Genomic DNA, 128,291 nt, shown 5'->3' on the forward strand with positions numbered 1-128,291 from the left:
TTGGAGGAGATCCCTGGTACCTCAAGAAGGCAATTTTTGAAGCGCTGCAGAGGAACCGGGCGTCCTTGAATCGTGCGGCGGACTTCGTTCTGGGGAGCGGAGAGAGTCTGTGTGCGGAAGCCTTCGAGCTTTTCTCCAGGACACCGTGCCTCGTCGAACACCTCATGGAGACTTATGGGCAAAACGAACGCGAGGCCAAGCAGGCAATCGCATCAGCAGAGAAGTTCTTGCGAGACAATATTTTCGACAAGGACTTGTCTGCCGCCCTGTCGTTAGAGGAACGCAGCTAATTTTTTTCACTGCCGAGTGCTGACATGTAACCGGTCGTCACCTCAAGATTTTCAACATCCTCTGCTAGCTTCGGTTCCTGTGATCTCTTCCAGAGCCTTACTATGAAGTTCACGAATTTTATGACTTGGATGTCACAAGGCATTCGGCGGAGCTTACATCTAGTTCCATTCAGGACACCTGTTAAAAAGAATGGCTGATGGTAATTTCTATTAAACCAGTATTTGCAGAAAGGTCTGAGTGAACTGTGGTTTGAACATCCCCTTGAAGAGCGGTGCTACTATAAGGTACGCCCTCCATGTTGATGCTGGAGGTTTGTTTCACCCAATGCTCTACACTGAAACGTTTGTTGCCAAAAAGGAATGCATTATAAAACATTGCGAAATAAACTTTCAAATCTCAGTGGTTGTTCCAGGAAAGGTTTCATTAACCTAACTGACATCGACTTGAATGCAGCTTGCATCATTATAACAATCTGCTTCTTTGCATACAACGTCAAACAGTGCATACAGGCTCCTGAGCTGCCCGAAATTTATCGGCCGGAAATTGTGGCACCTGCACCACAAATTTTGGCACAAGAGGTACGAGCGTGTTAGGATACGTGAGCTATTTTTGTAACTGTTTTATCTGTACCAAAACTCATTTACCTGCGCACATTAAATCAACGGTAATTTATAAAACTATTTTGTCGGTTTTCGGCAACATTGGAAGGGTTTGGTTTTTATGCACGAACTGGCAACTACCGTCTAGTGCTTCGTTGCAGTGTTTAGATATTATTAATACTTGAGTTTGCTACCAATCATATCTGCTAGAGCACAGGAAAGCTTGCTTCCGCATTGCTCTGCAGATTCAGAGACTGAGAAGTACAGTAACCAGCTTGTGCATAAACCTGATCTCACTAAGCCCGATCGCCATGTAATGCGTTTCAACTTCGCAATAAGCTTTAGCAGCCGCGTTCCGTCGGCTTCTCTTGCGCAGTGATCCCGGCTGCATATATGACAACTTCAGATGAAACTCTAGATGAAGCTGTAGACTGAAAATATTAAAACTCCTAAGAAGAATACGCAGCCGCCTAATAGGAGGAAGCTTAAAGGGTCACAGAAAGCGGTGTTTCAGCTTGGCTTTAAAATGCTTGCACTATGTAGAGTACAGGTCACCGAGCGTCCATGCCACGTACGGGACTTCAAAAGCGAGCGGGAAATTTACAATGCATTTGTTACAGAAATGGAAGTGGGTTAGCTCGACTATGCCAGGATATTTGCGTAGCGAGAGGTACGTTTCCCTGGCTGAGCTTGTTGTGGTCACTATGTTTAGCGATGACAGACATTGGGTATACACATCTTATATTCATTTTGCTTGACAGAGACGAAGACTGCCCGACGATCTGTGAAGTAGCATGCAGCGGTCTCAATTTTGTCGATACAGTATTTTGATTCCTTCTTTCAGACGTCACGCGCTACCGCAGCCGGCGGAGGTAGGTGAGGGGCCGAGTGAGTGGGGCCGGCGGAGGAGCGCCGGCGTTTTGGCGTGCGAGAGGGGGAAAGGCGCGAAGACGCGGAAGTTCAAATTTTGTCTGCATATAACTCAGCTTTCACAAAACGCATTAAAATAATTCTTGCTGGAGGATAATTATGAACCGTCGTCTTTTAACATACCAAAGCACCTTTATTGAGAGCCCCTTTCTGGGTCTCTTTAATGTGGTGCATTTTATACATTATCAATTTCGCTCACGTGAAAGGTAGGCTGCTGCGTAGCTTACTGGCTAAGTTGCTCGGCTGCTGCCCGGAAAGACGCGGGTTCGACCCCGACTGTGGCGCTCGCATTTCCATTGAGGAGAAATGATAGAGGCCCATATATTGCCCGATGTCAGTGCACGTTAAAGAAACCCAGGTGGTCGAGCTATCTGGAGTCCTGCACTACGGCGTCTCGATCTACTTTAGAGGCCCGTGTATTGTGCGATGTAAGTACAGGTTAAAGAACACCCTGTGGTCGAAATTATCTGTAGTCCCCCTCTACGGCAGCTCTACTTTGGAGGCCCGTGTACTGTGCGATGTCAGTGCGCGTTAAAAACCCCAGGTGGTGGAAGTTATCTGGAGTCCTCCAATACAGCGTCTCTACTTTAGATGCCCCTGTACTATGCGTGGTAGTGGACGTTAAAGAACAGCAGGTGGTTGAAGTTACCTGGAGTCCTTCACAACGGCGTCCCTGTGTCACTTTGGGGCGTTTAACCCCATTCACCCATTCAACCAAAAGGTTGAAGGTGAAAGGTGAGGAAGGGCATAGGATATTGATTTTTCAAAACATGATAGAAACTCTTTGGACAGATCGATAGGATCGCCGCCCAAAGACCTGAAACAAGCGGACGCGAAAAGTTGCCATGCCAAAACGTATATGATGATGCCCCACGGGGTACGCCCATGAAATTGCGATGGCTATGTTAGGGGCGTCTACATAGGCTGGACGGGATGCTGTGTTAATGCTCGCTCAAGGGACAAACTGCCGACAGAAAAAAAATATGGAGAAAGAGTGCACTTGCCTGTTCACTGCAATTAATAGGAATCGCCGTGACTTGACAAATTTAAAATTCTCAAGACAAGCAGGTAAACTGTAGCACGTGGGTTTTTAAGAGACGCACCGCCTGAAAAAGGAAGGAAATCCATGCGGCAGCGACACATCATTTTCACTGTATAGATAAGAGATTATATTTTTTGAGGGGTTCGTATGCCATATGTGCAAATACATGGTTTGTTTTCCTTATCTTAAGCGTGTTTTTTTGTTGATCTCCGCCTTGTCGCGGCGTTCGATGACGTACACCCAATCCGTCAACACCCCTATCGCGTATCGTCTACAGAGCGCGAAGTCATTAAGTCGCAAGTTAAGGAGATGCTCGAAGATGACGTTATCCAGCCTTCCAACAGCCCATGGTCCTCGCCGTCGTCGTTAAAGACTTCACCCTGCATTCTTGCGTCGATTACCCGAAGCTGAACGCAGTCTCGAAGAACGACGTTTACCCATTGCCACGTATTGACGACGCTCTCGACCGCCTTCGGCGCGCTCGGTATTTTTCGTCCATTGACCTAAAAAGTGGCTACTGGCAAATTGAGGTCGACGAACGAGACCGTGACAAGACGGCCTTTGTCACTCCCGACGGCCTTTATGAATTTTTTTAAGCGAAATTTATTGCCCCTGGGCATCAATTATGGGTGAAGGTGTGATGAATGATGTAGTAGAGATTAAATTATTGGAAAAAGGTTAGCTGATTTGATGAAGTCCAGTAGAGAACGATGGTACGGTCCCTGCGTCCAGGCAATGTATGAAGCAGGGTTCCTTGGTGAAAGACCTGCTACCATCAGGTGTCGGATGCTTGTAGGCTTGAGCCTTTATGAATATTAAGTTCTACCTTTCGGTGTTTGTTCCGCGCCTGCCACATTTCAGCGGATGATGGACTCTGTCCTCGCCGGCCTTAAATGGCATTGTTGCCTAGCCCGGGCTATCTCGACGACGTGGTGGTTTTCGCCGACTCGTTTAGTCAACATGTTGAACGCCTGCGGATGGTTCTCGAAGCCCTTCGTTCAGCTAGCCTGACATTGAAGCCCCAAAAATGTCACTTCGGTTACCAGGAGCTGAAACTTCTCGGCCATGTCGTTATGGCCGCCGCCAGCGTGAAGCCCGACCCCGACAAGCTTGCAGCGGTTACAGAATTTCCACCCCCACGTGTCAAGAAAGCGGTTCGCCGCTTTCTAGGGCTCTGCAGTTACTATCGGCGTTTTATCGAAAATTTCGCTCACCTCGCAGAACCTCTGACTCGCCTCACCCGCGATGCCAAACCTTTTGTTTGGACCCACGAGCAAGACGTGGCTTTCGCCGAACTCCGTCTGCGTCTTCAAACGCCGCCCGTTCTTTCACATTTTGATTAGTGGGGTGACAGTGAAATACACACCGACACCAGCAACATCGGCCTCGGCGCGGTTCCCGTGCAACGACAGGATGACGTTGAACGAGTCATCGGTTATACAAGCCGCACTCTGTCGCGCGCAGAGATTAACTATTCCATGACAGAAAAAGAATGCCTCGCCATTATTGGGGCCACTGCGAAATTTCGCTCCTATATATCTTTATGGTCGCCCTTTCAAAGTGGTCACTGACCACCACTCCATGTGTTGGTTGGCCACCCTGCGTCACCCGTCTGGACGCCTGGCGCGATCGAGTCTTCGCGTGCAGGAGTATGACCTCACCATTCCTAAATGTTTTTCTCGGCACCTGTCGTCGTTTTCCCTGAAACGAGGTGTGCTCTATAAGAACCCTGCTTCCAGTTCTCTAGCTTACCTATTCGTCGTGCCCCCTGCTCTTCGAGCGGAAATACTTTCTGCGTGCCAAGATGAACCGACCTCTGGTAATTTGGCATACACTCGCACGCTTTCCGGAATACGCCAGGTGTTCTACTGCCCAAAACTTGCCACTGTTGCTAAACGCTATGTGCAGAGCAGTAGGCAATCTCAGCGCCGTAAGGTCCCGGCCACCAAGCCTCGGGGGCTCCTCCAACCTATTGCACCACCACGTGCCCCGTTCGATCAGATCGGCATGGACCTTCTCAGCCCTTTCCCTTTGTCCTCGGGTGGCAACCGGTGCATCATCATTGCCACAGACCACCTCCCTCGATTTGCTGAGGTCAAAGCCTTACCTCGTGGCACAGCGTCCGAGGTTGCGGACTTCTTCATGAATCAGATCATACTTCGGCACGTCGTCCCGATCTACGCCATCGCCGACAGAGGGCGCACCTTTACTTCCCAGATAGGGAAAGTAAATTTTAAGCGGGTAGAAGTAACCAAGCGAAGGTTATCTGATTGGCGGCTAAAATCAAGACAAGAGTAAATTTCATAATTCATGGCTAGGTGACTTGAGCCACCGCCCGATTTAAAGTGTTCAGCCTTATCCATCCATCCATCCATCCATCCATCCATCCATCCATCCATCCATCCATCCATCCATCCATCCATCCATCCATCCATCCATCCACCCACCCGCCCGCCCGCCCGCCCACCCACCCACCCACCCACCCACTCACCCACCCACCCACCCACCCACCCACCCATCCATCCATCCATCCATCCATCCATCCATCCATCCATCCATCCATCCATCCATCCATCCATACAAACATACATACATACATACATACATACATACATACATACATACATACATACATAGCCGAAATTTTTCAACTTACCAGCCGCAGGCAAATGGGCTGATAGAACGGCTTAAGACCATGGCGGACATGCTGGCGGTGTACATCGATGTCCAACACTGGACTTCGGACATGATCATACGTACCTGACATTCGCCCAAAACACAGCAGTTCAAGAGACGACCCCTTTCACACCGTTCCGCCTCCTCTATGGCAGGGAGGTTAAAACGATGTTCGACGCAGTATTTCCTTGCGCAACCGATGACCAACTTTCTGCTGACGCTGAGAAGTTTGCCGAAGAAGCAGAGCAGGCTCCTAAGTTAGCACGAATTCACATCGCAGAGCAACAAGATAAAGACTCGCGCCGATACAACCTCCGGCACAGACAAGTCTTCTACAATCCCGGCGACCAGGTTTGGGAGTGGATACCTGTTCGACGGCGAGGTTTGTCCGAAAAACTCATTTGTCACCATTTCGGTCCTTATAAAGTCTTGTGGCGCGTCAGCAACGTTAATTACGAGGTACTACCGGACGCGGCACTTCCGTAGCAGAGAAGACGTCGACTATACTCCATCCAGAGATCGTCGATGTTATACGCATGCAGCTGTATTTTGCGCGGTGAGCCTCCCCCCCCCCCCCCCCCCCTCGATTCTTCGAACCTTTATAATGTGCTTGTATCTGCTTGTGTATGCTTGAGTGTGTTTGTGTGTGCGCGTGCTTTTCTGCGCGCGTTTTCTATAAGAGGCGAGGACTATTCCAGATGGCGCCCAGGGAGAAGGACGTTGACGCTTGTCGCGCTCGGATTGGAGGACGTTAAACTTCGCCGTCTCCCCTCCTGAAGGACGTGCTGCCAAGCTGCCTGTTCTTGACACCAGCACCGTGACAATATGGTGTCCCGTGAAGCAAGTCATATAAGTTTTAATTTTTGACGTGTCCCCCTTAGCCTGGTCTCTTTTGTTTGTTGTCTTGCTTTATTAGTTCTTACTGCACTTGGAGAGAACTGCTTGCTACTGCTGCTGGTATTGTTATTGGCTTCCCTGTCGTTTGGGAGGTTTGATAGGTAATATTTGCCGGAAGAGTGGCAAAAGCATTATTGTTGTGTCACGTGACTGCGCATTTTGGGCCGGAAAATATTCTGATGTCACTCATGACGTCCGCTGTCATGTTGGTGAAGTGAACAGGGTGAGGCTGCTCCAATGCTAAAAAATGCTAGACACAGCTTTCTGGACAGAACAAAACAAAAATTAGATAACCATACTGTTGCAGTGGTGTGTCGCGTCGACATCGTGATACTAAGCAGCGAGGATGCAGGAAGCGACAGTGTGGCCCTCAAGAAAGCACGGAAACGAAGAACATACTGTTACAGGACCGAAGATTTAGGCTCAATGTCTGAGAATGCCAGCACGAAAGCACGAAAGCGAAGAACACGCTTTCTTTTCTTCAATGGCACACAATGCACTCATGATGAAGGCAGTGCATTGACATGTGGCGCCATCTGACGATATTCTTAGTAGACATGCGCGAAGTTTCTCTGCCACGCTTCGGTGAGACACGCATATTTTCCCCTCCTTTCCTTTCAATGCGCATCATTCTGCACGTGGCAAAGGCTTTTCTTAAATTGACGGCAGTTGAAAAGGCCGTCCACGCGTCCCTACTGTCTTTTAGCTGACGCACATGTACTGGCATTTCTGTTTTGCGCAGTGCTTGTTTCGCATTGCTCGTTGTTGCATTTGAAGGCGCGCAGACCAGGATGAAATGCAACACTACAAAATCAAAAGCGTGACGCTCGCTGAACTGCAAATGGCTTACGTACGCAGAAATATAAAGTAAATACGTTACTGGCAGACCTCTGCCGCTGACGGTTCTTCTGAACATATTGTATGATACTGATCGCAACAAACGAAAACAGTGGTGATAGGCGAGTCGTCGGACTACTTATTGACACGTAAATGTAGAAGGCATGGATTTGAAGGACATTCTTGCATATTTTTCTGCGTGTGCCATATTTTTTCAACTTTTCTCGTTGTGTGCAGGAACAACCGAAAAAAATTAGCGGAAAGGAAGGTGTGAAAATTTAGCCGTTAAATCCATTCGTGTGGTGGTTAGAAAAACTTTATTTGACGTTGACAACGAGAACGAACAGATACGAGACGCAAGAACGACGAAAGTGCCCAGCGGTGATAATTGAACAGTGTCCACGTGAGAATTAAGAACACTAAAATGCCACACAACACAGAATGGGTCGCTATATACATATCGGTAGTCATGAAAATTACACAGACAGAGCGTAATGAAGAGAGCAGTGATAAACATGAAAGAATATACAGCGAATACATGACAGTAATGAATACATTCACACTGTCTGGCAGCAAAAGCGAATCAAATGTGTTTAGGTGGAAGTATATACATGAAGTGAATAAATAAGAATGGCCGGGTTGTTTACCTATACTGTGTGATCCCAATAAGCTATAATACGTGATAATTACGACCCGGCTACACGAATCAGACCGTCTGAAAAGCCACTCTTACACGGCCGTCTGAAACGGACAAGAAAGGGCAGGACCGCTGTCAAAGAAACTCTTCCTTCCCAAGGAAGAACAGCTCATCCGAAAGGAAGCTCAAGAGCTCCCCACGTAAGCGCCCCATGACCGAAAAATGAACACGGCGACGGCGTTCTGACGCAACAGCTTCACAACGATTGCGCCAGAGAGCGAAATTCCCAGCTACTATCGCGACATGGGCAAAGTGGCCGCGAAGAAAACGACTGCTCGTTAAAAATCGTCGCGCTCCCAGACCTGATAATGCACTACTTTCCAAAATACGCAGGCCGCAAACATTCCTGTACCATGGGGCGGTCGGATTCTTGGAGGGGGCAGTTAGGACACTGCGCTGTCCGCACAACACCCCAGCGTTCCAGGCGGTCACGCGTAGGCGAAATTCTCCATTCCAAGCGCCACATGAAATCCCGCAAATGGCCGGGAAGGAAGGCCGCCGTAAGCTATAACAAATAAACGGTCGCCGCCCGCCGTCTAAGTTTTGGAGTCACCAAAGATAAAAGCAACGCACCCATCGACTCTACTACTCTGTTTGCTTGAACGTCGAAGTCGGGGTTGATGCGACAGGCGTGCCAATGGAGAGCCAGCGCTATCGCGTAGAATACAGGCATACAGATTTTCAGATTTTCATTCCTGCATCAACTGCGGACGGCGCAAACTGACGTCGCAAACGTCACCAGCCTCGCTCCACCTTAGGTTGCGATTAGCGTCGCGATATGGTGTTGCCTGTGCTGCTTCATGCGCTACAATGTTGTTTGTGCCTCAAGTACTCCTCTGATGAGATTTGGATAAGATGTAATTTTACACACATATGCATAGGTGCAATCTTTCCATTAGCTTTCAGGGTTTCAAGCGCAACACATTTCGCAAACTTCGAAACCTGTGGATGAATAATTTTCCTCGTCGTTTTCAGCACCGAAAATGAAGGGTTCCTTCGTGTCCAGGCGAGCTTGAGCAGGTTTGCCCGGGACGTTCCCCTGCGTGGCGCTGGGCTTTTGATTCGTGCTGAACCATGGCCAACAGTGCATCCGTTACAACCGAAAACTGGAAAGGCCAGTTAAACTTTGAGAGTACATGCACGTCTTCAGGACCTCTGGACAGGTGTGGCCTGATCTCACAGCTGCAGTCATGGAACCGCGTCCTCTACGGACTCAACTACGAGCTTGCCGAGACATGTCCAGGAAAGCTCAGCCTCCGGTATGCGCCCCACGACCCCGTTGATAAGAGCCGTGTGACCATCGCCTCAAAGCACTCAGAGGCGGCTTTCCTGATCTCGTGGCTTGTCGAACACCACAGCTGCATCGATGAGCTGGGTATCAAGAGTACCCTGTCTGCTGACGTGACCTCTGCCCCTCTTCGCCTGCGCCGTCCACCAGGAAAGGACATCCGATGCCTCGACATCACTTTGTGCAATGACGAAGATCCCAGGTTCTACTTAGCAGATGAAGATGTGGATGCCCTCCGGGGCATCGAGCAACTTCACATAAGCGACGGTATTGTTATGGTCGAGTCCAGAGTAGTCACTCTTCTGCGAAATAACTCAAGCTCCCTCAGAATCGTCCAGCTGTCCTACTCGAATCTGTCTCAGGGCGTGCAAGACGCTCTGCAGTGCTTGGAAAAGTGCAAGTCGGTGACAGTGTCTGACTGCTCGAGTGACGACGGCGCCACGGAATCCAATACGCTCACTGCAATGCTACGGAGCATGGCGGCTCTAAAGACGCTCAGATTTTCCGGTCACTACAGTGACATATGGAATTTCTCTGCAATTTCAGCCGCGCTGAAGGCCAACGTGACCCTGACGGCGCTCGATCTGACTGCAGATTGTGTAAATGAAAGCAGCAGCATAATAGAATTTTTTGCCGGCCTTGAGGTGAACAACAGCGTGAGAACATTGCTAGTTAAATTCGACGTTATTGATGCGAGCTGCGGAACATCCATGGCGTCGGCTCTGTGCAGAAACACTTGCCTCGTCGGCCTGCACCTGTCTGCAGGTTATTTGGACAATCACTGCTTGATCCTCATGGCCGAGGCCCTCTTGCAAAATACCACTCTGAATTACTTGGATGTCAGTGAAGCTAACTTTGGCGTGAGCGGCTTCTGTGCGCTTTGCGACGCGCTTCGCACCAACAACACACTGAAGCAGTTGGTGCTTCCTGAATTTGACGCTCCTAAGGCACAGAGGTACGTCACGTTTACTATACGTCGTTTTTTGCTTTGTGCAGAAATGAGTGCATATTAGCACATACTGCTGACACTATAGTTAATGTTTTGAGATGCTAGCGCATGGCAGGTTATGTGCGAAAATTGTAAATTGTGGTGTTTAGCATCTAGAAGTGACACATGTGCTATGAGGGATGAAGTAGTTAAGGACTTCGGAATTATTTTGAGCAGCTGGGGTTATTTAACGTTTGAAAGATCGCACAGCACATGGGCACATTTTGCTTTTCGTCTCCATCGAAACGCAGCCGCCACGGCTGAACTGGAATGGAGTGTCTTTGCAATTAGTTGGTGAATGCCAAAAACCACTGGGCCACCTCGACGCGCAAACCCCCCCCCCCCCCCCCCCATGTATTGTAGCGATAAAAATAAATGCCGAACAGCGAAGCGCTTATGCGCTTTGTCACTTAGTGACGCTGTACTTTCAGCGTCACGTGGAAGGCGTATACATTCCAACTGAAACAGAAATAGCAGAACGAGATCTTAGTGCATGGAAACGGGAAATTAGAGCATTTGAAGTTCACTTTAATGTTAAAAGAACGTTCCGTAGATATTCATGAGACCCTTGACTTTACCTTTGCAGCAGCTATTCTTTTCGGTAGTCTTGTTTTGGCAACGCGGTTACTGTATTCGAGTTTCAATTTCACGTTGACAGTATGTGTGCGGCGGCGTCCCTGCTGAAGAACGACCCAGGCGTAAGCATTCGGAACAGGCTGGTTTTGCTGCTTAAAGGCCGAACTCCAAACGCACTTGTGCCGCGCGGCACCTCGCACCAGGCGTCCCGCGGGTCAGCCAGAACCAGTCTGCGCATGCGCGCGGCGCTAGAGGCGAGCAGAGCGAGCGACGTTCTGTCCCTGTAAGATATTGGCGCGGCGCGCGCCGCACACGTAGTCTCCGGCGCACCGACGGATCGTCCGACATCCGGTGCGAGACTAAGCACAGTGTTCTGGTAACCTGCCCCGCTCATTCGGCTGGATGGCATTACCGCCATTGTTTATAAAAAAGGTGGAGAAGAAAACACGTGAACAGCTCAGGGACTAGGCCTTGAACGATGTAATGAACACGGGCACTGCTCCACCAGAATGGCGGTGTTCAAGGATACGGCTGGTCCTAAAGAGAGGAGGAGACAAGGCCCTCTGAGAAGTTATAGACCCTATTATCCGCTTTGTATCTCATGTTTTTCCACATTCTGCGGGCTCGCACACAGAGATGGGCGGAAGCTGTTCAAATCCCGGGCGAACTGCAAAATGGCTTTCGACCCAATCGCCGACTGGAAGACAACCTTTTCGTTGTGACATCTTGAATTGAGATTTTCCGCCAAAGAGAGCGAGAGCTTGTACGGGGATTTCTGGATATAGCCCAGGCATATGACTCAGTGGAACACAATCGACTGTGGGAGGTCCTGGAGGCAAAGACTCTCCCGAACCACTACTGCACTTGTCGAAAGCCTCATACACAGAAACCGTGGCTATGATCCCACTGGGAGACCTCAACCACCAGGCCAATCGGCGTGTCTAGGGGACTGCGCCAGGACTGTTCTATGTCGCCGATCCTGTTCATGTTGTTTATCTCGGAGCTGGAGCAGCGTCTTGTTGAGAGCGGCGTAGGTTTCAACCTCACCTACATGGAGGATGGCGCCACTCGTACTAGCAAGCTGCTTGACCTCCTGTACGCAGACTATAGTACTGCTTGCGGACAGCGTGGGGATCTCCAGGGCCTCCTGGACATGTGCTCCTCTGAGGGCGATGACCTCGGGCACCGTTTCAAACGCCGCGAAGTCTGCAGCAGTCAGGTTCCAGCCGGAGGCGTCCGAGGACAGTGGGCAAGAGACCCCACTCCTGCATCTTCAGAACAACATTGTCCTTTGGTTGCCGTCCTACAGATACCTGGGAATAGAAATCTCGGCGGACAGAAGCTACGTACAGTACTTCGAGAAGCGACTCCGGACGAAGGCCATCGGACGACGGGCTTTCCTGAGCTCACGAGCTCTATGGGCTTTCAATCGCTGTGAGGTCACCCGATCGCTATGGAATTGCAGCGGCGGTGCAAGGCCTTACCTTCGGCAACGCAGTCATCTGTTTATCGTCCATGACTCGTCAAACTTTGGAGACGCGATAGAGAGAGGTGGGGATGATTGGCCACGGAGGCTCACTGCAATGTCCCGAACGAGGCGGTACAGGGTGATCTGGGGTGGTCCTCCTTTGAAGCCCGGGAAGCCGTAGACAAGCTTACCTACGAGCGCCGCCTTAGCGAAATGCAAGAGGGTAGCTTTGCGCGGGGAAGTGTTCAAGTATGGCCACCTGAGGTGTGTCAACACCAAGAGTCTGGCAGATAAAAACGGAGTGGTACCCCCCCCCCCCTACTTACGTCAAGTTTTCAACCCAACGGACGGCCCAGAAAAATCCGAGATCAAGTGCGATGCGAGGAGCAGCGTCGTTGGCAGCAAACGACCTGCGAGAAGCCAGCCCTGGCCGTTTGCCAACATGAGAAATCAAAGGTCGAAAATTGCTGTTGGCCTAGCTCTGTTATACCAGAATATACGTAGCGAAAGCGCGGCGACTTCTGGATCGAAAGAGTTTAATATATGAAACCCTTGCATTCACTTCGTTCATGACGAAACCTTGAGCCGTCGTGGCGGAGTCGCCTCTATGGCTGGCAAACCATCGATGCGATGCGATGATGCGGCACACAGTGAACGAGTGTCGATGGCGCTGCAGGTTATGCAAGTGCTTAGATACAGGACCACAGTGAAAAGGCGTGCTTAATTATTTGTGTACTAAACACATTCCGCACATTTTAAAATCCCTTTATTACGCTCAGTACTACCTCTCACCACTCTCTGCGGTGGAACTGCTTCTAGCAACATCACCGTAGCGCGTGACCGCGTGAGTCTACGCGTGACCAGACGCGAGCGGCGAGAGCTGCAGCTCCCGGACAACGGAGATGCGTACCTCTCTGGACGCCCGACGCGACGCGGCGCCTCGGAAGTGAGATTGGAGTCGGGACTTAAGGTTTCCGCTTAGACTCGCGTTGCACGCAGCGGGGCGTAGGCATTGCGTTAATTTCAATTTCTTACCCTTTCCCTGACCCGCCCAGTTTATTTCCACTGCACAAGAAGTGCATATGAAATACGAAAGGGCCGCAGCATCAGCATCGTAGCATTTAACGACACAATGCAAGCATGAACGTCAGCTTATCAGTAATGTTATTTTTCGGTTAAACGTGCTGATTTGTCGGCGTCCATATTTTTTTGGCTAGTTTCTCGTCATGTTATTATCTCTCCACCGGCATCTGTGGAAATATCTGTGGAAAATCTGTGGAAATATCTGAACTGTTTTAAACATCACAGCCGCACAACCCCTCTTCATGCGTCCGGTTAAGTCTATTCCGGGTTGTACTGACTGCGCCCTCAATTCTAGACCATGTTTGGAAAGCTTTTGGCAGGCTAGTTAGTGCATAGCGCATCTTCATTCTTCGAAATATTATGCTTCTTCTACCATTTACTTTGTTTTTTTTCACGTTTTCTCGGATCTTTTGATACACTTTTTTCACTTTTCCGTTTTCGGTACTCCAGGTTCTTTTTCTTTAACGCCATCCTCCTGCTGATAAAATATGCTGTGTTTCTATTACGTCAGGCTGAGAGAAGCCTCCTGTATTTTAGTACAATGTCTCCCTCCCTCTTTCTTCCAGACCAGCACTGGCAGAGAAGTTGGCAGACGGTGACGGCTACAGACGCGTGCTGCGGCCTTTTTTGGACGAATGCGACCTGCAGGTTCTGTCAACCCGCCTGGCATGTCCTACGACGTGCCCCGTAGAGATCACCATCGTTGACGTTTGCGAGATATCCGAAGCCACCCTGAAGCATTTTTTCGATGCCCTAGCCTCAAGTCGCTGGGTGCAAACGTTCAACGTTTTCATCGAGAAGAATCATCAGGCAAAGATAGAACTCCTTTGCGAAATGCTCATGGCCAACCGGTCCGTCAGCAGCTTCGGTATCACGATAGCGCAGGACAGCGGGGGGATCATTCAACAACTCCTGAACGCCATCGAAGTTAACGACATAATAAGCGAACTGAGGATTTCCATGAGCGCCGGAAAAGAAGCTGCCATGGCACTCGGAAACTTCATCGCTCGCAACACAACAATCACAACACTCGCGCTCTGTATTGAAGGACTGAAGCGGCAGGAACTGTTTGAAGGACTCTCCCGGGGAATGCTGATGAACCCGAGAATTGTGGAACTTGGAGGGGCACCCTGGTGCGGCATGAGCTACAGAATTTTCGAAGCACTGCAGAGGAATCGGGCTGCCTTGAATCGTGCTGTAGACTTCGTTCTGGGGATCAGAGAGAGTCAGTGTGCGGAAGCCTTCAAGCTTTTCTCCCGGACACCGTGCCTCGTCGAACTTGTCATGGAGGCTTCTGGACAAAACGAATTCGAGGCCCTGCAGGCAATCGCCTCAGCAAAGAAGTTCTTGCGAGACAATAATCTCGACATCAAGGGCGGCTCTACCGTGTACTACCGTATCGATGGCGGAACAAAATAACATTCACTAACTGCCGAGTGATGACGTGCCACTGGTCGTTACCTCACGCTCTCCAACGCCCTCGGCTAGCTTCGCTTCCTGTGATCACTCGGCCAGAAGCTCACCATGAAGTTCCCTAATTTTATGACTTGGAGGTCACAACGCATTCGGTGGAATTAAAGTCGAGTGCCATTTAGGACACCTGTTGACAAGAATGGCTGAAGGCAATTTCTATTAAACCTGTATTTGCAGAAAGATTTCAGTGTACTGTGGCTTCAACATGCTCTTGAAAGCCGGTGCTACTACAAGGTACGCCTTCCATGTAAGAATAAGGGGATTAGATTCATTCAGTGTCCCACGCAGAACTGTTTTGTTGCCGAAAGAGAATGCATTATGAGGCTCTGCAAAATGTAACTTTCAAAGCTCTGTGGATGTTTGTGAAAAAGGTCTCATTAGCCTAACTGACGTTAATAAGAATGCTGCTTGTACCATTTTAACAATCTGCTTGCTTTACATGCTACGCCAGCGAATGTGTACAGGCCCCTGAATTGCCCGAATTTGCCCTGAATAGCCGAGCAAACAAAGACGCCTTATATGCATTAACCAATCGCTCACCTAAAACGTAGGCCGTCGCGGTGGTTCAGTGGTTATCGCTTCGATCCCGACCGTGGAGGTCGCATTTCTATGGAGGCGAAATGTTAGAGGCCGGTGTACGATGCGATATCAGCGCGCGTTAAGGAACCCCAGGTGGTCGAAATTTGCATATACAAAGCCGTCCATTACGGCGTCTCTGATAGCCTGAGCCATTTAGGAACGTTAAATCCAATTCACCCATTCAACCTAAATGTGAGAAACAGGCATAGGATTATGATTTTTCAAAACAGGATGGAAGCTAGCCACACAGTTACAAAGGATCGCTGCCCAAGGAGCTAAAACAAACGAACGCGAAAAAGAGCCATGCCAAAATGTATATGACAATGCGCCACGGGGGTTGTCTATAAAATCGCGCTGACTGTGCTGATAGCGTCTGCATAGGCCTGAAGGGAGGTTGCGTTAACGGTCGCGCAAGGGAATATAAACTATCGATAAAAAAAATGGCGGAAGAGTGCATTTGCCTGCTCATTGCAATTCATAAAACCCCGTGACTTAACGAAATTAAAATTCTTGGCACTATCAGGTAAACTGTAGCACGTGGGGTTTTCATACCCAGCAATTCTGTGTTATGGAGACGTCCCCTTCTTGGCACAAAATTGCTGCTTATGAAGGACTCACGTTGTAGTTTACCTGTTTGTACTATCTACGCCTCTGCAGGAGGGCACTGCCGGGACCCGCAAAGGGTCTGGACAGAACCGTGGAGTGTCACCTTGGACGGTTCGAAACTGGATATTTCTTAAATCCCGCCGTGCTAAAACACGTGGACCGTACATTCACGGGCAGGTGCAAATTCTGCGGGCAGTATGCTGACCTACACCACATGGTGTGGGCCTGCCAGTGCTATGCACATGTATAGCCGTTATAAGTCAGCCAACTATAGGGAGGGCTGGGAGGCGGCCGTGTCCAGCTCAGACCTGGAGGCCCAGCGGGCCCAGGTACAGAGAGCACGGGCAGCGGCGGCGGCCAATGGCGTCCCTGAATTGACGCTGCCACCCAGCGCAACAACCATCCTTACCTCCCATTCCCAATTCCGTACAGTGCAGTAATTGTTTTCTCCTCGTCCTCGATCAATTCCGGACAAAAGAATTATTGAGCGGGAAACCTTTATGAAAGCAATTTTTTCATATCATGTAAGATTTCGCTATAAAAATCTATACATCCGCAGATCACCCGACGGTGCTCTTGTTTTTTTTTTTTTCTATTCACGTTGTTGCTTACGTAAAAAGCGTTCCCCATTGGTTTTCTATGGCAGTCTTAACTGTTCAATGCGATCGTTGGAAACACTTTAAAAGAAAGATATTGCTACATATCAGAATAATGGAATATTACCTTCAATGTTTCTGTACCAGTGTCTTACAGTTCTCTAATTTTCAAAATTTTTGTCCAAGAAAGCTGGACTTGAGAAGCATACCTTCTAAAGGAAATGCGATATCTATGTGTCAGAGACACTTCAGTGTCCTTGCATATATCTTATAGAAGATATTTCTGCAGGATTTGGGATGTCAGGTGCACATACTTGGCTTGTGTTCCTTCTTTTCGTCACGTTTTTTTTTTGTTTCTTATATCTCCGCCCTCATAGGCCGCCACGTGAAGGCCATATGATCAGTTTAAATTTGCGGCGTGTCTCTTCAGCCTCGTTTATTTTGTCTTTTAGGTTTGCACTATTAGTTCTACTGGAACTCAGAAAGAGCTGCTTGCTGCTGCTGCTATTTTTATAGGTGTTCCTTTCCTTGAGGAAGCTTGAGAGTTAATAGTTGCAATACGACGGAAGGCAATGGCGTTACCGTTGTGTCACGTGACTGTGCTTTCGCCCAACTAAAATATTCTAGTGACATGCATGACCACAGGTGTCAGTTTAGTGAATCGGATACGGTGAGGCTGCTGCAGTGCTAAAGAATTCTAAACACAGCTTCCGTTGCAGAACAAAAAAATATTAGATTACCATACTGTGGAAGTTGTGCATCGCGTCGTCATCGGACTGTTAGGCAGCGATAATGCAGGAAACGCTTGATCGGCCGGCACGAAAGCACGGAAGCAAAGAACATGCCTTATTTTCTTCATTGGTGCACAATACACTCATGATGATGCAGTGCAATGACATGTAGCACCATCTGACGACACGTACAACAATTAGGTGATGGTTAGGGCTGCGAAGGTCTTCGGTTCAGAGTTCCACGTCTTAACCTTCACCTAATGCTCTTATTTGCCCGCTTGAGCCTAAAGCCATACTTGCAAATAAAGATGAATGAATGAATGAATGAATGATGCTAAGAGCCCGAACGAAACGCATATAATCCCCAGCGCAACCGAGGCAGTTGCTGTTCCTGGATTGGGGAAGTAGCATCGGGTCACAAATAGAACCGATGTCAATGCCATTTTGGAAAAAGGGTACACGTTCACATTGTCGTAGTTTCCATGACAACGCACCTTACAGTGGTGGCGGGTGGCTTCCTTTAATACAAAGACACTAAATGAAATTCAGGCATGCGAATTCGACATTACCAACATAAGTGCCCACATATATGTGGAAAAAAACGAATAATCCGTGTGTGCACATTTCTTCTAGTTAAAAAAAAAATAGAAAATGGGCGCAGAACTCGTTCTAACGTAGGCGCTGATTAAGATATTTAAAGTTCCAGTTGACTTAGTACGATTATTAATAACTACTTGCGAGAAACAGAACTGCACCACAACAATAATTTTGCCATGGCGCAGGCAGGCATTGTAAGCCCTTTGCCTTGGCTGCGGCTAATGTCTGGCTACGATCGCATGTGATCCTGTTACAGACGCTTGTTCAAGCAGTCGCTTGATCTTCAGTTATAATAATTTTTTATGATGATGATGATGGATGCCTCACAAGACCTTTAGGCTACAAACAAGAACACTGCGTAGTGTACAGGCCCTGCAGTTCTTAGCAGCTTTGTTCAGAACCACCTATGCTCGGGGCTGAAAACGATGGCGAAGGTCAGGGTTTCAGTCCGTGGATTCGCGTCTTAGAATGAGCGCAGCTCAAAGAAGCCTGTTCAAGACGTTCGCATCCGTGGCCATCGCCTTTTTATATCTCGGGAGCATGGTCAAGTCCTACGCTGTAACAACCGCCACCTGGAAAGTTCGGCTAGACTTTCGTTCATTCGACCATTGGCATAGGCCACAAAAAATGTGGTAGGGTTTCAATTTTTTATTTTATTTATATACACAGTGCTACAGACCCTCAATTGGGTCCAGACAGGGAGGGCAGAAAAATACATTCACTCAATACAAGAGCAGCTGCATCGTAAAACACAGAGAACAATAAAATTGTCTAATGTAGTACATATATATAATCTAAAATAGCTCACAGAGGGCCTTGTAAAAATCAAGACCCGATGTCACTCGTAGAGGCAGGGTGTTCCATTCGTTAATCGTTCTCGGAAAAAAAGAAAAGTTAAAAGTGTTAGTATGCGTGAAGTATGGGGCTAGTTCATCGGGCGCGTGAGTGTGTTGCAGTTTTAACACGAGGCGCGATCGTCTGCGGTGAAAGCACAGTGCCCTCGTGGAGTGGTCAGTGAAGCTGATGTGTTCGCGCCACCGCGGGTTCGAAACCCAGTCGTTGCAATGTTTATTCTATTCCTGCACCCTAAAGATCATGCAAGCCACCAGATTCTTGGTTGGGTTTGACCCATTTCCGGAGCCATTCACTGCGGCCTCCCGCATAGCCCGAGTCGCTTTGGGACGTTAAACCCCCATAAGCCATCTTGGTTGGGCGTGACACCGTGACGTTGTTCTTCCGCACTAAAAAGACAGCGTGCAGTGTGCAGGTCTTGGAGTTCTTCGTGGTGGTAGAGTTCTTCGTGGTGGTGTGTTGCAGTATGGTTTCCGGGGCAATCACCGACCGGTTGTCCCTTCTCACGCTCTCGACATTCCCTCCTACTTCTACGGTAACCACCCTCTTGATGGTTCCTGTGGTAGACACCCACCGGTTATGCATATCTCCTCTCACGTCATACCTTCCCCCTTGCACGGTAACCACGCTCCGGGTGGTTGCAATGACAGCGCACCCACCGGTTACGCCGACGACTTAGGCCCATTTCACATGCTGCGAATTTTGCCGCACCGACACTGCGAATTCGGTGCCGCCGCTGATGCCGCAATGCGTTTGCCGCTCAGTCCTTTCACATGCAACGCAGAACCTGCGAATTCGTTCGGTTGTGACAGCAGGGTTGCTAGATGTCTGCTTATGCAACCTGTGAATAAACGAGGTAGTAATGCAACATGCAATGTGTTTATGTTGTTGTAGTCATGCACACTTTTAGATACAAGGTAACATTTCGTATTTTTCTTTATTAAAGTAAAGAGTTCTGAATTATTCGAAAAGTACATGATGGCCAAAGCCAAGCCTGGTCAAATCTGGCCAAGGCCAAGCCTGACGGGCCAAGCAGTGAATGCTTCCTATTGGTCAGTCGCAGAGCGAACACACCGACGCGGCGAATGAATTCCAACCGGACGGAAATCGTTCGCAAGCCATCTGCGGCAAGAGCGGCGGTCCTCTTCAGCCGCAGACCGAACGAATTCGCACTGCCAGACAGGGAAATTCGCAGCATGTGAAACAGGCCTAAGATGTACTACTACGACGACACGAAACCCAGTAACAGAAGTTTAACAGCTCTCGCTGTAAAAAAAAAAGCATATATTGGAGAAGATAAGGCCAGATGGCTTGGAACAATATGAGTAAGGCATGAAAATGAATAGAGAAGTTAACCGCATCGTTCGCTGCACGTGCTTTCCTTCTCCCTCCCTCCTCTCCCCACGCTATTGACATAATGCAGATTGGTACAGGCCTTCATCATTAGTAGAGTGGGCTACGCCACGCCATATCTGAACCTAAAGGCAGATGAGAGGAGCAAGATAGACGCGCTCATCAGGAAATGCGTAAAAAAGGCCCTAGGGCTCCCAATCTGTACATTGACGGAGAAGCTACTGGCCCTAGGACTGCATAATACGATTGCAGAAATCGCGGAAGCGGTTAAAACCTCGCAACTTGAAAGACTCAGCACGACGCGAATGGGAAGAGCTACGCTAAGTAATCTTGGAATGGCCACAGACAGGGGGCAAAAGGAAAGGGTCGACATTGACAGGGAAATCAGGGCGCACCTAAGAATCCCTCCCCTACCCAAGAATATGCACCCTGAGTTTAATAAGGAAAGGAGACAGAAAAGGGCGGAAGCGATAGAAAGAATATATCGGGGCAAACCCCGAAATGAAGTCGCCTACGTAGATGCGGCAGGGGACAGACACAGTCGATACATGACCATAGTGGCGGTAGATGGGGAGGGCACCCTCATCACGGCGGCCACCATACTAGGGAAAGAAACCGAGATAGCGGAGGAAGCCGCGATAGCGATCGCTTGCGCTGGCACCAAAGCTAGATATATTATTAGCGACAGTAAGACTGCAATCCAAAATTTCAGCAGAGGGAGGATAAACCCCCTCACCGCCAAAATTTTAATACAAGGAGTGATTGATAGGATGATCAACATCATCTGGACCCCGGCGCACGAATCTGTCAGCGGTAACGAGGCGGCCCACAATGCAGCTCGAGATCTCTACCTCCGTGCTGTACAGGATGGGTCGGCTCAGGCCGAACATGATAGAGAAGGGCGATTAATCTCGTATCAAGAGATTACAGAACACTACAAGCAATGCCGGAGGTGTTTTCCCCCACCAAACGCGGCGTTAAATAGGAGTCAGGTGACGGCGTGGAGACGCCTGCAGACTGGAGTATACCCAAACCCAGTACTAAACAAACATATCCGATCGGACTGCGAGGACGATAAATGTAAAAAGTGTGGGGCGAGAGGAACCCTCGACCATATAATTTGGGAGTGCGCTTACTCCCCAGGCAGGGCGCAAAACATTAGCAGCAGGGAAGCCTGGGAAACCTTGTTGCGGAGCTCGGACCCTGAGCTCCAAATCACCGCCGTCCAACTGGCAGAAGAGGCCGCCGGCGAAACCAACCCGGCCAGCATTGAATGCGACCATCCCGTGCGGCTGGGCCGCTCCTAAGTCCTCTCCCCTGTAAAGGGGGGTGAGACGGAGCGGCCCAGGCGGTGTGGTCTTTCTCTGTTGGACAATAAAAGTTTTCAACAACAACAACATATTTAGTTACACCTGGTACCTGGCGCCGTCTGTCGCCGTTAAAGCGATTTGCGCATGCGCACTGACTGCACGCGGGCTTCCGGCACTCCGATACCGGTAACGGTAACACGGTGCATGGTATGCTAAAGGTGTCTAATGTAGCCCTATTATGCCACTCAAATAGGTTCCCCCCTTCGCTGCACTCTCTCTGCTGGGCGAGTTGGTATTTCATTCGTTGTGTGTCCAAAGCGGACACACACGTCCGTGTTCGTCTTTGCGCTGTGTGAATAAAAGCTATCGCAAAGATACCCAAGAACTCCTATATTCGACTCCTGGAATATTACAATTCTTCCTGGATGACTGGTGAGGTCCCCACGGAATGGAAGCTGGCGAAAATTGAGCCTGTTTTGAGACCTTGTAAGCAGCCAACAACCCACACACATGCATATCTACTCGTGTGTACCATGTACGTTAGTAAGTATGCATGAGTAACCAGCAGCAGTGCGCTCCGTTTCCAAAAGCACACTGAACTCCGCGTGCTTGTCATAGTGACCTCGCCTCGGGTAATCCTAGAGACCTTCGCGGCGAATAACCTGGCCGACAGCAGCAGCACCGGATGTCGATATCAGGCCTCTCTCTACAACTGCTCTGCGCAGTGAGGTTCCTTTCGGAGGCGCTTGGCAGTTTCCTTCATCTCTATTTTCTCAGTATCCCCCCCCCCCCCCCCCCCTCTGCTTTCGCGTGCCTACTTGAATTCTTCACACTTTCTCCATCGCACTATTAAAAAAAAAGAATAAAGTGTTTTTTTATGCCGCCCTTGCTTTTGGTAATTTTAACTTGTCCAGTGTTTCGTCTCCGCTTTATATGTTCTGAAAAGTTGGACGTCGCCCTAGAAGGTCGCGCCTTCCTGTGCTGTCTGACAGTCACAGAAACACACGCTCGCTAGAATTTATATACACGGGCACACACACACACACACAGGCACACACGAACGTACAGACCCAAACATGCATTCACTGCCGTCATGGCGCTTTTTTTTTTATTCGCGAGCCGCCCACAAACACGGTGTTTTATGTAATACATTCGGAAGCCGCCGGGCTAGTGCCGCCGGCGCAGAAATATTTAACGACTTCAGCAGGTTTCGGTTGACGCTTCCAACGCGGGATACGGCGCGGTAGTCGACGAGATGGTGTGCAAGGCGGAGGACTTTGAGATGGAAGAAAAGCTTCTAAAAAAATGCCGGACGGTGCAGGGTAAGTAGAGGACTTGGGGGATAGGGAAAGAGGTAGGGGCGGCACGGTGCGACGTAAGAAGGCGACTGGAAAGTTGCACTTGCATTGCGTTCTCCTCTTGAAAGAAAATAGAAAAAATACTAAGCAACAGAGCCAAGTAGAAAGCCCAAACAGAGGTATGCGTGTTTATGGCGTTCAGTCGTAAGGAGCTGAAAGGGAAAATGGGCAGGGAGGGGGGGCAGGCAAGTGTAAAGAAAGAAAGAAATAAATAAAGAGAGAAAGGGGACGAAACGAAGGGGTTAGAAAAAAACAAACAATTCCTCCAATGACGGAACACACGGCAGCAAAAGGCAAGGTGGAGAGGGAAGGTTTTTTTAGTATGTATACATAAACCTGTTCCATGCCGGAGAGCCGGCAGAAGGAACAAGGACCTATGTGGGAGTGGCGGGCTCCAAGACCACACTGCAAGGAGAACTTAATTCAGCCGCTGCAAAGCCAGAATGTAAGCGAAAGTCCAGGTATGTAAGGACGGCAAGGAACAAGAAAATAGAAAGAATAATGAATACGAGTAAGAAAGATAGGAGCGAAAGGGCGGAAGATGATAGCCTGAATGCAAGGCAGAATGTCAGGAGGAACGAGTGGTTCCTCTCGCCGAAGTGACGTCGGCCTTATTGCGCTAGGGTGGGGCAAGTGTATACGTTTAGGTCGAGTGTGCGTAAGCGTGCCTGTGAGTGCCTTTGTGGGCGGCAGACGCGATATAAGAGTCGGACAACGGGTTTATCGGACGCCGGAGGTCCTTCCACGCGTGAAGCCAGACTGGCGGATGTTTGTATTGTTTTTATATTAACATTACATCGTTGTGCACATATAATAAAGGTTCATACCAGAGAATTCGACCCAGCTTGACTCCCGTTCTGTGGTCCCGGGTGGGCGTCTTGCTTCTGATACGCGGTCATTTTGGAGGCATTTGGTTCAAACTACCTCAGATAAAGCGCCTTTCAGGTAGAGGGGCTCAGCAGACTTTTCCACTTAAAAAAATAACAACTTTTGTGATGCAAAGTTGAGGCACAGCCCCTGTCAAAGTATGCAGCCCAAGGGGTTTGCTTCTAAGCTGCTTAGCGTGGCTCCCTAGCACATCAAGCAGTCCAACCATTGGGAGGATTGAGGACGCGTAGCCATTCCGTTTTCGAGAGCTTACGGTCGCTGAGGATCCATAATGAAGCGTGCTGTAGGACTCACAAGCAAACCTCTTGGGCTGTATACTTTTGAGAGGAGGAGGAGGGGGGTACGTGCTTGAGTCATCGGTTTTACTGTAGGCTTAGTAGGCTTTAATTGCCTCTCTCGCAGTGAGAATTATCCCTCCGCGTGTCATCGAGCTCGCCGCTATCGTTTCATGTGTGACAAGAGCAACTGCCTTCTACGTTAGGGCGGTAAGACCCGTTCATGTATATGTACTGATCTCGCCTACCCCGCCACTAATGCAAAACCCCACACCCCTGGAGTCTTTGAAGATTCTGAAATAAAATATTAGAAATAAATGTAGCCATATCTGGGCTTATCTGTGCAGTCATCTAAAGAATCATATCTGGCAGTAGCTCATGTATGGCAATGTACATATGCGTATATATATATATATATATATATATATATGGGGTTTGATCAATGAAGGTATGGTCAGAAGTTATTAAGAAGCCCGTGGAACCAGTACATCGATAATGCTTAAACATCATTTTTGCTCGAAGAAAACACCGCCAGGGTCCAAGGACTCCAGGCCATCGTCTAGGCGGATGGGCTGAAGGCAATTCTGTATCTGTCGAAAAATAAAGTTACCTACTACTACTACTACTACTACTACTACTACTACTACTACTACTACTACTACTACTGCTACTCTATACTACTACTACTACTACTACTACTACTACTACTACTACTACTACTCAAAGAGGCATTTATAAATCAGTATCTTTTCAAGAGAACTGCGCTGTTTGTTAGCTTCAGGAGAGATGCAAGTCAGATGGCCCTGGCGCCTACAGACAGCGCGACACATACCGGCTCCTCTTTCCGCTTTTTCCACCGATTACCTTTGCTTTCAGAGCAAGAAGTCTTCTAGGGAAAGCCCAGTAGCAGCGTAATAGTTTAGATACAGACCGTAAATTCTGCAGGAACAATTGAAGAAAATTGTTTAAACATTAATTAACTGCCACTGGTTTTAGAACTTAAAGCCTTTTGGATATTAAAGCTCTTCGAATCCTGGAGGTCCTTGAAGCTTCGGGAGAGTCCTCAGTACTACATGGCTCAATATTATCTCCTCGAGATTTTGGACGACGGCTGTGCATGTCGGCGGCTGCTTAGTTTTTAAGGCGAAGCCCCAACATTTTCGCTGCTGGAGCTTCCTTCCAAGAACACTCCCGTTTAACACCTTGCTAAGCACCAACTACTCCGAATGCCCGGAATGGGGTGTTTCACAAAGGTCGTTAGTAGAATATAGAGGCTATGTTGAAGCAGAAAACCCTCGAGTCCACCTGCCGGCCATCTATAGAATGTTATCCCGAAGGGCCTCGCTGGTCACTAACCCTTGTGAACCTCATGAACAAGTGCTGTCGCAAGGTTTGGTCTGTACAGCTGCTGCCGTCACTAATTCTTTGCTCGGGATACCTGGGCTAGGAGCGAAGCGAAAACTCTGGGAATATTTCCCTTCTTTCAGCCTGTACATAAAATAACGTAAACCGAAGCGTACTTGTTCCATATTTTCCACCTGCTTCGGCTGTTGGTCCAAAAAAACCTCATTTTGAACCAACAATAGTAACTGGGTTGGTTGTCTTTTACCTGCTGTTCTATTTGTAGCTGGATAAAAGACCGCCTTTGATTTTACCCAAAGCATTAGGGATTTGTTTTATGTATACTCAATTAATGTTTTTCTCGATTCTTTCTTTACTTTAACGCTCTATATGGAATCCTGTTACTTATACATAATTTGTAATAAGGGAGTATTTACTGATTGGCATCCACCCGCACGCAGCCATACGGCTACAAAGGAAAGCTGTGCAGGTTTCTCAGAAAATTCGCATTTAAAGGAAAATTCGTCCTGGTAAATGAGCTATTCATTTCATTCATTTTAAAAATGTACCGTTAGTGTGCTGCCGCTTGTGAGCTACTGATATGCGTGTTTCATGATGTATGTTATGTGTTGTTTAAAATTTGGATATCTTTTGGATTTTTCGCAGTTTCTTTATACGCAAATTATCTCGCGTTTTGTTCACGATACAATTCGGCATCTGTTACTGCCATTCGATGTACTGGCTTCCTGGGCTTTCCTCAAGTTGCGTATAAACCTTACCGCTCCGGTGACCTTCCAGTTTTAAGAACAAAACTTGTTGACTTTCATTTGGTTCTAAAATTTACACTCAACCTTCACTCCCGCACCAAAGCCGCACGCGTACACAGGCTGGTAGTACAAAAGACCGCGCACGCGTGCTTGTACCCAGCCGCGTTCTCACGTTGCGTGACGTAAAACACGCCGCAGGTCCGTGTGAATGAATGAAGGAACGGATGGATGAATCGACGTCAGGCCACTGCATCAACAGCACAGCGGGGACTCCGAGCAGGTCTTACTAATTCACGCGAAATGCGAGAGGAGTGTGATGCCCTCATGTCTTGTCGTCTCGTTAGCGCCCGCAGCGCCCTCAAGCGGTGACCGCCACAGAACGAAACTCCACCACCGAGCGTCAGCAGTCGCTACCATCGCGTATCGGGTGTCTCGGCTGCGTCCACAAGACAGGTCCCTGATGGATTGGTAGCGTCCAGACGGTTATCGTTCATTGCGAGCCGATACATGTTGCCACCACGCCACTCGCTGTCGTGGGAGAGACAGCTGAACCGCTGAGAAATTAAGAGAAGCAGATGGAGGGGAAAGAAAACAGCGAGAAGAGGCGAACGAATCTTGTTTTTAACGAATGAAATCAAAGAACACGTGAGTGTGGGTACGTCATTGGGACGACGCAACCGGAACTTGCGGGCGTTCGGTTTTTTTGTGCCCTTTCGCCGTAGTGTATATAGTGTACTGTCGCTAGACGGCGCAACCGTTTCCCACCATTTGGACTCCCCGTTCGTCAAACCTGTTGTACGCCATGACGTTAGATCCTGCAACGCCGGGCTGGTGAATTCCCACGCGAAGCTCTGTAACAGATTCTGCATCTGCTTTATATGTTTTCATTTTATCGTAGATACACGGGGCATGCGAACAGTTATTGAAAGCTGTGAGGGTTGCACCAAGAGGTGTAAAATAGAAAGAGTAAGAAGAATATGAATACAGAAAAGCATTTGGAAGGGTAAGGGAATGCATATACTCAGGGCAGGTAGTGGCCGCAGATCTGAACCACGAGAATGAAATAAAATGAATGACATTTCGGCCGCTGTGATTGCATTTCGACGGAAACTAAATGCTAGAGGCCCTTGTACTGTGCGATGTCAGTGCAAGTTAAAGAACCCCAGGTGGTCGAAATTACCCGGAGCCTTCCACTACGGCGTCTCTCGTAGTCTGAGTTGCTTTAAGATATTAAACCCCATAAACCATAAGCCGATGTAGCTGGGAGAATAATAACGCTGGGGACTGCATTTGTCAGGCACTCTAATGTCTTGAAAAGCAGCTTGCCAGGGTTCCTCAAGAAAAAAATAATATATCAGTTCTCTATGGAGTGCTCACATTCCTGTACTGAATCCTTTCCTATGACTAGTTCCATAATTTCGTGTTTTACGTTTCAGTTATACAGAAAACATCCATCTATGGTGACTCCCTAATTAGCATTGGGCAAATCTCAATAATTGTAACTACCTGGATATCCGTCGGTCATCCTGTACGTTTTAGGACGTTCACAGGACGTCCAAGGAAGTTCCATTGTCCACTGTTTACGGATGGCGCATACGAAATGAAATGAAAATTGGTTTTTGGGGAAACAAAAATGGCGCAGTATCTGTCTCACATCTCGACTGACACCCGAACTGCGCCGCAAGAGAAGGGATAAAGGAGGGACTGAGAGAAGGAAGGATAAAAGAGGTGCCGTAGTGGAGGGCTACAGAATAATTTCGACCACTTGGGGATCTTTAACGTGCACTGACATCGCACGGAACACGAGCGCTTTAGCGTTTCGCCTCCATCGAAACGCGGCCGCCGGGGTCAGGTTCGACCCGGGGTACTCCAGCTCAGTAGCTGAGCGCCCTAATCACTGAGCCACCGCGGTGGGTAAAGGGTGGCTCAGTGGAGAAGTCGAAATTCATACGACTTCGTATGGCATGCACATCTTGTGGAAACCCATTGAAACTGCTCACAAAGGGCATGGTGTGGAAATCGTACCGAGAATATGAAAAGTATGCGGACTTCCATATAATTCTACAAATCATATGGTCTGAGTATTCCCATGATTTCACATGCGCCGCTCATATGGAATGTTTCCGCACGGATGGGGTGGAGACATAAGGCTAACAAAAAGGTTCAAAATTGAATTGTGATAGCTCAACAAGTTATGGGACTAAAAATTACAGGTACATGCAAACTTAAAAGACAGGAAGAGGGCAGAATGGGCCAAGGAGCATACATGAATCAGGCAAAAATAAAAATAACTTCTGGTTCGAATTGGCCATTCCAAATAGAAAATTCACACCTATATACTTAAAACCAATTGGGAATTACAGCTAGAATGTCTCCCAGTGAAAGAGAAACCATTGGCTTCCAATAGCATATTTGGGACCATTTGCATGGGAGCTCCAATCGGAATAGATGAGCCTTTCCAAATGAACGTTCCAATGGGATATTCCAGTTGTGATATCCGCCAAGAATAATAATTGTAGGCTCCTAACTCAAAGCGGCAGCTCCAAGTGGGCCACAAGCAAGCATGCATGACACAAACTGAAGAACACTACAAGCCTTAAAGGGGCTCTGAAAGGGGCTCTCAGTAATGTTGCGGTATGCCTAGGATGTTAACGAACGCCGCTTCACAAATATCCTCCAGCTAGAACTTTTTTAAGACGTTTTGTGGAAGCTGAGTTATCTGTAGTTTCAGCCGAGATCTCTGTTGTTAAAATTTGTATTTTCGCGTTTTCGCGCCTTCCTCTGTCTCGTCACTTTTGCACACTGAAATGTCAGGGCTTCTGTGGCGGTCTCACGCACTCTGCCCCTCCGCCGGCTGCCGACGCGCGCGATTGTTCTCCGGGGGGCGGAGCTTCCGGCCACTGCCATGGTAGCTGCGTGACGTCAGAAAGAGTTGGCACGACGAGCCAATGATAGCCCTCCGCTGCTGACGTAACGAGCGCTGCATGACGTGTTGCGTGTGGATTTGGGCAAAATCCCGACACCGCATGTCGCCCCGAGGCGTTGAAGCGCGAAGTTTTAAAAATATATTGTTAATGATAGGCTGGCTTTTGAGGTCTTGTACGTGGCATGAACGCTCGGTAGCCTATACTCTACATAATATACGCGTATTATAGCCAACCTCAAACATCCTTTTCAGGGACCCTTTAAGGCTGAAATTAACAAATAACATATGTTGCATCAGAAATATTAGATTAAAATTCAAATGAAACATTGTGCTAATGCCATGTTCTAAATCTGGTGAAAATGTTGAAAATTGGCAGATAATGTTATATTTTGCGTGGTAAACATTAATCTAACGGTCAAACTAAACATCGTTCTTATACAGTGTTATACATGTTATTATGTTCAGAAGTAACTATAAAACAGCATTGCAAATACATTTCAAGCATTGTGTCCCAGAACTTTTCCCACTGTTCTTGTAGTGAATCTGTTCTTCGACTAGCCGTACTTTTCAATAAATATCTTAGATTGTGCCTGCCATGGATCGCATGCACATTCCCAGTATTTTGTTATAAAACTTCGCTTATTACCCATTCAGCACTATCACTCATGAGACGTCATTAAAATAATGTCTTTATAAGCCTGTCACCATGGTACCTGTTCCAAGGTGAGTGAATTGCATATATTGGTTGTGGTGTATTTGTAGAGCTCACGTACCGTCCTCGTTGTGGGCCCTTCCAAAGCGGGGATTAAGTTGAGTACATTCACAACTGGCGGGCGTGCATGCTCTTGCAAGGTTACTGCACCATTTTAATAGAAGTTGTTTTTATGCTGTTTAAATGTGTAATTAGGGTAGGTTAAACATACTGAAATGTTTATCCGTAACGCTTCAGGAACGTTCATAAAAAAGGCACTGAGGACATTAAATATTAACGTTTGACAAAAACCAAGAAAATAACATTTTTGTAACATTTCAGGGCTGCCTGGGAAAGTACTCAAGACATGTCCACTGAAAGAACTGTCTTCTCCTCAGCTCCGATGCGGAGCTTCATCTGAAGACCATCCGACTGGCCGAATCCGCCGCTAGAGCGCAAGGACTCCTGGCTCTCGTCTAGTTGGAAAGGCGAGAACCGGATCCCTAAATCTGTTGGACAAATTAAGTTTTACAGTACAATCCAATCCCGTTTATATACTCTGTAGCGTGAGAACGCGGTCACATTTTTTGGCGGAGAAAGAAGCCTGGGCGATGAAGAAGCGTTGAGAGCTGCGCCTGCACATTTAGCCTTGAGGTTGTTTTGAGTCGCGCGAGGGCGATGGCATGAACGCCACACACGTCGCATTCATTGAACCCTCATCATCGAGCCAGTGGCACCTGTTCGTTGAGTGAAATTATTGTATTGAATTTTGATTGCAGTGATGGGAGAAATTATGCAAACAGTTCATCAGATTAGCTGCTAATATACTTTTTACAAAAACTTAATTAGTTCACTGTTCTGTGTTTACAGAGAACAATATGCAGGACCAAGTCAAGGATATCATTGGATTTCGATTGGAATCTCCAATTGGACATCCTAATTCGAACAGCAGAAGCAATTGAAACCAAATGGAATGTCCAACTGATGTTCCAATTTGATGTTCCCAACAGGATGACCCAACTGAATTGAATTGAAATGGGTGTCCCAGTTGGGAAACCAACTGGGGTACCCATTTTGATTCGTGGGTCCAGTTAGCTCACCTATCAGTCAGTCTTGTTACAATTAGATCCATTTATAATCCCCAACAGGACCCAATTATTTTTTCCCGGGGAGTTTAAAATATCCCAGCTGAAATGGGGAAGAAAAGAATGAGGATGCTAAGGGAATTTATGCGAAGACAAGACAACTAATGGTTTCTTGGGATACCGCAGTGAATTCCTATAAGGAAAGTAAACGCAGCAGGGGCCGCAAAGAGTCACAGGGACGGATGGGATTAGGAAGTCTGCGGGGATAAAGTGGTTGCAGCTGGCGGTAGGGCAGGATTAGTTGGAGGTTAATGCGTGATGCCTTTATCAGGGCTGCAGTGGACCTAGTTAGGCTGATGGTTAAAATGACGAAGATTACACCGGGAACTTGTTATAACTAATTGCCATCTGACCGCGTGGTCCGAAGCAATCATGGCTTATGGCGCTCAACACACATCGGCAACAAAGGCGACGCTCAAGTGACACTCAGCAATACCTGTGCTGTGCGCGTCCAGAATGAAAAGAAACGAAACTACCGTGATGCGAGCGCAAAATGTATTACGCTTAAAATCCTGCCCTATAGTTTTTCAGCGCAACGGCCCACGGCCAAAGAAAAGAAGGAAGAGAAGAAGGACGAATACAGGGCTGACTGACAACTGTTTATTTAGGGACGCACACACATCTTGAATACACTCAGACTAGCGCAGGCGCACACCGTGCAAGAAAAGAAGAAGGAAGACAAAAGAAACGCATCACACCTTTATCGCAAAAACTTTGAGAGGGATGTCTTTTCTGAGTTATGCAAAAGAACTGAAGTATTGCTAACACATTCTGACCCAACTCTCTGAATATAATATGCCTCTATCATTTCACGGTTTTTTTTTTTAATTTGCTTCTGCCCAGAAAACATTGGTGTACAATCCTTGCATGTAGCGGAGTGCTCCTTCCGTATTCCTTAGGTCTCTTGCGTGCTCCCTGAGCCGGTCGTTGACACAAAGCCCTGTTCGCCCGATGTACGACCTGCCACACGTCAAGTGAATTTCGTACACAATGCCTGTGGCGCATTCCGCAAAGCAGTTCCCGTGCCTCTTTTATTACACCCACGTTTTTTGTTTTCACCTGTGATGCGTCGGGCCAACTGGCCAAGCTTCAGAGGGACTGAAAAGACCAACGGCATGTTGTGCCGGTTTGCCACCTTTCTGAGGCCATCGGAGATTTTGTGCACGTAGGGCATCACTTCAGGCTTTTACTTTAGCCTGCGGAGGGGTTATTGCCTCCTTGCCAGTTCCGGGCTTCAACTTATTCGAGAGCGCTTCTGCAACTGGGAAAACAACCGACCCTGGGAAACCGGCGGCCTCAAGCCTAGCCAACTGATTCCCGAAACTATCTTGCATATCATGTGCCCATAACTTTCGGAGTGCAGACTCTAAGCAGAGTTTGGCGATCCCTCTCTTCACAGTTATATAATGGGATGAATTATAAGGCAATAGCTCTTTTTGTGCTCTGGGTGAGTACGACCAGCAAATGTACGTGCTTATTCGTGAACCTAATTCTTAAATCCAAGAACTGCATGGAGCTCATACGTGAAAGTGAGCACTCCTGCATATGCTTTTCGAAGCCATGCAGTACACTCATAAGTGTATCCTCATTGAGAATGGCACAATGTTTGTTTAAAACAATTATAAAGTCAAAAGCGACGCGAAGGCGAGGATGAAAAGAATGCATGCACTGTAGGTCAGAGGAGAGACCGAGGTAGCGTGTAGACCTGTAATGCTGCGGAGGACGGTATAGAATGGCCGCAGGTGGAGCATATATGCCACTTGAGATCAATATGGGGGAGGCCATTGTTCTGAAGTGTGGACGTAAATATCCTAACAATGACGACGATGATGATTGTGCGCACGTGTGTACGTGCCAAGATAAGCTTTCGATCATGAAAGGTACAGAGCACACTTGTCAAAAGAATTCCTCAAAAGCACTTTCTACTATATTGTATTCAAAAGCTTCGCACTTTGCGAAATTCCCCACTTCAAAATGGCCGTGAACGCAGTACTGAGCACATATGCTACAGTGCCCGGGTTCACTGCCAGTGGTCGCTGATGCTCTCTCGAAACACGCATTCCAACAGGAGGAAGGAAGGAAGGAAGGAAGGAAGGAAGGAAGGAAGGAAGGAAGGAAGGAAGGAAGGAAGGAAGGAAGGAAGGAAGGAAGGAAGGAAGGAAGGAAGGAAGGCCTCAGACGTTGCTGGCACATACCCGTTACGGGGGAGTGGCCAAGACACAGGCGGTTAATTACTGGATACAGGAAATTTTTGACGGGAAAAGCAGTGGAAATAGTATGTAGTCTGATAGATTGGAAGAGGGAAGGAAAGGGGTCCAGTTAACTTGGAGATCGAAGACGGGACAATTGCTTAATGTGCATAATAGTACACAATGCCTGTAATGTTGCAATGTCTTACTGACTGAGAGCGGGAAAAAGAAATTAGAATGGGAGTCGCTGTGTTTCTTGAAGAAAATTTTGCACACCAGAGCGCACACTCCTGTCGCTTCGTCCAAGCAAAGAAGCGCCAATGGAAAGAACAACCGCGGAAGACACAGGCAAGCCCAGTTGATGAAATGGAATTTGCAAAAGACGCTTCCTCAAATGAGAAAAGCGGCGGCAGAACAGCAGGAAGTGATCTATTGTCTCAGGTTCGGCACAAAAAGGGCACAGTGGGGAAGATGCCAGGCAAGATCTGTGAAGGTAAAAATTTACAAGGGGAACCCGGCAACGCAAGCGCGTGAAAGAGACCTCTAGTCTGCGTGAGCGCCATTCTTTGCTACTCCAAGGATGCAGAAGATGCTGATATTCGGGAGATGATGTAAGAGCCGAGGCAGCAACTTCCTGAAATATTGTGTAGCTGCGAAACCTCACCGCAGCTGTATATGCACACGATGGTAGGACAGCAACAATTGGGCCGCTGAGAGAGGCCGCAGACAGCTTTTTTCTTCTTCTTTTTGTAAAGTTCGAGGTTCGAGACATTCCGGAGGAAACATAATTTTATCTTAGTTTCATCAAATTCTAACTGTTGCAATATATTGATGTATTAGAACGATTAAATGATGCTCTTTTGAGTTTCAAACCCGCTTATCAAGGAACATGCGAAGCTTCTCTCTTTCCGACTTTGTTTTAATAGTAGATAAAGCCTCTGCTGAATTATCGAACATTTTCTTGAAATTTACTTTCATAAGTGCGATGCATCAACTTTATTAGCAGTAAAACTGCCCTGTTGCTCTTGCTGCTTGTCATGCCAGTGCTTATGCTATCATCGTCCACAAGAAGATGGCAAAGACGCAAGTTTACGTCACGCAGGTCATTCTCGCCGATGAGGGCTGTTTATCGCAGCGTCGCCGCTCCGGTATCAGCTTGCTTTTTCTGCAGTCACACCAGAAATTTGTTACTTTTGGAAAACGCGGCACATCTGTGTACGGCTACTGTTATGCTTCAAATATCTTAATTACGAAACCGAAACTGCAGGTTGTCCAGCCAGCTGAAGTTGCGCACATCTGCAGCTTCATAACAATGGCCTCAAATGACAACCTCGCAGTCTTTTTTACCTTAATAAACACTTATTTTACAGTGTGAAACTTCAAAATGCGCCACAGTGATTTTTTTTGGCGCATAGTTAGTCAAGCGAGACGAGGCAACACAAATAAGCCAATAATTACCAATTCTGAAACCGAAACTTTTTTCCTCTGAGAAACGTCAAAACCCACATCGCGAGTGCATCGGCCGTCACTGCCTCTCTGTCTTTTTTACTTGCAATGGAGTGTCGCTTCCACTGTGTAATCCCGTTATCGGATCGTGTTAATTTCTGCCCTGCGTGGACACGATGAGTGCCCGTTGGACGCCGAAAAGTGAGATGATAGGCGGCCCCACGATAGCCACCCGTTCGCTGTGCCCGTTGATCCCATAAATGGGTTCCCAGACGCTCGAGATACTCCGACAAGGGGTCTGGGCAAGTTTCACGGGAGGCTGGTTCTATGATCCCAGGCAGGATCATGAGTCCAACATTCTGCACCTCTATTTGTGGCTCTTCCTGCTATGCCTGCCGTTCTCGCTGTACATGGTAAGACCAAGAACTTACGCCGTTTCTCAAACGAAGCTAACTAACGCGTAGGCAACGTGTGCACCCTTCGCAAGGAGGCAACTCGCAAAGCGTACGCGTCCTAGACCTCGTATATGTAGGCTTCATGTCGTCCGATCGTTTCACGTTGCCGGATATCTGCGCATATATTTCGCTAGCGAAAGGCGGAACGTTGTTTCACGTACGACAGTGGTGGTAGACCACTTGTTGCGAGTCGTACCGAGCGCATTGTTTCGGGATAGGGCACCGTCGCTAGTACCGTCAGAGGAAGGTAAGACGTCGTGAAAGAAATTGTCTGTCGATTTACCGTCACGCTGATCTTTAGTAGCTTATGTGATTTGCTGCGCCTCTGCTCATTCTCCTTACTGTGCTTGAGATGCCATGTAGGCGTTGACGGGTTTTACATTGACGTATATTGGCCTCTGGAAGTGCGTCATTGTTCCACGCTTGTTGACTTGAAGCGTTGACGTCCAACCTTTACTCGTGCCTGCCTCGTTGGTTTTGAATGAAGTCCTGCCGTAAAGTTCGCTGCTTACAAATAGAGGCGTCTTGGGCATTGGTTGCAGGAGTTTATTGTGTTCGTGCTGTGTGCTGTAATTTCCGTTTGTTTCAGTGTGCGCAGTGGGCGGAATTTTTCCAATACTTTGCTGTAGCCTACTAACTGGTTTTTTAATGCTTAGTGGCTGAGCAAACAATAAGCAAACATTTAAATATTTGGTGTAGATTTCAACAGAACGTTGTTGTGAAGGGCATCAGTGAAGTGCTTAACACAGGTTCTTTGCAGCATTAATGTCAAATCAAGCGTTGTGTTGCAGTAATCACAAAGAGTGCGTCATGGACACTTGGCTAAGGGCATGCATTGTGACTGTGCAGTTAGAAGGTTGATTCCTGAATGCACTGAACAGAGGACTTTTGTTCGCGTTCACTCATTAGCAGTGGACCTTTCATACCTCATTTTGTTGGCATCTCAACGAGTTATTGAAGTGGCCTGAAACGTCATATCGTAGAAAGATTATAAAAATTTAGCGATGTGTGCTTTGTGACAGTGTAGTTGCAGATAGGTGGACAGACATCTGTTTCATATCAATGGTAATGTTGAAGTTTAGGCTAATTGGTCGGCCATGACAACCAGAACAGCACTTTTCTGTGGCCATTCTTTGCTATTCGTTGTGTTTTTGGTGTGTGCTGTTCTGCTTATTGTAGTTGTAAGCTGAGAAACAAGATGCTTTTTAGCTTTTAGAAGGATGCTAACTGTGGTAGAGAATGAAATTAGAGCACATTGGTTTGGTGTACAACTAGATTGAAGAAATGGACTGCTCAGTGAAAAAATTTGAAGGTTGCACAATGATCAGGTTGTAAACAAAAATAAACACATACATTGTTGTTTATTTATTTGTTATACCTTATATTACCACTAGGGAATTGAGTAAGATGGTGGATTGCACATTTGTAATTACACAGCATGCAATGCTAACAGACCAGATGCTGGAAAAAAAAATTATGAAGAGTAGTAAGGTACCACCAGCAACAAATGATATGCAAGCAAGAGAACTGAAATGCCGGTACAAAAACGCAAGCTTATTAGCTGCTGTAGAGGAGATCCAACCAACGTTGATTGACACTTCTGAAGGACAGTTTTCGTGCCTGTGAGCTGAAATTAGCCTGCTCTAGTATTGAGCTTCCTCCAGCTAAGACCTCATTTTGCTATTTCGGTTTCAGTTATCTTGTTCGCATTTCATTTGTTGCTGATAGTACATACAGTACTAGAAGGGATGCAGGTTGTCATGGAATGAATCATGGATATAAAAGGTAAAAACGTAAACAGTGCACTGATCTGCACAGTGATGGGTAATCATTTTATCATCATATCTGTCAAAATATATCAATACTATGGTCAACTCTGCAAGAAAAGACAGCCGTTAGTCAATACAAATCTGTGTCATTAGTGTATCCTGTGTCATTAGTGTGTGAGCTAATTGACAAAATGCTGAGCAGCCTGCCATGAAATGCTTGGTGATTTAGTATTGAGGCGACTTAGTTGGTAAGGCTATTCCAACCTTTAATCTCACGGGATAACCCTGATGGGTCACAAGTTTTTGCTTTACTGAAAATGTGCTTGAGCTATTGGATATAATAAAGGGAATAAAGCCATCTATACATGCAGGAATAAGTAAGCAAGTGAATTAATTTTAAGTTTACCAAATTTCAGGCAAGTGAGCAGGGATAAGCGAAATAAAGGGGGAAAAAAAAAGATAACTGGCCTATCAAGCAAAACGCCACCATTGGCTTGCAAAGTTATAGACCCACATACAACTCTCGATAATTCAGACTTGAAGGGGACATGAAAATTGTGTCAGTTTTATGCGACATCATATACAGTTCGTTCGGTCGATAAGCCGTCGCGTACTCTGCACCACATGTCGGAAATAATCGGGGGCTGCGTAAAAAAAATTATTATGCTAGCCGTTTGCCGCAGAATGTTCCGGATTGTGTGATACAATTGAGTGTTTTGTGCAGCATAAACTTACTAATTAAGTTAGAGCCTAGCTCGCGGCAGGGTTTCTAACTTGTGATCTGTAATTGGGGGCTGCGTAAAAAAATCATACCTTGGTAATTTGTGGTTTGAGGAATGGAAAGGTGCACAACTGGCTCCCTGGGTCAGTGGAAAACTTAGTCGTGCTTTGACCTATGTGGGGTGGTGAGAGATGGAGAGGTGCGCTGCATACGTTGGCGTTGACAATGTTGTGGCAGAAACGACGCACTTGAGCAATAGGCCGCCGACATTTATTGGGCTCGTTGGCGTTGACAACGTTGTAATCTCAGAATGGAAAGCCTAATCTGCTACGCTATTGCTTCATACCGTTAAAGGTACACTAAAGAAGAATCTGAACTCGTCTTTTTCTTGTGGGAACTCTATCCACATGTTCTGGGCATTCTTAGAAACTTGGCATTCTTGTCCTGTGCGGCTGACTGCCCTAATTAAATCGGATTAAACGTCCCGGCTCCCGCCCTTTCTTTGAACTCAACGCGGTAGGTAAGAGGAGTCAACCAATGCGGCAGCCAGTACCGTGGCGGCCATCGGCGGAGTGATACGTAAAAATCAGAGTCCACGTGTATTTTTATTTGCGTGGGCCTAATTTGCAGCTATATTGTCTGTGTCTGAAAATGTTTATTCACAGAAACCTAAAAAACAAAATAAAAGAAAAAGCGAAGCCGCCATGGGACTGGCTGATGCGTTGGTTTACTTTGCCTACCTACTGCGTTAAGTTAAAAAAGGCGGGAGCTGGGACGTTTAATCCGATTTAATTAGGGCTACCGGCCGCACATGACAGTAATTCGAGGTTTCTAAGAATGCCCGGAATATGTCGATACAGTTGCGGCTTTAAACATACGAGTTCAGATTCCTCTTCAGTGCACCTTTAATGTCCTCTACAATTTTTTTCTTCTTCAAAAGCTTTGATGTGATGGTCTGGATTCTTAGATATGACAGAAACATCTTTTGCTGCATTTTGAGCTTTCGATCGTGTGGTGTGAAATATCCATTGTGGAGAAAATTAAGCCACTTCCGAAGCACAGAGGAACTAGAGTGTCGTTTTTACTGAAATGTGCACCTATGTATATTGGAGACACAAAATTGCTTTACTTCCTTGTGAAACATGCATAAAGCTGTTCGCATTTTATGACCATCACTGTAGTAGGTGCTCATGCTGACTGCTGCCATTATGAGAGCTCTTCAAGTGCGAGGGAAATGGTACCACCTTGAGCGTACTCACTGCATAACGGCACTGGTTCTAGGAGTATCTGAGAAAAACCCTTTTGTGACGACACACCTCCTTCCATAGCGCAAGTCCCTGCAGTGCTGTTCTCCAATATATTGGACAAAGTGTTAATTTATGGGTCTCTTGAGGTAAACCGGAAATTTGTATTAAAAGGCACTTTCTGAGAATGAATTGAAAGAGATTTAGTTTCTGAGCTGTTTTTCACGAACTGCAAGTCAGTTCACTTTAATTTTTGTCTTTCAGTTTCTCCAGCCAACAATGCCAGTGTGGCTTTGCTACGCTGGTGTTGTGGGGGTCCTTTTCGCGACACTCAAGATCATCAATGTGCGGCTTCACCAGATGTTCGACAGTGGCGAATGCATCGAAGAGTCAAGTGACGACTCGAACCGATCCGTTTCTGTTGACCACACGGGCCAGGGTTCACAAGCTCATGGCTCGAAAAAGTAAGCCCAGCCACACTGTGAATGCATGTCTGATTGTCTGCATTTTTTGTAACATTTGGTATATGGGGCAGTTCTTCCCTTATGAAACTGGTGTTTCTGTTTAGGATAGCACGGTATTGCCACTAGAAACGATAGGTCCATGACTGAGCAACTCACCTGCAACTACAGAGTTGCATGTAGGTTTCGCTTTTACCCTTTTGAAATGTGTGTTATATGTTCAGTGACATTCCATCTGGTCAATTATCAGTTATTCCTTTTCACGGAATTGTCGGTCTGAAATACCCTTCAGAGGAAAAGAAATCTTCCGTGTGTTTTCAGCGAATTGTTCGAGTTAGCAAGCAGATGAGGTAAATATTTTTGGACAAAAGGTGTTGTAAACTGGCTTGATGTACTGCCGCTGTCATGTGTAACATCGGTGACACTGCGGATGTGGAGGTTGTTTTTGCTGCATATTTTTTATGAGGAAAAGAAGGCATTTTTATTTTCACGTCTCATGCTTTCCGACATGCAGTGTCTTGTCGTTGTAATGGGCGCAAACGTGGAACTGTCTCTAGTGGCATGTTTCTGGTGGTGCCTTAGTCTCAGATTGATGGCTCAGAGCTTGAGTTGGGTAACCTGTGCAACATTCCTACTCAGACTTTATCGTTTTTCAGTTCCAGGAGTTGCAGTCTCGAACTTTATGATAGATTGGACTATTTGGTATTCGTGCTGAGCTGACAATAGACCGAGTTGCTAAAGTCGCGCAAAAGATACGAGTTTGTGCTAGTCACTGTGTGCTCGTTTCTCTTACTGTCATTAAAAAGTGCATTCTGATTGAATAAATATTTAAAGTGGATTCTTAAAATCATTCTGTTTTAACACATGGAGCTTTAGGTTGTTAGGACGGCCAACTTTTACCACGATTGTTGCTAATTGAAATACATGGTGGAGCGCTGAATAGATTGCAGAGGCACGTGTGACAAATGCTACTTGGCCAATCCCTGCACTCTGGTCTTCATTAATCCCTGCAAAGAGCTAGAAATGGTTAAAAAAATACGGTGAAATAATGCAGGGATTTTCAAAATGGCAGCAGGGAAAAGTGCCTGAAATTGGGATTTTCTGGGTGTAAGCTAGGGTACTTTCTGTCGAGGCATGTGACACCACTGGATGCGTTCACTATTGGTTTTAAAACTTAGAACCTCCACTGAAATGATGGATAAAACCGACTCATACGTGTTGCTTGTGTTTAGAAGCCCCGTGAGGTGGTGAAATTAATTTGTTAACTATTAAAGTTTAATTGACATTCTGGTAAAAATACTCATAAGTGCGATACTTTTTCAGTCATATTGAATAGAGGGGAATGATTGATCACCATCATCGTTATCAGCCTTGATCACGTCAACAGCAGTACAATACTTTTTCTTGGTGATTTCCAGTGAGCCCTGTTATTTGCCGGCTATGGTCACGCTAGCCCAACATACTTTTCTTAGGTATTCCTTCTCTACAAATACACCAAGCTACCCAAAGAGACCAGTGGCTACCTCAGTAATCAGTAATAACAGGATAGTTATCGTTGCTTTAATTTTACATCAAGGCCGAGTGTCAGAAATGTGTCCCTAATGTGATCTGATCTGGACCAAATCGAAAAGCACTGAAGGGCCATTGAAATCTGCTTTCAACCTGCATACCTTGCGTGTTAGCAATAGTTTGTGACAAAAATTACAAAGTCCACCTGACGAGGTCGTCAGTCCATCAATGTACTCATGCGCTTCATTATTCCTACATGTGTGGTGGTCTTGCAGGGAATCGGAGCACATCGAAATGGCCGTCCTGAAACAGCGCCAGGACGAAGAAACACCGCCTGTGCAGTGCAGCTCGCGCAACTCATTCACCGATGGAGCAGTCCAGTCCCAGATCACGAACGGTGCCGTGGCTCCGACCAGCTCCATGGAGCTGCTGGGACGGCTGGCACATTCCGACGACTTTGAGATGAAGTCGCACGGCGTCTGCGGAATTGGTGAGCGACGGGAATGCCTTGCTGTGTAGTGTGACTAGCGTTGCCTATTTGGATTGTTGTGGGCTGTCCTTTAGGAGTGAAAACTCTTTGAACTGATTTGATATCGTTTTTGTGAGGAAAAATAATAATAATTGTGTTATTGCCAATATTATCATGATGATTATTATTATTATTCATTTTGGTGGCTCGGGCAACTTTGGCATGGGCCTGCTGAAGCCAAGATTGAGGGAGCGAATCCCACTCACCATGGCTACATTCCTATGGAGGTGAAATTCAAAAAGTCGGCCTTGTGCCATGCAATGTCAGTGCATGTTGGAAGACATTGCGGGTTTTGTCTGCAGAATTTCAATTTACCTTTTTTTTATGCAGCTGTGGAGTAGTAAATACAAAATTATAAAGTGTGAAGTGCATAACACAAAGGTTCCTGCTATGCATAGCATAATTCCTGCTAGAGTGAAAGGCCTTTTAAAGGGACCTGTGGTATGATGTGCCCAGTGGAATCCATGGTAACAACTCGAACAGTTTCGGTTTGGACAAAGAAAACAGCATTTTTTCTGTTGTTTTTAATTAAGGATCAACTGATACTTCGATAGCTTTGGTTTTTACCTCGCATGAGCCCCGACTTAAAAGCTTGACATTAAGAGTTTGTGAATATATGTATTAGAGTAAGTATGGTATTTAGCAGAACTTCCATGTCAATAGTCCTTGAAGGCAGCTACGTCGTCATGTTTCACATTAGGAATCATGGCTCTACGACCTTTTCTGCGTGTGACAGATCTTCAGGTGGACGTGCATCATCGGAACAGTTCAGGGAGCTCGGGTGGCTCAGTCTCAGGAAAGCAGGAGCGGAGCTTCCATGGGACCACCTCGACAACTGCAGGGCCAGCGAGTCCCGAGTTTGGGCTCGTCGATGAAGTTCTCAAAGAAGGTGAGCTTTGGAGTCGACTTTGCCGCTGTACTAACCTACCAGTAGCCAGGAAGGAAAGAAAGCGGGAATATACGCAGCAATTAAAAAAATCTGAAAAGGACCCTGTGGCTTTTCCTTTAGGTAGGTACCATATTTACACGATTGTAAGTCGATCTATTTTTCAAAATTTGAAAACCTGAAGTGAGGGGACTGATTAAAATCGAAACCGCACTGTCACGCCATAAATAAAGGCGAGACAAACGAGATATCAGGCATGCTACAGCGTGGTTGCATTTTTGCTGCGTGGCTTCGCTGCATCACTCTTGGTGCTCGCCTTGAGCAGCTGCTATGTCAAAGCGCAGATCCGGTGTACCCACCCTGCGCGTGGCGGCCAATGGTGGCTGTCGATAAGCAGTAAACCGGCACCAGCCCCCTCCCCACAGGTGGCTGCAGATTGCGGCTGCTGATAAGCGGCGGCCCGATAACGCATTCGCGTTCTACTCTTAATAGGCGTCGTCCAAGTTTTTTTTTTGTTTACTTTCAACCACGCACTCTGTGCTCGAGAGTGTCCGGTAATTGATGGAAGGGCCGCTGTTCCAATCGCGGCGGCACCGCCACTCGGAACCGCAGCTGTGCCGGGGAGTATTGGTAGCTGACAGAAGAGCCGATGCCGCTCACGCATAGTTTCTCTTTAACTCTGACACATTTGACGACTGCCGGCCACGTTTCACAAGTTTTTAATGTTCTTCATTATTCTTCATTTTTGCTCCGGGTCCGGTAAGCGACCGGCGCTCGCTCACGGCTACATTCAAGATGGCTGTCATTTCTTATGGCGAAGAAACGAACAACTGCGCGCCGGGCCGCAAGTTTGATGTTAGCAACGGGTGATAAAGGTGTAGCAGCTGCATCGAGGCAAAATTTTCAACTGTTCCACGCGATGTCGTGATGTGGCTGTTCGCGAAGTACAGGATTTCGCTGCACGACGATGTTAGAACGGCGAGCTGTGGGACCGCAGCAGCGATCACGATGGCAGCACTAGTGAGGACGATGGCGCAAGTGTGGACGTGTAGTCCAGTGACCAATATATTTTCGTTTTGGAATGTGGCCACGGGCACGCACACACACAGCAGCCAATAGCGTTCTATTATTAAAGGCAGAGCGTAAACGACCTCCAAGTTTTTTTTTTTTTTTTCAGAAATGTGATGTAGGGGTCGACTTACATTCAGGTCGTCTTACAATCGTATAAATACGGTATTTAGCTGGCGACTTCAACAAAACAGGTCACTGGAGGGGGTGGTTATGTGGATTGCTGGCCTTCACCAAACAGTGTCAGTAAGTATTTCTGCAGTGGAGCTGTTGTAGGGCATTGTAATAAATGTGTCAAGTTTCTGCTAGCTGATATCGTCAGTTTAGGCAGCATTTCTTGTATTAGAGGGTGTTCACGGCACAAAGCAAAGTTACGCTGGGGTATTGTTTGTTAGAAAGAGAAATTACTTTGAGCTTACATTAAAAAAAAAATGTTATTTTGACTGTCTATAGGTTCAGAACAGCACAGTCTGTGTACATTTGTCAGGCACAGAAATTGTGAACATCTGGTACAAATCTGTAAGTCTCCCAGACTCGCTGAAGTCCTGTTATGACCATTTTCATCAGTGCCTTCTATAACTGGCTCAGTGTGATGGTAATGCAGTCCTTTGGATGCGTGTTTTATAATTATTTTTTGTGCAGTTTCAGACCTGAAGGCTGGCGCTGTTTCTATGCTGCCTGCACCAGTAGGTTTGTCAACTGGGGATGAGCTTGGTGAGTCTGAAGCTTTTTGATGTCACTGGCATCTCTGATGAGCCCATCTTTCTTTATTGCTTGGAAAAGCATTGCAGATTTCTGTTTCTTGGCTGAATGTAAACGCACAGTGGACATTCATCACTATGAGCGAAAAAAGATTTTTTTTACAGTGATTTCAGTTTTTTCTTTATGAAAACTTAAGCTAATTTGAATTTAGATTTGTTTGTCTAAAAGAAGTCGCTTCTTCTGGGAAGGAAAAGATGAAGCTGCGTTAAGTTGTGTTGAGAGGGGAATGAAGAGCTCTAGAAGAGTTGAGACAGACTGTTGCTCTTTTTTTTTTTTTGTGCAGCCGTAGCCTCTGGTTCCTCTACCTCACTGCACCCAGACAGCCACCGTCGAAGCCAGCACCGGCGCCGGAGCGGAACCGGTTTCCTCTCCTCCGGCTCTTCGTCCGGCTCGCTCCGCAATGCCACCGGGTCCGTCGAGCTCGCCTTCCTCTCGCAGGATCCCAGCGTCCGTGCCGCGGAGCTTGCCCGTGCCGCGCAGCAGCGGAAGAGCAGCCACGCGCTTCGCGGCAACGTTGAGGACGCTGATGGCAACTGGCTTGTGCGCCGCGCCCACAGTGAACTCGAAACTAGTGCCGCCGAGAAGCAGCGTGCTGCTGTGCCGCCGTCGCATCCAGTGTCCCTTGAAGCCATCCGCGTCGGCTCGTCAACGGCGGCACCGGCGTCAAATGTGCGGCACGTGCGGAGGAGTGTAGAGTTCTCACGACCCCCCCTGGCTACGAATGACAGCAGTGCGATCAGGACTATTGCGGAGCAGCCAGCTGCGGAGACGCCAGCCAGTGCTTCGAGTGGGTCGAGCAGTGTGAAGTCGTTGGTCAGGCACCGGTCACTTGATGCTGCAACGCTGAGACAACGGCGGGGGCGCGGAGAGAAGAAGAAAGAAGAGGAGAGTGGTGCTGTGGCATCTGGTAATGCGGAGAGTGCGGGTGGGGATCGGTGTTTTCCTTCGACTGACAGTGTGTCATCGGCGTCGGGTGATTCTGACCGCAGCAGTAGTCACTTCACCGTCATCTACAAGCCCCTGGATCCATGCAGCGGAAATCCACAGGTGAGGCTGTGATGCCATGCAGATGGCGTGTGTTTAATAGTCATTTGATTTTTTTCACATTTGTTTTGTGAAAGCAAATGTGAAATAGATTTACATGGCAAAACATTGATGTCTCGGACATTTATGCTCTACCTGATTAGAGAGTGAATTGAGGCAGAAAATAGTGCTGATTCAGCTGATGTGATGGGACTGTCAGCTGTCATCTTATCGAGTGATGCGTTTTTCTAAGACTGCTGAATTGACTTGAGGTCTTAATTGGCTTAGTAGCACTTCAAAGCTATGGCACAGGTACAAGAATAGACTGTGTAGAAATTCACATAAATGATGTGTGCAGCTGAACTTCGAGTCTCAACCTTGCGAGATGTAATTTTCTCATTTACTGTTGCATTGCCCCTTGGTATTGGCTTTTACATGCTCCTGTAAATTGCTCTGTATTGAAACAGATGGTTGCGATGCTGAAGAAGCTCTTGTGCACAGCTTCAAGCATGCTTAGAGGCACCATTTGTGGGGTAGTTTATCATTTGCTATCTTTTCTCTGTGCCCTTCAGTTATCTTCCACTTATCATCCAAGAGAATGTCTGTAACCCTTTTACTTAACCTGGTAATGTACTTTGTTATCTTTATTTTACCTCTGAGCAGCTGCATGTTTGTGTTTTATCATTGTCGACTTAGCTCTCTTATTTGCTGGTTACCTTCTATGCATGCCTGCAGACACTTTCCTGTTTATTAATTTTGTATGGTTCCTGATGGGCAGGTAGCTAGAAACACACCGCTTGCTTTACGGCTGCCTTAGTGTTTACAGCAGCGGTGGGAATGTTGTGCCAATTGTGCCAACCTGCACCATTGCATTAAACCTGCTACATGTTGCTACAGATTTATGTTTTTATTGAAATAGTGGCTAGGCTGTGACGGGTTACTATTCCAGCAACCAAGAGCCACGGCAAATGCGAAGAGACTGAGAATGTGCGACTAAAGTGATGACCGATGGACTCTGATCCCGTCCCGTTTTGCATTTTAGCTGTGTACGCATGTTTTGCACTTCTTGGGAACGCTGCTAACACTGTGCCATACAAGCATGGTGAATGCACATGTATAAAAATATTGCTCTTAAGAGGCTCAAATAGTGCCAGATTTTGGTTCTGCTAGATTTATTCGGCTTTCGCATAGCACTGTCACAGGTCTCATAAGTTTAGTATAAGACAAGACAGGGAAGATGATTTCAGACGCTCCCCAACTGATAGCTCGTTTCCACGATCTCATTCGTGCTCGTTCAAAAGTGCCGTCAACATCCAGGCTTCCAATTTGTTTGTAACTGCACAACTTCTTTTTATAATTGCATGGTGTTAGTACTTCCCTTAGTGAGAACTGTTGGCAGGGACAAAAAATTAGCACCTGAATTTTTAATTCCTCTTCACAGTCAGCCTTTTTAAAAATTTTTTAGTGTATATGACAGTTCAGTGAAATATACTTTTGTTACACTTTCTGCAAAAATAAAGAGCCTTGTTTTGTGTGATAGTTGAACAAAATATGTCATATCACATTTCCATTTCCCCATTCAAATGACCGATTGACTTCATACAGTAGCTATTCACGGTATTCTTTTGTTCACTTTTTTTTATTGTTTTCCCTAGCCAGTACATTTTATAGACACAGCAAGACCCCGTCCCTAGCGCACAGCACGTCTTTAAGTATGCTCTGAATTGGATTGGCTCAGTATTTAAATGTGGCAAGTGCAGCTCTAATTCATCTGTACATATAATGGCTGGCCTAGTCTTCTTTCGCAGTGTGTTTTCGATGTGTATGCACGTTACAGAGCCCCAGGAGGTTTAAATTATCTGGAGCCCTCCACTGTGCCGTCCCTCATATTCTGAGTCGTTTTGTCATGTTAAAACCTATTAACCCATTGACCCCATATTTCACAATGCCATCTCTTTTCTCATATTTTACTGCATTCTTTGTTGCTGTGAGTTAATCAAGTATAGAGGCGCAAGCACCAGTGTTTTGCTTGTTAATTTTAATTAGTAAGGGTTATTAGTGTTCTTCACCATAGTAATCACAACGGGACATCATACAGTTGGTGCTTAGAATAGTTATATTTTTATTTTTTGTTCAGATAGCTTAAGTGATTGAGCAATCAGTTTGTAGCAGATAACTTGGCATAAATTAGAATTAGGTGCACCATGCACCCCTGGAAAATGTCTCGCTATCGCCATGTGTTAGGTGCAGTGATTTCTTCTCTCTTAAATTGTCTCCAGCCTTATTCTTTTATTTTTCAAACAAATAAAATTTTAAATATCTCACATTTTTCTTGCTTTAAAATGATGTCAGCTTCTTTTGCTCAGGGTTTATAATTTTTACACTTGATATTTGTACCGCAGCGGTGGCCAAGTGATTGAGCATCCGCCTCGCATGCGGGAGGTGCGGGGTTCGATCCCCAGTGCCGCCGGGTACCCACCGGTGATGCAATGGGTACAAGCTTTCCCCTGGTCTGGTGCTCGGCTTCTTTAGGGTGAAATGCTTGGGAAATGGGTCCTCGCCCCACCTTGAGAAATGGAAAATACCTTGTGTCATGGCGCTCTTTGCCCGTAGATGCCCTTGCGCCATAAAAATCTATAATCACCCATCACTTGATATTTGTTCTTTTTATGAAGCATTGCAGCTTCTTGATGCTAATTGGTCAGTTGTTGTTAGTCTAGTTGGTGGTGTATTTTTATTTCGAGCTTGTGAGGGCCTTGGTTAGAACTGCTTGTTTTCGTACTAGCTCCGTGAAGTTAAGAAAAACGCTGCTTGCCATTTCCAGGAGCTTGACTTACCTGAGCAGTATCCCGGCTGGCTGGAAGGAAACCCGAGGAATCCGGATCCACTGCCGTCCCCAGCCTGTTCGGAACGCAGTAGTGTTGCTGGCTTGGATTGGCTCTTTTCAGGAGCGTCAGTACAACCAGCAAATGAGACGAAAGTGCTGACTCCTCTCGGTGAGAATGAAAGGTTTTCTTCTTGTATGTATATAAAAAAAAAATAAAGCGGATTTTTTTTCTTCAGTTTTGATAACGATTGTTGTTTCGTTTACGGTAGCCCAGCATTTTGTACATAAAGTGGTGCTAGTAGTTAAAGCTCGTGCCCCTTCTGTTCCTCATTACAGTGCTTGAAAAGTAGTGGAGACAGAAATGAAATTGCAGCGCGGCTTAAAACTGCAAAATACTAACATGTAACAGTTTTTCAAAACAACTACTTTTCTGCGATAATGCGGAGGCAGAAGGCGTTGCGATGTCATGTCTCCTAATTGCATCTCCTAGGGCACTGAATGACAGCCAAGCCTTTGTCTAAAATATGTACAAATGAGGTTACTGGGAAAGTTGGACTTGCTTCAGTAATTTTTTCTTGGTAGCCTGCTTGTGATGGTGGTCAGAACTTCATTACCAAAGGCGTTAACGAAACAAGCTAGGTGGTTTTGTTTTGAGCAGCCTTATGTGTGTCATTTTTTTTGGGGCTTAACTTTGCCTTACCATTTGTATGGCTGTCTGTTTCTTCTATGACTGGAGCTTAGCGCTTCACAAAGCAGCCATATGTGTAGACCAGTCAACTCTTGTTCCTTAGTTTTTTTTTTGTTGCAAGGGCTTTAATGTGTGCATGTTATGACTCAATTTACTTCCAAGGACTAATGCATGAAGCGCGTCTCTTGCAAGTCCTATGAGTGTTGCACCTTTAGTTTTCTTGTCTATGACTTAACAGGACAGAGTGAAATGCAGCGGATTATGGTGCGAAAGACTTACTGAGCACTTTAGAACTGAGGCTCTGACCTAACATCTGTTTGGATAAAGCAGAGTATGGCAGATAATTAAACACAGTAAATTCTCAGTGGACATTGAGAAAGTGGGTGATCACTGGCTCATAACTGATTGGGTAATCTGTATGCCATATGCCCTCCCCCACCTTAGAGGTACAACACACTAGTCACAAAGTGAAGACAAGCAGCAAGTTGGTTAATTTTTTTTTTTCAAATTTGTTGGAACAGTGCCTTGTACTATGAATGGGAGAGCCAACAGCACTTCTTTTTAACTTCTTCCAGAGCAGAATTTTAATATTGTGTATATACATTGGTTTAGTTTTTTAAAGTATTTGCAATCCATTTTGTTGCCAGTCACACCACCTTGTTCTGCAGTGCCGTTGGTTTGTTCAAATCTTCCATTGTGGTAGCTCAACTCTGCTTCGAAACTTTTGCCCAATGTTTCATGTCCAGAGTTTTGCAAGGAGCAGACCGAGCTCAACAAATGCAACCATCCGCGTGCTGGTGGTGACACCACGGAGACGTGTCTCATTGCAACGGCTGGCGGAGATGCGGACTCCGCTCTTCTACCGTGGCAGTGTGAGGACTCTGTCGCGCGGGCCCGCAGTGGATCATCGGAGCAGAGCCTCTCCGACGGCAGTTCACCGTCTTCACCAGATGAGATGACACCGCTTGGTGCTTCGGGACGTCTCTCCACTGCCCTGGGCGCTATCCCAAAGCAGTACATAGAGGATGCTAGAGGTGTGTACAGTGCCGGACAGAGTAACGGGGAACGCTTGGGCTTAGAGCTGTTCTGCGTAGCTGCTCGCACAGTTTGTAGACCCCATTTATGGGCAGTAGACACTCTTTTAGTGAACACAAGGTTTTAATTTCATCTGTGGCTGAGGCAGCTGTATTGCGCTGAAGGCGAAATGCAAAAAATACTCACGTTTTGAGATATCAGTACACATTTGAAAAAATAAGTACCAAAATTCTTTTTGGCACCTTCACTGCAACCTGCCTCCTAGTTCACGTGAAGCTCTGACGCATAGATATTCACTCATTGAGGTGTAAGTTGTTTTTCTGAAAGCTCACCATGTAGAAGGCAATCTTAAAGAAGTATGCTATCGAATCCATGCAGCCTGTAACAACAAGTAATATTAGTTTGGTTCTACTTTGTGCATAGTTTAAATGAGGCCTTGACATGCACTGGGCACAATACAGAGTCGATTACACTTGTCTAGAGTGCAGGGGCGGTGCCGCCCGGCGGAAATAAACCGAAATTCTAAACTATGTGTTGATTTTCACTGATAATACTTGTGCTGGAGAGCAGCCTAATAGACATGTGAACCGCACAGGCACCAGCAGCTTACCCCCAGGAAAACAGCTGCAATAAGATTTAACTGAATTTACTCCGCAGCACAGTGCTCCAGCGATATAGTTAAGTGTGACCGACTCTGTACTCAGTTGTGAAATACTCCAGAAAGATGATATGCACTAGTGGATCTAGGAAGTTTCCTTTTATTGAAGGCTTTCATTTTGTGCTTTTAATGTGAGAGTGTTAAGGGCCCTATTGAGCGGAAAACCTGTTGTTGGCAGTGGCGGAAGGTGGCAGTTAAATTAATGGATGGTTGCGAGGGGTTTCTCAGGAAGATCAAACTGGGTCTTGCAAGCCCCACCGGTAGAAGCACCTGCCATCATAGGGCTATGGTGCATGTCTTCGATAATAATTGACTGTGACTCGAAAAATGCAGGAGACCAATCGTATCCACCAGTGCCTGGGTCGTTTACGCGGACGACAGTGCGTTCATTGCTGAGTCGCCGCCTGCTGGAGATCCTCAACCTCAACGACCCCCAGGAGTGCGAGGCTGAACTGCAGAAGCTGAAGAGGGAGTTGGACATCTGCCGTGAGTCTATTACGGACTACATTCTCTTGGGCTCATTGGCTTCAAGCTGGAACCAGAACACTCTAGTTACTAAACTTTTTCATAAACCTGTTGTACAATTTGTTGTGTGTAATGGATTGGATGTAATGGCTAGCCTCATCAGCTGAGACATTGTAACTAGTATGCAATGTAGGCACCTGCGCTGTGTGATGTCAGCGCGCATTTAAGAACCCCAGGCAGTCTAAATTAATCTGGAGCCTTCTGCTATGGTGTCTGTTGTAGCCCGTGTGTTGCTTTGGTTTAAACGCCACAATTTGAAATTTTTTTTTGCTCAGAATTCTGTGAGATCCTTTTCTTCTGTCCTTCACGCTTTATGTTGCATCCTGCAAAGCCCTTTTTCTCTGCTGAAAAGGGAACAGCGCGAACACAGGACGAAGAGAGGAACGTATGACACAGGCGCTGTGCCTGTATCGTACGTTCCTCTCTTCATCCTGTGTTCGCGCTGTTCCCTTTTCAGCAATGTTATACCAACTAGCCCGCAACCACACCCTCCTTTTTCTCATCATTCGTCTCCAGGATGCCTAACTCTGCCCTATGAAATTCTTTTTCTTGGTCTTTGTGTGGTCGTTGTGTTTTAGCAATGTGTCAATTGAAGGTCTTTTCCTTATCGTAAGTTTTCTAGCACCGCGACTTTCAAATTGTTGTCCCTTGTTCTTTGTGTCTACTGTTTTGCTCTGTGAAGTCAGTTTCCTCATCCTTTCTTTTTGAATGCCAGTTGCTATGACTGAGCAATGCAACTAGTGTATATTTAGAGTTTGAAGTATTCAGTAATTGTACTTCAGTTGCCCTACCTACTGGACTCTAAGCACCCGTTATTTTTTCACGATTGCGATTCTCGAAGTGGAGATGGGGGGGTCGCCTAGATTCTTAGATTCGAAAAGTCTGAAATGATCGTCCCCCACCACCTTTCACAGTGATATCTCAAAGAGACAGTTCCAAGACTTGACATATTATTTGACAGCCTCATATTTATTTATTGAACACACAGCTGCCGGTCGGTCAGCTAGACCCGGCAGCAGCCTACTTTTGCCCCCAATTCAGGCGGCAACGCACAGCCAGCGACAACACACTTTGGCCCTCTTTGGCGAGGGTTGTGTGCCGTCATCCCACCGGTCAGAGGATGTGGTTCTGACAGGACCCAATAGGATGCGCAATGACACCCTACAGGGGCCGAAACTCCTCCCAGATCCGCACCCACCACCTGACCAGAGCCGAGCGCAGTGTATACGTCTGCATAGAAGTATTATCTGACAAATATTCACGAAAAATAGGTGCAAACAGGGCTTGTGTCTGGTGCTCAGTCGGCGCGTGCTTGGTATCAGGGTGGGGGCAACACACCAAAAGCCGCTGAACAGGCGTGAATGGAGTCCCTGCTCTGGCAGGTGTGTCGTCGTCATTGTGCATGCACTGTCAAATGTCAAATGCTGTCAAATGCTGGCGTGGGGTAAAGCACTACCGCGGAGTGACGTTCGCGACCTAGCATGCAGGAACGCGGCCACAGTTGTGACGTAACAGCCCAGTTTGTATCGCTTGGGGTTTTATGAGAGCTTGAATGGGAATGGCTTGCGAAAACATAGCAGCCAGGAACATAGCAGCAGGGTACTGCTTACTGTATAAAGTATGAGTCGCATGTTTTTGTTATGATGTTGCCAATAGTCCATTATACAGTCGGTGACCGATTTTTCGGCCACGAAGGGACCTGAAAAATGGTCTGAATAATCGAACAGTCTGAAATATCCGTGAAGTACAAAAAAATCACTTTATTGAGATGAAATCGGCTTAAAAATGTCACTGATTTTACCTTGCGGTCAATTTCTCTTGCTGGCGACGATATGCGCCTGTATTTGCCCCAAAGTTGTGTTTTCACTATACACGCTAGACAACAAGGTCATCGCATTTAGTTGGAATACATCCCACGCTTCTTTGACGGACCCGGCAGGGCCATGTTGTCCACAACACAAGTGTACACCACACCGCTCATCAAACACACGCAAAGATAAGGCACTTTTCGTTCGAAGCAGCGGAACCGCCGGAGGCAATCACAATACGGCGAACGGATGTAACTTTGTGAAGATTGAGCGCCGCTCGGTCGACGCGGTTAGAGAAACCTAAGTGACGAAACGGCGAATGGCGAACGTATGGAACCCGCCGCGGTGGCACAGTGGTTAGGGCGCTCGGCTAGTGATCCGGAGTACCCGGGTTGGAACCCGACCGCAGTGGCCGCGTTTTGACGGAGGCGAAACGCAAAGGCGCCCGTGTGCTGTGCGATGTCAGTGCACCTCAAAGATCCCCAGGTGGTCGAAATTATTCCGAAGCCCTCCACTACGGCACCTCTTTCTTCCTTTCTTCTCTCAGTCCCTCCTTTATCCCTTCCCGCCGGGATGTGAGATAGCTCCTTCACAATTTCCTTCCCCCAACAACCAATTTTCAACGTATGGGACAAGCGATAACAGCCCGCGACAACGTCGGCGACAAAAGCAAGTTGACGGCGATGACAATCCGGCTGCCACCTCGAAGTGTCAGAGATCGCAGGGACCTCTACTGGCAACAATGAGGTACCGAAAGTATGTCAAGCCAATTCAACTGCAGCGTAAATCCACCTCAATCCAAGATGGCGCCTTTTGCACCGGCAAAAAGCCGATAAGATGGCCGATTTTGGCCCGCAGGCGACGGAAATTAGTCCGAAAAATCGAAATTTCGGACTTTTGAAGTCCGAAATATATGTCATGAATATGTATGCGCTTCTATGGGGCGACTGACGGTGCCTCATCGAGGTCCGAAATATCCTACAAGTCCGAATTACTGGAGTCAGAATTACCCGTCGGCTACTGTATCATTGTTTAATACCATATTGAGGTTTGACTGTAGTATTTCCATGTGCCTGAACGCGCATGATATATGTTTTCAGTTGTTAAGACAAAAAAAACCAACAAACAAAGAAGAGTGTGCTGGTGACTTTTTCAGGGAGGCTCGCTTCCAATGCTGAAGAGGTGCCAGCAAGCTTCTCGCCACCTTCTTCCAAAGGTGACCAAGTGCTTCTCAGACATGTTTGGTCACTTTTTTTTCAATCTGCGTTGCAAGGCTGTCGCTAGCGTTAATGTTATTCTAGTTTTGCGTTCTCTTCTCAGTAAGCAGCTTGTTCATTCGTTCATTAAGATGTACCCTCAGAGACTGCAATCTGCTGGGCACAAGGTTGATATTGCCTTCACGTTTGTAAAAAATTTTTAGTGTGATTGCACTTATAGTTGCCATTCGCCACATTTAGCTGTTGTGTGTTTGTTTGGTTGTTTGGCTGTCAGTCTGTCTGTGTATTTGTGTATGCATGTCCGAAGCCTGCTTCACACATGCACACACTTCCATGCACGCACACATATGCACACACATACACACATTGAGGAATCTCGATGATATATATATGTAAAGTAGAGAATGATCAATTTCTCATGTGTGGTGGGCATTAACAAATTATTGCTATCTTGAACAACTTCCATCTGTGAACACAGGAACCTAAGTGAAAACTGAAGTGCCAGTGCACCTAATTCGCATTCGCAGTCTTTCCTCGTTAATTTTCATTGCTTGTTGAAAATTAGTTGACTAGGCATGAAATTTCCGTGCTGCTTTTGCTGTCCGAGCTTTGTGACATTTGCGTGTTAGCTGCAACCAAGTCCCGTGACCACGGATGTGCTCGTTATGTGACATTCAGAGTGCTGGATCTCTAATGTACGTGGTGCTTCATTGTGCGTTGCGTAACACTTGCATGTGATTGGTTTCTGGCATGTGCAGTGAACATGTCTTTCCAAGTTCATGTTGTGATATGCAATTGCAGCTCTAGGTGTGAGTTGTTGAGGCCTTTTCGTCAGCTTTGTGTGCCTTTGGTCACACTCTTCTGTGTAATTTTCAACGAAGTGATGAATTAAAGTTACACTGTTGGCAATGCTGCTCCAAGTTTTGAATAGTTAGGACCTCTCTTTGGCATTGTTGTGGGTCTGTGGTTCCAGACTGCTGTTTAGTTCTCAAGAATTAAACCGATTCTTAACGGACTGGTGAGTTCAAAATAAATGTTTGAAATTGACTTGGATTGACTGAAATTTTGCGGTACTGTGGTTGTGTCCCTCTCTAGCAGCACCTGCTTCGAACCGCAAGCGCCCCAAGCTGGCCGCGACTCGCCGGAAAGCCAACTACGGCACCTCCGAGTTCCTGTCCCTCCTGCCTAACAACCCAGCCCTGACTCAAGCCGAAGGGTTAGTTCATTCCATCTGTTCTGGTTTTGCCATATCTCATTGTGAACCCATTTCTTAATTGCCCTTATGAAAATAAGAAACACGTCAGGCACTTGAACACCTGGTTGCAACCCTAATGCATCTCATATGGTGTCTTCGACTGGTCGCTCCCACGATCCGGTTCGGATCTGGCAGAGTGGGAGCCGCTCTCGCTCTGAGCGCATATAGAGACTAGTCAAGCCGAATGGTCAGCGAGTTTTCAGAGCGGAAGCGCAGGCGGCAGAAGGACGACGTAACTTCCGTAACCATGACGCGGCATCGCTGCTGATGTCAACAGTAGCCGCACGTAAGGTCCCTTGATTGCCTTTAGCCGCACGTGGTCGCACAGTTTGCATCGCGGTCACCGCTTAGCCTGTATCGATCGCTACCCCGGCTCTCCGTCCCACGGGACGCTCATTTTTCGAACATCGCCTTGTGGATAACACTGTCGTCCTCGTCTGAGCTGCTGCTGGAATCGCTGTTGTCATGCGACCGCAACACAGACCGCATTCCTAGCGTACATGCTTATCCGGCGTTTCTTGAACATTTTGCCTCACACAGCGCGGCACCCGCAAAACACAACGCAGCAAGCGTGACTGCGTCAAGAGCCCACACTTGCTTCTGCCTACGAGCAGGGGACGCCGAGGCCTCGCACCTCTTTCGCGAAATGGCGGAAGCGGCTCTGTCACATGGACTCATCTTGGAGCCGCTCCGACTTTTTTCTCGGAGCGCCTCAGAGCGCTCTGAGCTGGAGGCGAGCGCTCAGAAAGAACCAGCCGAATGTAGTCAGAGCGGCCACTTTCGACCAGCCGAATGTGCAGTCGCCTCTCGGAGCGCTCTAGAGCGATCTAAAGCGACCAGTCGAAGACACCAATAGAGGGTAGTATCATAGTGATAAGGATTAGTAAAATTCCCTGGTCATAGGTACAGTGCACAGCGTGTGCAGAATTTCGGGTGGTTCAAACAATCTCCCATGCCTCTAAAGATAATTTGGACACACGAGCCGTGACTACACCCTTAAGCACTAAACACTGCTTGCACGTCACTGGTGCACTATCGCCAGTTACGCAATGTTGACAGTGATGTTGTGGTGTTCAGCAGTTAATAAATCTGGTCCGCTGTAAACAGATCTGCGTGAATGCATTTCTGCATGCGGATTTTGTTTGTTTCGAATGATACAGATATTGCATGACGCGGATATTCTTCGTGACCAAGTGAGATTCGTACCATCCAGATTCTATTGAACTGTGTTTTCTAGGCAAGTACGAATAGTGGTTTTTGTTGCGAAGCAAATTTGAGGTGCATAGTAATTCTCTGCAAATAATTCTGAAGTGAATATTTCCAGTACTTCTGGCACACTAAAAAGGTTGAATGGTACAGTAGGCATTTCGAAAATCATGTATTTTTTGAACACAGAAGGGCATTACATTGAAAAAAAAAAACAAACAAACAAACTAAGAGCTTATGAAGCTCTGCCGTACTCATTGAAGCTGTGTCGACTTTCTGCAGAAATGGCCATCAGAAATTGGGGGAGCCGACCTACATAAGGTGTCGATGTATCTATGGGATGTGAGACTTGTATGTGGGGCCTCCAACTGCTGCTTTTAATTGATGACACCGTTGTGCAGCTGTTACTTTTAAGCAGTGACTCCATAACACCTGCAAGGCATACACAATGCACGCATAGCGCCAACACCAGGCGTCGGAAAGGGACACACCATCGTGCTGTTTACGGCACATGCGGTGGCTAGTGCAGCTGCAGACACATGGCAGATATAGATTTGAGTGCCGCGCTTCCGCCTGCTCACACCTGTAGCCGGGAGCATGCGCAGACCGGCAAGAGTGCTTGCACGTGGTGCGGAGCCGGGGTTTTGTTTGCGCGCATGCCACGATGCTATACTGGAGGAGGTGCGCTGAACTGAAACCACATGCAGCAAGAGTTCCAGAGATGCCTTTTTGCTTGAGACGAATACTTCAATATTTTGAATACCAAAGATTGGCAGCGAATACTTTACTTTTTGATCGAGTATTCGCACATGCCTACCTTTTTGTCTTTTTTAAGGCCTGAATATTTTTAGTGTTAGTATTTTAGTATTCTAGTTTTAGTATTCTTCAGACTATGGCTGTTGGGACTGTTTTTCGTGACCCACCAGGTTCGAAAGATCGGTCGGCGATTGACTGGTGATGCTGTTCGATTGTGTTGTGCAGGGAGAAGGATGAAGAGTCGGCGGTGGCGGTCGCCGGCTGGACTCCGTCGGGCCGGCGCAGCTGCACGGACCGGGGTCCACCTGCCTATCTCTTGGCGAGCATCCTGTCGACGCCCGGCACCCACCTGGCCATATCACACGATGACACCTCGCCAGGCGCGGTACACTGCTTCCAGGACGAGCATGGTGAGCTTTGCACGACTCTTTGTTGGCCATTTGTTGAACTGGGCTACCGTGTTTGCACGATTCTAACGCGTCCCCGATTGTAACGCACAGTAAAATTTGAGGACCGGAAACCAAAAAAAATAACTTGGTGCCAACTCTATCACGCACATAAAAAATAACACAGACACCTCAGAATTGCATAAACATTTTATGGCACACAAATCGACACGCACGCATGCACGCGCACACACACACACACACACACACACACTCACACACTCTCTCTCATGCACGCACGCACACACACACACACACACACACCGAGACGTAGACATTGTAGGCTACTCGCCATCAGAGTCGGACGAGAGCTCTTTCCCACAGACCACTGCAGGTCCCCAGTGCCATCCAAGGCGTTCGAAAGGCCACACTTCTTAAATTCCTGCACGACCATCGCCTGCGGGAGGGCCTTCCAAGCACCGTGAACCCATGTGGTTATGTCCCCGAGTGTCACTCTCTTGGGACAGTCTGCTGGCGTGAGGACCTGCTCACCGAGCCACTCGTTGTATGCTGCGCGTACGCGGTCCTTTATGGGCTTCAGCACACATCGAGTGGCTGGATTTGCGATGTCATTCCTCCAGGGATAACCACCAGATCTGTGTAACAGGCCGCAACTTTCTCCTTTACGCGGTCGGTGACGTGGCACCTGAAGGAGTCGAGAACCAGTAGAGCGCGCACGCCAAGGCTGGCTCCAGGCCTCTTCGCCAGACCGAATTAATCCAGTCGATCATGAGGTCGCTGTCTATCCAACCTTTAGGTTGCACGCGGACGACGACGCTGCTGGGAAACGCAGTGTCCACTGGCACAGTTTTTCTCTTCTCTTGAAAATTAAATACGGACTCAGTTTGTGTCCGTCTGCCGTGCAGCATAGCATCGCCGTCATCCTGTTTTTTTCATTGCCTGACATAAGCATACGCACCTGCTTGGAGCCCCTTGACTCAGCCGTATAGTTTGACAGCATATCGAAGAAAATTGGGGTTTGGTCGGCGTTTCCGGTCTGCCCAAGTGGGTAGTTACGCGAGAGACGAAGGTTGATCACGAACCGCTGAAACGCGATCAACTTCACTTCGTACGCGTCTGGAAGTTTTTGGCAGATGCTCGTTCTCCGCCTAAGTGAGAACTCTTTCCTCTTGAAAAATTTCTGAATTGAACTCCTGTTGGCTTTGAACCGATCCCACTGTATATTGTACTGCCTCACCAGTTGGAGGGCCTTCGCCTTGATTGTATCCGAGGACACAGGCAGCTGGTTGCTTCGGAGCTCGTTGATATATTCTGCAAGAGAATCTTCAAGTTCTGGAAATCGACCATGCTGTGGGCCATTGAAGCCTTTCCGTGATGCTTTGCATTGAAAAATGCGGTCCCTTTGCCTCCGCCAATTGCGAACGCATGTCTCCGGGACATCTAACGCACGAGACGCTGCCCGATTCCCTGTGGCTTCAGCCATGATGATTGCCTCGCGCTTGAACGATGCTTCATAATGGAACCGTCGTTTTCTTTCCATGTTTACTGGGTTAGGGCTAACTGGGTGGATGAACGCGCACCACCTTGTTTGAGCACGCATGCCAACGGAACGACGACACAAAACCACAAAGAAAGACGCTCAACGGCTTGGTGATGACGATGACAATGTGACTGGCCAAACTTTATTGAGCTGCTCGGTTTCGGTTTTTGATTTTGAAGTTTCGGTTTTGAGGTTTTTGAGTTTTCGGCACAATTGTAACGCGCATGTATTTTTGGGCGCTTGTTTTCAGAAAAAAAGGTGTGCGTTAGAATTGTGCAAACGTGGTATAGGCAAGCGTCAGGCCATGACGTCAAAGAGATGCGGCGGCGTTTGCGTCAGCAGTGACTTGTTGTGTAGGTGAAAAGCGGGACCTTCCGCATTGGGTGCGCCACGCTTGCGTGTTTTTGGGCACAATTCACGGCGTGCCAACAAATTGTGGTGTGGTTGGTTGAGCCGCAATGCAGAAGAAAGGAAGCAGCAACAGTTTCCATGAGTTTATTGCAGTCAGGCAGGTGCAAAAGCGACGGGCAGGGGCCAAGGAGCAAGACAAGTTCGGCACCGGATCGGCTTCGTGGCTAATTATTACCGCCAAGCTTGTGGGTTATTACGCCGAGCTCGTTTCACCCCTTGGGTTATTACATTGCGTTTCTGCATTCAAATCTAATAAGTTGGCTCATGTCTCTGACTTGGCATCTTTGCTGTTCTGTTCGGTCGCGTGGTGAACAGTGCAAAAATCAGGTAACGCCTGCAACTCGTTCTCATTTTGTCGTGCTCTCAGCGTAAGTTTAAGCGCGATATTCTGTGTGCTTAGGATCGTAAGTTGAATGCAGGGGGCCATTTTCAGATGCTTATCCCCCGAACAACGTCCCGAACATCACTTCGCGCAAAAAAAAAAAAGGACATAAAGCTGCCGCCAGTTGCCTACAGCATTCACACCGTGCCGCGCTTGAAGAAGCACTGGGCTCGGGTAGTAGTACGCACGACGGTTTTCTATCTATTTTCATTTTCGCGAATTTCAACAAGTGTGCTGTTTCAACACCGGTCCAATGACGCCAAGATCTCAACAAAGTCGCACAGTGTTATTTTCCAAATTATTTGAATTTTCACATTGTAGGTTGATCAGAACCTGGCGAACACAGCAAATTCCATGCCAAAAGCCACTCCGATCAAGCAGAATGCGCACACATGAATAAATTCTAAAATAAGAAGCAAAATTTTATAGCTTAGCAGAGTGAGCGTAAATTTCGCTTGGAGCTCGAGGAAAACGTCTATGCATGCACTCGTGGAGCTCTCGGGACGGATTTGCCTTATTCAAAGCAGCTATAGTGTTCATTAATTTCCAAGGTCTCCGGAGTGAAGCGGCTTGGTGAAAATAGGAAGCACATTACAAGGTTTGTCGTGTGAGAAAGCTGATTCGCGTCGTGCATCACGTCGTCCTACCTTGCACTAGCATTCGGATATGCTTTATCGGCCCATAAGTTGAGAACTGTGGACGATTAGTTCCTCCCCATACCTCGCGCTTTCACCCGCCGTAGCGCTGCGCTTTTAGTTGTCGCCAACTAGTAGCAGAGAGCACCCGACGCAGCTCTACGCCTACTAATTCCGTCTGGCGAACAGGCTGAAAAAATGCAGAACTATTTTCCGAGCGCCAACAAAAATGTTTCGAACCACAAGCGACGCGCACGCTTTGAAATATTCGCATACACCAGTTGGTTTCGAAGGCAGCGGCATTTGGTGCAGTGTAGGCGTGCTGCGTTTTGCCTACACCCCGCGTCGCTGCCGACCGCAGCGCCACCTTTGTTTATGAACATGACGCTTGTCTATATACTGAAAGTTTCATCATTCTCATCACTGTTATCGATGTTATCATCTGGTAGATTATTTATTTTTTATTTATTTGAAGGGATACTGAAGATAAATTTGTCTAATATTTGTTGGTAAAAATGAGCTGTCCCTGGTGATATTGATGTTTTGTTCAATAGCACAAGGCACATTTATTGCTGTCAAAATTGGGTTTGAGAATCTTTCCACCACTCCATTCAAGCTTGGGATGTCGCGATTAACCAGAACTCTGTTTTCACCGTCTGGAAGTTTATGTTGACGGGGCATAGCCTCGGGGATGTGTGCGAAGCTACCTTCATGCATGGCAGTTTGCTTGCAAAAACGGCCAGTGGTGGCAAAACGATGGCTGCATTTTATTTTTTGGCCCCTTGTGGCTTGTGAAAGCTCCACATTCAGTGAGAGTGACGTCTTTGCCATTGGAACAATGTGTACTGCCGATCCACGTACACGTGTCCCCCACGCTGCAAGCCATGTATACGGGGGGTTCAGGCTGTTTCAAGTGGAAGTTGTTTCCACTTTTTGCCTGAACCAACCCTCATCATTTTGTGGTGAAAATAAAACGATTGATTTGATTGATTGATTGATCGATTGATTGATTGATTGATTGATTGATTGATTGATTGATTGATTGATCCAGGCCGGCTTAACTTCAGCCCCGATATCTTTTTAAACACACTCTAGTAGACCCTTTTCGGGTCCACACAGGAGTGGATGCTACAGGAAATACAGGTCTGTGTACAAAACGAAGTATTAGTTTCAACAGAAAAATGTGCACAATTTTAAAAGTAGAAGTAAAAAAGGAAACAGACGATTAAACGGGAAAATGAAAAGTTTCAAGCCCATTGCCAGACAAAGGCCACTCGGCAACCTGCGAGTAGCCTTGTTTATGCGCCGTCCATGTTTGGGGACTCTGTTTCCTCGCTGATTCTTTGAACTCTTGACAGCATATCTTTTTTTTTTTCTGGCATCAGCTCGGTCGCTCAGAGGGATCAGCAGTTAATGCATCTGCATGTTACATACGTTGGTCAAGTTTTCTCCTCAGTAATTCGTTTCTTTCAGCCAACGCTGCTCTGGTGTGACCATGTATCATACTTCTCCTTTTTTTTCACAGCAAAATTAAATGGTGCTTGTATGTGTATGTATGTGCATGCTGCCTGTCATTCTGGTCTTTGTGTGGTGTTCGCTTGTTTGCTGTTAAAGCTTCTATTCCTACTTGAATTGCATTGTGCACAGGATACTTTACGTGTGTGGTTTACTTACATGAAAAATTAAAAAACGGCTTGCTCTTGTGTTCTACCTTCCATAGCTTTGCTTACTTCTCTCATGTTTCAGGAAACTGGCAGACCTACACCTTCGATGAAAACAGTACGGGTGTGTCACGAGGCCTCGAGATGTCGCCTGACACCAAAATCTTTCAGATGATGTTCGACAGCAAGTGGTGAGTCTCCGAGGCACCGAGACTCTTTCCATTCTGGTGATTTCAATGTAGGGGTTGAAAATGCTTAATTCTGTTTGTTTCGAATCTAGCTCCTTCGTGAGCACTCAGCTTTATGGTGCTATCATACATGAGGGACTTGCGATTGACCTTTTCCTTGCTCTGGATGGGCATACACTTTCTATGCTGAATAAATCCATCTGGTCATTTTAAAATTGTATTTCGCATGATAGGCTATTGATTGAGGAAATGTTTTATGCAGTCCTTGCTTTGCAACTGGTGGATAAAAAATGCTACTATAGTTCGACTGCCAGCTTATTGAGCTTGGGGAAGCATATAGGGCAACTGGATAGCTTTGCTGCGCAGACATGATTATGATGTTATGGTAATAATAACAAGACGACTCCTTGGTTATCGCGCAGGGAGACGTCGTCACACAGCAGCTCCAGTTCGTCCAGTTCCGCAACTATGCTGGACAGCGGCAGCCCCGCCCCCGCCCACGGCACCTGCCCAATCACACTGGGCTTCAGCCCCGCCCCCGGCATGACGCCATGCGTCACATTCGAGGCCTCGGCTTCCTCCGCCGCCGTGGCGACGAAGCTCCGCCCATCCTCCCACCAGCAGTCGCACCACCACCGGTCCCACCACCATCACGCACACCACCAGCAACAGCAGCAGCCGCACCAGCAACAGCTGCAGCAGCTGCCTTCCTCCTCATCCGCCACTCCTCACCAGTACGCTCATCAACCTCGGCATCATCACCACCACCACCGGCGCAGCCACCACAGCAGCGGCCAGCACGGCCAGGAGGCGGCAGCTCCGTCCACGCTCGACCTCTCACTGCCCTCTGGAGCGGGGGCGGGGCTTAGTCTGAGGCGGGGTGCCACAGTGGTGCTGGAGAACCGGTATGAGCTGATAGGCGGAGCCATTGAAGGGGGCGGGGCTTCGCGGTTCGACACCTCCAGAGGAGCCGTGCCAGCGCTCCTGGCGGAGTCCCTGCTCAGCCGCATGGCCATGGCGGCGGCCAGCAGTGGGGTCGGCGGGGCCGCCACCCTGTCGCAGACGGCGTCATCCCAGGTGAGGTGGTTCACTTTCGGTGACAGTTCACTTACTGCCCTGCAGGTAGTTTGTGTGAACAAAACCATCAGGTGCGCACTCTGGCTGGGCTTCAACATGCCCCAATCCTCCCCATCATCACCCAAATGAAGTCCTCAGTAGGGCTAAGTCCATGCGTAATGATTTCAAACTACAGTGGCTCGAACTCGCATTATCTTGAAACATTGATCAAGTCAAGCGTCTTACAGCGACTTTCATATAGGGCATGCTTGGTGAAACCATGTTGTTGATGTCGTCAGCACGTCCGCCACAAACGCAGCCACAAGCCAGGACCGTGCTGCTTGACCATATTGTGCATCTTGCCTATCATACCCTCATGCCCCCTACCCCTGCGCGCAGAGAGAAAAATCGTTTCAGCATTGAAAATTTGTTTAGTTGTTTAAGGTGAATGTCCACCATCATCTTGAGTGGAATTTCAGCCTGTGTCATCTCCGTGAAGAAGCGTGCACTTAAAGAAAGATTGCACATCAGAGTTGAATGGCACTGCTTTATATGCCTCCAAGACGCAGTGCCAGTTGTAGAAACCTTCCTGGTCGTGATTGAACGGCACTTGTGTAGCACAGCCGTCATTTCGATATAATACACGCGTGCGAGGTTCCTTATTGCACCTGGGATCTAAAGTGACAAATTTGTAGGACTTCTAGCTTCTTGGAACATCTGTTTTCGCATGGCCTGTTTCCTGCATAAATGCATTATTTGGTTTAGAAAAATTGGTTTAGAAAAATGTACACTAATATGGGTAGAGACCCGCAGCGGTGGCTCAGTGGTTAGGGCGCTCGACTACTGATCCGGAGTTCCCGGGTTCGAACCCGCCCGCGGTGGCTGCGTTTTTATGGAGGAAAAACGCTAAGGCGCCCATGTGGTGTACTATGTCAGTAAAAAAGTCCCCAGGTGGTCGAAATTATTCCGGAAATTATTCCCTCCACTACGGCACCTCTCTCTTCCTTTCTTCTTTCACTCCCTCCTTTATCCCTTCCCGTAAGGCGCGGTTCAGGTGTCCAAGGATATATGAGACAGATACTGCGCCATTTCCTTTCCCCCAAAACCAATTATTATTATTAATATGGGTAGATCCTGTGCCACTTTTCAGTTCGTTCCAAAAAAGTGGGGCGGATGGGCGAGTTGACTTATACTTGAATGATTGTGGTGCTTGAGGAGGCGCTGTATCACATTCCTGCAGGACACGGAGCTGGACTCGACGTGCCACATGCGGTTTGTGGGCAGCGGCACCCTCCGGGGCAGCAAGCCGCGCCACTACTACCGGTTCCGGCTGCTGCCGTGCAAGTCCATCAAGGTCGGCTTCGACCGGCTCGCTCTCATCACGGTCCTGGACAGGTGGGTCTGATAATGTTGGGAAGGCAGGAGAGGAAACAACTGCTGGAGGAATGTGTCTTGTGTCCTTGGTACAGGTGGAGCTTGGTTTGCGCGAGCCTTCGTTCATGTCAGTACGGTACATGTTGGCCTGGGAGTGCGTGCTGTCGTGAGATTGGGGGGGGGGGTTGGCAGTATAATGATTATGCCTCTTTCAAGCGGATGAGTTAAGTGCACTTACTAGTAGCTACAAGTGCACTGAATGCAGAAGAGTGCACTCAGGTTATAGTGCATTCACGGAATGCACTGTGCTGGCAAGTGTGTAGTCTTACCGGCAGCTCTTTCAAAGGCACAGAATGTAATGTGTAAAAAAAAAAAAACACACAGAAAGGCTTATTTTAGCTGTTGAACAGGCGTGGGGAATTTATCTGAGAAAGAAGCAGAACACTACAGAGAAAGGAAGAATAATAATGTATCAACTGACATCGCTGGACGTGATGCAGCACTGCGGCGATGCGATTGTAATTCAGTTTGTGTTTGTATTTATGAGCCAGCTGATGGGGTGGACATGTGCTGACCACACCAGTGATGTAATGAAGCGTCTATGTGGCCTGTGCTTTCTGATCTGTGACTTTCGATTACCCTGACTTCATCGCTGTTTCGGTTTTCTGGCTCACTGCCACTGCATGCCATCATCTTTTTGTAGTCAGAATTCTGGATAGGCCAAGAGCTTACCTTGGCAGTCTTGACTTTCAGTATCTTAGTAGCATAAAAACGTTTCCTTTTGTATTCTCAGAACTTGTTTAAGTTTGTTTTTGTTTCTTCAGCAGCGGCAGACAATCAGATCTTAGGAAGTTTTTATTTTTTCATCTACTTCAAAAATTCCTCTCATTTTCCGTCGGCATTTTTTGTGCTACGAGTGCATTCTGCTTTCTCGTTTAGCACCACTTAGGCTAAAGTGTCACCGGAGACGCTGAAACGCACTCCCCGTAAGTGCACTAGCACACTTGACGGGGTATTAGCGTCTCTCCTTAGTGAGAGAGAAGGGTGAAAAATCTGCATGGTTGTCTTAGTTTGCACTGGAAAAAAGGTTGAACGTCAATTACGTTAGGTTGTGAAGAAAAGGTGTGGTAACCGACTCACCTTGTCCTTGTCCAACTCTTCCCTCATGTCATGAGGGAGGGAAGAAAGGTGATAAGCATCGGAGACGTTGGTTAACTATGCGATGAGGCCAATTCTTGTTGGTTCGGCTGTCTCAGCATGAGGGAAGATAATTGGTGATAAGTGTCGGAGACGTTGGTTAACTGCGATGAGGCCAATTCTTGTTGGTTCGGCTGTCTCAGCATGAGGGAAGATAGTTGGCGATAAGTGTCGGCGACGTTGGTTAACTATGTGATGAGATCAATTCTTGTTGGTTGGGCTGTCTCAGCAGAGCCTTGCGAATGTTCTGAAATTCATTTCAAGCAAGTTTTTCTACGCTTGCCTTGTCTTAGGAACCTGACGGCTATGGAGAACATCCTGTCTGTGGTGCTGGCCGTCTTGGTTGCGATCTTGGGAGCCCTGTGTCTCTCCCGGGGTTTCTTTCAGGACATCTACAGCTTCTTATTCTGCTTTGTCATGGCAAGCTGCCAGTACTGCCTGCTCAAGGTCAGTGCCCTGTGTGATTTGTTTATTAAATAATAAATATACCATTGTTAATGCTTGTTAGTTGCGTCGGGCTGCTGATGTACTGCAGTACACAGTAGAATCTTGATGATACAAAAAAAATAATTTGTGTCATCTAAGGACGAATAAAATGTGTGTGCAGAAGCACAGGAATTGCATTCATGCTGATCCCTTTAAGGCTGACAAAACTTGTTTTCAGCCGTGCGCCATCTCTCACTGCTTGCGGTTCGTATTGTGTGACTGGTGACCGTGGCGTGGGTGACGCGTCAGCTGCGTGGTATTGCTTCGTGATTGTGGTGCATCCACGAGGTTATCATGATGTTTGCAATGTGAGGGCAATCCTTTGTGTTCATGGGTGTGGTTGCAGCTTCCTCGGCCATATTATCCGTATCGGTGCGGGAGGCCATTGTGAACATCTGCAATTCTTCCTATTGCTCACCATGGCCAGGGAATTTTACAAATTCGTATCAAGTCAAAAATCGTATCGGCTGTGACGGATCGTCACGATTCTACTGTACTGTTAGATATCACGCTGGGCACTTTGCTAAAATGCTGTGATTAGAGCTGATGTTTGAGGTCAGCATTCTTCTGGTGATGTGTGCCGAGTAGGTTTTTTTTTTTTCGGTGAATTGCTTTATAAGACTCAGCCCACATAAAATGAGTAGGATGTTCTCATGGCCAATTTTTTACATAGCAATTTGTCAGACACTCACAGTGAAAAAACTGTCCAAAACGAACAAAACCAGCAGTTCGATAAAAATACAGAGAAATACACTCTCTCAGTTTATGTTTATCAAAACACTGCTAGGGTGTTTGCCCACATGCATACCGGGTAGTTCTAAAGGTCCTGCTTTGAAGCTGTTGGCAGAACCAGTGCTTTATTTCTGGAAGGACCATTGGTGCAGTAGTTTCACTGTGCATGTCGTCTTCTCCTTGCTTTTTTTTAATGTGCTGCTTTTTTTTTTTCTTCTCTGTTTCAGAGTGTACAGCCAGACGCTGCCTCGCCAACTCATGTGAGTTTCAATGCTCATAACTTTTGCAGTTTTCTTGTATGAGAAATCTTCTCTAGGTGGTGTACACGAGACATTGACAGGCAGTGAATAACTGGCAGGTACATTAAACAGCCACTGATGATACTACTGCTAAGGCCAAAGTTTTGTAACAAGCAAAAAAAAATATAGTGATGCATGAGTATTTGCGCCCAGTGTATTTAGTAAGGGAGATTAATTATGGTTGAAGCACTCTTTCTTCTTACATAGTGAAAATGCTGATTGATGCACCATTTCACGAGAAAGAAAAAAACTTTAGTTGCAACACAGAATTTGTGAAAAGGTGAAGAATGAAAATAGGAAGGCTGCATTTTTTTTTGTTACCAAGATGAATGACAAGTTGCAACAGTGGTCCACCTGTGTGCTCTGTCTGGTCATATGTTTCCTCATTATGAAGTTAGAGAGTTGGTATTTATCTCGTGATGGTGCACTGTGCATTTTGTCAGCAGCATTCACTCTCTTCTGTGGTTGGTTGTGCAGAGGTCTTCAAAGAGATGGTCAACAGTTTGGCTTTCACCTCGGCCACCAGTGCATACTCTGTTTTTACTGATTTGTGATTAATGACGAGTGGCAGAGTTCTTGCAGGGTCTCAGAGTCCCATTCGAGGCAAAACTGTTAGATCCTACGAGAACAGGGCCATTAAGTGAGATTTTGTGACAGCTTGTGCGATATCAGGTGGTCTCTGCCTGTGAACGTTTGATCCTCAAAGAGACTCGGCACGTATGGCAGCCACATACTGTATAAACGCGTCTAAGGGCCGCACTCGTGTATGGGCCGCACCCTCTTTTCCAGAAGGAAATATTAGAAAAAAATAATATCCATGTAAGGGCTGCACCCATACTTTCCACATGACCCATGCGGGAATAGCCTTCGAAATGCACGTACCATGGCCTGCGCGGTCAGCTCCGGCTGCGAGCAATGGCGCGCTTCATCGCAGAGGCGACTCATGCGCATAGGAGCTTCCATGTACTTCTATGGATGGCGGCAGAGGTCACCATCCACCATCATCGTCAACTTTTTCCTCTGCCGCGAGCTCCCGCCAGCTCCCACTATTCATATCGGCATCAGTATCACCAGCTCTGTTGCTGTCAAAGGCACAGGTGTTAGTTGTGGCTTTCGCGTGCTGCCACGGAGCATTGTAGCTTTAGCAGTTTTAGCACTACAAGGCAAGCACCTTAATAGCTACACGACTGGGAGTTTGCTATCGAACACTGCGAGCGTGCAGTGGGCAGGAAATTCGATGTGGCCGAGAAGTGCGTCTGACGATGGTGCAACCAAAAGGACGCATTGAGGAACGCAAGCTGCAAAAAGCGCGCTTTCCGCGGCAAGCCGTGCAAGTTTCTTGAACTGGAAGAAGGGCTGCTCTGCTAAGTGATAGAAGCGCGAAACAACGGCTATGCGTTGACAGCGGACGTGCTGCGCGACTTCTTGTGGGATGAGCGTGCACTGGAGCGCAGCACCAGCTCGGAGTGGAAATACATTGCGAGTGGCGATTGAATGTAGAATAAATGCCACTGATTTCCTGATTGGTGTGTTTTTACTTTAAAAATACAGTTTTTTTTTTTCGTAAATCACATGTATGGGCTGCACCCCGAAAATTGGCCCTCAAATCTGTAAAAAAAGTGCGGCTTTTACACGCGTTTATACAGTATTCTGAGTGTGTGTGTGTGTGTGTGTGGGGGGAAGAGGGGGGGGGGCTGACTGGTCCTGTGGACTGTGAAGAAAGTGGGCGCCAGTGGGTTTTCTCCTTGGAAAATTTCTTCTCTTGTGAGTGGTTGCAGCAAATGTGCTCACATTACATTAAACCCCAGCCGCATTTCGATGGAGGTGGAGTGCAAAAGACACTATCTGCTGTGTGGTGTCAGTGCTTGTTAAAGAAGCCCATATGTTCGAAACTAATCCTGGAGCCCCTCACTCTACCTGGCGGCAACTTGGTCTTGGCAATGGAGAGAGGTATCTTGGGTCGATCACTGATCCTCTGACCCAGAGTGTGTAGATTGGGGTGATCTCTGAATTGGAGTCGGAGGGTGTGCCGTCAAGCCGAATGCATGAGGTGCTCTGAGGGCGGTCACGTGACAGAAGGAAAACAGGCAAGCCTTCCGCTTGGCACCGACTGATAGCAATATTCGGGGCATTTTATTTATTCTGCATCCTACTTTTCTGTCGAAGCACATCCGCATTCGCACAGCTCATACTGGGACCACTAAGAGACTGGCATCTGCTAACAGAGTAGCGGCGGAGCAGAGGAGGTCTGCTGGAACCCCCAACAATAGGAGGGGAGGAAGTGTTCTGCAAGGTCGAGAGGGTGCTCTCTACCAGGCATGTCAGCAGCTGCAAGCGTGCTCATTGCGTGCTGTGCTGTATCATTATCGACATGTTGCTGCGACCTACACTTGGGAGAGCCAGTGAAGCTTTCTTGCAATGCGCAGCATAGTTCATGACAGCTTTACATGATACACCTTCTGCCTCGTACGCATTGATAAGTATGCACTAACCGAGGTGTTCAGTTCCGCTGTAAGGCACTACACCTTAAGCATGCGCCAAATGCATGATGTTTAATGGAGGCAGAGTTCTGGGATTTGTCACGATTACATCTTAAGGGTGACTGCCGCTTAAGCGGGTATGCCTTAATGACATTTTGCTGTAGTTGCTTCAAGAGGAAACTATTAGCTACAGCCTAGGACTGTATTCTGCTGTGTAGGAAGAGACGACGCTTCACTAACAAGAAAAGTTGTTGCACAGTATAGGGCGCCTCTTTATTTCTCCTTCATCCCTTCACTGACAGCGCAATTGGTGTGTTCGCCAGGTGTGAGGCAGTTACTGCACCTTTTCTTTCCTCACAGCCAATTTTCAGTTCTTATTTCCTAGCACCAGATGGGTATGGACTGGCGCGGATCTTGTGATGAGATGGCATGGGTCACGTTTCTCTCCTGATTTGTTCTTGCCCAGGGCTACAACCGTGTGGTCTTGTACAGCCGTCCCGTGTACTTCTGCCTCTGCTGCTCGATGCTGATGCTCGTGCAGTTCCTGATCGACTCGCGAGTCGAGTACCCGCATGTCACGTTGTACGGCGTGCGTCTCGTTACCGACGCTGCCGTCACCTGGGCACGGAGCTTCCTCATTGGTGAGCGAGGGAAATAGCGTCACCCTTTGTGTGTGTTGATGTGTGCTGAGAAACGTGAAACTTTAAAGTTGCGGTTAAAAGCTTGCAGGTGATAAGTCGCTTGTGCTCTGGACTGGGCACGTTCTGGTTCAAGAAGCAAAGGAGCATTTATTTTAGAAATGGTTATATTTCTGTCAATCAGTTACTGGGGTGCAGCATTCAGAATGGAGGAGGTTTAGGCAGGTTGGTGTAATTGCACTTTTGTATTTATTGAACAGAGTATGCTATTTCATTGTGCTACTGTTATTATCTTTTCTTAGAGAAAGGCTTCATCTGTGAGAGCTTTCCATTTATGTGTAATTTTTATTTTTTTCAAAGCTTTCTTTAAGCTGTGCATCACTGCACATGTATGCTGTCATGAAATGCCTTGTGCCATGGCACTTTGGCCATAGATGCCCTTGTGCCATAAAAATCCATAATCATCATCAGCAGGTAAGGAGATGTTTGCTTCAAATTAAAACGAGTCACGAGTCAGTTCTTTTCTTGCTTCTTGTCTTTTCTGTATTTTTTCAGTTATTTGTGTCCGTAAAGTTTGTCATGCAAGAGTTTAGTAGCAGTTGCATTACGATAAGAATGATGCACGTTGACAGCTTACAGTTGCTTCAAACTTTTTCCTTATTCGGGAGGATGGGGCTGTATAATCGTGATCAATATGAAAGGGAACACAATTAAAGCATTCATTTATTAGCCACTTCGTAATAATGTGCAGCAAGTACGGTCTGTTCTGTAGCTGTTCTTCTTGGCTTATAATTTTGAAAAGCCATTCTCAGATAGCCAGAAAATTCGCGATTTGGTTCAAAAAGTTTCTTCCCTCGTACGTTACTCACAACTGTACTTCAGTTTAGCTCGTGGGCCTCTCCCTCAAAGTAAAAATCCGCTAGGAAACAGTGATACACATTGTTAATATACTGCTATGGTTGGGGCAGACATTTTTGTTGATTGTGCTTTTCGTTCTTTTGCATTTTTGCCCACGCAGTCTTCATCCTGGCCTTCCCTGTCACCTTCAGCCTCGGATTGCTGCCTCAGATCAACACATTTGTGACGTACCTCCTTGAACAGATTGACATGAACCTGTTTGGTGGATCGGGTGAGTAGGATTGTCTCATTTTGTCACATCATTCACATGCCGCTTTTGCCTTTAGGAACAACACTGTTCATGTCCCCTTACTGTAGCTTTAATAGTTTAACGTCATTTTCTGTTACCACCGTCTTTAACAGCTAGTGCACATGCAGGCCTGAATAGACTTCGTTTACTGCTTCATTTTTTGAGCCTTGCCATTTTTTGTGGAATAGACTGTTTAGTAACAGAACATTGACTCCTTCTTAATTGGATGTTCAAGTAGTCCAGTAAGCATCACTTATACAGGTGGTTTCAGATTAACATATGTTGAAGGGGGGAAAGAGGGTCTTAGGAAAATTTTTTTATTAATGAAGTCACAATTATGAAATCTTCGGGGAACATTTATTTTTGCGTGCTGATTCCAAATATGGAATTTAATTTCATGTGCAACCATTTCTTGAGCACTTATGCAATATGTTATGTAACTTTTTGTGGAGAGCTTTCAAGAAATCCTGCTGCAGGGAACTTCCTAGAATGCATGCCATTGGTTTCTCTTGACATTAAGCTATGCAATAAAGCTAAAATTATCATCCTGCCTGCCATAGAAGTTGAGTTATAGAATTTTGAAGTTCTCACTTCAGAAACGGGAAGACAAATTTTTCTTCCCGTTTGTGAAGTACGAAGTTCAAAACCCTGTAACTGAACTTCTGTGATAGGCAGGATAATAATTTTACCCTTATTGCATAGCTTATTGTCAGGACAAGCGGATGGCATACATTCTAGCAAGTTCCCTGCAGCAAAATTTCGTTAAAGCTCTCCACAAAAAGTTACATAACATATTGCATCATGTCCACAAGGACTTGTTGTACATTAAATTAAATTCCATATTTGGAATCAGCACGCAAAAATACGTGTTCCCTGAAGATTTCTTAATTGTGACTTCATTAATAAAATTTTTTTTTCTAACACCAGCTTCCTCCCCTTAAGGGAGCAAGCGGCTTTGAAATCCCAGAAAATGACAAAGAAAACTGATTTCTTGAAAATTGTTGTATCCGCTTGTACGCCTCATTTTTTATGCTGCACCAAACTCTCATTGCTTAAATCAACTGAGGAGTACTTTAAAAAATTTTCATGAACCGCGTCAGCTCCGCATTTTGGTGAAACGCTCAAACAAGGGGCATATTTCTCCGTTTCGGTTTTTTGCCTGGACACTCACCTTCCAGAGTAGATTTTTTCATGACTGTTTTATCTATTTTGATTGATCCCATTTGTTTTGTTGCACTCCTAGGACAATAGTGCTGGTCAAGATTTTTTGTTCAGATTTTTTAGTTTTAAATTTCGTGTACAAAATTTTCTTCTTACTCCAGGTATGACAGAGGACACTGACTTGCAAGAATTCGAAACCACATCTACCACATTTTCTTTAATCTGTGCAGTTTTCACAAGATTCCAAGAAAAACATGTAGAAGAAAAGAGTTTTTCTGGGGATACAACAGTGAAATTTTGTGAGAGTACTCGTAAAATTATTTCTAATATGCTAAAAAAATTTTTGCATAAATAAAGAAATTTTTGCTGAAAGTTGCGTCTCTTTGAGGTTTTGCCGTACCATCATTTTGGCTTGTGGTTAAAAATTTCAATCAAAGCGTGTATAACAGCAGCTGCCTAACCTCATTTAATTAAGCCACGACGTTGCTTAAAGCATGATTATGGCGTTCGGGTGCCGGACATTACAATTCCTCACTGTCGGAACATTTGACACAGAAAACTCACCCACCCACCTCACATGTTGCACTGAATTTAGGTCACATTTTGCATATCTTACTTCGATAGCCAAATTCCAACGTGACTTTAATAATTGTCGAACTTGATTTGGACTGCGCAAATTTTGTTCTCATAAAGGCACTATCAACTCGGTTGTTAGCGGCAGTCTGTGCGCATTGGTGGAAGTAATCTTTTAGGGCCAAACTTTTGGGGAGAGGCATGAAACATTATGTGTATACTAATCCCTTATCTGTTCTATTTGTGACCAGCGACTACTGGTTTGGTGTCTGCCGTCTACTGCATCTCGAGGAGCCTGGCATTCGTGGTGTTCCTCTTTGGGCTGGCCTATGTGGCTTTGAAGGTAATTTGTGTTTTCTGTGTCATTTTTGGCTCCATAACCTAATCACTGCTGTAGGCTCGTTTTCTAGCCCCACATTTTACAGGCTTTCACCTGCAGTTATTAACTTGTCATTTCTTGGTGCAGAATTATCTGTAGTGGTTGATGCTTTTTAGAAGCGAATTCGGCTTCTGAATTTGGCGCTAGCACATCTGAACTTGCGGGGTCTACATCAGAAGAAATTTTTGTGTGTTTGTGTGTGGCTTCTTGGTGCAGACATATCACAGTGTGCTAATAGTGAAAGGGAAGACGTCTACAGTGCGAATCCCTTCACTGTTTCATTCTGCAGAATCAAAGCACACTTATTATGGCTGCCATTTTTGGCTGCTGCGACAGTCGTTACAATAAAATCGGTGTTGCGTCAAATTATTAGACTCATGGTTTTTGCTTTATTCATTTGTTCATTTAACCCTTTTGAACTTTTTTTTTAAGCTGTTTGGTCTGTTCACAGTTGTTTAGAATGCGGAAACACAGTGTTACGTACAATTACAGAAAGGTCCTAGGGATTATATAGGCATTATGTTAAAAATTTAACAGCTACTTTTCGCCTGGGTTGTATGTTGGATTGCTTACCCCCATGAGGACACTTTTTTTTTTTTTTTTCCAAAAATGTTACCATTTGTCATCTATGCTATCATCTGTCGGCAAGCTGGACTTGTCAAGAGCCAGAAATGCCAATTGGTTTGGTTTGGTTTATATGGGTTTAACGTCCCAAAGCGACTCAGGCTATGAGAGACGCCGAAATGCCAATTGGCTTATGACAGGCCTGGCCGTCCAAGTCCGCTAGAGGGGTTAAGCATAGTGTTAAGTTCGGCGTTGAACGATTTCCAGATGTAAGCATACTATGTTATGCCGCGTGACTTTTGTATAGCACTTCTTCTGAACCAGTGGGAACAGCATTAGTACTTTTCAGACTATTCATGGATTCATTGGTACTTGGTAAAGCATTTACTAACATATTTATTTTTTTATTGACTGCCAGTCTTTTGCCGCTGTTTTTCAGGAGGGCCACAACCCATCACAGCACATAATGTTCTCACTGTTCTGCGGCTTCCTTGTCACATCGTGTTACCTGCTGAGCAGAAGCGCTAGTGATCCTACCATCCTCTGGTAAGTTTAGTGAACGCTTGATAATATGAGAATATGATCTGAACATTACCTTTTCATGAAATGTGTTTTCTTTTTTTACTTCTTAGGACCTATGGAGAACACTGATTAGTTTTGACAATTCGAGACTCTTTACTTTGTTATCATGGGGTCGATTTTGTGTTCATTGACCTACCCATCACTGTCAAAATACCATCACGGTAACTTTTTGGCTTCAAACCAACACGGGCAACGCTTGAAGAGAATTGGAGACTTCTTTAATGGTCTAGACTTTAGTTGGTTGCAGCTGTCCCTAGAAATGCTGTTTTTGACATCGAGGTGCTCGACCTCCACAGTCTGTGAGATTTTGGGTCCTGTCGTATTCAGTGTTGTGCGTTTCACTGTTCCGCAGGAACCTCATCAAGCGCCACCTATGGGCCGAGAATGCACCAACTGCCAACGCCACCGACAGTGCTCCTGAATACGTGGATCCGCTACCTGCAAAGCTGGAAAAGACATTTGTACGCCCCACACTTCGTACTTGCTTTGCAAGCAGCAATGAGAAATGTTTCTTTCTTTCTTTTTTTAGAAATATGCATGCCATTAGTCATTTGTGGCATACTGTTAACTAGTAAGTGCGTTTGCTTTGGTTTATGATAATATTGATGTGTTCTAATTCTTCAGAAAACCACAGTAGTGAGAGGCGGGCGGAGATCTTAGCATTGACTGAGGTCTACACATCGATTTGAAGATTTTAACGATCTTAGCAAGTTGTGCCCGGCCTAGAATCACATTGTTATGAACAGCCACTAATGCTTCACTTTATGAAAGCATTGACTTACTTGGCTATATTATTTAAGGAACTGGGTTAACAAAAGGCCAATAAGTGCCGTAGTGTTGACTGATAGCTTTGTGCTCAGTTTGATCTCGTTAATGGGTGTGATGAGTTGTGCCTGGCCTAGTTGTATCGCCCTAGGAAGCCTCTGAGCTTTGCTCCTGCAAAATCCTTGATTTTAGCCAAGAGTGACACCGACAAAAGACAAACAGGTTCTAATAACGTTGACCAATTTCTCGGTCAGTGTAGTCATTTCTTTGTGAGTTGAGTATGTTCACTGTGAAAACGAATTGCTGTTGAATTAGAGCTCGAGATATCTGTCTGCTGATTGGACAGATTTTCATGGCCTTGCGCTCGAAAAGTGTGTCCTGATTAGAGATGGCCATGCCAAGCCTCTTTGCTTTGTCTTTTGCAGAGGGCCAGGCTTAGGACAGATGCGATACACTGCGTCTTTGTGGCGATCTTCGTGTTTGCAGTCCACGTCAGCACCATGTTTTCTGCACTTCAGGTGAGCTCTGCCAAGCAGCACTTGCTTAGACACCTGCACTCTGTCATTTTAGCAATGACTTTTTCATCGTTTAGTAGCGCGTTGTACTTTTTTGGTTCTTGAAGTTCCTAGTTCCTAGTGAGTTCCTTTTAGTTGCAATCTTAGATGTTCCCTTGTGCAGGCGCAAGAAATTTTTGGCTAATTTTCAAGTGCGGACATTCTTGTGCATTATTCATGTGTATAGCACGGCGTAGATGTGTACCTGATTGATGAATGCACACCTTTGCGTGATCATATCTCACTGACCGCTTACTTTGCAACATCACTGAGATCTTTTCAGATGCTGGATCAATGCTGAGTTTGTATTTTTTTCAGCACAAAAAAGACCACGCAGGAGCAGTAGCCATCGGCAGTAGTCATACCTACATGATGTCAATGTTTTCCGTCAGTCAGCATGATCCAGAAGGAAACCTGGAATGAAATTAATTTAAAAGCACAAGGGATTAATAAAAAGCACAAAATGCTTTGCTTACTTTGTGCTAATGGCATGATAGACATATACTGCAATGGTGACGTGTTGTCTTCTTTGTGTCATTCTGTTATGTCCTTTGAAATGCCTTTGTTGTTACGTTTCACTCAAGAATCCTGTTGCTTACTTTTTTGCTTTAATAATCATTAAATGCTTAAAGCTGCCCGTGTTTTCTGGCATTGCACACCTTGATGCTTTTCAACATCTTTCTCCTCCCATTTATATCTACATTATGTGCCGTGAAGCAGTAATAATACTAAGGTGAAGTGGTGAGCTGTTCTGCTGAGCTCATTTATTTCAAACATCAGGTTTATACAAACTATGGTTTCATCAACATCAAGCCTATTAAAAAGTGTCTCATTAATTTGAACTCCACGTAATTGAAAAAAAAATTTGTTCTCCTTTGAGTTCGACTTGCCAAAAGTTGAGTGTAGTCAAGGGATCTGTGAAGAGTGATGCTGCTAGTTCTCAAGTGCACTCTGTCGGCAGCTTAATGGAGCTAATGCTAAAAAAGGAGCCGATTGCTCAAGTCGTCAAATGATGCCGTTGTTTTTAGCAACGGGTGATGCAATATTTCTGAGCTTCCTCTACCTCCCTCTCCTGACCTGTTGGCGATGAATCGGTTGCTGTGCCACCACGCATGCAGCCCTACCTGGAGATGCTGTTGCACGGGACGGCTGTGGTATGGGGCCTGCTGCTCCATTACTGCCTGCCACAGCTGCGCAAGCAGCTGCCCTGGCTCTGCTGTGCCCACCCCATCCTCAAGTCGAGCGAGCATCAGCAGTTTGAAGTGCGCGGTCAGTGGAGAACCCCTCTTCTGTTCTTCTTGTGACCCACTGTGCACTTACCGTATTTACACGATTGTAAGTCGACTCGAATGTAAGTCGACCCCCCAAAATCACATTTCCAAAAAATAAAAAAAATCTTCCAAGGGTGTTTAAGCTGGGCCTTGAATAGTTGAACGCGATAGCGTTACCCAGCGGCCACCATTTATCGCCAGCTGCTATCGGCTGCCGTGCGTGGGCGTGCCCGTGGGCACATTCCTAAACAAAAAATGTATTAGTCACTGGACTACTCGTCCACACTTGCGCCATACTCTTCACTAGCTCTGCCGTCGTGATCGCTGCTGTGGTCCCGCAGCACGTTGTTCTAATGTCGTCGTCCAGCAAAATCTTGCACTTCGCAAACAGCCACATTACGACATTGCGCAGAACAGCTGAAAATTTCCCTATCTGCAGCTGCCACACCTGTATCACCCGTTGCGAACGTCGAACTTGCGGCCCGGCGCGCAGTTGTACGTTTCTTCGGCTTAAAAAATGGCAGCTGTCTTGAATGTAGCCGTGAACGAGCGCTGGTCGATTGCCGGACCTGGAGCACAAATGATGACTGATGAAGCATTACATTAACAACTTGTGAAACGTGGCTGGCAGTAGTCAAATGCGTCAGAGCCAAAGAGAGACTACGTGTGAATGGCATCGGCTCTTCCGTCGGCTACCGACACTCCCCGGCACCGCTGATGTTCCGAATGGGGGTGCCGCCTCGATTGGAAGAGCGGCCCTTCCATCAACTATCAAGCTCCCTTGAGCGCCAAGCGCACATTTGAAAGTAAAAGGAAAACGTGTTGTAGAACTTCCTGTAGAACGCGATTGCGTTATCAGGCCGCCGACGCTTATCAGCAGCCGCAGTCTGCAGCCACGTGTGAGAAGTGTGGGGTGCCAGTTTGCTGCTTATCGATAGACGCTATCGGCCGCTCCCCGCGCGCGCGGGGGGGAGAATGCTAGTTCTGCGCGTTGACATAGCAGCTGCTCAAGGCAAGGGCGATGCGACAGAGCCACACAGCAAAAATGCAACCATGCTGTAGCATGCCCGATATCTCGTTTTTCTTGCCTTTACTTATAGTGCCATGTTTTCGTTTCGACTGTAAGTTGACCTTCCCACTTCGGATTTTGAAATTAAAAAAAATAGGTCGACTTACAATCGTGTAAATACGCTTGTGGGCACATTGACTCAGCAAAGACCAGCAATGCATTTACGCCTGCACTGTAATCACTAATACACCTGTATGGCAGTATAAAGGTAGTAAGCTGTTCTCTAGTGCAATCTTTTATAAAAATGAATGCACTTGAGTACTGCCTACTTCCTTTCTGTTCAGAGTAAAGTGACAATGAGGACAGATTAAAGGTATCGACTGAATACTACATTTTAATAACATAAGAGGTGATTTCACTGAAAACGGAAGCTCTTAAAAAGCCAGTAAAGATCAATAAATGAAAGCCAGATTTCATCACCACAGGCTGTTTTCACAAGTGTACTGCAGAGGCATTGATGCTCCCTTTAGTATGGCGGTTCTCTCAGGCTGGATCATATCGTCACCCACGTCCTGCCGGTGATTACGGAGCCCATAATTCATTCCACGTCCTCATCAGCCTCACGAGCTCAAATCAAGTGCTGGGAAAGAAACACATATTCCACTTTCCACTCAAAGATATTTTCCAAATATGTCTTTTGCATCCGAGAAAACGTGTACAGACCCCAAAAAGCAATGATTGAATATTACTAAAAACAAAAATTGGATGGATGTGGTGCTTTGAAGTTGACATGAAGGCAAAAGCAGTCACATTAGTGAATAGGATTCAGTTGAAGGCAAAGAAATGTGACATGTAATTGCATAACGATGCACCGACTAAACTAGACATTGCATGTTGGATTAGCTTCCACACAACACAGGGCCCTCTTTTGAAGTGCCGCTTTGTTTCTGCGTGCAGAGCCAGCTCGAGTGATGTGGTTCGAGAAGCTGCAGGTGTGGATGTGGTTCATTGAAAAGAACCTCATTTACCCGTTGCTCTTCCTCAGCGCACTCAGCACCAGCACGCCCGACATCATTGGCCGCTTTGGCGTTGCGTGAGTCACCTCACCTTTTTGTAAAGTTTACTCTTACAATTGAGCAGTTAGGTAAAAATTGTCGCTTGCCTTGTAGAATGGTGAGCTTTTGTTAATATCACATATTGTCCAGTTATCAGTGGGACAGTCTTATGCTTTTAAAAGTGGAAGCTTATTTCGGGGTTAGTGTTGTGTAATCCATTTATTTGTCGCGCTTGCTTGTAGTGTGACATGCCTGTTTTGGGGCACACAAATCATCATCATTATGAGCCTAACTGTGCCCACTGCAGGAGAAAGACCTTTCCCATATTCCTTTGATCAACCCTGTCCTGCGACAGCTGCGCCCACCTTTTCCCCGCAGACTTTCATTTCATTTCATTTTATTACCTTAAAGACCCCTCGCGGGGTATTACACATCATTCGGACTCCCGACTTTCTGCCACCCCGTGCTTTATTATTTACCTTTGCTTTGCATTATGTATATGCTTGATTTCAGCTAGGGTATTATTAACTTGCGTTTGTTCTCTAAGCAGCCTCTGAAACATTCCTGACTAGGTGTTAAATAATAATAATTGGTTTTTGGGGAAACGAAATGGCGCAGTATCTGTCTCATATATCTTTGGACACCTGAACTGCGCGGTAAGGGGAGGGATAAAGGAGGGAGTGAAAGAAGAAAGGAAGAATAGGTGCCGTAGTGGAGGGCTCCGGAATAATTTCGACCACCTGGGGATCTTTAACGTGCACTGACATCGCACAGCAGAGGGGCGCCTTAGCGTTTTTCCTCCATAAAAACGCAGCCGCCGCGGTCGGGTTCGAACCTGGGAACTCCGGATCAGTAGCCGAGCGCCCTAACCACTGATCCACCGCGGCGGGTTAGACTAGGTGTTGCAAATGCTTTTTTTTTTATGGTTAGCGTGATGACTGATTGATCCAAATTTTTTTTTTTTTTCTCGAGGATGTTCTCAACTTGTTTTCTTCCCTTTCCCCCGCCTCTTTGCATGGCACAGAGGTGGCTGCCTGGTGCTGGTTGTGTGCGGCCTCAAGTGCCTGCGCAGTGCCTTTAACGACCCATCGCAGCACTTCCTGGTGCTGCTGTTCACGACGCTTTTCTTCAGCTATGACTACCGGGGACCCAAGGAGCCCTTCCTCATCAACTACTTCTGCTGCCTTTTCGTCTTCTCCAAGGTAACCTCTCTTTCTTGCCCTGAGTTTTCCTTCAACTTGATGCATTCGATGCTGTCAGATCTACAGTGCTGCTCGAACTTAACGGGACACTGAGAACAAATTGAAAATGGCCTAGACTGATCGATGACCCCGTTCTAATCAAAAAGAGGCTGCTTTTAACTTAGAATGCAGCTTTTGTAAGCTGGAGAAGACCAAAAAATGAAATAGGAATGTCACTATCACCAGAGATTTTTATTTGAATCATTGAGGCTAGACCGTGTTGCCACCACTTTTGCTGATGTTCACGGAGTCTCTTTCATCGTCATCACAAGTTTGAATGAAGCGGCAGAGAAAATATTTTTGTTATTTATTCTGATTTTCTCAGCAATAAATGTGTTGTTTGTTGCTGAATAGACATCAACTGGGCCGCCGCGATGGCTGAGTGGTTATGGCGCTCGGCTGCTGCCCCGAAAGACGCGGGTTCGATCCCGGCCGCGGCGGTCGAATTTCGATAGAGGCGAAATTCTAGAGGCCCGTGTACTGTGCGATGTCAGTGCACGTTAAAGAACCCCAGGTGGTCGAAATTTCCGGAGCCTTTCACTACGGCGTCTTTCATAGCCTGAGTCGCTTTGGGACGTTAAACCCCCATAAACAATAAACCAAACCAGACATCAATTGAATGACGAGAAGGCAAACAATTGACTTTCACTACGAATGAAAATTAGGTACGTCTTTCATCAGTGTCTCTTTAGAAGTCACTATTTAAACGTTAGTCAAGCTTTCGGGGGCGACCGACACTAAAACATTTCATGTCGCCTAACCGCAAGGTGATGGAGGTCTTGAGAGACACGTTTATCAAAATTTACTCCGACTCAAAAACGTAACATATTTACGTGAATATAACGCAAATGTTTTTCTTTCTCAGTTAATTGGTTTCAGAACGCATCTCGCATTATATTTGGAACCAAGGTGCAAATCTAACGCGATTTTTTTTTTTTTCATGCTGCTGAAAATAGCACAAGTGACCTTCACCACAATGCTGTGAAGCTATTAAGAAAAGCCAACTCTTCGACACCCTTGGTGGGTCGCGCGTTGCTCGTGGGAAAAATAGGCGGCTGTGAAAATGGAATGAAGGTGGCGCTGGCTGCTGAGAAAGAGTAGGAGTTTGGTGGAATAGGAAAATGGAAGAAGGATGAACAGGCACAGTACTGGGTTGCACGAAACACAAAACAGCAGTGGCAAGGCCGTGACGGCGGCCGCTGCTGTGTGGGAGACTGTGCGCTAACTTGTCGGAGACTTTGCTGCGCCCGACAGTGTCACACACATTTCTGAAGTGTTGCCTCTCAAATAATACCGCCATGTCCATTGCTTCTGTGTTTTTGCTTGCCGTCTCTATTTGTTCTGTTCCCTTGGCTGCAGCTAGCTTGTACAAGCTGAGATCACCTTACAGCTGTTTTGGAGTGCAGCACTTAAGCGCCCATTCGTGGGTTCAGCCACACCGCAGCCATTGGTGTAACCATGCCAAACCAAAGATAAATAAACAAGAATTAATTTTGCCGCGACTGGGAATCGAACCCGCTGCGCCGCGAACAGATCAGCTTCGCTATCCACTGCACGGGAGCACTAGGCTGTTGGTGCAGCTGATCATGCCTTGTGTTAAACTGCAGTACACTCTCGCACTGCGCATTGCACATCATCGTCTTCTTCAACTAATACTGCTATTGGACTCACATACACATTCTCGTGCGCTGTGGACAGCACGTTGTCGTCTTGATCAACTAATACTACTGTGGAACTAATATCATCGCCAGAAATGCTGACAACCCAGCAAAGCAAAATAATGAGCCTACTGAGACTGAGAGCACTGGGCTATTGCTGCAGCTGATCATGCCTCGTGTTAAACTTCAACACACTCTTGCGCTGTGCATTGCACATTGTTGTCTGTCTCTGCAAGTACTGCTGTCGAACTAATGTACACATTCTCGCGTGCTGTGCGTTGCTGCTGCGCTCAAATTTTCATTACAGAGTATATCGTAATCGTCTTTAGAATTATTTTGTATTATTATTGTGAGGCTTCAAACTCCCTGTCACATTAGATACGCGTAAATACGGTATTTTAAAACCTACCGGTTAGCAAGGTTGTGGTAAATGAATGCTAGCGGGTAGCAGCGGCGTCAAACCAATTGGAATCAGATTACTGCAGATTAGCACCTGTGGTTGCTCTGCCTGTGGACAATGGTGATGGTGACATTCTGATTGAAAGCAGCATGAGAATTTTGATTGGTCAAAGGCTAGGGCTGATCACTTCAGCACTCTTATCTTGTCAGACTTCTTTGCTCATGGAATAGTTCTTCAGCTTAAGCTTATTTCAGCATGCTCTGCTGTTGCTGAATATGTCCCTAGGACACTCAGAAGTAGTTTTGAAGACCTTCACTGGAGTGCTAGATATGTAGTAAGTTTGGCTGTCTGACGATGGTTGTTGAGGGTGTTGTGCGCTTGTCTTCTGTTTTTACAGGTGTATGAGTTGTTGCTCAAGATTAGCTTCATCATCACCTACATCGCCCCATGGCAGATCACGTGGGGCTCGGCATTCCACGCTTTTGCTCAGCCCTTCAGCGTCCCTCGTATCCTTGGAATGTTGTTGCTTCCATGGTGTGGAGCAGTTTTTATTAAGCCTCCAAACTCATTGCCAGAACGTGGATTCTATACATTGTGGAGCTGATTAGGACTTCTTGCTTCAAGCAGGTCACCAAAGTTGTTGCTCCTCTAGTCACACATTGGCTGAACAACACTTAGCATCTTTGTAATCATCTGGATCACTTGCTCTTTCACTTAATCCGTTGAATGACTCGTTGAGTGAAGCGGAAATTGCACCGTAGCCGCCCTTGGCATGGATTTGTGCCGTACTTGAATCGCCAGGCATTTTCATTGCTGTGGTCAACCTCTTGAATGAATACCATAGTTTACACCGTGATCTCAAGTTATGTCTGCAGTCTCGTGTTACACCCAGTACAATGGAAGCTAAAAAGCCTGAAGCACATTTAGCTGAACAAGATGCCTTCTTTCAGCAAAATCACTGGCATTGCAGCAGGCAGAATTGTTGTCATTGTGTGCATACCGCTATACCGTATTTACATGCATAATTTGCACACTTTTTATTAAGAATTTAGGGCTCCAAGAAGGGGGTGCGCAAATTACGTGGGGATTTCGCATGCGCGACTTAAGCTCCACAAAGGTCATAACGCGCAATATAGGTATAGTGTTGCTGCGTATACGTCAGCACCCGGACCCACACCCCACGCTGGCCGCCCCCGAAAAAAAGTTCACTCTAAATGAAAGGCTGTGCCCCCCCTCCTTGCGGGATGGCATGAAGGTGCATGCACGAAGCTGAATAAGACACTAAAACAGCGTCATCGCTTGCGGCCCAGCCAATTGTTCGGTAGTTCCGGATTACGTAAGTTTTCTTTCGCAGCTTCGTCCGGGAAAGCAACCGCGAATCAATAAATCAATTATCACACCACACAATTATTTAACAGTACCGCGCGAGCATCGACCAAACTGTTTGTCGACGCCTTATCACGGCGTGGAGCTGAGAAGCCAGCGAGAATAGCCGCGTGCGCACAAGTTTGCCGACACAACGATTGTCGTCTATGGACAAACTTGTGCGCACGTGGTTATTCTCGTTGGCTTTGCCGTTCCGCGCCGTGATAAGGCGCTGACAAGCACTTTGAAACTTGCCGTATAGTTGTGATATCCCATCGCAAGACACGACCGAACAACCAAACACAAGCAGTCAGAGCCACCAAGAAAAGCGTAGCCGGCAGTCGAGTCACATGCATCAGCCAAACAGTGGTGTTGGCTCTTCTATCAGCTGCCGATCCTCCCCGGAAGCGCTGCTGGCTGTTCCGAGTGGCGATGCCGCTGGTGCCACCGCGATTGTAACAGCGGCCCCTGACACCACCATGAACGCCCAGTGCACAAAAGATTCAAAAAGCCTTCCGAACAAACACGCGGAATAGCCGAATGCTACTGGGTAGAGCCATAAGGTAGAGCCCGCGTGCATGATGATGGTCTAGCTCAGCGCGGTGCGTAAAATATGCAAGTAAAAAATTTTTCAAGAATTTCAAAACATACTGGCAGTGCTGTTGTGTTAATTTTCCTTAGCTTCAGCCGAACTCCTGCAGATTCCGCTATGCTCTTTGTGCAAGCCATCATCTCGGCAATCCTGTCAACACCCCTGAGCCCTGTTCTCGGAAGTGCCATTTTCTTCACCTCATACGTCAGGCCAGTCAAGTTCTGGGAACGGGACTACAAGTGAGTTAGCCGCCTCTTACTCTGTAGTCTCTCTCTCTTGGCACAGTAAACCTTTAAATGTGTTTTTGCTGTAGGCATTCGCGAAGTTGGTTCAAGGCATCTTCTTTTTTATTCTGGCAGCACAAAAAGAGTGGACCATTCCAACACCCGGTTGTCTTCACAGTTGGAACGAAATCCGGGTATGGTTCTTTTCTCATTTATTTCTCTGGGTTGCTTGCGTTTTTTTGTTTAGGTTAAACGTATGTCTTCAAAAGGTTTGCACAGTGAATGTATTTAGACTAAAGCTCATTAGCAGTTATGTTTTACGGACTAGGTTTGGGAATCATTTTATATGCGATTTAGTGAAGCCTTGATAGTCTGTTGGTGACGTTTTCTGTTTATTAACAAAAACTGGCATCGTAACACATAATAGTGTAGTATGGTGCAGGGAGTTTTTTATATTGTTTCGTTTTTCTTTTGCACATTTTGTCTTCAATTGAACTTGGAAACCTTTTGGGGTCTTTTGAGGCGCCACTGGTGTTGTGTAGGTGGGGTACGTCACAGTAGCAGGCTCTGTCGGTGGTTGCAGGCTCGGATGACAACAACCTCAACTCCATCTTCTACGAGCACCTGACGCGGTCACTGCAGCAGTCGCTGTATGGTGACCTGGCTCTCGGCCGGTGGGGCAACGTGACGCAGGGCGACTGCTTTGTGCTGGCCTCGGATAACCTCAACTGCCTGCTGCATATCATCGAGCTTGCCAACGGCCTCGTCACCTTCCAGCTTCGGGGCCTGGAGTTTAGAGGTGAAGAGCACTCGGCTCTGATGTTGTTTACTGCGAGTTTAACCACTCGCAGCAGTTAGTTGCCCATCTTCCGCTACTCAGCAATTCCTGGTGACATGGTGACAGGTGCCTGTCATAAGTAATTTCAGCGCATTTAATAAGTCTCAGTGGTGAGTGCCGTCAGCTCTTGTCATTTGCTGCTCATTTACCACTTCACTTGATGAGCACCTGTTGCAGGCCAATTACTTTACACATATGTGGCAGGGCTTAGTAACAAGTGCATGTTGCTGAAGATAGTCTTTTTATATATTCATTTATCAAAGTGCCCACAGTGCCATAAATGGCATTACAGTGGGGGGGGGGTAATACAGTGAAACGGGAACGTTTAAAAGTTAAAAGTTCTGCACATTTTTGTTCGTGTAAGTCTTTCACCATGCATGTAATAGTTCTCCAGTGCGAGCTCCTTTTCCCCTCATTTCAATGGATGCAAAATGTAAAAATTTACGGGCGATTATTCCGTCTGGTGCAGCAGGTTGTGCGCTAGTATATAATGTGTTTACGGTTGTTTTACGTAGTCAGATATTAGTCAGATGCGACCTTCGCTAAACACACACACAGCTGGTGGGGAGGTCACTGCCCTCCTCTGCACTCCCCCTTTCCACCAGAGTGCACTACTTCGGGCACGGCACTTTCCTCCTCTCCACTCTGTTCCTCATTCTGCAACAATGCCGGGGTTTTACAAAGCGATGCTACTGATGCTTGAGCTTGAAATTGCCTTTATGCTGTGCTCCATATGGTTTGTTGATCCGAAATGCTCCACTACAGCGTCCCTCATAGCTGATAAAACGCTTGGAGGGGCCCTCAATCCATGCCAAAAAGTGTTACAAGAGGCCCCCGTGTGTTTCCTTCAACAGGCACCTACTGCCAACAGCGTGAGGTGGAGGCTATCTCGGAGGGCGTGGAAGAAGATGAGGGCTGCTGCTGCTGTGAGCCGGGCAGGCTGCCTCATCTGCTGTCGCCAAACGCAGCCTTCGGCCAGCGATGGCTGGCCTGGCAGGTGGCGGCCGCCCGCTATGTCCTTGAGGGCTACTCCATCTCCGACAACTCAGCCGTGTCCATGCTGCAGGTCTTCGAGCTGCGCAAGGCACTTGTTACCTACTACGTCAAGGTGTGTTGCTGCTCGGTATCTACCTGTACTGACCTTACCAATGTATGTTTGCGTGTAGCCCAGCCCATGCAGACGCCTGGTGACATTTTTAATGTTTGGCATTAGAACGCCTGTTAGTATTGCGAAAAGCAGCCCAAGTGGGTGGTGTCGTTGCGTGAAGCCTCAGTTGGCAGGAAGCAAATTGGAGAGAGGGAAATAGAAGGGAGGGAGAGGGTGAGAGGCAACGGGTGGCGAGCAGGACACCGCAGTCGGTCATCAGTCAAAGTTGGTGGGGAGGGGGGGGGGGGGGGGGGTGCCCCTCTAATCGCATTAATCATGTGTTAATTTTTTGAACTTGTTTTACCCAGCTGTCTAGAGCCTGTTTGTTGAATCTTATGACTTTTCTCTTAGAGTCTACCAATTACCTGGGAATTTATTGAACCCTGTGGACTAAGTAATCGGCACCACCACATATGCTAATAATCCAGTTCTGCATGAATTGGTACCACTACCATATATGCTGATTTGAATATCCATGACGTAATCAGCACCAGCACTACATGTGCTAATCAAATGGGCATGAAGTAAGAAGCACCATCTCATGCGCTAATTAAAATATGCACGGTTCTGTTGGGCCATTGTTTGTTTTCAGGCCATTGTCTACTACACGGTCACCTCTAGTCACCTGGAGGAGTGGCTTGCCCTGCCTGCCGTGAGGGATGCACTTCACCCGACCCTGGACCGCAACTACACGGATGTGGACCCTGTCTTCAACATGAACATCGATGAGGACTATGACTTCCGGGCATCAGGAATCTCGCGGAGCTCCTTCTGCAACGTCTACCTCGACTGGCTTCAGTTCTGCGTTGCACGCTCTGGAAAGGTGGGAGCCATGGTGGTCACTTGCTGTTGGATATAAATATAGGGAAGTTCAAAACAGGCATGCACTTTGTTATGAAGTGTTTATTTATTGTTAACACCCTCAGGGTAAAAACATATAAAAACAGAAAATGAAAACGGTCCAGAAATTGAACAAAGGCATGAAACAGTGCCTGAAATACAGCTATCTAGAAATTAAGGTGGACATATCTCTTCAAATACTGAAGAATGATTCACTTTGTGATCACAGTTATTACATTGTTCCATGCAGTTTGGAAGACAGTGGGGTTGCTTTAGGTTCTTTTTGATGCAGTTAAGTTGTTGCAATGGCATAAAAGTTTTGTGAGCAAGTGAGCTAGAGCATTTAATGATATTAAAATGCACTTTGGTATCTTTGTGTTGGGGATCACAGTGGACACAGAAATTTGGGACCTGATGGATCTCCAGGGGCTGGATGGATACATTTGAGTAATAAAAAAAGGGCAGCTGCAAGAAATCTTACCTTTGGCAGATAACAAGCAAGTTTACTAATATTAAATTGTAAACTTATTACTACAGTCGCAGATCGATTTTGTGGACTTGGCAGGACACGAGAAGTGGTCTGAATAGTCGAACACTCCAAAAAAAATCTGTGAACTTCAAAAAAATCAGTTCGCTGCGAAAAACTGGCTTCAGAAATTGTTCCGCTTCCCATGTTCCGTTTGCATGTTACAGTATATAAGGTTGTATTTTAGCCAGAGTTATGTTTTGTCATGTCCGCACCACCTTACACCACCGATATCACACTGTGCGATGTGGCCACAGGCCATGCCACGAACACGCTGCTCTATATGCGCCACACAGAGAGAGAGTCTGTTTCCCTAGGCAACGATGGTTGTGAAGACCTGTGAATAGGAGCCCACGGGAACAAGTGAGTGCATCCGACTGCACTCCCATCCCCATGTTTCCCACCTGCCCCGCACGGCTGATGGTGTCGCTGTTCTGTTTTCAACACGACCATGTGCCGTTGCTCGCACGCTGTTTGTAAGCCGCCTCAACGGCAATGAAGAGCTTGCCATTAACTCTAACGGTAACAGTTAGGCACGCATAGCCAAGCCTACCCAAGCTAGTCCATCCAAATGACTCCATTTAAATCCAAGATGGTGCAGAGATGGTTGGATGTGACAATGATACCAGCTTGAGTCTATGTTAGGTTGTAAAAATTAATCTTTGGTCTAAAAAAGATCTCCGCAGTATGGCTGGCATTGAGCCTCCGGACTCCACAGAGTCTGAAATATCATTTGTGAATACCATATTTACACGATTGTAAGTTGACTCGAATGTAAGTCAACCCTCCCAAATCACATTTCCCCCCCCCCCCAAAAAAAACTTAGAGGTTGTTTAAGCTTGGCCTTGAATAGTTGAATGCAATAGCATTATCCAGCAGCCGCCGTTTTTCGCCAGCTGCTATCAGCTGCTGTGCGCGGCCGTGCCCGTGGGCACATTCCAAAACGGAAATGTGTTAGTCACTGGACTACTCGTCCACACTTGCGCCATCGTCCTCACTAGCGCTGCCATCGTGATTGCTGCTGTGGTCCCACAGCGTGTCGTTCTAACATCGTCGTCCAGCAAAATCCCGCACTTCGCAAAAGCCACATCACGACATCGTGTGGAACAGCTGAAAATTTTCCTCGCTGCAGCTGCCACACCTATATCACCCATTGCAAACGTCGGAACTTGTGGCCCGGCGCACAGTTGTTCGTTCCTTCGGTGTAAAGAATGACAGCCATCTGGAATGTAGCCGTGAACGGGCGCCGGTCGCTTACCAGACACGGAGCACAAATTGCGACTGACGAAGCACTATATTAAAACTTGTGAAACGTGGCCGGCAGTAGTCAGATGCGTCAGGAAACTACGCGTGAATGGCCTCAGCTCTTCTGTCGGCTGCCGACACTCCCCGGCACCACTGCCTTTCCGAGTGGCGATGCCGCCTCGATTGGAACAGCGGCCCTTCCATCAACTATCAACGCTTCCTTGAGCGCCGAACATGCATTTGAAAATAAAAAGAAAACGTGCTGGACGCTTCAGCTTCCCGTAGAATGCGACTGCGTTATCGGGCCGGCAGTAGTCAAATGCGTCAGCGCCAAAGAGAAACTACGCGTGAATGGCTTCGGCTATTCTGTCGGTTACCGACACTCCCCGGCGCCGCTGAAGTTCCGAATGGGGTGCCGCCTCGATTGGAAGAGCGGCCCTTGCATCAACTATCAACGCTCCCTTGAGCGCCGAGTGCTCATTTGAAAGTAAAAAGAAACGTGTTGGACTCTCGAGCTTCCTGTAGAACGCGATTGCGTTATCAGGCCGCCGCCGCTTATCGGCAGCCGCAGTCTGCAGCCACGTGTGGGGTGCCAGTTTGCTGCTTATTGATAGCCGCCATGGGCTGCCGCCCGCGGGGGGACGGGATACCAGTTCTGCGCGTTGACATAGCAGCTGCTCAAGGCCACCACCAAGAGCGATGCCGTGGAGCTGCGCAGCAAAAATGCAACCACGCTGTAGCATGCCCGATATCTCGTTTGTGTTGCCTTTACTTATAGTGTCATGCTTTTTTTTCGATTGTAAGTCGACACCCCCCCCCCCCAACACTTCAGATTTTCAAGTTTTGAAAAATAGGTCGACTTACAATTGTGTAAATACGGTATGTGCACATTCCTATAGGACACCTATTCCTAACCATTCTTTTCAGATGAAAACTGCCAAAATTAATTTATATTGAACATTTCATATTTACTTAGAGTGAAGACTGGCATTAGGGCACGCATTGCAGTCACACTCGGACAGATCTTTTAATTTGCTTTTGGAACACATGTCTAACTTGAGCACATGCATTACACTTATCTGCTTGGAGACTTGAAATGCTTGTTGATGGTGTGGTTTCTTTTGTGTGTACCTTGCAGAATCTCGAGCATGACCGGAATTCGGTGGTTGTCTCACTGTGTTTCTCCCTGAGTCTGCTGGCACGGCGAGCCCTGGGCACTGCATCTCACAACTCTTTCTCAAGGTTGGTGATGCATATTTTTAGGCTTCCTTTGCATCAGCTCTCACTGTATTTCACTCTAAAAGCTCCTAATTAAGACTAACTTATATTACAGCCACATTGCTTTACGTGAGTCTAATGGGTTGCTATTGCAGTAAGGACTTCATTCTGCATGGTAACGTAGTGCGTGCATTTTCAGTTCACAAGGTTGGCGGTGCGGCCTGGTTGGCTCTTCGCAGTAATAAAACAGTGCGAATGAAAGACAGAGACACGGAGAGGGCATACACAGGGCGAGAAACAGAGCAGAAAGTTTTCTTCTGTCATGACATTTTTTCCTGTAGTATTTTGGGACCTGACAACAGAAATTTTTGTAGTAGCAACAGGACTTTCTGTAGTACTGAGCAGCCTCCTGTCCTAACGATAGAGCCAGTTCTGTCGCAAAAACAGAACTTTGCAATATTACAGACAAAGCTGTCGTAAAAACAACAACAAAAATTTATATTGTATTTTGGGATCGGCTCTGTTGTATTTTTCAACTGGAATGGCTTATCTAAGAATGAACTCACGTGCAGTCGTGAGTGTTACGAGAAAGAAACTTTTTTTATGTGACAATCAAATTTATGTGTGATAAGTGGATAATAATCCGCACATAAATGTGGAGTAGTAGCCGCCGCGGTGGCTGAGTGGTTATGGCGCTCGGCTGCTGGCCCGAAAGACGCGGGTTCAATCCCGACCGCGGCGGTTGAATTTCAGTGGAGGCGAAATTCTAGAGGCCCGTGTACTGTGCGATGTCAGTGTACGTTGGAAAAACCCCAGGTGGTCGAAATTTCCGGAGCCCTTCACTATGGTGTCTCTCATAGCCTGAGTCGCTTTGGGACGTTAAACCCCCGTAAACCATAAATATGGAGTAATTAGTTAATGTTCAAGTCTTGTTCCCTCTTATATTGGTTGCGACTGTACATGGCAGGGCCTGCAGAAGGAAATTATCATTTTCTTCATGCCTGTTACCTGCGCTTTGTGCATTCTTTTATTTTTCGATCCATTGCACATCCTAAAGTGCATATATATATATGTATGCATATTTCAAAATTTCTATTATTAAACATAGTTGATAGTGCTGTTCTCTTATTGTTTTCAGTTTGTGATTTGGAATGCTTTACACAGAGAAGGCCTTCAGAAGACTGTACACCGTTTTTCCGACACCTACAGTAACTGTGCTTGTCTGCAAAGTTCTTTCACTGCCTCCGACTCCTGAGTGTTGCTCCAGCTAGCCAGCTTGCACTCCGAAACATGCAAGCAGTGTTGGAGCACTACCCTGACAGAAATGCATTCATACTTTTTCAGCAGCGTTGACCTTCTACTGTACGGCCTTCACGCGCTATTCAAGGGCGACTTCCGTATTACGTGCGTTCGGGACGAGTGGGTCTTCCAGGACATGGAGCTGCTCCGTCGGGTCGTGGCCCCCAGTGTCCGGATGGCTCTCAAGTTGCACCAGGTCAGTGCTGGTGTAACTGGTGCAACAGGGGGTATGTCGCAACAAGTGAAACTTATGTGGGGAGCCTGGTCTTGAAAACAAAATTTTGTTAATGTAGTAATAATTATGAACTCTTCAGGAAACATGTATTTTTGCATGCTGATTCTAAATATGTAATTTAATTTCATGTAAAACAATTTTTTTAGCACTTATGTAATATTTATGCAATTATTTTGTGAAGAGCTTGGAAGAAAAATGTGCTGTAGGAAAATTGCTGAAATGTATGCCATTGCGTTGTCTTGGTACCAAGGAATGTAATAAGGGTAAAATTATCCTCATGGCTATCATAGAACTTGAGCTATAGGGTATTGAAGCTGCCACTTCAGAAACGATAATACACGCTTTTATTCGCACTTCTGAAGTGACAACTTTAAAACCCTATAACTTAAGTTCTACGATAGGCAGGAAGACAATTTTACCCTTATTGCATTCCTTAGTATCAAGAGAACCCAATGGCATACATATCAACAAGTTTTCTGCAGCAAATTTTTTTCAAAACTCTTCACAAGATACATGCATAAAAATTACATAAGTGCTCAAGGAATTGTTTTACATGAAATTAAATGACATATTTAGAATCGGCACACAAAAATACATGTTCCCTGAAGGTTTCTTAACTGTGACTTCATTAATAAATTTTTTTTGGTCAAGACCAGGCTTCCCTCTTAAGAAGGTGACAGCATGGCAAAGTTGCTCCTGGGCTGGGTTTTCTTGCAAAAGCCATTGCCTGTGATGTCTTAAATATATGTGTAGCCTGGACGTACTGGTCGCTCAGAAAAATTTTAGCACGTAAAATTGTTTCTCTTTGTATGCGCTTTTCTCGGTGTAAGCAGCAGTTGTCCTGTGTAGGTTATTCAAGTCTTAAGTCTCGCAATTTCTCGCTTTTTCAGGACCACTTCCTCTCCGCGGAGTATGACGACCATGCTACGCTGTACGAGGCCATCAGCAACTACGAGAAGAACCTGGTCATCTCTCATGAAGCTGACCCAGCATGGCGGAATGCAGTGCTATCAAGTGTCCCATCACTTCTTGCTCTGAGGTAAGTGAAACACCGGTGTCAGCAGTACTTGGTGCTTCCTTGTTTTCATCAACATCAGGTGTGTTTCAGCAAAGTGCAGTTTCATAAGTTTCCCGATTTAATATGTGAGCTGTGACTTTCTGCTGAGTTTTGATAAAAAACTACTGATTTTGACTGTGCGAGTAAACTGTTCTTTCTTTCTCTGAATCGAAATGTGACCAAATTGTTTTCTGGTGTAAAAAAAAAGAGGGGAGGGGGAACAGAGAATGCAAAATTGGATTCTGTTAGCTGCAGCCTTCTTAATTGTGTGATAAAATTTACAATTTGTTGACATCAGTTTTGCACTCATGAAGTTCTTAAAAATAAATATTCAACCATTAACCGCAGTATCGTTTCCTGCTCACCTGTCACGTTTGAAATCTGACAAGAATGGCAAGCCTGACTGTAGTGGGGTACAACTCAAGAAAACTCCCCGCAGGGGGGCATCTGCTTCTGGCAGATGTTGGTGAGTGGCCACACCACGGGTTCCCGAGCATCTGAAGGGACATCCCCGCAGGGGGATGATGGTGACCAGTGCATCACCACAAATCCGAGCACCCGTGCTTAGCCGTGCGTGGCATGGCCGTATCCGGGGAAAAGGGGATCCTGGTGGTTGAGCCAATTCCACACGATTGGACCTTTATGGCCCTTCGGCGGAGGCAACACACCACTTTGGCTCCAGCTTCCTGTAGACGGCACCTCCGGCCTGACCCGACCGGCGGAAATCGGCAGTTGCCTTTTCCGGTCCTCCTCTCCACCTTTTATTTTTCTATCTTCTTTCTCACAACTTTCCTGTCTCCTATTCACTTCCTAGTTTTCTCCTTTTTCCTGGCGGCGAGGGTTAACCTTGTGTGACGAACTACCCTGAGTTGCGTCATACTTGGCTATAGCAGTGGTGTATAGCTGAGCTGGCGGGGACAGGGCTTGTTTTCAAGTTCCTGTCTTGTCCCCTAGTTGTGCACCGTGTTGGGTGGCTGGCACCATGGCCGAAGAACATCTTAAAGCGAAAGCTTTACTACTCCAGCCAGCGAGCCATTTCGGCTCGTCGCGCCGTATGCCGTGGCCGACCTTGAGCCGCCGTTGCCTAGCAACGCCGCAGCCGCGCTCCAACAGATGGCGCCGCCGTCGCCGCTCGCTCCACCAGATGTGCTGTTCCGCTGGGGTAGAGGGAGAGAAGGTGTCGCCTCGCGGTGGGTATATATGTGCGTTCGCCTCAGTGTATTGTAGTCGTTATGGAGAGTGCAAAAGAGATGAAACAATGACAGAACGAAGCAAGGAAGAGACAACGCACTCAATAGACGCCAGAAGAATGCGCCGCACAACTCGAGAAGCGTCGTAACGAAGATGCAGCTAGAAGAAGTCGTGCCACGTCCTGGAGTGACTCTTCAACTGCGGAAGAGACCGGTTTGAGTTCTCAAGAGCGTCGGAATGAGACGCTGCGTTGACGACGGGCCGAGGGATTGAAGCTTTCGCAATTCAACTAGAGTTAACCAGAGCTAAACCACAGCCAATTTTTTTTTCCACGGCTGCCTCCTTACTTCCAAATGGTTGCTCTCTGAAAAGGGGGCGGACCGATGTAACCTCTCAGTTCTTTAACAAAAAGAAAACATCTTTCGCAAAATTCCACATTGTTCATAGTGAACAAAAAGAAAAACCAGCGAGACTCATATCTCCTTTCAGAGTCTAAAAAGTCCTCACAGATTCCTTAGGTCCGAAGTACTAGGTGACAAAACTGGCTAGCTGAGACCTCCTGCTAGAACTTGTCAACATCACTCAAATCTCGAAACTAGCAGACATTAAAACGTTCGGTTACATCCCTGTGTCTAACACACCACAGATCGCTAAACACAGTACGTGGTGCCATTTCCAACGACTTTTTACACTTGACAGAAGAGGAAATGCTGGAAGGACTCTCCGAACAAAATGTAAGCAATGTATATAGAATAAAAATACGCAAAGAAAACAAAATTCCAACAAAACACCTGGTACTGACCCCGTTGCTTCCTGCATCCTGCCCTAATCAATCCAGGTAGGGCATGCAAAAATCTCTGTCCGACCATATATCCCTAACCCTAGACGCTGCTTCAAATGCCAGAGGTTTGGCCACGGCTCCCAAAGCTGCTGCGGCCGTGATACATGTGCCAAATGTGCCGCAAACGATCACAAATCCGAAGATTGCGATGTTTCACCATGCTGCACAAACTGCGAAGTCGATCATGCCGCTTATTCAAGGTCGTGTCCTGCATGGAAGAAAGAAAAGGAAATAATTACCATCAAGACCAAAGAGAGTATAACATTTAAAGAGGCAAGACAGCGTTACGCAATGACTTGGGGCACATTTTCTTTCACCGCACATACTAACTTCCCCAATGTGGTGCGTAGGCGTGGCGCACCACACAGTGAGACTGAGGCAGGGCCATCCGCGCCCCAGGCAGATGCACCGAGAGCTGCTATGCCACCCCTAAAAAAGAGCCCGCCGGCCACCAAGTCGGCAGCCCACAAGGCATCTCCCGTTCGGGAGAAGCCCACAACCCCCCTGCTCGCGGGTTCCCCACGGAACTCCAACGCCTCCAGTGAGGTGATGGACACAAGTCAGAGCTCGCCTATGCCGCAGCGGCGACGAAGCTCTATTGATTGTAAAAAAGAAAAAAACCCTAATAACAGGTCCTCAACAAGGAGGGACCTAAGGTTCCCAATACATCCCCCCCCAAAATTTATCATGGCATTCCTTATCCACTGGAACTGCCATAGAATTTTAAATAACTATGGTGATGCAACAGATCTCTTACATTTTCTGTCTCCTGTAGCACTGTGCCTTCAGGAGACCAACTTGGGACCTTTACACAAAAATGTTTTCTTTCGCCGTGACCATGAGCAGGGGAATAGGCTCTCTGGAGGCGTCGCTGTCGTAGTTCAGGGTGGTGTTTCAACGTATGAAATCAAGCTCCAGACGAATTATGAAGCCGTTGCACTCACCGTCATTAACTTTAAAACAATTACCATATGCACAGTGTATCTTTAACCACAGCTTACAGCAACACTCCATGACCTAGAAGCACTTTTTAATCAGTTACCAGAGCCATACCTGGTAGTCGGAGATTTTATTGCGCACTCCCCGTTTTGGGAGAGTGAACAGACAGACACTAGAGGTCGGGTTTTAGAAGATTTTATTGTATGCAAAAACATTTGCCTGCTCAATACGGGCAAACCCACATATTGCATTCCATCCTCAGGAAAGATTAGCTGTATAGACTTGTCTTTTAGCACATCCGTTTTTTACTGATTTTAAGTTGGATGTTCTATATAACTCGTATGGAAGTGATCACTTTCCAGTGGTAATTAACTTTTCATCACCAGCACCAATCATTCCAACTAAACCACGTCATTGGAAGCTGCAATTAGTGGACTGGCCACTATTTCAAGAAAAGGCCTGTCTGGAGAAAATATTTTGATAGTCTTAGCGTTGACGAACTAAATGAAATTTTTACAACATGTATCATTGCGGCTGCACATCTAGCCATTCCTCAGTTGTCAGGAGTAGTACGACAAAATAACAAGCTCTAGTACACACAAGAATGCAGAGAAGCAAAAAGAAACAAAACAAAGCCTGGTGAACTTTCCGAAAATACCCTGTGCATGACAACCTCATAAATTTTAAAAAGGCGAGAGCAAAAGCATGGTACATCCGTCGCAATGCTGAAAAAACATCCTGGGGAAACTAGTTATCATCCATAAATAGTTCAGTTACATCGAAACAAATGTGGGAACAAGTCCGCAAACTTAATGGAAGCTTTCCTCCTTTCACAACTCCTTTCCCAACACCTCTGGATACACAAACAAGTGTAGATGCCTTAGGTGAACATTTCTCAAACATTTCTAATTTTTCATACTACACAGAATCATTTTTGAAGTATAAACATGCAGCGAAGAAACATAACTTCCAGCAACTTAATTGGTTGCACAAATTGTACAATGGTTTAATAACAATCCAAGAAATGAACAAAGTTCTCTCGGCCGGAAAAAAGACAGCACCTGGCCCTGATATATACATTACGAAATGCTGGCACATCTTTCCCAACCGTCTGTGGAAGCACTTTGGAAATTTTATAATGGGTACTCGGAAAACTACCGAAAGCCTGGAAGAAAGCAGTAATTGTACCACTCCTGAAACCTGGAAAGCAACGAACATCCCCGAGTAGTTACAGGCCAATATCCCTTACTTACCAACTGCCTTGCCAAATCATTCAAAAGTGTGCTGAATACAAGACTAACTTTTCTCCTTGAATCTCGCGAATTTATTGACATCTACCTGTGCGGTTTTAAGAAAGCATGCTCAGCAACAGACCATTTAGCTCGCCTAGAAAATGCTGTCCGAGAAGCTTTTATACACAAACAGCACTGTCTTACCGTCTTTTTTGACCTCGAGAAAGCATACGACACCACCTGGAGGTTCGGCATCCTTCGTGACCTAGCAGAGCTTGGCGCCCGTGGCAGGATGTTAAACTGCCTAAATGATTTCTTATCAAACCGTTCCTTTTACGTACGCCTAGGTTCAACCCTCTCAGGGAACTTCGTTCAAGAAAATGGAGTACCTCAGGAGTGTATTTTAAGCACAACTGTCTTTGTTATAAAAGTGAATTCCATAGCCAAAGTAATCCCGAAGTCCATTATGTATTCAGTCTATGTTGACGATCTGCAAATAGCCTGCACATCCTCAAACCTGGTAACATGCGAGAGACAGATACAGTTGACAGTGAATAAACTAGTGACATGGGCAGAAGAGAACGGTGTCCAGTTTTTCACACAGAAAACGGTGGCCATTTTTTTCTCGCTCAAACGAGGCCTACAAGCCGGCCCATTCATACACCTGAACAAAACATGGCTACCCGTAAAAAATGGACACAAATTCCTAGGCGTAACCTTTGACAAAAAGTTTACTTTCCTGCCTCATATAAATGCACTGAAAAAGAAAGCCTCCCGATCCCTTAACATACTCAAAGTACTGTCACGAAAACATTGGGGTGCCAACAGGACATGTCTTTTAAAAATTTACCGCTCTGTAGTACGCTCTACCCTTGATTATGGATGTATAGGTCAGTGAGACCATCATACCTTAAATGAATGGATCCAGTACATAAATTAGGTTTGCATCTTTCCGCTGGTGCATACAGGACGTCACCCACAAACAGTTTTTATGGAGAAACCAACGAACCATCACTTAGAGACCAAAGAGCCATGCTCACATGCTCGTACATTTTAAAAATCCGCTCGCTTCCCAAACACCTATGCTACCCCGTAGTCAGAAAGTGACCATCATGAACACTATTTAACAACAAACCATTAGCTATAAGGCAACTCCTCCTGCGTTTTGAAGAGATGTGCCAAAACCTCGGCATACTGGACACATTACCTGCCATTGCTCGAACGCGAGGTCCACTGCCGCCATGGTACAATTTTCCTGCAATCTGTGATTTCACTCCTACACAGTTCCGTAAAAAATGAACTCCACCACAACATATGATATAAGAATTCCTTGCACTCGAAGAAAAATAAAGTAGTTTTACGGACTTTTACACTGGTGGTTCAAAAAGGGATCTTTACGTAGGAAGCGCAGTGGTACAAAGGAATTCGGAGAAAACAATATGACTTCCACAGTGCACATCCGTTTTCACTGCAGTAAGTTGCGGAGTCTGTGTGGCCATAGAAAAATAGTAAACGAGAACCTCACAAACAGTATTATTTACACAGACTCGTTAAGTGCACTTACAGCTCTCCACTCTAGAAACGCAATCACTCCTGTACTTGGTGACATCATACAATACCTAGTAAGAGCCACAGCTCGAGAACAAAACATTAAACTTTACTGGGAATAAAAGTCATGTCGTAATAAAAGGCAACGAGAGAGCAGATTTGTGTGCTGCTAAAGCTCGTGGCAAGGAAATAAAAAAAGTAAATATACCCTCTAATGATTGCATGAAATTAGTACAACGGAAATTAAGGAAAAAATGGCAGTCGGCTTGGAACAGTGAAGTGAATAATAAACTACACTTGGTAAAGCTGGTTTTAGGTGAATTTAAGACGTGTGCACCAGGAACGTTTCAAGGAAGTGATTTTATGCCGTCTCCGAATAGGCCACATGCACCTTACGCACAACTGCCTGCTAACAAAACAAGACAAACCTGTTTGCAAAGAATGCGGAAATGAACTTACTGTGAACTACATTTTATTCCCTTGTGTGAAACTGTAAAAAAATTAAGAAAAAATTATGTTACTCAATTTTATAATGAATGCATTCTTTTTCTTTCAACACTACTCTTAGATGATAATGCTATTGTTAACATATCTTTTGTTTTTAGGTTTTTACAAGAAGCAGGCATACTTGAAAAACAATAAATTTTGAACCACTGGCTCACTTTATTACATGATACACCTCAGCCACTTTCTTATCCCTGAGAAGAAGGCTGAGGTTCTTATTTGATTGGTTGGGAGCCTCAGGATCCTTGTCCAGCCAAGGATAGCTGTTGACGTTGCCTGACCTTCTTTAAGGCTTTTACCATTAGCCATTTCCAAATTTCTTCTCGGTTATTACTAGGTAGCATAATCTTTTTAAGCCATCTTCACCATCGATGATTTTCCACATTTCTGAACATCCTACAGAAACCGTATTCTATACCTTGAGTTTGGCACATGATGGCCTTAGCTGCCTATGTTCCATAAAACCCAGCACAACACAACTCAAGAAAACAGCAGTTGGTAATACTAGCCATGGTCTGCTGCGTCCTGTATTACTGTGCTGGCCAGTTACCACAGTGAACAAAACCGTATTTTTAAAGTTTGACTGTATCAAACAAGCCAGAGGCATCAGAATCGTTGAGCTTGTAACTTTTTCTCATGCTAAACTTGTTGTTTTGGTAACAAGAAAAGCTTTTACAATGGTTTTTTCCTGAAGAACAGTGCGTGCATACTTGGACATGGACAGAAGGAAGACACGCAGACGGGCGCTGTCCATGTCCAAGTTTGCACTGTTCTTCAGGAAAATGCCATACCAACTCGCCCAAGCATCCGTTTTAAGTTTTAACATCTTACAGTGGTCTATTTTTTGTCTCGGAGGAATTCTGTTCAGCAGTCCTTAATGTGGGCGGAGCTTCACTGCGTTCTTAATGTATGCGACTGTAAAACATTATCTTTTTACCCCTCTCTCTGGCTTTTATTTTACCACAGGCACGTCTTCGATGACAGCTCTGATGACTACAAGATCATCATGCTCAACAAGCGGCAGCTCAGCTTCCGCGTGATCAAGGTCAACCGCGAGTGCGTCCGTGGCCTCTGGGCGGGGCAGCAGCAGGAGCTCGTGTACCTCCGGAATCGGAATCCGGAGCGAGGCAGCATCCAGAATGCCCGCCAAGCCCTGCGGAACATCATCAACTCGTCGTGTGACCAGCCCATTGGCTACCCAATCTACGTGTCACCGCTCACGACATCCTTCCTGGAGACATCTGAGCAACTCTGTGGGCTCATCGGTGGGCCCCTGAGTCTTTCGCGGTTTGGCGGAGCACTGCTGGGGTTCTGGAACCGGTCAGTGCCCTTTTCTTTTCGTATGTGTGCATTAACCTATGCTCCGGGCTCGCAGTCTTTTTGAAGTCTAATAATAATGACTGGCTGTGTATTGAAATGGTGCCATGAGTAGTTTGAGTGTAATAGGCAAAAGATAGTTAATCCAAATTTCAAGGGACCAGACAAAATGTTCGAATTATCCGAAAGTTTAAATTATCAAATGACCCCAAAAGAACATTTGAAGAACTGCTTGCATCACAGTAAATTTATTTGTGGAAAGACTGGGCAATGGCTGTTTCGCTTTTCTAGATGAGAAGCGCACGGCAACGACTTGTTCCTATCAATACTTTATTGCGTGCATATTGTCGAGAGCGTTGAAGCAGAACTGTTGCAAAATTTGTAAGGGCCTCCTCGACACCCTTTGCTGTGCAACCTGGTGAAATTTCACCTCTACTGCATCACACCCCCTCCCAAGCGGGCACCGTTGAGTGTGATGCGTCTTTCGTTGCGTCTTTCGGGTCAGCAGCCGAGCGCCATCACCACTGAGCCACCGCGCTGGTGGAGCTGCTTTATAGTTTCTTCAGTCAATTCTATTCTGTTAAATGATAAAGTCCTTGACTGGCAGAACAAATGGGAAAGTTAGCATGTTCACGGAACATGACAAGTTTCTTTTTTTTTTTAATTTCTCATTATTCTAGTCGACATTTTTTTTCGCTTTATTTTCACTCCTGTTGGATCGTGCGGGTGCATTTTACACCAAATCTTTATGCTTGCATTTCTAAATTTCTGAACACAGCAAAACTGAAGAAAAACTGTGGTAAGTGTCACGTAAGTCTGAAGTCCAGTTCGCAGCCATTTCCACTGTACATGCCAGTCTGTCATGAGCAGGTTGAAATTTTGTTCACAGCACTTGACGCAAAAACTGGCGAAGCTCTCATTCGGTTTCGTTCCGAGTGTGCCTGTGCTATCTAAGGTCTGGCAGTCATGTAATGGCATCTTGGAATTTTGGGTGTTTGGGACAGGAAAGCAGCAAAGCAAAAGGCATTTAAAGAGGAGTGCCATTTCACTGGCATATTCTGTTTTGTTCATTGTCTTGGTGCTGTTTTGCTGACCCCCAGGTTCATCTATAGATTCTGAGGCATGTCTGAGCATGCAGTTGCCTTAACAAGCATTTGCCAGCTTTGTTGATTTTTATCACAGAGCATAGTATATTGAGATTAGATAGGAAAGCTGTTCCAGGTGGGGAACTGCCATTCATACTGAATAATTATTCACACCTGCCTTGGCAAGTCCTGCATCAGGTTGTAGCATACTATGAGCCGACAAGTCCAAGTTTCAACACGACTGACTGCCTGAACGGGTCTGTTTAAATGTGACTAATTTGAATTTCTGTTAAATCTACTCAATTGTTTCCTGATGCCAGCCTCAAGATAAGGTGTGGTGAGGGCTGTTCCAGTGGCGGCACTGCCATTCAAGACGATGCAATCTTCGACTACACAATGGCTGGCTCCCTTTCCGGAAGCATCTCAAGAGGTGAGCACAACTTTCCTTGTCTTCTTGCCACACTTATGCTTCCGCACGCTTCAGACTTCCTTTTTCTCACTGCGCTCTTCCACTCACCCTTTCCTCCTCTCTCCAGGCACGCTTTTCCCCCACAGGCAAGTCTTTTCCTCCTCCCCCCCGCTTGTGTTGCCCTAGCGAGCCACGCTTTTTGACGTTGCGCTTCCCAGTTGGAGTACCGCTGCGCTAGTCTGCATCGCAGTGCCGCGAATGTGCAGCGTGTGTTGATTGGGTCGCGCGCACGTCTCTTGCGTGCATTTCTGGCTCCATCCCAGGCGTCTCGGGCAGCGTGCGATACCAGTATGTCCACCAAGTCGAAGACGACGTGTAGCTCTGCTCCCGCCCCGCGCCTGTACTCTTTTCGTTGTAGGTGAATCAGAAGTTTTGGTGAAGCAGAGTTCAACCTGAAGGCAAGTCCACATATATAAGTAGCACTGAGCCGAAATTTAGGCTTTTTTTTTGGTTTTGTTCTAGTATTTTTGTACTTTTGTGTGTGTGTGCGTGTGTGTCTCTCTTGTTTTACAGCGAGGGCTGTTAGTGGTACCAGCCCCAAGTAATGCGATGCCGGCATAGACGTCCGCACAGTTACAGTTGAGCCCGCTTATAATGAACATGAGCGTCACGCAGCGTCCGTTCGTTATATCCCCAAGTTCATAGTAAGTGGACCACAGCTTTAAAGACAGTTGCTTGTCAACAAACAAATTTTTTTCTTTGCGAAAAAGTCCGTGATAGACGTCTGTTTTTGCAGCGCAGATCCGATGAGGAAGGTTTCCAGTTTATTTAAAGCAGAAGTGTGCTCTTCGCCGAGGCCCTTGGCATAGACAAGTTGTCTGAGGCTCTCTGTGTAACCCATTGCTACAGGCGTGCTTATGGGTGCCGGCTCCAAGTCTCATCCTCATCTGGTTCCTCTGTGTCACTCTCGTCTTGCACTTCAGAAACGATGCCCTCGTCCGTGCATGGTTCTGCGGTGTCGGCGTCGTCATCGACAGAAATAACATCATTCCAACCAATGTCATGACTCCCCCATGTCGGAGTCGACGACGCGCTGCCACAAATCGCTGCCGGGCTGGTCATCTTCCAAAGCATCAGGCTCGGCATCAGATTGTGTCGACAAAGCCGGCCATGTAGAAGCAGTTCCGCTCGCCAGTGGGCGTCATCTCCGCCCTGACCGCTTTCATCATCTCTACCGCTGAATACAATGAAAATGGGCACGATGTTCCCGTCCGCCATCTCAAATTACAACCAGGGCCCGAGATTTGAACGAAGCCAACGAAACATCCACACCGCAACCAGAGTGACAAAAGCACGCGATGGGGTAGACATGCAACGTGCACAGGCAGCAATCAAGCCAATCAAGCTAAAGATACAGACGCACAGCACCAGCGGAGAGACCGATAAGGGGCGTCCGTGAGCGTCAGTGCAGCCACCTCTTGACTCCCACGGAAAGCCTGCTTCACGGAGCGTGGCCTCCGCGATCGGCACTGGCGGCAGCGCGGTTGATCGCGGAGGCCACGCGCGGGTTTGCAAGAGAGTGAGGAGAGGGGAGTGGAGTTGTGAGGAGGGTCGGGAGGGCGATCTTGGATGGTGCGTCGGCGGGAAATGATAGCTCGCTCGAGAGTGGCACGAAACAGGTGAGGCAGTTCGCCCGCAATGAAGCTCGGGAAAACATACCACGCGCCGGGCACACAAAGGGTTCGGAAGCAGGTTATCTCGCATCGCGGTGCCGGGTTTACACCTTCTGTTCGCTGTAACCGATCAACAGGGCTTAATGACGTTTGTTATACGTGTGATTTTCTGCTATTGAAACAACATATATTTTGACGGTCGCGCAGGTCTCGTTCATTATAAGCGAAAGTTCGTCTTAAGTGGGGCCATTATATGTGGGCTCGACTGTAATAGGGCTAGGTAGATAAGGAACAGAAAAGTGGAGGGTTAATAATAGTCTTACTTCTATGCCACATGTATAATGTTGCTTTCGTTTACTGAGACTGTTTTCATCATATGTGAAGAATGGCGCAACAGCTGTCGCCGGTTCTCGCATTATGTAGCGCGGCATAAGTGTTTGAGTATGCTCAAAGGGTAGTTTCTGCAGTGCGACGTGGCACTTAAACAAGATTGTGGCTTTTTGTCAAGGGCAACTTTCCTTGAGTGTGACTTTTTTTTTGTAAGTTTAGGCTTTATGGAGTACCTGCCGTAATGTTGCAGTGGATTTGGCTCCTCAAAGATTCTCTTGCTGTGCATAGTGGTGCAGGCTGAGGCAACACCTTTTTCGTTCTCTTTAAAGCGTCGCCATATAATTCTGACCTGTTGGCCCCAAGGTCAAGGGATGGAATCCCAATCGTGACGGCTGCGTTGTGATGGTGGCGAAATGCAAAAGACGCCTATGCGCTATGCGATATGAGTGCATGCTGAGAACATCGGGTGGTTGAAATTAATTCAGAGCTATCTACTGGGGCATCTTTCACTGCTCATGAACAGCTTTGGGACATTAAGCCCTACGTACCATACCATACCATGCTGTTTATGGAGCCCAGAATTTTTGCACTCGTAATCTCTATTGACTTTGTCTAAGGTCGTTAAGGCTGGCTGGTACAAACCATTAGAATTGGTGGAATTGGTGGAGCGGCCAACAATGTCTTTCATACTTTGGGTAATATCAATGCAAGGAATGTTGTTGACTTCAAACACTGGGGCAGTAAGCATGCATAAGGTGAAGTGGAGAGTGGTTGGCTAAGGCCATTTGGAAGCACTAGAGACAATGTGAATGGAAAATTCCTGCTTTCTTCATTCTTCGGCATAGTATTGTGTGCTTAAGCACTGGTGTGTGCGCCAGTTTGTGCTTATTGAATTGCCATTTGGTTTTGGCAATTTTTTTCTCAGTGTTCAAATCTTAATACTAGGGGAGTACAAATGTTAGGAAGATGACAAAATATGCTAGTTTGTACTGCATTTTTATGTAGCTTGAATGCACTGAGTGGTTACAAGTTCAGCACGAGACGACTCGTGCTGAAACGTGAACAACCCAGCGCCAACACGCTCCGCTGTTTCAATTTCTTTTCACCGTGCTTTTACTTTAGTGATAGCAAAATACCCAAGACTCGTCCATGATACATTCTAGGACGACTCTAACGTCTTTTTCGTACCACCCAGGTAAAAGTGCGATGAAAACAAATTCCAACAGCGGAGCGTGTTAACACTGGGTTGTTCGCATTTCTTTCCGTCGAGGTAGTACAATGGCTGTACACATAGATCAAATGGACATGCTGTTCACTACAATGTACAGTAATGTACAATACTACGCACATAGGAGTACAAATGATTTAAACTGTCCTTCCAGACTAATTGTATCGAAGCAGTGCTGGTGTGTTTTAATACAATTTGATTGTCCTTTTGCTAATCGGTTTTCAAGATTGCAGCTGCCTGATTTCTGACCTTCAGTGTAGCTGTTTGAAACTATTTTCTTCCTTTATTCATTATGAGTGCCAACAGTTCAGTTTGTGAATATGCCACGCGTTCGCATTATGTTGCACATCCATTGGAAGCACAAGTTCAGAGCATATGACTTCTCAGTTTCTGCTTTGCAAGTGGGTTTTTGCTGCTACAAACAGGACAGTGTTAATTAAGGGAAGAAATGACTGAATGACTGTGATGTGAAGAAATACTTGCAGTTTACCGCAGTGGTGGCCTCAGTGTCTGAGATTTCATCTTGTATGCGAGAGATGTGGGGTTCTATTCGTACTGCCACCACGTACCCACCAGTTTTTCCGATCGGTACTAGCTTTTCACTGGCTTGGTGCTCGGCTTTTCTGGGATTAAATGCTTGGAAAAACAAGTCTTTGATGCTACCCCATTTAGACCAACCACGTTAGCCGTAGTGTTCTCAGACCAAGCTGTACTTGTGCCATAAAGAAACGAAGTCGTCGATCATCTTAAAGTAAAACTAAGGTCGGCCTTCGCTGTCTAGAGTGCTTTTAACTCTCAGGTGAGAAACAAAACCCGAGCACCTCGTTTTTGTGTGAACGCAGCCCGCCGCAGTCACTCAAGTGGCTCCCACTCGGTGAGCCATTCGGCGACCGAGACTGGCAGCAGTAACGGAGGTGGGAATAGCGGAGGCATCGGCGCCGGCCTCGACCAGGGTAGCCGGAGCATTGGCCGGACGTCAGCGTCAAGCAGCATCGGCCGTGGAAGCACTTTGAGCAGCCTCGGTCGGAACAGCACCAGTTTCACACGGACTTCGCTCAACAACCTCACGGTGTCGTCGTCGCTCGTGTACAAGGTCAGCGGGACACCTGGTGGTGGCACTACAATTCTCGGCACCACGCCGTCGAGGCAGCAACCGTGTGTTGCGGAATCATCTCTGACGGCTCCGTCGGGACCTTTCTTGGTGGACGTTGTGCGGAGGAGTTCTGCGTCAGCAGTTCCGCTCTATTCCGGAAGCATAGCGGCGAACGTACCCAGTCTAGCCGCGAACCTGAGCAGTCTCGTTAGCGTTGCCGGAAGTTCTGGTGGTGTTTCGGGAGGTATTGCTACTACGACCAGTAGTGCCCTCTGGGAAACAGCGACGGTCACCGGTGTGCCATCAACGGAGAAAGTCAATATCTGACACTTGCCTTTGAGCGTTTTGAGTGTGCACTCCAACGCTGCCAGAAGTTCTAGTGCTGTTCCGATAGGCATTCCGACTGTGCCCAGCGGCGCCATCTGGGAAGCATTGGCAGTCGAGAGTGCATTGTAACACAAAAGGTTAATACCCGGAAATTACTTTTGGATACTTAGTGTGATAGGTTGTTCAGAGCACGAACTTTGCATGTTTCTTCAGTGCGACGGAAGGTCTTGCAGTGTCACTGGTGAATCACTACTACTACTGCTGGTAGTGCCCTCTGGGAGGCAGCGGTTTCTGGTGTGCTTTGAACAGAGAAAGGTAGTGTCTGATGACTTTTTTTGAACACTTTGGGTGAAAGGTCATCTGGACGTTGTTTTCATGGATGTTTATGCTTGGTTCACTGCATGAGGCAGAATACTTGCTTTTTACATTTGTGCTGCCTTAGGTGCAGGCTTATGAAAGGGGTACTTTGAAAGCTTGGTCACGACTCCTTTTGTTTTTTAGATAACCTCTCCAACCTGCGAACCAACGCTGTCGGTTTGGAGTTAGCCTTGTTTCTTTTAAACACTGTTGGCGGATGAAAAGATTGAGTGGACTCCTTGAGCCTAGGTTAGCATAAAGGGAGTTATTTCCTGCCAGTTGCAAAGTCCTCACAGTTACGTCCACATTTTTTCTCATATCTCATATGCTACATTGCCTGTGATGACTGCCAGCATGCCACAGATGGCGATGGTGCAAGCTGTTGTACTCAGCAAGACTGGATTGTTAACCTGGTATTCAAAGTTGTATTGTTTGTGCACTATCTCGTTTCTTTTTCTTGCTGCCTTTTCTTCAAGCTGTTTGCCAAAAGTGCATGGATCGATATCGTATTCATTGACAACAGCTGTCAGTTGTTTAAGTGATTAATGCCTTTTCGGCCACCAACAACTCCTACTACTTAAAAGCGCACTGTCATTTTGCATGGTGCTCTCATGGTTCCTTTTTCATCCCGGCCATTGCTGTGTGCGAGTGTTGGTGCAACATTCACTTTCTCACATGCTCCTCAAGTTGTCACTGTAAATAGTACATCCTGTTTTATACAGAAGCCTAGCTACAAGGCTTGACAGCACAACAGTTTGCATTAGTACTTGAAGTGTATTACTCCCACTGGACAGTGTTAAAAACCTAGTGGCCTCAATTTCTTCCTTGGTGGTAAAAATGTGGCCAGCGATTGATGTTGTTATACAGCTTTGTTTTTCACACCTGTGGTGTTGTGAAACTATGGTGATACACAACAACGGTGCCTGCTTTTCCGTACACTGATATGAACATGCAAGCCTGGTGTTCCTTGTTCTGTAACAGCAGCATCCAGGTTTTATTGTGTTGTCTTGTTTTTGCTGAAGAATTGGCTGGAGCCTTGATGAGGAATTTTTCTGTTCTCTATCAGGGCTTTTGTACCACTTTTTTTAACACGTGGAATTTATTTTTTAATACTGCATGCAATTACAAGCATTTGCTTTTGCACTCCTGGCTTGTTTAATTGTGAAAATAGTGGGCAAATTAAGCTCTTAAGAAAATTCCCATGTTTTCTATGCACTCTCAATATCAAGTCTGTTGACATCTAACCTGAAGAAGCTGTTGTGTTTCTGTTAATTTGTGTGCAGGAACATGTGGAGTTTGTGTTGGCTTTGTGGAAGAGAATTCCTTGAAAACAAATTGAAGTTATCTCCTCATGTAATGAAGAATTAGCACATGGCTTAGATCATGTGCTAGTTTAGATTTTAAAACAACATGAATTCCTTGTATTAGATACACCAGGGTTCATAAGTGTGCATCAGAACATATTGTTTAAACAACAAGCTGATGCTTGTAGTCTGGCAAATTCTAGTGCTGTCCTGGATTTATACGTTTTGCTGAAACAAGTAAATGCCTGATTTTTTTTTTTTTGCTATTTCTCTACAGCTGATTTCAACTTTCTGTGGACTTGTAGACTTGAAGAGCTTCTCTGCTTCTGAGTGTATTACATATAGCACTCTAGCTTGCACTCATGCAGTAATCAAGTATAATTAGGTTTTTGAATGGTTTGCTTTTATTGTCTTCTCTTAAATTATTTTGAGGCACAAACTTCATTAGTGGTGGTACTAACTGTCATTGCAGGTGCACTGAGCTCTCGCAGTGTTTATTTTGAGGAAGACTTAGGTGCCCAAGCCACAAGCTGGAGAAATATGTATCTTCCAGCTTCAACGTCTATAGTTAGTAAAGAAAACTGGTTACCTTTGGTGCTTACAGGTTACGAACAAAAACTCGCTAGTCATCCTAGTAAACTTGTGGACAACACACTTAACAGTCTTTCCCCTCCCTCTTTAATGAATACCGGTTGTAAATATGTAAAAAGGGGTCTGCATTGGACACATTTATTTTGTAAGGCATCCAGTAGGCTAGCCGTCTTCTCCAAGCATGTGATACACAATTTACCATCTGTACATAACGTGTTTGAACTTTTGTCATTTGTGGCTTCAGTTCTTAAGTGTGTGTATGTGTGCGCTGTTGTTGATCTTGTGTGGGATGGACTTGTAATTCCAATTGAAGAGGTAGCCACAGTTGGGATATCTGCGTCAGAAACGTGTGCTACTCCTAGTCTTGTGAGGGAACCATCGTTGATGCTACACATCTTTATATTGTACAGGTGACTCTCATGTGATTGCTGTGTGCGTTGAGGAATGAAAGGTGTGAGATTCTTGTACCATTTGGCATTTTGTGCTGATTTGGGAGCCTTCGTTTACAAATGGGTTTCAGAGGGTGGGCGTTATTTTTTTTTTATTCTTGCATACTTTGGGGTCAGTTTCAGAACTCGAATGCTTTTTGTATCGGCTATTAAACCATCAATGCAAACTAGCAATCTTGTTTTGTTTTTGTCATTTTTTTCTCCTAGTTGAAAGCCAAGCAGATAAAAATTAGTGGTAGCCTAGGCAACGCCCAGCCCGGTTTGGCGACAGCATGAGGATCTCGCTGGGCTTGCCAAACATGACCTAGCATGACTACACATACTCCGCTCACGAATTGAAAGTCATTAGTCCTGAAGTTTCACGTCTCATCGTTTGAATTTAACACGCATCGCTAATTCGTGGAGCGCCCACGAGGCTTTCGAGGGCGGCGAAACTCTGGCGCTGAACTCGGGTAACTTAGGCTCAGTTGTATGTGTTGCCAGATCAGCGGCACCTAAAACCCGTCTATTGTCACTGGCGCTTTCTTAAGTTATGTCAAACTTTGAAGTGCGCTGCTGCCTTCTTTCCATATCTGCATATGGCTTTTCCGGCTCCGATTTCCGTTTTCCGCCGGAAGTCTGTGTCCATTTTGTATCTGCTCGCATGGAGGAAAACGATGACTGCTTGTCTAGGGGACTGAATTGCCTCAGCACAGTGTACTTCAACGTTGATCTACCGAATGCAAGTCTGTGATGCAAGCATATAATTCGAGGTGCACCGTGGCATCATCAAGCAGCGGCTCCGATCCCCGGCTCTCGGCGTCGGTCAACTTCGTGACTTGAACGCTCAGAAATTTCTATGCTTTTCACACGGTGTTATCATAGCATGTGAACACGAACCACTAGCGCAATATGCTACTTTTTCCGCCACTGTTTGAAAAAAATAGCACCCAAACAGCAATACAGCGATGGATGAAAACAGCGGTGATACAACGCAGACACAGCCTCGCCCCGAGAACCAAGAAGCAAAACGGCAGCACTTCCTTCCATTCAAGACCGGAAGTCTGAAGGCTATTTGTGGAGGAAGAGCCGTTGGGGAGGGGAAGTTGATGTTGCCTAACCTGGTTGGCAGAAAACGTCATGAAGGGTCTTTAGTGGCACTGACCCAGGCGTTACGGCACGCATCAACTTGGTCAGCCAAAGAGCTCCTTAAGCTATCACTAGAGGGCATCATCACAGACGCTAAATTTAGCAACGGAACTTGGGCCCAGCTGCACATGTTGCCAAGTCAAGCTTTATGGAGCACATCAACTTGGCGAGCCGACGAGCTCCATTAGCTATCGCTGAATGTAATTTGCTAGCCCATGCATTTGCGTGCAATGAGGCCAGTTCTTAGTCTTCCAAGTCTGCACAAAACAGTAACAAAATGATGACCACCGGAGCTATGTGTAAACTCTGCAGTAAGTCAGCAAGCCTCTTGAAATTCTTGACCTTTTGAAGGGACTTCATGTGAACAGTGCACAACAACGTGGGACACAAGAAAACAGGATGAACATTATATGTGTGTGCAGTTTTGTTCACATGGTAACGAAATACCATCTATCCTAACATTCTACGCTACTGAGTGTCAAAGGGATAGTCTGCTGAATTTTATGAGCAATATTTTCTTTGTAACAGTTGATGGCTCCTATACCAGTTGCGGCATTTAGAAACATTGCACAACAGTTTAAGTTGCAATTTTTCTTTAAGGGAATGCTGCTTCCCGGTTAGTAGTCGGCATCTGAGAGCCTCGACTGTTGAAGAGGAAAAATGTTTATTCAATAAAAACAGGTGTTACATAAACGATACAGAAAGAGGTTCCAGCGCTCAAGGCTGTAGCGGGACCTCCTGTAAATAAATGTATAAACTTTTCCACAATAATATTGGAATAGCAAGCGCAGTCAAAAGAAAACAAAACTGGCGAACACAATAATCGCATAGAGACTTAAGATACCGTATTTACACGATTGTAAGTCGACCCTTTTTTGAAATTTAGAATTCCGAAGGGGGGGGGGGGTCGACTTACAATCGAAACGAAACCTTGAACTGCCCATAAAAGCAAGAAAAACAATATCAGGGACGCTACTGCGATGTTAGAAGTTTTCGTTTGCTCTACGGCTCCAAGCGTAGCATTCAGGTATTCCGCGGGCTTTTTGGCCAGGATTTTTCATTTTTTATTTTTACTACGCACACCGTTACCCACCGCGATGGTTCAATGCTACTGAACAGGATACCCTGGTTAGAACCCGACCGCGGCGGCAGCGTTTCGATGGAAGCGAAACGCAAATGCGCCCGTGTGCTGTGCGATGTCAGTACAGCAGGTTAAAGATCCCCAGATGGTCGAAATTATTCGGAAGCCCTTCACTACGGCACCTCGTTCTTCTTTCACTCTCTCCTTTATCTCTTCCCTTACAACTGGGTTTCCGCCGATATTTGAGACAAATACTGCGCCACTTCCTTTCCCCCAAAACCAATTTCATTTCACTCGCGGGAAGGGCCGCTGTCCCGCTGTTCCAATCGCGGAGTCTGCGCCAGCGCCCGGGAGTGTTGCTAGCTGATGGAAGAGCCGCTATTTCAGTTGGTTGCGCAATACGTAACAACAGCGGCGCTTCTGGGGAATGCCGATGTTTGCTGGAAGAGCCGAAGCCCCGACACCGATCAATCTTTGTTTGGTGGTGCTTGGAGTTGGTGCTTCTGACTAGACTGCCGGCCGCGTGCTTCGCCACGAGCTCTCCAGGTTCAAAAGCATTCGGCGCTCATTCACTGCAGCGTTCAAGAGGGAGGCTATCATTTACGCCGAAGAAACCAACAGCTGCACGGCGGGCCGCAAATTCGACGTTTCTGAACGGTTGGTGCGGGAGTGGCGGAAGCAGCGGGACAAAATTTTCGATTGCGGCTCCAAGCGAAGAGGTTTCCGCGGGCCGAAGTCGGGACGCTTTCTGGAGCTGGAGGTCAAGCTTGCAGTGTATGTCACCGAAATACGTGATCGGTCCCTTCCAGTGACATGCGAAATGATCACGCAACAAGCCCGGGTCTTTTCTGCGGAAGCTGGAATACTCCGAACAGACTTCAAAGCCAGCAGGGCTTGGGCTTCGAAATTTTTGAAGAGGGCTGGCTTCTATCTTCGTCGGCGTACTAGTGTATGCCAGAAACTGCCTGCTGCTTACGAGGAGAAAGTTCTCGCCTTCCATAGGCACTACCTCAAGCTCCGCAACTCGCGGATACCTGCTCGGCCAAATCGGCAATGCGGACCAGACTCCCGTCTACTTCGACATGACGAGCAACACAACAGTGAGCGTGAGGGGAGCTCGCGAGGTTAAGCTTCTCACGACAGGAAACGAGAAACTTCGGTTCACTGTTATGCTATTATGCTTGGCAGATGGCACAAAGCTCCGACCGTACATCGTCTTCAGAAGAAAAACTATGCCAAAGGAAATGTTCCCGAAAGGTGTGATTGTGCGAGTGAACGAAAAAGGCTTTATGACGGAAGACTTAGTTATTGATTGGTACCGTCGGGTGTGGCTTTTGAGGCCAGGGGCATCCCTCAAAAATCGCAATCCGAACCTCCTCGTGCTGGACTCATTTCGCGGCCACCTTACCGCGAAAATGAAGGCAGAGCTCCGAAAAGAAGATACAGATATGCTGGTGATTCCCGGCGGTCTGACGGGGCAGATGCAGCCGCTAGACGTTGGCATTAACAAGCCATTCAAGGACATGCTCCGGCGTGAGTACAACGAGTGGCTGGCGGCAGAAGGGCGGGAACTTACGCCAACGGGGCGCGTGAAGAGAGCCTCCCCGGCGGCTGTGTGCGGGTGGGTGATTTCCGCTTGGGCGGCCGTTCCACGCGATGTCGTGGTGCGGTCATTTAGGAAGTGCGGGTTTTCCATGGAGGACGATGTGCTGTGGGATCGCAGCGGCGGCGACGACGACAGCAGTACCACTGAAGATGACTCAAGTGAGGATGAATAGCCCATCTATGCAATAAATTTTCGTTTTTGAAGCGCTCCACCGGTGTTTTTTTTCGGACATGCGTTTTGGGGGGTCGACTTACATTCGAGTCGACTTACAATCGTGTAAATACGGTAAATGCAACAAGAAATCGTATGACATGCGAAGCGGTTTATGACAAACGGTTGAGTCAGTTTTCATGCCGCCACATGGACGTCCACCAGTGGTGCGATCCCACTCCACGTGCTTCTTGCTCACACACGTGTGGTACCCACATACGCGTTCTGTGTACGCAGTTTCGGGTGCAGATGCTATCACACGCCAGCTGCCGCTTCTCGCTGCGCCATGCCTCTGCACTGTGCGTCTCTTCTTTTTTTTTTGCACCATCTCCGTACGCACAAAGACGCTGACAGCTTTCGCGTAATGGGGCTTAAAAATAACTAACGGCTATGGTAACGGCTTATTCCAGCGAAAAGCTGTGGCCCGACATCGATCACCTGCACGTTCGGCTTCGCGCACGGCAGGGTCTTCCTGCAAACAATGGTGGCTTCTTTGGATTATATTTAGCCTTTCGTTTTCGGGTACAACTCGATTTTATCTGATTCTTACACCTTGAACCGATATCTTTTTAAATCGGGTTAAACCGATTTCTACCCGAAAATGCACCTTCTAGAGAATGAATTTTCCACTGCAGAAATCTGAAAACACCGTACGAAAATTTGCGGACATCTTGTCGACATTCTGGAGTGGTCTCTTTAGCCTAGTGATGATTTTAATTAGATTTTCACTCTTTTTATTCATGAAGCTGTTTTAATTTGAGGATAAGTTTGAAACGTATGTTTCAGAAGCGAGAGGGCAAAACACGGGTGCTGACGGGACATGATCGACTTAGTGGCGTCATTGCAGCATGCACTATCCACTCTAACGAAGTCCTCCAAGGCTTAAGGCTTTTTTTAATTTAAAATGATCACTGTCATGTTGAATCAATGTTCTCGTGACGTAAAAGGCGAGCAGGTATATCACGGAGGGAAGTGATATGCAGGAGATGGTAATACTAGTGCTGGCATAATTGCAATAAATGAGAAAAAGTATCTTATTTTAAAGGTATTTTAGTACAACCTGCTACTTGCATATTTGTTATGAAAAAAAATGAGCAAGAATACTGCATTATATTGTGCACAATAACGAGCACTTATAGTGAATTGTCTTTTGGTGCAAAAAGAAAAAATCGCCAGAAAAGAGTTTTTTTGCATAACTCGATTCATGCCCTAATTTCTACTTGAGAAATATCGTCCAGTTTTTACCTCCCGAATCCTGACAAAAATAAAACCGGATAACAGAGGACCCTAATATCTGGAGCTGAATATCCTCCTTGACCTTGAGACCAGCTAAAAAATATTGATTTCAGCTGGAAAACCTGCAGGTACCTGTCAGAAGTGGAAAACTGAAAAACAGACTCGACACTATTACGGCATTGAGCCAAAATTTTCTCTATTATCACATTTTTACTTTACTACTGGTTTTCATTCTGGCTTCTGAGTTTCTAGTTTCTCGTATCCTATGCTGAAAGACTCCCCCGGGTTTGTGTGCTCCTAGTTGAGAGGCATCATTCTGAAGAGCGCCGATTGTCTTTTAAGGCGAAAGCCTTTAATGGCTCATACTGTCGTCCGTTCGCAGAGGGTGTCGCACGTTGAACTCGGGAACTAAAAAAGATAGCAGAAAAACAATGGGTGCTTCAGATAGAGGAGGAAAAAATGGACCAAGAAGCCAAGTTTGATGACTGTAGAGTAATTAGTTAACTAATTATAAGCAAAACTGTCGAAATTGTGTCGAAATAACGTCGATGTAGCCACAAAAATAATGTGACGTCACCTCCACTGAAAGTCGTCACAGCATAGTGAAAATTTTCACGGAATGGTCAGAAAAACGTCGGATTTTTGTCAAAAGAGATATGAAAATGCGTAATTAATACTTAAAATCCCCGAAAGATTTATAATCAGAGTATTAATATAGCCACAAACACAGTGTGACGTCACAACCACCAGAAGTCGTCACTGCATAGTGAAAATTGTCGCAGAATGGTAGGAAAAACTTCAGATTTGTGTCAAATCAGATGAAAAATGTGTAATTAAGCGTAATTAATACTTAAGATCCCCGAAAGATGTATAATTTGGGTATCGATATAGCCACGGGAACGGTGTGACCACATCCAATGGAAGTCGTCACTGCATAGTGAAAATTCTCACAGAATTGTCAGAAAAACGTCGGATTTGTGTCAAATTAAATGAAAAATGTGTAATTAAGCGTAAAAATACTTAAGATCTCTGAAATGTCTAATTTTGGTATCAATATAGCCACGGGAACGGTGTGACGTCACACCCACCGGAAGTCGTTATGGCATAGTGAAAATTTTCGCAGAATGGTCGGCTTTCACCTGTCAGCACTTCAGTTGCCAAAGTGTCTTGTAAATTTTTTAGCTTATTTCTCATAATCGCCAGCTGCTCCAGACTGGTTTTTTCGCTGCCCCGAGGCAATAAATCTCGTTTATAAAAAAAGCCTGCTCCACACTCTAGACAAGAATATGCCCATATGGGAGTAAAAAAAGTGTAAGCTGTCCAGTCGCCCTCGCTTTTTATAAAAAGGCGTGCGCTAGAGGACAGCTTACTCCATTTTTTACTCCTTTCTGTTCAAGGTGTTGCCAAACGACCTTGGCCATTCTCACTATTGCGAATGGCCTTTTAGACTGCTCAGCTTAGCGAATGAGTACAAAGTGCCCGAACAAGACGGGACGTAAGGCACACACTACAACACCTACAGAGGGTCCCGTCACGGTACTGGGCAATGTCGACCTTCCAATAAACATAAAGGAGACGCTGCAAAAGGGACCGAAGTTCTGCTTCGAACCCTCAGAAAAAACAACAAAGAAACTGCGCTTTGCCTGTCCTTTTGTGTGCCTTACGTCCCGTCTTGTTCGCGCAGTTTATACTCATTCGCTTCATTATGAGCCAACTAGCCCGCCAGAACGTCCTTCTTCAGTTTAGCAAACACCTCCTTGATATTATTGCCAGCCAGAGGCTTCAGCAGATGAAGCCCTCTTCTGCTCTTCCGCTCAGCAATGTTTGCATCCTTTTTTCTCGCCTCCCATGAGCACTAGTTGCGAGGCAGAGAGCGCCTCATAGCTTTTGACCTACCTCAGCTATTTAGCCCTTGAAATGGGTAATGAAATTTGTGTACTCTTTTTCTTCTAAAAGAGGCACTTCACAGATAATCATTCGGCAGTCATGCCAACTGCTCGGGCTATGACAGTAAGCCACATGGATGGATGGATGGATGGATGGATGGATGGATGGACGGACGGACGGACGGACGGATGGGTGGATGGATAAGGCTGAACCATTTGAATCGGGCGGTGGTGCAAGCCACCTAGCCATGACTTGTGAAATTTTACTCTTGTCTTGATTTTAGCCACCAATCAGATAACCTTCTCTTGGTTACTTCTACACGCTTAATAATAATAATAATAATTGGTTTTTGGGGGAAAGGAAATGGCGCAGTATCTGCCTCATATATCGTTGGACACCTGAACCGCGCCGTTAGGGAAGGGATTAAGGAGGGAGTGAAAGAATAAAGGAAGAATAGGTGCCGTAGTGGAGGGCTCCGGAATAATTTCGACCACCTGGGGATCTTTAACGTGCACTGACATCGCACAAAATCTACTTTTCCTTCACTGTCCTCCGCACGCAACGCACAACGTGTCCACAGCTCCACATAAGTGGCGCCACATAGCGACAAGTAAACGAACGAATGCGCTCAAGGGGGCACCATTGCGAGAGCGAGAAATGTGTCCGGAATTGAAACAGAGGAGACGTTGCCTTGGCGCTCGTCACATAAGTGCTGGGGAACATTTTTCTCCCCCTTTTTGTCAGCACATTTCTGACGGATATTCCGGTGCTATTCGACGCCGGTTTCGGTATCAATTTTTCGGCAATTTCAGAGTTACGTTCAGCCAAGATTTGTTGATCAATCGAAGCTAGAAACGTTTCATGCTTCAAATTAAGAAAATTCAGCAAGAGAAGTTACTCGACTATGGATGCAATTATCGCGAGTTAGCATCGCGCCCGGATATTCAGCCATAGAACTTCTGAATTCAAACTTGTTTAACTTCGTATAAAAAGTTTTAAATGTTATCACACCCAGGCTCAGCCTGCCCTCGAGTTTAACGCCGCTTCTTGCTGATGCGCATATTGTACAGGACGTGGGGTTCGTTTCTTCGCCGTGTATAGTAGCGCGCTTCCCTTGTTTTTTCACCGGTCCGCAATGTGTATCCGTGAACAGGTGTGCCTGTCAGGCGCCTTCCTTCTTGATGACCATGAGAATGTGGTAGTGCCGTGTACACAGCTGCTATCCGTCGCCGAAAACAGTAAACGGCGGTTTTCACAGCTGTACTTGGCCGTCGATGGTGAGAATTAAGTGAAAAACAAATTTATTTCATGAGGACATTGAGCACAGTTAGCTGAATACAAGATCATTTCTGTTGTTGACAGCTACCTGAGGAGCTGGAAAAAGAGAGTCGAAGGGCAAAGCGACACACACACACACACACACACACACACACACACACACACACACACACACACACACACACACACACACACACACACACACACACACACACACACACACACACACACACACACACACACACACACACACACGCACACACATTTTTTTATGTGTCTAATATATACCGGGTGTCCCAGGTAAGAGTAACCAAGCTTTTAAAGAAGGTGATTGAAACGAACTGAGTGCTGTTCAGAGTCATGTGGCCTAGCCTGCGAAGTTAGTTCATTATTAGACTATTTAGCTAACTTTTTAAATATTGCCTTCGGGAAAGCAAGTGTCAATTCTGAAGTTATATACCGTCTTGAGGAAGAAGGCTGAAATTTTTACAGGGTACCTTTTACGTAGATTTTCTTGCCGGCTTAAAAAAAGAAAACCGCAAATGGGTTAGTAGCTGCTGGCGCATATCTTGCAGCTACTGCAGACGCAAAGCAGCGTCGGGGATAGCGCTCCGCAGAAGAGCAGATTTTGTTCTCGCAAAATACCGCTGAAGTATCACCACGGTGACGTGGTATTCTTGTATTTCACGGGCTTTCATTCTAGGCTTATAAAAGATGTATGTAAATGGTACCTTGTTCTAAACATATTTTCTATTTTTTCGACGCGATCTACAACTTCCGACATTACACTTTTTTTCCGAACTCAGTATGCAAAAGTGAGCTAATTAGTATTTAGTTTTTGAAGTTGGTTACATATAGCTGGGGCATCTGGTATAGGCACGTTTCTCAACTGGCCACGTTGGTACAGGCAAAACTTGTACTAGGGTGGCCCACTCTAGCCACCTTACTTGTACAGTAAAGAGGTCACAACTTTACTTCTATATTCTTAGCAGTGAAACTGATTTCCTTCCTATTTACATTTATGCGCACAAGCATTGGTCACACCAAAGACCGGCTAGTAAAATTTTACCGTTCGTATAAGGAAAGTAGTTTAGTAACTACTTTAATCATATATAGGACGACAGGAAGTTGACAAAGAAACAACACACAATCGGTGGGAATTTCCGCCGATGTTTGCTGTATAGTTTGTCCTGCGAAATTACAAGTCTAAAGTCTGCAGTGAATCTCCGCCCACATTCAGGACCGGCGCACAGAATTCCTCCACGACAAAAAAAAAAAGTAGTCCGTTGCTAAAACTTCTCTTGTTGCCTAAGCAAGAGGCTAATCGTAAGAGAAAAGTTGTAAGCTTTAGAATTTTGATACCTGGCTTGTTTAATAGAGTTAGACACTTAACAGCCGATTTCGCTTACTTTTGTTATTGGGCGGCGGAGTAAGACAATAGGCCGCGGACCGTGGCCCAGTGTTAACAACTGCTGTTTTTTTTAAGTTGTATCCTACTATAGCGAAATTCCTTGACGGATGGAGGCAGAAATAAAAAAAATTATGTTCAGCTTGGTGGTATTGCTATATTGTTGTCCGGAAATTTGGAACATTGAGAGGTGCAGAACGAACTACGGAAAGCAAATGATTAAACAAAAACTGCCAGAATTATTAAATATTTGTTATAGACACAACATATACATCCCGAAAAAGCATCAATGAAAGACATAAAATTGTTTTCTTCGGGATTAAATCTATTTTCTTGAAGATCATTTACCTTTATCCTACTATACCTGTATTGATCTTTTTTTGGATGCCTTTACAATGTTTCCCATACTCTTCTTGTATGTAATGGCTTGAAATATACCCCTTTGTACGTGTAAATATGCATTTGTAGTTTTTGTGTATGTCTAGAGCCATGTGAATGCGACATATCTTCAATAGCACTACAGTTGTCTCAGTATGTACAAATAGGCCTCACTATTGATACTACGTTGTTTCTTTTGTTCCATGATAACTTGTTTTATTACGTGTTATTTTCATTTCTCATGATCGTTATGACTGCGCTTAGTTTTGAAATGTGTTCTTTCGTCCGCTTAGCTCTGCCTTTGTGAAAGCAATTGTGTATTTTATAGGGGGGGGGGGGCGGGAACCAGTCAAGCTCTCCAGCTTTTTTTCCCCAACCTCCCTCATCATGATGATGGAAATAAAGGCTATTATTATTATTATTATTATATAGTAAGAAAAGATGTTTACCAATTTTGGGCAAGACACAAATTCATGTTGTCCTCACTTGGTGTCGCAGTTAGGTGATCTCGGCGATCCATACGTCCTTTAAACATTCAAGTATAAAGGAGCAGCTTCCTCAGGTGTGAGACAACAATTGCATTTCCCTTGAGTTATGAAACCAACTGCGTCTGAACGTTTTACAGCGAGAGCTGTGTAAGCCACGTTAAGCGTCGTCACTTGCGTCACCCGGCCTCTCCCTTCTCTCACCTTTCTCCCTCTTCACACATCTTCCTTTCTGCACCTATAGTGACGTTGGACGCTCGCCTCATGCGCACGATCGCGCATGTGAAGCGCCGTTGTGCGTGACACACGCCCATGGATTTTATTAATAGACGGTTACAGCATAGCGGGATCCGCTTCCACGAGGGAGCGCCACTGCGCTTCCGCAGAACGCCCTGAGGGCGCCAGATGGCGCCACGTGCCCGTCAGCTGCGTGCGCTCCTGCTGCGTCGGAACCAATCAGCGCGTACACAGTGGTGCCCCGCGGAAGCGGATCGCAGATTGGGCTGTGCTATAACTCTTAATATCGCCTAGAGGGAAAGTTGGTGGCGCTGCACTTCATCCACCATGGAGAGGTGTAGTAATGTCGAGAAGATGAGGTTTCGCATTTGGCAAAGCTGAAAGTTGGGCGAGTTGGATAACGTTCATTTGTCCTGGCTATTGTTGGGCATGAAATGTGAACTCAGCCATTACATTACGACTATTTACGCCGCAGACATGCAAGAAAAGCTGGGAAATTTAGTTTCCATACCAGCATAAAACCTATGTTCCATTTATTGAAAAAGCGAGAAGCGCACTATTAAAATCATTTCATATTTGCGCTCCGCAGGACAGCGGTATCTTATACGCATTTTCTTTCTTGCATTCCACAATTTTTTTTCTTAAGCAGCGCAAACAAGCCGGTAAATATTGACAGATATGGGATTGCTTATGAAAAAATATGGAATGCCAGAAAAAAATGCTTATATGTTACCGCTGTCCTGCAGTAAGTTCCACATTGGACAGACGAGGAGGTGCGTGAGCACTAAATTTGGAGAACACCTGAACAAATTCCAACTAGTCAGGCACCCTGAAAATCTTGTCATACATTGCCACAGCTGTGAGTGCAATCCCAGAATCAAAAGCCCGCTCATTGTTGGGCACGAAAAAAAATGGAAAGAGAAATCTTAGAAACGTCTATGTGAAAAGATCAGCAATGGATGTACTACAACCCGCAAATATGAAGCAACAAGCCCATGTGTCGACGTTGCTGAAAAAAGCCATAGTAAAGGCTGCTGTATGCAGAAATGATGGATGAGGCAGTTTATTCAGATGCGAGCGGCCGAGAGGTAACGGGATAACGCAGTTGAGGCTGCGAAAAGGGGGCAAGGCTTTGTGTGGCATGCGGGAGTCTTTATTACATGACACTGGGCAATTACGCATGACAAGTCTTCAATCAATCAATCAATCAATCAATCAATCAATTCATTTCACTCGGATTTTCAAGCACACAATTAGCCACACCTTGAAGTATTTCTTGCCCTGACGAAGAAGCTCTGCATTAAAAAATAATTTCAGGGAAGAAAATTTCCAAACGCAAGCAGTGAAGAAACTTCGTTGTCGTAATCTTGCCATATACCAATGTGCATTGAAACTCCCTTGGATGTCCAGCGGATTACCATTTTCGGACGTTTCGCACGTCCGCTGGTCACCCGCAAATCAACCGAAGGATTTCGACCGGATGTCCGCAGGACTCCAAGTTACATACGAATTGGCAGTCCAAGAGAGCTGCTCCATCGGGCGTCGGAATCGGATATTCAGATGTTATACGGACGCAGGACAGTTATTCCTTTTTTATTGCATCCAACTTCATCTTTCCTTTCGACTTCCTTTGAATGCAGCAGCAACGGATCATTAGAGACGAACTCACTTCCCGTTCCAAACTCTTCGTTCGCGGAAAGGCGAATGCGTTCGGCGGCATGACATGCTTCACGTTTGGGCGGTCTCCTGGTGGCGAACCTCCCTCTTGCACGGACCGCATCGGCATACCTCAATGTCGATTACGTACTTGCGTCAGAAAGTGCAAGTGCAGGCAATGATTCGCGAGCAGCTTACTTTAGTTGAGGCCCAGTATTTGTTCGAAATGTCCACTATTTCCTGAAGTTCTTTGAATAATTGCGTACCCCTCAAATCTCAGTTGCACGTGCTTTTTTTTTAGCTTGTCCACATTAGTGGGAGCAACGAAGTGCATATTCTAAGCTTTGCCCTCTTCAATAGTCGCCATGTATCAGTTGGTCCAATAAAAAAAAAGTTCAAGCTTTTTGCCTTCAGGGAATTCGAACTTCCCCATGACGAGTCGCTTGATTTCTTAATAGACTGAGTTGGCTTGAAATAGCGTGCTGCATATACGTAGGTTCACACGTAGGAGGTGATGCGACACGACAAAATGGTCGACGAATTCGCCGGCACGTAGCACTAGATCTCATCTGCAGTCGACACACGTCCTCATCTCACGCAGACCCCGCCCTCTACGAATCAGTTCCGCGTGGTCCTGTGCCTGGCGCGTGGGTCGGAATCCGGTCACGCTTTGAGGCATGAATAAAAGGTGGGGAAGGCAGGAGTATAAAGTTCCCCGGCATGTTTCGTCAGCGTTCAGGAGTTTCTGTTTTCGTTTACAAATTCCTTATATAAATAAATCCAGGTCCTCGAGAGTGCAGGGTAGCACATTTTTCACCATCATTGTCATTCATTATCACCAGCATGACTACGCCCACAGCAGGGCACTGGACTCTCCTACGTCTCTCCAATTAACCCCGCCATTTGCCAGCTGCGAGCACCATGCCCCTGCAAACTTCTCAACCTCATCCGCCCACCTAACTTTCTGCCACCCCTGCTACGCAGGCCTATTAGAATCCACCCCGTTACCCTTAAGGACAGGCGGTTATCTTGCCTTCGCATTACGTGCCCTGTCCAAGCCCATTTCTTTCTTTTGATTTCGACTAGGATGTCATTAACCCGCGTTTGTTCCCTCACCCACTCTGCCTGCGTCTAATGCCTTAACGTTACACCTATCATTTTTTTGTTTCCATAGCTCGCTGCGTTGCCCTTAACTTAAGCTGAACCCTTTTCATTAGCCTCCGCGTTTTTGCCCCGTAGGTGAGTACCGGCAATATACAGCTGTTTTCGTTACATTCGGGTCTTTGCACGTTCCCCAGTCTTGCTCGTATCGAAGCGCATCATGGCAGTCCTAGCGACAGCGACTGCAATCTTCACGCGTAAATGCTTCGCGCTTAAACACGTGTCCTTGACAGAGATGTGGAAAGAGGTGACTTGCTCGGATCGGATTTGCCGTTGATTGCCCGAAGAGTAACGCTTTAGTGCAATCAATTGGCGCATCCACTATTTCAGTTCTTTCTTCCTTTCGCGGCAACATCGGCTCTCGGTTAAGCCTCGCTCTTCGGTGCTCAGGACCGCAGTTTCTCGTACATTGCGGAGGCGGAAAAGAGGTGCCAGGCTCTGTGTGAGTTTCTTGACAGGAGCTTCAGCCGCCAAAGGAAAGGCGGGAACCGAGCGTTCATGTTTGTCTTCGCTATAGGGTATAGCTGAAAACGGGCATTCAGCTGCAAAATTATGCATTCACTCCGGAATTCAAAATTAAGACTGTTTTAAATGGATGCTGAATAAAAACAAAGAAATCAAGTTATATATGACAGAATAGTATTTATAGACAACAAATTTGTAATTTTTACTGAGAGCAAGAGCTGTCACGGGCCTGAAAATTACGGAAAAGCGAGAAAGACGCAGGCACAACCCAGGAGAGTTCGGGTAACTTTGTAGCTTCAACTGCATTATTGGCTGGCCATTATTGGTTTGTCGCTTTTTCGTATTATGCAATTCTGAAGGGCAAGTCACGCCGAGATTCTATGAAATCGGTGCGTCGAGCATCCAAACCCGAATTATTGCAGCATATATATTAACACTATGCGTGAGCTAGAAGCGTCGCTAACTTCGCATAGTGCCCATTCAGCCTGCGGGAAGCCGTCGTGTACGAAGCGAGTTCAGAAGCGCACGCTTTACTCATGAGAATTCACTCTATTTATGGCTCGTCTACTCAGAAATTCTAGGCGGTTTCTTTTCCGGTCGAATCAGCGATGCCGCCTTTTTCTACAGGCACGGCTTCTAAGAGTTATGTTCAACTCGAATATTGTCGTTTTTTATTATTGTTTACCTGGAATAATGCTTTGAGCGGTGAAGGTTTCGCCGGTAGGTATATGACCTCACAAGGCCAGTAAAAAAAAAACAGTCAATGTTCGGTTGAACCGCGTCGGAGCTGCCCAAAATTATGGGGATTCGAGGGGCGAGGTTTGGGAGGTGGCGTTTCACGATCACGCCTAAGTGGTTCTTTCCTTGACCGTTTTCTGGCGAGGTCAGAGTTGGGCTTTTGAGGCCCTATAGCGGTTCAACGCACTCCGACTTCAGTTTCGTCACTCTTACGGCGAACTAACGGTTTCGTGCCGTGACGAATTCAACTCGACGTCTCGCTGCGCTGTCATCAGTTTCAACGCTTTGTGGGTCGTTATCATTTATTCATGCCATCATCACATCATCGGAAAAGGCTCCTTGCATTGACGGATATCCAATTGGTCCTGTCTTTTGCTCCTCATGCCCGAAGGTTTTCTAATATCATCTCTCCATCAAACTCTCTGGCGCCTGCGGCTGCCACGAAGCTTGAATCACGCTTTAGTTGCCTCTTGTAATGGAACGAAAAGAGGAAAACTATTCTCTTTTGTCTACTAACAGTGCTCGTGTTTTCTTCGGAGCGAGTATATCACTGCGTCGTACTTTAGACGTTCGTCACCCATAAGCCTATAGCTGTATGCGGAGGTACCGTCTTTGCAAAAGTAACGAAACAATGGTATTTGTTCCTGTAGTTGAAAACTTGTTGCACTACTTAAGCTCCAGATCTGTGCAAGCTAAGGAGAATCCTTGTACTAACCTTTCGAGACCGTTTGGTCTTTAGGGGTGCCGTAATGGTTCCACTACACGGCAGAGAAGCAAACCCCGTTGTTTGTTTACTTTTGGCAAAGGCGCTACGTCGGCATGACGCAAAAAGCGGCCTTGAACATGCAGCGCTCGGACGTGACCATGATTCCTGCCCGGTTTTGTTGAAAACACGGAGCATGTTACGCGGGTGTTGTTGACTGCTTCGAGGAATCTAAAGATTACAAGGGTGGGGTAGTAAAATGCTATGTTGTGGGTTTTAAGTAAGGGACCTTTCCTCGCGTAGCAGGTAGCTCGAAATAGAATAAGCGACTAACGATCTGTTGGCACAAAGCATGTCAACACAGGAGCGGCGAGGCTACCCAAGCCGTAATTACCATTTTATGATTCTTTTATCGCCCCTTTCCCTCGCCTACGAGTCTAAACCCCAATTGTTTCTTGCATTCGGGGCGTAGGCACTGCTTCTTTTCAGAGGAATTGTTGCCACGCCTCGGCTCACCTTCCGCACTAGGGACGTTGTCCCGGGTTCATGTCGTTGTCTGTCGCCTTGACCGACCAATCTTGGTTGTAGTAAAACCATTTGTTACCGCCTTAAGTAAAACGTCTCCATTTTTATTATTTGTTATTGTTTTTGTTTAAAAATAATGATTTTTTTTATCGCGTGGGAAGCGTCGCACTGTGTTCTATTTTATGTTGAGCTTTAAGGCTTGCTTGTCTTGTTGTCTTGTTTTTCTTTTTTATTCCTTCTTGTGATTTGAAATGCAATTCATCAAACATTTTGTTATTTGTAGTTTGTGCGGTTTTCGCTCCCAACTAGTCGCTGCCCCTCAAGCCCCGTGAGGCTTCGGCGGGCCTGAGTCTTGTGCAGTTCTTTTAATGATCGCAATAAAGTATAAATATTAGTAGATGTAACAAGAAGTTCCGAAGTGCCGGGCATCTTTTTTGCTGCTACCCAGTCGAAAAAAAAAATCAACAACGGGCAGAATCGTCCCAAATACGACAAAACGTCTTGTCCTTTTGACGTAACGACATACTTTTTGTATTTTTGTAGTTTTTTTCTGTACTTCTGACGCCACGACAAAGGACAGCACAATACTACGAACGATTCTGTTGTTACTACAAAATCGCGGACCCTTATTTTCTACTCTGCACAAAGCACGATGCCTCAATAGCTGCGAAGCAAACGGTGCATATTAGTTTTCTTTCATTCTATTTCTGTTTTCATTCAAACCGTACATACCAACGTCTAAGCCTTTAAGCAAAAGTTGTCAGGTCACTCCACTCGATTTTTCTTACAGTAGTTCAGAAAAGCAAAAATTACGTAAATCTCAATAAGGCGAGGATCCACGACATAATAGTCTTAATGGTGCCCTGTGTGCGCTCCACTATCAACGATTCAAAAGCAAGCGGTGTGGCCTGAACACTTTTTACAGAGACTGTACATTATGAAAACAAAAGCAACCTAAGCCCTATTTCCCACTTAATACTGAGGTGCCGTAAGTGTTGTAGTATACACACACTTCAAAAGCAAGCCGCGTGTCCTGAACACTTTTCACACAGACTGTACATTATGAAAACAAAAGTGACTTAAACCCTAATTCCCACTTAATACTCAGGTGTCGTAAGTGCTGTACTATAGACACGCTTAAAAAGCAAGCAGCGTTGCCTGAACACTTTTCACACAGACTGTACACTATGAAAATAAAAATTACCTAAGCCCTATTTGCCACTTAATACTCAGGAGCCGCTAGTGCTCATATACACGCTTCAAATGCATGTGGTGTGGCCTGAACACTCTTTACAGAGACTGTACATTATGAAAACAAAAGGGACCTAAGCCCTATTTCGCACTTAATACAGAGGTGCCGTAAGTGTTGTACTATACACACGCTTCAAAAGCAAGCCGGGTGTCCTGAACACTTTTCACACAGGCTGTACATTATGAAAACAAGAGACTTAGGCCCTAATTCCCACTTAATACTCAGGTGCAGTAAGTGTTGTACTATATAAACGCTTCAAAAACAATCAGGGTGGCCTGAACACTTTTCACACAGACTGTACATTATGAAAACAAAAGTGACTTAAGCCCTCATTCCACTTAATACTCAGGTGCCGCTAGGGCTCATATACGCGCTTCAAATGCAAGCCGGGTGGCCTGAACACTTTTCACACAGACTGTACATTATGAAAACAAAAGTGACCTAAGCTCTATTTTTCACTTAATACTAACCGGCGATTTCAGAGATGAAAGATTGCCTCATCTGTGCGAGACGGCTCCGGGCTCAAGAGCAATGTTTATACTGCAGTGAAACAGGCACCGAAACCAAACATACCCGACGCTGCATTATAGAGTAAATGCCTACTTGCGTGCAAACGCGAGCCGCGATAACAGATAGGTAATACGCCAGGCAGGAAAGCAAAGCAAAAAAAAGGGACAGAAAGTGGCGGAAGCAGCGGCCGACCTCGTCCTAATGGCCACGAAAGTACGTAGGCCGCACGCGAACGTGCGTCCGGCTTCGCGCGTCAGGCAAGGCCACTGCGCGAAACCCAAGCGAGCGCATGAAACAATAACGAAAGGAAAAAGGGGGTCGACGTTGGTACTTGCTCTTTAATGAAAGCCGTGCGGGGACAAGTCGACCGGAACGCAGTACGAATGGTGCAGGCGGAAAGAAAACAAGAATAGGAGAAGAAAAATCATCGGTCCTTTCTTGGCGTGGTGGAAGAAAGCTAGATGGCTTGGAAATGCGCGGTTTCCTGGACATGACATGCGTCCATGAGTAGTTTGTCAAATAAGAGTCGGCTAATTCTCGATTATTAATGAAATACAGTGAATGGATGATCTGTGAAAGCTTGGTTAGGTTTATGGGGGTT

The 128,291-nt window shown here is 46.3% G+C and overlaps 1 protein-coding gene across 8 annotated transcripts; it reads left to right on the top strand.

The window, feature by feature from the left end:
* Positions 1–34,587: 34,587 nt before the first annotated feature.
* Positions 34,588–109,918, top strand: pcx (pecanex). 8 transcript variants are annotated; one of them, XR_013308451.1, is made up of 39 exons: positions 34,588–34,908; positions 38,949–39,148; positions 40,930–41,144; positions 41,920–42,072; positions 43,780–43,851; positions 44,183–44,946; positions 47,747–47,918; positions 49,184–49,471; positions 50,464–50,616; positions 53,620–53,679; positions 54,776–54,896; positions 57,123–57,307; positions 62,019–62,124; positions 62,544–63,198; positions 64,418–64,572; positions 66,042–66,195; positions 67,194–67,226; positions 70,212–70,386; positions 71,402–71,512; positions 73,516–73,607; positions 74,647–74,753; positions 75,142–75,250; positions 75,980–76,072; positions 77,227–77,377; positions 79,346–79,481; positions 80,468–80,645; positions 83,140–83,248; positions 84,809–84,938; positions 85,059–85,117; positions 85,507–85,722; positions 86,616–86,869; positions 87,501–87,731; positions 90,658–90,761; positions 92,082–92,232; positions 93,162–93,310; positions 100,550–100,903; positions 102,306–102,415; positions 102,718–102,852; positions 106,468–109,918. XR_013308451.1 is itself a non-coding variant. In XM_077637052.1 (38 exons), exons 1-38 carry the CDS (start codon positions 34,756–34,758, stop codon positions 107,043–107,045), a joined length of 7,236 nt encoding a protein of 2,411 aa, XP_077493178.1. In that variant the 5' UTR covers positions 34,588–34,755; the 3' UTR covers positions 107,046–109,918. The 8 variants fall into 8 exon arrangements, 6 of the variants coding, with proteins under 6 accessions (XP_077493178.1, XP_077493180.1, XP_077493179.1 ...); XR_013308452.1 differs by having other exon boundaries at positions 92,085–92,232; XM_077637052.1 differs by lacking the exon at positions 102,718–102,852.
* Positions 109,919–128,291: the final 18,373 nt, after the last annotated feature.

This window comes from Amblyomma americanum, chromosome 9, assembly GCF_052857255.1.
Source record: "Amblyomma americanum isolate KBUSLIRL-KWMA chromosome 9, ASM5285725v1, whole genome shotgun sequence".
In the NCBI taxonomy this organism is placed as follows: Eukaryota; Metazoa; Arthropoda; class Arachnida; order Ixodida; family Ixodidae; genus Amblyomma; species Amblyomma americanum.

Excerpts from the sequence above, each read along its gene's own strand:
- pcx (XM_077637052.1), top strand. The coding sequence starts at position 34,756 with ATGGGTTCCCAGACGCTCGAGATACTCCGACAAGGGGTCTGGGCAAGT. Across the intron at positions 42,073-43,779 it reads CGATGAAGTTCTCAAAGAAG|TTTCAGACCTGAAGGCTGGC; the intron begins GTGAGCTTTGGA and ends TTTTTTGTGCAG. Across the intron at positions 74,754-75,141 it reads AGTGATCCTACCATCCTCTG|GAACCTCATCAAGCGCCACC; the intron begins GTAAGTTTAGTG and ends ACTGTTCCGCAG.